This window comes from Ptychodera flava, chromosome 16, assembly GCF_041260155.1.
Source record: "Ptychodera flava strain L36383 chromosome 16, AS_Pfla_20210202, whole genome shotgun sequence".
NCBI lineage: Eukaryota > Metazoa > Hemichordata > Enteropneusta > Ptychoderidae > Ptychodera > Ptychodera flava.
This window is the reverse complement of record NC_091943.1, coordinates 24,587,931-24,713,328: the sequence shown is the minus strand read 5'-3', so window position 1 is coordinate 24,713,328 and position 125,398 is coordinate 24,587,931. Positions and strand designations below refer to the sequence as shown.

The window sequence follows — 125,398 nt, the reverse complement described above, 5'->3', positions numbered from 1 at the left end:
GCATTTGCAAGCCAACCTGTCTTTTCTGTTAATATAGAGCAGTAAACAGATTACAGTCAGCCGCTTGTTGCAATGCATAACATTTAGGATTTATGAAACAGCCCATCCACAACTTTTGCAGCATTCTCTAACAGAGACAGAAAAATCAAAGTTGAAGACAACCTCGGAGACCCCCTTTCCATGCAGAAGCACTGAAACAGTTGAAATCACACTGGGCCACTTTAATAGGACACAGATGGAACAGTAGCCTACACACACTCTGACTGGCCTTTCAGCAACAACTCAGATTTATGTGCGGGAATAGGCCATTTATACGACCCAAGAGTGACCTTACTCCATTTATAGCTGCAAATGTTGGCTAACTAATTGGTGGTTATGTTTTTTGTATCTTATGCAGTTTTTTGTTTTACTCCCTGAAGCGCGAGGAAGCACAGTTTCCAGGTTATCAACACAGCTATATGCGCTCGCACACACATCGAAAAATTCTGTCCTTTCCAAAATCACGCCAGTTTATTTTGAACCTGGGAGGTTTCAAAATTATAGCAAGTCAGAAGAGGCATTTATTTTGAATTTGTTAGGGGAGGCATTCGAAAAAATCAGAGAACGTGTTTTGGATTCCCCCCGCCCCCTCTCTGGAGATGTTTGTGAATGCAGCCTAAACTTCACCTTTCAGGTAGATCAATATCATTTACAGCCCCCAAGGACGCCCCTTTGACCATATATGGGCATATTTAGATTACAGGCGACTGTATATCTTTAAGGCCAAAATGAAAGTTGTTTGGTCAGCTCGCGGATTACTTGAAAGCACGGATCTTCAAACTTCGTGCCAGCCTTTGTTTCTGCTTCGGTGGAGCGGAGATCAACGATGAATAAATGAAGTACTGAAGTCGCGAGATGGTGAGGTTGATAATAAGTACCTCTTCATCTAACATTCAAGTAACCCGTATTCAATACAACACGTGAAAAATAACTGTTAAATATATTTTTGAAAAAAAAAATCTGCGTGCCGTCCCCCAATTTTGAAAGTAAGCCACTTTCTGAAACACTTTTTCCTATAGGCTTGGACTTGAAATAAATCTTGGAAATACACGTTTAATTATGCATGATGGTGAAACGGGTCCCTTCAGTGAGATGTTGACGCATGGATATTCCAATCACACAGGTGTTGAGAAGAAATTTCATATTGGTTCTTACTGTGGTTACAACTGTCGTTTCTCACTGTTTCATAGCAAGAATTCGAGAACGTTTGTTTGTGTTTATAAGCCTATGATTAGGTGCCAGGTAGGTATATATAGTAATACTGTGTTATCATTATGATTTGGTGCTGGGTAGTTATATATACTGTGTTATCATTATGATTTGGTGTTGGTTAGGTATACATACTGTTATCATTATGATTTGGTGCTGGGTTGGTATACATACTGTGCTATGATTTGGTGCTGGGTATCCCTATTCTACCGGCGTAAGCTTGCTTCTAATTTAGCATGAATATGAACCTTGAACGTACATCAATCCAAAGCCATCCCAATGCAAATAAACGTAGACTTTGACTTTTGCGGTGTTTCCTGAATGCACCCAGCTTTAATTCTATGTAAGATCTAAGGACCTAAGATAATCAGTACCATATATTGGTGATTTTCAAGTATTGCAGAGCGGAAATGAATCTCAACTCTGCTAAAAATACCGAAGTCTGAAGTTTTATAAGTTGTGTTCATAATTCTCATAATACTGAGCTGTCAAACATATTTACAGCAGATACTTTCCGTTGTGGCCTAGTGTTCAAAATGAAGAGCAATTTTAGATACGTCATTGAAGAGGTTGACCTCTTTAATTTTACTGGAAGTGACATGGTAACACAGCCAACATGGAAATTAAACCGTCGGTGTATACATGCCCTAATTGTCACATCTGTTTGGCGTAGTATCCCTTAGGCTATGAAGAATAAACAGATCCTAAGAATCCCCGCTTCTACTTTAACCAATTCGGATTTTTTTAGAAATTGCGCAAAATGTATGCTTCCGTATTTCATTAATTTTAGAGCTTAAAGGGCATTTTTGCTGTGTATATTTTTTTTCAGGTTTTACTTGATTTTTTTTTTATTCTGAGAGCATGTGGAAATGTTTAGAATTTGCTTTGTAAACAATGCCAGTATATTGTGATGCCTCCTGTTTCCTGAATGGACCTTTAATTCTATGTAAGATCTAAGGACCTAAGATAATCAGTATACTATTGGTGATTGTCAAGTATGCAGAGCGGAAATGAAGCTCAACTCTGCTAAAAATACCGAAGTCTGTAGTTTTATTAGTTGTTTCATAATTCTCATAATACTGAGCAGTCAGATATATTGAAAGGGCATTTTTGCTGTGTATACTTTTTCAGGTTTTACTTGTTTTTTTTTTATTCTGAGAGCATGTCTGTAGTTTTATTAGTTGTTTCATAATTCTCATAATACTGAGCAGTCAGATATATCGAAAGCAGATACTTTCCGTCGTGGCCTAGTAGTGTTCACTGCCTCAATGATAACACAGCTGTTCGAGTCACCAATGCTTCATCGCTCAGGCCTAATACACACATAGTAACATAGTGTGTAAGATCCATACTGTGGCTACTAGGTTGCAATAAGCGAGGCTATACTCAGGTCCATGATTCCTCGACAGAGAGAGTTTCATTACCAATCATAATTAATAATTACATGAGTGGGTATGGCGACGATAGAGTTGATTCCAGGGGGTGTGCTTAGGCTTAGCGACACAGAGACAGGGCTCGAAATTTACTTTTTCCCCTGGTAGCCCCCCCCCCCCCCCCAATATTTCTGGTCCTTGACATTCAGCAAAGTGATGCGGCGACGCGGTTTTCTTTTTTCCCTTTTTTTCTTAACAATGCTGGTCTGGCACTATTGATGCAACAGTTATTGTCTTTTATCACTGGCTGCATAAAACTTCGTTTTCTGTTTAGCATTTTTGGACATGCAAACAGGGATATCAAGGATAGCTGTTAACCCAATAAAATGCCATGACGCGCAGGTTCTGAAATGAAGCACGCGGTGACCAGAAACGATCTATTTTAGCCTAATGGACAGCAGTGATACTAGAACGTTTGGTGATCTATTGGCAACTTGTTTCATCCTTAGAGTTGTATGAAATTTTGATAGTCGTCATGACAACGACCACGACCTTCTCAGCACGTCGAGACTAGACATACTGTAGCACTGCTAAACTAGACCATGTGCTTTCTGTAGGGAGGAGGCATATTGCCCGTGATTGATACATTATGATCAAAATGCAATGAAAATGCGTTTTCATTGACCATCGCCTGTCATTCAAGTACGTCAGTTCAGATATTTGCCATTGCACGCCAAATACTGACTGAATTTTATGTGCCGGTCTTTGGTAGTCCGTGTGGGCTACCATTTCATGGATTCATTCTGGTAGCCCCAGGGAAAAGATGGTAGTCTGTGGACGCGGGACTACCGCTAATTTCGAGCCCTGAGAGACATTTAGTGGAATGCAACAAGTAGTACCGACAAGGAGACCTGCGAGAGTTGCTCCCTCCTCAACAACAATTCCAGGTGCCCCCTGTTTCGAAGATTATTTAGAAGTCTCTACCCTTCTATAAAACACGAGTTATGCACATGTGACGTTTTCTCGATTTATCCTACTCAGGGAATCTGTTTCACGACAGATTGGATATGAAATATCAACTTTACTGTTATTTAGTTTAAAAATCTGGAATAGCCAAAGCCCAACAACCTCACTGATCATTGCAACAAAATTATTCAAACGCTGAGCTTATTTGATTAAAAGCCGAACGCCGTCAGTTTACGGCCATGCCAGTGCGTATAGAGGGAGCGCATGAGTGCAAATTAGTTAGTCTCATTTGGGAAAACATCCGCTGCAGTCGCCTGGAATGGTGACTCGATACCAGAATGCACTCCCAGGCCCGGCATTGTATTATGCATGTGTAAGGTGACATTTTTACTGCAGAAAATTGACTGGAACTGAACGACACCGTGGAATTCTTGGGCGACTCGCAGCGATTTCGAAGCTGTTATCCAATTGGGTGGCTGAATCTTACCAATATAATGAAAACAATACAAATAGACTCCCTAAGTGGCTGTGAATAGTGACAATCGACCAATCAGATATAACCTTGCAAACACGCTGCGAGTCACCGTGGAATTCTTGGGAAAAGGTTGCATGTTCTCTGTCAAATAACTGTAAAGTATCGGACGCAACAAAATTGCATGTTCTCATTCTAACCTCGACAGATTCCAATTGGTCGATCCCTACAGTTGTCATACAAATAGTGCCTAAAGGGGCGACAATTAAGAAAACGATGGCGGGTAAGCAAACGTCCAACATGTCTTGAGAAAGCGTTAGAGGGCTTACTAACGTTGACCGTAAATACAGTCGCGTGAGTGTTCGTTTGCGAACATTTTTCCAACGATCTTGTAGCGTGGCGCCACCTAGCGAGACTGTAAGCTTTAGGAATCGTTCACCATTGACTGACGAGGGCTGTGTAATTTGGTATCTGGGTAAATACCGGCATGAATGAGCAAACAAAGTGTTGGCATCAATTTTCATGTCACGATCACAAATATCACTTCGAAAAAACTAAATATGTACGACAACCTTTTACATTTCTTTACTAAAACAACACGACCAGGTGTGCCTAATCTATGGCAATGCCATACATCCTTTATTCTCCTTTTGGCGATCTGTAACACTGAAAAGAACTATTTGATTTGGGAGCTAAACAAGGATTCAGTGGATCACAAATTGATTTGCCTAATATCAAATGGACAATGCAAAAAGGACGAGTTGAGAAAACTTGAGGCCAACATTGCTCAGAGGCATGTTGCGCCAATTGCAAGTAACAGCAAATTAGGTTTGGAAGAATTATGTGTTTGATCTTTTCTGATTCATTTTATCGGCAGGGAGGTGATTTGGAGAGAAGTGCTGATGAAAATCATTGTACTTTGACAAAGGAAACTTTTAAAGGTTCCTCATTGAATGTAGGTATTCATATGTACAAACCATGCCGAGGATATCTTTCCAGCTCAACCGATTTGCGTAATTGTGCTACTTGGGTGACTGGGGTCACGTGAGAGACTGTTGTTAGGGGTCGGTGCTCACTTCTGCTTTTGGGACGAAAACTTGATCATTTTTAGAAACTCGGTCAAACAGGAACAATACGGAACCCAACGTTGATTCAAATGACCAGTCGCTTTTATATTTGTGGTTACCACAATGTTTTGCGGCGTACTTGTAAACTTCTACGGTAGTTGTTTCGTTTATTTAGGCACTCGTTCTATTTATATCTCGCAATAAATTATTTTTGACTAATAAAGGAGAAAAATATTTGAAGCAGACAACATTCATAATATCTGATTTATTGGTTGACATTTTCAAGGGACCTTTTGCCAATCACACGGTTCACACAGAAACTGTGGCACACATTTATGACTTCAAGGCAATGCACGTACGTGGCATGTAACTTCTTTGAGCACTGTCGTTGAACCGACCGCAATCCTGGAATTACCCACCGACCAGTTGGTATAATGGATTAAATGATCAAATGGGTCAAGTTCTGAGCACAGACTCTCTATGTGCACGATATGTGCACTCAGAACTTCACTATGTGAGGTCCAAAAGTACACTTGAGTAGGCGTGTTTTTGTGTGCATTATAAGTGTTTGTAATTCTAGATCTGTGGCCTGATTGAGTAGATTCGGTGCTGAGATCGGTATGTATTTTGACCAAGAATCGCATCAAGATAAAGACAGTATATTTTAGCCTCGGTGCAAGACGCATGCGTAACAGCAAGCAAACTATCGGCCGACATTAACATCATTTAACAGTTTGCTCCAAAACGGATACCTCGCATGTTTACATACGAAACCATTTTCTACACTTTTTACCACAATGACCATAAAAATCATTTGTACCTTGCTCCTAGTAGCCCTAGGCAAAATCTCAGAGTGCTATTCATTCGTTATCAATAACTCTGCGGAGAGTGACTTGACGGAAGACGAAATCGTGTCTCTGCGAGACTTCATTACGACAACGATGGCCTGCAAGAATGTTACCGGGCTGACCATCGCCATGGTTCGCGACGGCAAGACCGTCTTCGCTGATGGATTCGGATATCTTCGGGTAGGCGACGACACACCCGTAACTAACAAAACATTATTCAATATCGGCTCGGTGTCCAAGACGTTCACCGCCACCATCGCGGCTGATGCCATAGGGCGGAAACTCTCCAACTGGGACACACCTTTGCGGTCCATTCTAGGTGAAGACTTTTGGTTGCCGGGTCAGTTTCGTACCGAAGAAATCAGTCTGCGCGATGTCCTTGCCCACAAAGCTGGCATTCCCAGCTACTGGGGAGTGAGTACCGCTGCTTTGAATCTTACACGGAAGGAAATCGTCAGGTAATCCAAGGTGTCTCTCCTTTTCTGTTGAATCTGTATAAGGAAGCGTTTAGTTATAATGGCCGGGTATGAGCTGGCAAATTCTTCCTGCACATCAGTCAAAATGAGTGAACCCCTCACCCATTGTATAAAAAAATTGATGACCCCCTTTTAAGATGACAAATATTTCATGACACCTCCTCCCACATTGCTTTAGTAAAGATGCACACACAAAAACACCTCTGGGGGCGATAGAATTAAAAAAAAAAGATTCTCAGATTTTTCATATGTAATATTTTATTTGGTTTCCACTATTATTTTTATTTTAAAAAATACACCCTCTCGCCTCTCGTCCCACCTACAATATCATGCCAAAATGACAAGTGTAAAACTGGTCAATACTAAAATACACTACTAATACTACCTCCAGCTTGCTCCATCAATATACTGATATCTCTCTCTCTCTCTCTCTCTCTCTCTCTCTCTCTCTCTCTCTCTCTCTCTCTCTCTCTCTCTCTCTCTTCAGGAGAATTCGTCACTTCCACGATGCCAGAAAGTTTCGTTCGGGTTGGATGTACAGCAACTACATGTATGTTTTGGCCGGCTACGTCACGGAAGTGCTGACGGACAACACCTGGGAAGAAGCTGTCAAAACTGTAATTTTTGATAAATTAGGTACATGAAACTTTTCTCTTTCACTTATACAGAATCCGCCTCTCACTAGTTAAGAAATGCACCTGAGGCTGCATTTGCGACCTCGGCGGGAGAAATTCAAGGGGGTAATAGAGAGAGGGATTTTATCAATTTGCACGGGGTATAGGGGGTATCTGAGAACATTTCGTTCCCTATTTCTATACAAATACACAGTAAACATTAATATTAGGCCAAATAAGAGCGAGGGAATTTGAACATTTTTGATCGTATGCCCCCCCCCCTCTCCCCCACCATAAAGTATTTGAGAATGCATCCTACTATCATGGTGGTAACTGTTGCATAGACGGTGGTTCACGTACGGTGCATAGGCCCACAAATGTCAATGCGACATATTTCAGATACTCTACTCTTAAACGGAGCTTTACATGCATTACATACAGCTTGCACCCCCGGGATATAAATAGCCAAGTCTATCAAGGTCTCGCACAGGATGATGGGCTGTACATAAGATTGAATTGTGTTTGGTACGACTTGAAGGACCCGTTTTTTGCAACACTTGTTGATGGTGGTGTTATCCACTAGTCAGCTAATGTATGATCCCGGTCAAATACCTTTTATTTCATCAGAAAGAAGAGCAACGGTCATTGTTGGTTGTTGAACCGTACAAAACAAGTAACCTAACGGTATTTTATGGTGAGAACAGTGCTAACAGTTCGTTAGGACAAGTCTTGCCCTTGGCTGCAAACTAAGATTATACATAGAGAGCAAATTCTACAGATGTCAACCATAATGAAACTGAGAAAACGTATGACTTAATAATAAAGAAAACAGGAACGTCATCTAGCTAACAAATATGACAGAACATTTAAGTACGATTTGAGAGAGTTTCTAGACTATATCTGCTTTAGTGACGAGGGTAGAGAAATCAAGACGGTGTTTGAAAACCGAATACTTCAGTATGTGTTGAGTGAGTCGAAGTTAACGTTTTGTTCTGTACTCGAAGGTTACCATCGTGAGCTGCTTGCGTTGAATAATAATGCAGTAGAAAGTCAAAATAATGCTCTAGATTATTGGGAAATCATTACTCCTTATATCAAATACAAACGTACTTCAGTTATATGTCATTAACTGAGATATGTTCAATATATTTAACTTGTGGTGAAACAAGGGCTCAAAATGTGCGCAAAAATTCGCAAAAGTTATCAAAAGAACTATTTTCTTTTGAAGACGGAATAAAGAGCTCAAGGTAGGTTGTGAAGGGGTTTCAGCCTAATATAGGCAATACGTTAAGTGAGGTAAAATTAAGGCACTGTGAATGTTTAGGAGTACAGATTTCGGCAAAAAAGTTTTTGCTTGTGTATTGCGGACACTTATCTATTGTAAATAATTTCAGCGATCCAAAAACTGTATTTACTCGGCTAGGAATACATTTTATCACCAATAACACATTTAATATTTCGCACTTCTTCGATTATAACTTACATTCCGAGTCGTAGGTTTATGCCCGATCAACCTCAAAAAGGGTAGGAGATTTAGACAACATTTTAATTCGACGTGATTGTTGTAAAAAAAATTAACATTATAGTTGAATTAAATACATACAGACATAAAAGCAAACAAAATAAAAATTCAATAGTCTACGAAATAATTCAGTCACGTACCTTCGAAGGCAATATTCCTCTGATTCCGTTTTTGAAAGATGAGATCGCGAAACTGGATAAGTTTTACGAACCAGAACATTGCCCGAGCAGTTTTCGACAATTGATGCCAGACTACGGTATTTATCTGAAAAGAACAAGGGCGTGTTTATCCGGACAAAATTATTCACCATGTAATGGAAATTACAAGAACAAACGCTCGGGCAAGGAAGAATTTGAACGAAGCATATATTAAAGTATACAAATTAAACCTTGCATTTGTTGAAAACTAGGCATTGTAATCAAAGGTAGGGCGCAACACTACACCCTAAGGCACGAGGTACTTACGATTATATATTGATGAAATGTTGATATGCGCAGATGACTATGTTTTGACCGACGCAGACTTACTGTCTTTGTCTCATTTCGCACTTTGACATGCCATTGTTTCTATTCTTCACAGGCATGACGTCGTCTCGTGTGAGTGCCGAGATGACTGACAGTGACTGGGCAAACACGTGTTGGTCCAGGATAGACTCCGAAGGTATCAACTGGATCGAAGTAGACGAACCGGGTCAAATAAGGTAAGAAAGGTCAGGTAAACATTACAAAGGGCTATGGTACAGCAACCTAACAATTGACATCAGTAGCAAAAATTATATGTGAGATGTGTTGTTGAACAAATTGACCTAAATTCATACATGTCACATGAGTGATACGACTTTCTACACGAAAGCCCGTTAAAACTTTACCCTAGAGAGATCATTGTCATTTATAGTTCATAATATGTGCATTTCGTATCTCAAGCTCTGGCTTGGATGAATTGAAGTCTTTGAAACTTGGAGATAAGTCAGGACTTTAAGATGTAAATAGAACAGTATTGACCTATTTCTATGAACTCAGTCGCCGATTAAATTTTGCTCATATGACTTCATAGACAGGTGTACTACAATTTGTGATAACGCTGTTTATGAGATTTATGTGAGTAAACTAAGGTAACGTGCATGAAACCACAGCCGTCAATGCTTTCAAACTCCTCGAACATTCTTAGTAAACCATAAATAACAGTGTAACCTTGAATTTATATGAGGCAAACCTGGAGACACTACTGACATTGCACTTCTAACAATTTGATTGTCATTTACTGCAAGCAGTCATATCAGGGGTCTTATGTTCTATGTAAAATTACCTGAATAGGCCTACAGGTTACAAGGTATAGGGTTCAAAAAACTGCCATTGCACCTTGAGGTACACCTAATCATAGCGAGCGCAGCGAGAGCGGCCTAAGGCCGCTCGCGAAGCGAGCATTAAGTCTAACGCGTGTATACGAAATTTAGAATGGAATCTCTATATACCTACGAGTTTGAAAAGAGAGCACTTCCATGGAGGCGGAATACTTTTACACTGATTGCGCGAAATTAAAGATATCATCTACCACAAATCCTACTCGACAACGTGTATTTCCGACAAAAGAATCTTTCTGTTTCAAAGAAAGTGTGAAATTTGGTTCAAAATGACTATTTTCGATCACTTTTGAAGGCCAGGTTCGGGCATCACTAGGCGCCGCCAATTTGAAACAAGCCTACTCTCGCGAGAACGAACGGTCAACTCACGCGAGAATTAAAAATCGTGTGCTGTGAGCTACCGACGGGAATATCAAGTACGTGTTTACATACTTAGACTGCCTCTGTTCCCGCCCCCGTTTAATATTATAAACTGATCGGAATCATATAATTTACCAGTTTTAAATAATTTTTGTTCGTGAACTGACAACAATTCAACCTCAATGGCCAAGATAATAGATATGCATCATGCATCACGGAAACACAGAAATTAGCATGCTAATTGCTATTACCTGAAAACATCAATGACGATATACCCTACGCTGCGCTCGCTCTCAGGTCAGACCTGTTACATATTATTATTATTATTATCATTATTATTGACCCGTACTGAATCAGACCCATTGGTGGATTCGTGAATGAAACTTGAATAAAACTGAACCGTATACTGTTAGGAGAGAGTGGGTAGAAACCTAAAGTGCGTGAAAGAATATTACAAAATACTGGTGGAAAGCTTGTAGTACTCGTACATATCTCTGATACCGCAACCTATTCTTTTGGAATCACCGTTTCAGTAGATGTCTTGATCTTTCAATATCTAACGACAACCCTGTTTTTACTAAAATCTTATGAAGCTTTATCAATGAAATGGCGCCGGCAGGGGGGATTTTCTCAAACGCCGTCGATATGGCAGAATATATGAAGTTCCACTTGAGGTACGGCAAGAACGAGGCTGGCGAACAGGTGGTCGATGAGAGCGCCCTACGAAACACCTACACTCCGGCATTCACAATGTCAAGTACTTGCTGCTTGTATAAACCCTACTATCCGGTTGATGATACAAGAACAATGTACGGCCTTGGCTGGCACAAGGGATCGTACAGAGGTAGGGTATTGAAACTGCTACGGGGAATAATTTAACAGAGGGCAGTACGCTCAAGCTTTCTCAAGGAAAACTTCTGACCATTCTCTTTCTAAACAATGCAAACAAATCGGGGGTCTCAGTGCAAAAGTTGGTACTATGGAAACAAATTAGCATAAATTTACCGACATTTGATTTTCAAGATGGCCGCCATGCCTTGCGAACTCTACAGAGAAAAATGCAATGTTCCTTCCCCAGCATAACGCGAAAAACTTGAGTTACTCATAGAGCTTCAAAATGAGCCCCAGCAAATTGTAGACCTTTCCAAAAAGCATTGGAAAAGCTTGAGAGTCCTACTATTTGTTCGCATTCTACCTTAAATAATATAAAAGACAGAAAATAAAACCCTTGGTATGAAAATAACCTTGCTAAACCATTGTTGCAAAATTCACCACGACCTGTCACGATCTGACAGACAGAGAAGTCCGTTTTAGGAACAGATGTAGAATGTAATCTACATATCATCTCCAATGAGGCCAAAAAGAGTGTCGGTTCTGGTCTGCGCGCGCAACATTTATCAGTCTTAAAAATTTCGTTTCTGTGGAGCAGAGATCCACGATGAATAATTTTTTTTTTATGCATATTTTATTTCATCGTATAAAGTTTTCCATTTCTCTTTACCTCTTTTACGATCAGAAAAGATTCACAGAATATGGTAGTCTCCAAATCATGTTGAAACAGCTTTACATGGTTTTTGTAAACACCACGCTTTAAATATCGAATAGATTGCAATAGTGATCAAATGTGTCACCGCCTTGTTTGGCATGCCGACAATCAATGATCGCATATTGATTATGGGATCAATGTCAAAATGTCTGCTGATAAGAAGTCTAACCTCATTCCAAAAGGACTGAACTTTAATACAGTGAAAGAAAATATGTACTTGGTTCACTGTCACGTGGCAAAAAGCACAAAATGGAGAAGTGCGTATTTTCCATTTGAATAGTTTTAGACCACAAGGCAAAATACAATGTATAAATTTAAAAACAAAATTACAGAGTTTTCTATCAAAGGAACATTTACTGCACCTTGTTTCCCATATATTATTCCATTTTACATTCTGCAAATTGCATGTCTTGGACCACATAGCCTGCACATACGATTTCTTTATTTTGTATTGAAGCAAGTCAAGATAGAAAGACTTAGTTGTAAAATTTACAAAAATATTTCTATTGAGTGTAAAATTTCGAGAGGGTTCGGTATTTTCACTTAGCAGTGTAATCCAGGGTTTCATTGCATTTTTAAACAAAAAAAGCTCATTTACATAATTACATTTGTTAACAATGATATTTATAATTTTCTGCATATCTATTTTCTTCCCAGTAATAACATCTTTTACAAACAAAATTCCAGATTTAATCCACTCCGGGAAAAAAAGTGTTTTATTTTTATACCTTATAAACTGGTTAGACCAGATTACTTGTTGCAGCAATGACGTCACGGAATTAGGCTTTTCAATTTTACCTTCAAAAGATTCGTGTAGATAAAGGATCATTTCTCTATAAAATGTTGGCAGAGAACCAGTACAAGGACAATCTACTGGTTTTGTAAAGTTGTTGTAGAAACTGATCACATCAAGGTTATTTTTACATAAATAAAAATTAGGAATAAAAATCCAACTTGGTTGTATGCTGTCCAATAATGTACAGTTTTTATCTTTCAAGAAACGTTTCGCCCAAGATGCTTTGAGTGCTTTATACTGAGTCAAAATGTCAGTCATTTTAAGACCCCCTGGTGATAATCAGCTATAATCGTATTGCGTGAGATTTTATGTATTTTGGAACCCCATAAGAATTCAAAAAATAAAGCATCGGCTTGTTTTAATTAGGCACTGTGGAAATTCAAGCATTGACAAAGGATAAATAAGCTTCGAGGCGGCAAATGTTTTCAAAACAGCAATTTTCCCATACAGGGTCATATTCCGCTTACTCCACGATTTTAAAGCAAAAGAAGCTTTTTGTAACGATTCTTCCCAAATCAAATCTTTACACAGCGAAACATTTGAGTGAAAATACATTCCAAGTGACTTGATTGGCGCATCGGGCCAATTAATGTTAGCTATGCTGTCTGATCTATTTTTCCACGTCCCAATCCAAAGACCGTCGGTTTTTTGTGTATTTAGTTGTGTTCCTGCAACTACCCCAAATTTTTTAACAATATCAATAGCATGAAAAACACTCGTTTCGTCATCTAAAAAAAGAGTCGTGTCATCAGCGACTTGGGAGATCTTTATCTGCCTTACCCCTTCAAAACCTTCATTTTGTATTTTGATACCTGATATATTTGGATCATCCCTAATAACAGTTGCCAAAATTTCCGTAACAAACAAAAAAAGCAAAGCTGATAGAGGACAACCTTGTCGGATTCCTCTGGATGGTTTAAATTTTTGGGAAATATAACCATTATTAATAACAGCAGAATTGATATGATTGTACATTGTTTTTACATAATTAATAAAATTATTACCAAAGTTGAATTTTTTTAAAGTTTGAAACAGAAATTGATGCTCAATACAAATGCTTTTCTGAAATCTAAAAATAAAATGATACCTGGAAAGTCTTCAATGTTGGTATAATCAATTACATCATAAATTAAGCGAATGTTTTGCCCAATAAATATTCCTGGAATATAAGCCGTTTGGTCAGGATGTATAATTTTATGAACAATTCGTTTGATTCTATTTGCTAAAATGAAGGCCAGAATTTTGTAATCAGTATTCAAAAGACTGATTGGGCGCCAATTGTCAAGATTTGTCTTATCTTTTTTCTTATAAAGAAGTCTTAAGATGGCAGTACGTTGGCTTGAGCTAAGTAAACCACCCACGATGAATAAATTAAGTACTAAAGACGCCTTCAGCTATTACAGGGGGTGGGCCGGGGAATTACGTTCGCACCTGTACTGTCAAATGTGACCCTCCCCCTAGATTGATTCACTATACATGGTAGTCTTTGAGGAAACTATGAATATTTTTTTTTCCAATACAAATCTACGTAAATTTGTGTATTTATGTACTCTTGATTATTCATATTAATGTAACTGATTAGACTAGGGTGGTTACAAATGTATTTGTGTGAAAAAAATTGGATTTGGAATTTCACCGAAATATTGATTCACTATACATGGTAGTCTATGAGAGAACTATGATCAATTTTTGTCAATATAAAACATGAAACTAACAATATCTGTGCATTTATACACATTTGATAATTAATATACACTTTTCTATCTGTCCCATGTGTTTTTGTGTCTTGTCTTCCGTCAGTTTTAACTGTTCAAGGTGTTTAATGTAGGATACCACTGCATTTCCTTTGCTTGTGAAGCTTGTCGACAATGTGTATGTATTTCAAAGGATCAATCTCTTTCATCAACAATTTCCTATACAGGAAATACCGAATGGACATTCAAAGATTGGCGGTTAACATTATTTTCTATTAAAAGTGACCCTACCCATTGGACAGTTTTCTAAAACGTCACCCTCCCCTAATTCCCCTTGCCCACTCCCTGTAATTACTGAAGGCTCCCTTAAGGTGCGAGGTATAGTGAATTTTATATTAATTTCCTCTTCACTCGCTCAGCATTCAAGTAATCAAAATTCAATACAGCGCATGAAAATTAATTAACTGTTAAATGTATTTTTGAAAAGCATGCAGAGTTGCAGGACCCCCCCCCCCAGAAAACAAAACAAAACAAAAAAAGTAACAAATAGTTAAAAATGCGCCGTGTCGCATCAATTTTTGTGGAAATGACATCCAGAAACACTTTTTAGGATACGGAGCCCGGACCTAAATCTTGGAATACACGTAATAGTCACGCTGAAAATGCAACCCCGTCCATGAGATTTCAGTGTTGACGCATGTGTATTCAAATCATACAGGTTTTGCAAAGAATTATCATACTGGTTCTTACAGTGGGTACGTCTGTCGTTTCACGCTGTTCCATAGCAAGAATTCGGGAGCGTTTGTTTGTGTAAACAGTCCGGGTGAGAACAAAGACTACGACACAGTCTACGCTACCAGTTTATATGCCTATGATTTGGTGCTAGGTAGGTATACATACTGTGTTATCGCTATGATTTTGTGCTGAGTAGGTATACATACTGTGTTATCGCTATGATTTTGTGCTGAGTAGGTATACATACTATGTTATCACTATGATTTGGTGCTGGGTGTAGGTATACATGCTGTGTTGTCACTATATAATTTGGTGCTAGGTAGGTATACATACTGTGTTATCGCTGGATTTGGTGTTGGGTAGGTATATATTTTGTGCTGTGATTTGCTGCTGGGTAGGTATACATGCTATGTTATCACTATGATTTGGTGCTGGGTACGTATACATACCGTGTTATCACTATGATGATTTGGTGCTGGGTATCACCATTTCACTGGCGTAACCTAGTTTCTAATTTGGCTATGAATATGAACCTTTAAAATACATTCGAAGCCATCCCAATGTAAACAACACGCACACTTCCTGCCGTTGCTTCCTGAATGCACCGAGCTTACTGTGGAAGATCTTAGGACGTAGGCCTAAGGAAATTACCGTACCGTATCATTCATGGCTTCACGTTACAATTAGAAGCACATCAACAAAACACCCTCGGGCTAATAAGACGTTTATAATGTAAGCAAAACATCTTAATAATTATAAAATATGAATATTAATAATAAAATAAGTTTGGTATTTTTATTAGGCTCGAGATTCCTCAATAAAAATCACGAAATGGGCTCAACGTAGTTTAGTTGAATTACGCCGTGTTCAATACTGAAAACCTGGTCATGAGGGCTATAGCGCCCGTTTAATATCCCAAGGCGCCGTGCGTTACCAGAAAGGCATCACTATTCCCCAAGGCCGTAGGCCTAAGGTATACCGATGTGTTTCTGGTAACACAAGGCCACGAGGGATTTTTAACCGGCGCTATAGCCCGAATAAAGATCAGGTAATATGTGTTTTATAACACGCCACACACTCATGTTGTATTATGATATGTTTTTTAATGTGTTTTGATATTATGCACCGCAATAATCCATTATGACAAGTTTACTTGGCGATTTCTCCACAGCGGTAACAGTAGTACCACTTTCTAATAATGTTCATATTTCACAATCAGCTATAATGTTTTATTTAGAATATAAACGTCCCTTTCGCTTATGAACACGTAAGGGTCTTTTTACAATAAATCCTCGCAACTTTAGATCTGCGTTGGTCCTTTGTTTGAGATTTTATTTCCTTTGGGGCTGAACGGGCGCTGATTCTATCCATGACTTTTGAAGATTATTTTTGAGTACTTTGTTTTGTAGATTTAGTTTGGATATTTTCAATCTAATCAATATGCTTAGATTTAGTTTGTATACTGGCATACATGCCATTAGCTCTGCCTAGTAGGGATGCGTTACCGACTACGCCCCCGGGGAGGTGTACCTGGTAACACAAAGCCCTGTACACGTGTGCCCTGACACGCAGAGCTAGCATACTGTACGAGACTCGTCAATAGGTGTGTGCATCTGTATGAGACTCGTCAATAGGTTTGTGCATTAATGTCGTCTAATTGAACGTTCTGTGGTGCATCCTACATAACAAGAGGTCTAGGTCTCCCAATAAACTGTAGTACTCTTATAACTAGGTCTGGAACCATGGTTGAACAGTAGCACAGGCTGTACCTATCCTAATCCTTGGCGGTCACCTCCCAGGACTCACTCTCCACACTCACCGATGACCACTCCCTCAAATCCGCCGCTCAGACCATTAACGGATTACGTCGGCGAATTCGGACACTTCGCATTCGGTAATTTCTCGATAACTTTCGATGCAGAGGCACAGGTTCTGCGGTACGAGTTTGGAAAGCATCTTTGGGGCACACTTTCACCACACCCAACGTCCAGCACAACTTTATTTATGAGGATAGAGGGTCCGATTTCCTACCGCGAGTACTACCGTTCTGACTCCTATCCGCACGGTTGGCCCGTCGATTTTACAGAGGATGAGAACAATAATATCGTCACTGTGAAAGTTCTATACCTGGAAGATGACTACCCTCCAGTTTTCACAAAAGGCTTGAAATTCGCAGACGCACCGGAGACTCCCCCTGGAAAAGAAGATTGTTCTATAAGTAAGGCGCCAGCTACAGTTGTATTGATGCCGGAGCAGTCCTTCACTTTTGTTTTGTTATCCATCTTCGAAATGATGTTGAACTTGTACGTCAAGTAGGAGAAAGCTAAGAAATGACAACGAAGAAAGGTCGCATTGTCACTTTAGATACTGTAGCATTTACAATTTTAAATATAGAGTAAATTTCCCATTGTGTGAACCTCAGCAGCACACACCTACATATATCCGTTATCTAATAATTGTTAATCAGCAAATCAAAAAGGGGAAAACATGAAAAAAGGTGTACAAATTTTAGTATATACAACTGTTACTGAGGTTATTCACTTTTACGTCAACTCTGCTATTATTACCGTACGTATGCTTGTTACCTTTCGCCCACTGAGTACCTTTTGTACTTTGACCTATAAGTAAAGAACTCATAAACAAAACCAGAGGGTTTGATCACACATGATATCCACAATGTAGAGAAGATGATATGAAGAGTTTACATTTACTGTATTCAAATAACCATGTATACAAGAGGTGTGTTTACGAATACGGGGAACAAAGGACAACACTTTGCAGTATGTTGCATGTATAAGAAATAAATGGTGTTATCTTTGAAGACTGTAAGCTGCTTCTCTGTGTATTTATATCCTTGTAAACATTCTCTGTTTATTTATATAACAGTAACAAAACGATGGGGACATGAACATTATATGCAGCATTAATGATACCTCTAAAATAAAATGACATGGCTATTTGTGAAATGAAATAATTATATCTGCGCCTAATAGCGCTTATTCATACAGATTTTGATGGAACTACGCGAACTAACCGTGGCGCGTAATCAACGCCAAAACTGAGCTCAAAGATTCATAGACTATAACGAAGATTACAGGCAGCTATAGACTCCCCATAGACGCATACAAGGATACACATTAAGTAAGTTTGTGGATAGATACGTAGATAGATAGATAGATAGATAGATAGATAGATAGATAGATAGATAGATAGATAGATAGATAGATAGAAAAGTGATTATAACGTAGATAGATAGATTTATATTTTGATAAATGGATTCACCATACCTAGATAAATACATAGGCACAAAGGAAAGTTAATATAGGTACATAGGTTGCCACCAAATCCAAAAACGGTTCCATATTAACATGCATGGTGGAGGGCACTCATTTGGACCCTGCAGTCCGGATCACGTGCAAAGGAGAAGGAAATTGGCAGTATCGTTATTGACAAATAATCTGAAGTTATTTGTCGTCGTTTATGTTTGTTGTTTCTATATTGTCCTTGGTGTGAAAACGTGCATGATAGTAGCTTCTCATATCGTCCTAAATTTCAGACTTCCAAACGTACGTACTCATTTACACCCGGCATTGTTCTCACTCTCCCAATACCTTCTTCACACACGTTACAGAACCTTTCATTGATGTAGTCGCATTGCATAATTTATGGTGAAATCAGCCACATCACTGGATAAATTTATCAAGGACAGCGTTCTTGGCTTTTGCAAACGCAAGTCAACGTGGCTCCCACTCCGGCGTTTAATGAATTTGGCTCATATTGACAAGGCTGGGGTTTGATTTTAGAAGCAAAAGCAAACTTTAGTGCGAAAATTTAATAAATAAACAGAGAGTTTTCTCCAGTAATTATAAGATGGTGTCCTCGTTGTAAGAAATATCGTTTTTTTTAAATTGTTATATATTAATTAGAACACTACAAATTCAAACTGAAAATCATTCAATGCGTACAGAGGGCAACATAAGATCACTGAGAAACAGAGAACAAAATGGACATCATGTCATCAAAAATGTCGCAATACACTACAGGAGAAAGGAATCAGTCCCCTGGGGTGGGGGAGGGATGGGGTTCTCTGTACACAGGTTTATTTTACTAATTTTACTGCGTGTGGGACGGCTGTGGTGTTGACCTAATCAATTAATCCGCTAAAACGGACAGCCGATTAGCAAGTTGGCAACATTTGCAGAACGATTAAAGTGGTATGTACACACGTTGGAGAGGAGATAAGGACTTGTCGGTAATAACGAAAGCAGTCAGACGGTTTGGAGTCAAAATCTTTATTTGAAATATCACAGTCAAAATTAATAAAATTACTTGTAAGCTTACTAGTAATAAACAAAACGGTTTGTAGTCGAAATCTTTACTTGAAATATCTAACAGTCAAAATTAATAAAATAAAATAAACCTGTGCACAAAGAACCCCCATCCCTCCCCACCCCAGGGGACTGACTCCTTTCCCTGTGAATACACGAGAAAAGGTGCGATTAAACATCGATACAGACAGAAAATTCAAATTCATGTGAATATCCCCTTCCAAGAACAGAACAGAATAAATCTCATGTCGAAGACATCATTTTCATAAAATGAGTAATTGTTCCGTGATTGGTTCTATGGTTACTGATGATATCAACCTGTAATAATGTACGATGAGTCAACGTAAGTGTCAAATCCACCTTCAAAGATGTTAATTTTGAATTTACTTTGTTCTGAAGAAATTTGATGTCTTGTACCCCAGTTAAGCCTTATTATATATCTTATTTCTTTCATAATTCCTAGGGGTGAGCTAAGTCCATTTTTTTTTTTCAAATTATGGTGAATTTGGCGGATTTTTTTCTTTTGTTGGTCTAAACATCTTTTCTGAAAGGAGTCCCTAGGCGTCACGTGAGGAAGACTCGTTCAAATTATGGACAGTTTGTCCCATTCTTTGGTCAAATAATTTTTCTGGAACCGCCTTTCTGATTTTTTTGAAAGGTAAACAAATTTCTAGTAATGTATGATACGAGTCATACTTAATAAAATTGGGGCCATAAGTAGTACCTTGGTTTGAAATGATCACCTTCTTTATCATTATAGTTTGTTCAAAATGATAAAATCAGAACAATTCCCTGATAATTTTGTACCATTCGGATGGTTCTCCCAATCCCTCTCCTTAAAAAAGAAGGTGATATTATGTTAAGGTAGAATGCACCAGAGAGGAATTATGTATATATATATATAAATGTAGTCGGTTCCCCGGCTTATTAATTCCTCTCTTTAAAAAAGAAGGTGATATTATTTTAAGGTAGAATGCACCTTCTACGAGGCGCCAAATGTAAAAAAATTAATTTACACAATCAAGCTCTTTTTAGAGATAGAAGAGGTGGAAAATGTATATATAGAGAGGAATTATGTATATATATATACATGTAGAATACATACATACATACACATATACACACATATACACATACATACATACATACATACATACATACATACATACATACATACATACATACATACATACATACATACATACACACGTCCGTACGTATACGTACATCGGACTTTGATACAGCTCGAAGATTTTACATTAAGCCTCGTTTTCGAGGCTGCTGCTGACTTCTACAGAAACTTACTCAGCTCAGCACAGCTGCAAAAAGTTTATATATATCAGCCTCGATCTGATAATACAACTACACACAGCAAAGTTTTACATACAGCCTCGTTCTGAGGGCACAGCTATAGCTGGGAAGTTTTATACACAGACTCGGTGGGTAAATTTTACATACAGACTCGTTCTGAAGAGAGCTATAGCTGAGAAGTTTTATACACAGATTCGGTGGGAAAATTTTACATACAAACTCGTTCTGAAGACACAGCACGCTGGGAAGTTTTATACACAGACTCGGTTGGAAAATTTTACATACAGCCAGCTGGGAAGTTTTATACACAGACTCGGTGGGAAAATTTTACATACAGCCAGCTGGGAAGTTTTATACACAGACTCGGTTGGAAAATTTTACATACAGCTAGCTGGGAAGTTTTATACACAGACTCGGTTGGAAAATTTTACGTACAGCTAGCTGGGAAGTTTTATACACAGACTCGGTGGGAAAATTTTACATACAGCCAGCTGGGAAGTTTTATACACAGACTCCATGGGACACTTTTACATACAGACTCGTCTTGGATTGAGTGTAATACCTGGTGATGCTTGTGCTCAGAAAGCGTCATTGAACTCTGCCCGGTATCGTACGCGGCTAGACCCTGGCAAGACGAAAGCCAATACACGCATAGTGCTCCAGGATAGTGCTGGCGTTTGTGCTATTAAAGTCCATTTGAACTTTCCGGTTTATTTTGATCTAGTAAGGTATAGCCACAACAATGATCGTGGTAATGCTATCAGGTGAGATCAACACTGATCTGAGCTGCTCGCAGCCTAGCCCTGTGTACATGTCTGTGTGTTTCCCCCGGGTGTGTTCCCGGCGTTATACAGTTCGTTACCACTCTAAATTTGGAGGGTCGTTTGCGCAATCGCAGATTGGATGACCTCGGTGAACTTTGATATGCGCATGCGTATTCAATCCCAGAATGTATCAAACAGATTACAGTGGGAATCTATGTACGTACGTGTTGGCTACGTTATCTGACGCGGAAATGGACGATGACCGGCCACAGTGCAGCCGGGTAACGAATTACAGTCAACTCGCACCTTTCCCAACCCGCCCAGAACCAACTTGCCCAATTCCAACTCGCCCGATACCAAGTCGCCCGATTCCAACTCGCCCGATGCCAAGTTGCTCGTTGTTTGAGATGTAGTTGTAGATTCCATGTACGCAAACCCGATGGCCCGAGGCCAGCTAGCTCTGCCCATGTGGTGGGAGGCCGTATAACACCGGTAACACACAGCCCTGCCATGCAGAGCTAGAGGCCAGCTATTTTCATGCCGAGCCAGTAACTCGTAAAAGACGGTCCTACTGTTCCTAAAGACATGAGCCAGTAACTGCAGTAACTTTCCCTATACGTAAAGAAACCGAACGAAATTTATTCTTTCAAGAGATTTGCAAAACATGAAATTCGCAAATAAAAACTTTTCCGCGTTGGCACATATTTCAAGCCCTAGCCGCACCTATGGTTCTCAATGTTAGAAATATTTGTTGTAGGCTGTTTTAAGAAATAAAACTTTTTTTTACGTACCAAGTACTCATAAAAATTGCAAAATAGTATCGGGCGAGTTGGCATCGGGCGAGTCGGTATCGGGCGAGTTGGAATCGGACGAGTTGGAATCGGGTAAATAGGTTGTTTACACACCAATTTCAAGCTGATTTAGACCTCAATGTTCGCTTTGCCGTACATTTTCGTCCGTGTTCATAACTGAGCGCCCTGGTAAATTCCCGGGGACAATTCATTGGTATTATCACTGTATGTACTATAATGATGAAGTTTCGGAATGCGAATTAAGTTGAAGGCGACGTGCAAAGTAACAGGTGCAGCCAACGAACAATGCACTTTTAAAAAGGTCGTTACTATGATAAGATATATTGTGCATGACAAATAATGTGAACTGACTAATTTTAAGTCAAGAGGGTAATTAATTAGCTGTTCATAATTTGCCCTCCCACAGAAAATTTTTCGACTTACCCTCCCACATTCAAACTTCATTTTTACCCACTCCCCACTTATTTTTGCCTGTTTCCCTTCCCCACTGTGAATTTTTGAAGCTCCCTCGCCCTGTAGCAAAAAAAAACTTGCCAATTTCCCCTGCCCTGGAAACAATTCCCCTCAAAAAGTTTTTCGCCAAGCCCTGTCCCCAGGAAAATCAACCGATATCCGCCCTGCCCTACAAAAAAAACTAAAATTTGCTCCCCTACCACCTAAAAACATGTCCCCTGCCCTAGCAAAATTAAAATTTCCCCTGCCCTCAAAAATTGCTCCTGGAATAGCTTTTTCGATGAATAGCTCCGTTGGCTTTACCTGAAGTAACTGATTTCACTCCGTGCCCAATGTGTCTAGGTCGGTTCTGAATGTGTGACATACACGTGTTTGACTAACACAGTAACAGCAGTGTATCTGTATTAAAACCTGTATCTCGAGCATGCTGAAGCTTAACATATTTACGATATGGTTTAACTTTATAAGGGACGGTGGAAAGTACGAAGTCAATGTCAACCCCTACCCACGTACTACTTTAGTGTGGGGTATTTGGAAATAATCTTATGAAGTTTGATAAATGCCTCAACCCCGGGAAGACAACTTGGAAACATTCAGTCAATAAACATAGCTCTTTATCAAAAATCTGCACTTCCAAAGTCTTTGAACCATCCACAGTTCGGCGATCATCAATTTCGCTGGCTTGACCAGGCTAAACGAATACAATTTGGAAGGGTAACCGATTTTCAAAATGTCCCCCAACGTCCCCCATCAACGTAGCTCAATGAAACTGCCATCCTTTGTTCATCTATATTTATCGATTGAATAACTTGAATGACATTGCTCACAAACACATAAGTACGCGAAAATGGGACATTTTTGAACTGCAGGTGCTTGACCTGTCACTGCCGATACTGAAAACATTGAGGTCACGATCGCACTACGTCAAACAGAAAGCTCGAAAAGTTGGCAAATTACGACTTATCATGCTCTCTTGCTGCCATGATGTTGTAGTGAGGTTAGTCACGAGGTTAACCACGACCGAATTTTTCCTAACTTGGCCTTGCATAGCGTTAAAACAAAGGCCGAAATTAGCCGATGTCAAAATCAAAACACGAAGACTTCGAAGTCAGTGACGTAATCGAGTTGAGATCTGGGCATGCGCAGTCGTTCGAAAACGACCCTCCAAATTTAGAGTGGTAACGAACTGTTATACGGCCGGGAACACACAGACCACAGGGCCTCACAAGTGCCTATTTAAGTCAATATTACAGCGTTTTTCTTTCTTTTTCAATGTTAAAAATAATCCAGCTGAAGAGAACAACACTTGTGTAGCTGTCTTTTGTGTAGCGTGTATTGGCATGTATAGTGAGTCCTCGTAAATGTGACCTTTAGTTCCGTGACCTCTAGGCCCGGCTCTAGCCATGCCTACTTCCTGCCCTGCCCTCGCTATGCTTACTGTACAGCGACGTCTGTACACGTGTACAGAAGGCATGGCCAGAGGAATTGGCTAGAGGTCACGGAACTAAAGGTCGTATTTACATATGATCACATTCCCCATTGAGGCGCACTATACATGCCAATACAAGCTACACAAAAGACAGCTACACAAATGTTGTGCTCTTCAGCTTTATTTGTAACATTGAAAAGAAAGAAAAACGCTGTAATATTGACTTAAATAGGCACTTATGAGCCCCTGTGCACAGACCTGTACGCAGGGCTACTCAACCATACAACGGCGTCAACCATACACCGATCGTTCACTGAGACCGCTGCAGTCCGTCAGCTGTGCAACGAACTTTCGCGGTCTACACAGTTACGAGAATAAAGACAAAAATTTAATACTGAAATCTTGGTGCAATAAACCGATGCACAATGATGGATGAAGGTAAATTTGAGTAAAAACGACAGCAATTCTTGGTCTTGGACTTTACTCGGGGCATTTGGCAGACAGTCCATGTAGCCGATAATGACATGCTAATTAGATGCATGTGTACGGAGTTACAAGTTGGCCTTGCGGAGTTCCAGTATATCTGTGTCAAGTATCAACTAAAGTTACACTATTACACAGTAGAAGCGAGATTGTTGTTACACCTATATTACTACCTTACCTACGTCTGATTAACCCGGCCTCTGTACGAAGTTGCGTACTAAGTTATGAAGTTAGATACGACTGGTTGAGGGCGTCCTACACATTCCAGTGTGTACGTCGGGGGGGACTTACATATAGTTACAGAGTTACAGTAAGGGAACTATGCGGGCGGCCTGTACCAAGTTGCGTACTTACATAGTTACAGAGTTAGGCTGCGGGAACTATGCGGGGGGGGGGGGGGCCTGTATCAAGTTGCGTACTTACTTAGTTACAGAGTTAGGCTGGGTGAACTACGCGGGGCCTGTATCAAGTTGCGTACTTACTTAGTTACAGAGTTAGGCTGGGTGAACTACGCGGGGGCCTGTATCAAGTTGCGTACTTACTTAGTTACAGAGTTAGGCTGGGTGAACTACGCGGGGCCTGTATCAAGTTGCGTACTTACTTAGTTACAGAGTTAGGCTGGGGAACTACGCGGAGGCCTGTATCAAGTTGCGTACTTACTTAGTTACAGAGTTAGGCTGGGGGAACTACGCGGGGGCCTGTATCAAGTTGCGTACTTACTTAGTTACAGAGTTAGGCTAGGGGAACTACGCGGGGGCCTGTACGAAGTTGCGTACTTAGTTACAGAGTTAGGCTGGGTGAGCTAGGCGGGGGGCCTGTATCAAGTTGCGGACTTACTTAGTTATAGACTTAGGCTGGGTGAACTACGCGGGGGCTGGGTGAACTACACGGGGCCCTGTATCAAGTTGCGTACTTACTTAGTTACAGAGTTAGGCTAGGGGAACTACGCGGAGGCCTGTATCAAGTTGCGTACTTACTTAGTTACAGAGTTAGGCTGGGGGAACTACGCGGAGGCCTGTATCAAGTTGCGTACTTACTTAGTTACAGAGTTAGGCTGGGGGAACTACGCGGGGGCCTGTACGAAGTTGCGTACTTAGTTACAGAGTTAGGCTGGGTGAGCTAGGCGGGGGCCTGTATCAAGTTGCAGACTTACTTAGTTATAGACTTAGGCTGGGTGAACTACGGGGGGCTTGGTGAACTACACGGGGGCCCGTATCAAGTTGCGTACTTACATGGTTAGAGAGTTAGGCTAGGGGAACTATGCCGGGCCCTCTACCAAGTTGCGTACTTACTTAGTTACAGAGTTAGGCTGGGGAACAATGTAGCATTTGAAAACCTTAACATCACAATTTCTTGACTTCAAAGCACATACGAAGGTATAATGTTACAATGTCATAACAAATCGCATTTCTTCAAATATATGTTAGATGTGAAACCCCGATTTTATGATAATATTTTCATTGAAAATCTGCGTCCACGAAACACACTCACTTCATTCATTTTGTCATAAATTTCATCTTCTTTTCACTGCCATGGTTTTGTCTGATTCATAGTCTACTTTTCTGTTTACGCATTTGTAAGTGTTTCTTGTTGTCTATTAACTAGTTGCCCTACCACCCTGCACGTCAAGGTACATGCCACAGGCAGGGTTTGTAAGTTATGTTATGTATCATGTGTGTGTGTGTGTGTGTGTGTTCGTGTTAGCACTGTGTGTCTGTGTTCGTGTTAGCAATATGCCGGCTCATTTTTATCAGGTGTCCTTCCTTTGACCATCGATGGAAACTGCTAATTGGCGGGCGAATATGCGGAGCAAACTTCGTTCTCTATTGTTATGTTATCTAATGTTATCTTTATTTATTAAAGTGTCATGTGTGGACTTATATAATGCCACACCCAGCCCCTACGGCTTACAAGACACTGGAGTAATACAGTTCTTTAAGTTATGAATAAATAAGCGTAAACATACTTAAACATTCTCTTACAAAAAGCGTTTACTTACAAAGTTTGCTAGGTCTACAGGCATGACTTTCATTAAACATTCTAGATTTTCATCGTCGCCCTTTATATCAAAATGTGGGGATATTTCCCTCTATTACTAACTTCTCTTCATTTACCCATGATAGAAGGTTCGGATTTCTGTGATATTATTACACCCACGTTACGTGCAATGTCACTTTCAGCTACTGTGTTATAAAGTGTTACAACTTCCTCTTCATTCATTTCCGATTTGGCGCTAACTCTCCTGTGAATGCACTCCATTACCAGCGTTTAATTCGATTTTCCATTTTCCCCTGTTAACTATTTCATCGGAATCGCACATATACTCAAGACCATATACTTGCTTTAGTACGACCATTCTTTTGCGTTTTCTACGTTCTTTCGGTTCACTTTCTGCCGCCATTACAACTAGCCTTTGCCCGAAATTGTTTTCACAAAAAATGTGAAAGAGGCTCCCCCCTTACTATCCAAAATGTTTTTTTTGAATTTGTGTTTGATTCGTTTTCGATATGTGTTCCTACATTCTTATCCGATTGTTTGTGTTCATATAATGTTTGTTTAGCTTCGGATATATGTAGGGATTTGCATTAGTGTGTACGGTAATGTTTTGTTTGTGTGGGGAAAGCTTATTTCATAGAGTGGCCCTTTGATGCTTGCGTTTTGAAACCCGAGTGTGGTCTCTCATCAGTCGCAGTGTAGATTCTTTCCTCAGTTTGTGTTTGTTAAAATTTATTTTAATGCATTTTAGTGTTCTTGCTCTTCGAGTAGCGAGGCAAGTATATCAATGTTTGGGTCTTGTTGTGAGTCTGTTTGGTGGTCCGGTTTGTTTGTTCTATTTTTTTTACTTCTAACTAAATTTTGTTTTGACTAGTGTGTCTTTTAGATTTTTGTTTATCTTGTAAGCAATCATTGGTGATTATGGGAATACATTCCTTAGTGTTGAATCCTTCTCCAGTTCAGCCCAATCTTTCAAATGACTTCCCCTAAGATATTTTGTTTTGATGTGTGGGCTGTATGTTGTGCTGAACATGAGTTTGTTTGTTGTTTCTTTACGTGTAAGTGTGCGGTTTGTTAGTGTATTTTGGATAATCTGGTCTATTTTTGCTGTTATTTTCGTCATTTCGTTGTTTTTGTATTCTCTATCGAGTAGTTTGTTTGTAAAGAAAGCGACTTTTCTAGTTAAGTCGTCATTGTTGTTACAAGTGCGAGCGTATCTAAGTATTTTGCCTTAAGTTTGATAAAGCCATTAACAGTTGCTGTCGGGTGACACGATTCTCTATGTACAAATTGGAATGTGTGTGTTGGTTGTGTATGTGTTTAGATGTCGAGGATATTTTCTTTGTAGTATCTTGCACCTTTGAAAACAACTACATCAATAAATGTTATTTCTTGTGTTGAGCTTTCGAATGACAACTTAAATGTTGGGTGCATTGTGTTGATTTTTTGGATGAAGTTTGTGAGTTCGGTTTGTGTTCCGAGAAAGATAGCAAAGTATCATCTCTGAATCTTTTCCAGAAATGAATGTTGTTGTGGTTATTTACGATTATGAAAAGTCATGTTGGCTATTTCCGGTAAGGCGTTTGATCCCATGCTGCAGTCTCGGGTGTGGCAGAAATATTAATTGCCTGTTAAATTCAAAACTGTTGTGTTTGAGAATTAATGATAGCATTTCCATTAATTCTTCCGTGGATCATTTTTGATGCTGTATTTTGTTTCACGCGAGGTTTGTGAGTTTAGTGTTTCACTGACTAGCCGAATTGCTTCGTTGTGAATTGTCTTTGTGTACATTGACACCACGTCGAGTGTTAAGAGAAATGCTTGTTAAGGGACATTTGTCTTTTCTATTTCTGGTATGAAATTTGTTGTATCTTTTATATATGTTGGTTGTTGCTGAACTTGTGGTTTTATGAAGTAATCCAGGAATTCTGTAATTCTGTAAATGGGGCTGGAGTAGCCACTGATTATTGGTCTGCCTGCAAATTTTGAGTTTCAGGCGGCAGTTTGTGAATTGTAGGCAATGAGCACCACTGTGGAGTACGGGCATTTATGTTTTTGGATCAAGATACTTATAAGTATCATGGTCGATGTGTTTGTTCTCGTACATTTCGTTTAATAGTTTGTGTACTATTTTTTACTGTTTGTTCTGTGTCGTCACCGCCAAGTTGTGTATAAGTGTAGGTTATCGCCCGATTGAAACGTAAACAACGAGGCGCAGCCGAAATGTTTTACGTTTCAAGATTGTCTGCCATGGGAATTTGTAGCTGCTTCCCCAAAACCTCTGTAGCATTTCTCGCCTCGGCCCACTCATTCCTCACGCGGAGACTCCAGCTTGTGGTTCTTCTGGTGTTTTGCGGCGCTCTTCCACACACTTTTTCCTTAATATCGTCTTCAGACATGACATGGAAGCGATTACGTGCTGCAGCCATCGTGGTCTTCAAATTAGTCTTCTTTGGAGGCAAACCTTTGAGATGTTACTCGCTACACATTAAGGAGCTTGAATGAAATCACGTGTTCATCTTGCGTTTTTCTAACACCCTTACTGTCGGCGACGCACATCCTAGCACTAATTTATATAATCTCAATTGATATTAGGTCGTGTGTATTTTTTCAGGTCGTCTTTCGCATTAACACCTCTGTGGTTTTCTTTCAGTACTTAATCATTTATCACCCGCTTCCAAGTTTTCTTTCAGTAGTTAATCACTTAATCACGCAAAAACCCAGCCACACCTGATAAGTCGTCCTGAGCAACAGTTTTAATCCTCAAACACATCAACTGCTGGGTAAACATTTTGACAGAATCAGGCTATAAAACTGAGTGTTGCGTAATTGCCTTTCCCCTTTGTGTTCGTAATATTTTGTGTTCAAAATGACTATGCCCCCAACCTTGTCGAAGGGTTTTATGGTTGATGATAAGGTCACCATACAAGCAATCGCGTACTCCCCCCAGCAAAACTCTGTAACTGAGTAAGTGCGCAACTTCGTACATGCCCCCGCGTAGTTCACCCCGCCTAACTCTTGTAACTAAGTAAGTACGCAACTTCGTACACGCCCCTGCGTAGTTCACCCAGCCTAACTCTGTAACTAAGTAAGTACGCAACTTGATACATGCCCCCGCACAGTTCACCCAGCCTAACTCTGTAACTAAGTAAGTACGCAACTTCGTACAGACCCCCGCGTAGTTCCCATAGCCTAACTCTGTAACTAAGTAAGTACGCAACTTCGTACAGGCCCCCGCGTAGTTCACCCCGCCTAACTCTGTAACTAAGTAAGTACGCAACTTCATACAAGCCCCCGCATAGTTCCCCCAGCCTAACTCTATAACTAAGTAAGTACGCAACTTGATACAGGCCCCCGCGTAGTTGGCCCAGCCTAACTCTGTAACTAAGTAAGTACGCAACTTCACACAGCCCCCATGTAGTTCCCCTAGCCTAACTCTGTAACTAAGTAAGTACGCAACTTCGTACAGACCCCCGCGTAGTTCCCATAGCCTAACTCTGTAACTAAGTAAGTACGCAACTTCGTACAGGCCCCCGCGTAGTTCCCCCAGCCTACTCTGTAACTAAGTAAGTACGCAACTTCATACAAGCCCCCCCCCCCATAGTTCCCCCAGCCTAACTCTGTAACTAAGTAAGTACGCAACTTGATACAGGCCCCCGCGTAGTTGGCCCAGCCTAACTCTGTAACTAAGTAAGTACGCAACTTGATACAGGCCCCCGCGTAGTTCCCCTAGCCTAACTCTGTAACTAAGTAAGTACGCAACTTGATACAAGCCCCCGCGTAGTTGGCCCAGCCTAACTCTGTAACTAAGTAATTACGCAACTTGATACAAGCCCCCGCGTAGGTGGCCCAGCCTAACTCTGTAACTAAGTAAGTACGCTACTTCATACAGGCCCCCAAGTAGTTCCCCCAGCCTAACTCTGTAACTAAGTAAGTACGCAACTTGATACAAGCCCCCGCGTAGTTGGCCCAGCCTAACTCTGTAACTAAGTAAGTACGCAACTTCATACAGGCCCCCGCGTAGTTCCCCCAGCCTAACTCTGTAACTAAGTAAGTACGCAACTTGATACAGGCCCCCGCGTAGTTGGCCCAGCCTAACTCTGTAACTAAGTAAGTACGCAACTTGATACAAGCCCCCGCGTAGTTCCCCTAGCCTAACTCTGTAACTAAGTAAGTATGCAACTTGATACAGGCCCCCGCGTAGTTGGCCCAGCCTAACTCTGTAACTAAGTAAGTACGCAACTTCATACAGGCCCCCGCGTAGTTGGCCCAGCCTAACTCTGTAACTAAGTAAGTACGCAACTTGATACAGGCCCCCGCGTAGTTCCCCTAGCCTAACTCTGTAACCATGGAGGTAGTAGAGAAGGAGTCACAACTAGGCGGAGATCAAAGGGACCATGTGTTTTGCCGCTGTTTGCCTTACTAACTACTCCATTAGCACCAACGGGACTTGCGAACGCGTTTTCTCGGATTTAGGAAACAAGATTAAGTTCGTTCGGGGTCGTTCGGGTGTTTCGGCCGTCCCTCGGCAGTTGACAGATCTTCAAACATGGCGTCACGTGTCCAAGCGTCGCGTCGGGAAGTTCGAGTCGTTCCACTGATTTTGATGTACACGATGTTAAAGAGGTCGAGGAACAGATAATTGAGGAAGGGAGCTTTTGTATCTGCAAAGGCGCGGAGACTGAGTTGATGATAGCTTGCGATCACAAAAAAATGCCATACATCGTAGAGCAGCATTGTTAACACGCCAACTTTTTCCAAATCTACTTCTTGGTGCTTGCCGTGTTTTATCATGTTGTACTGGCATTAATGATAAGGTTAAATAAGAAAGCATAGCTTTTAACTGCTACGTCCATGACTTTAATGAATGGTCGCGATACAAAAACAACACGTACGGTGCATTGAAACAAAGCGTCGCAGCGTCGCCTATGGCGTCGCGTCATAAACACCCGGGAAACGCTACAAGTTTAACCCACGCTCACGGCAGTGCTGCAGTCCGCTGCACCATACTCAGTACATGATTGAAAAGTTCGTGATCAGAACTTTCATTCTAACATGGAAAGGTTCCTGCGATCGAATGTAAAGTATATAAAAAACGACGTTAAAATTACCAAGATTTTGAGAATGAAAAACTTAAATTCCTTGTAACTTCACTTTTCGTGGACGGAACGTGTCGGTTCTTACACTATCATGACGCACTTGACCCAAGCTACGCAAATACAGTCTTTGCGCATGTCTTATGACACTGTGGAGAAACTGAGTCGCATTAGCTAAGGGATGGACCATTAGACCTTGGGAGGGGGGGGGGGTGGTCACAATGAAATTGTGAAAATTTTTTTTTACTATTGTAAATTTCTGAATTTTTTTTTTTCCAATTGAGATTAGCTGTGCAAATTTTTTTTTTCAGAGTAAATTTTCAGATTTATAATTTTTTTTTAGTTCGTCGCTGTCTGAAGATAAAGAGGGCAAAGATGTGCCAAGCACCACAAGCGGCCACGCAAGCGGTCAAGGGGGGGGGAGGTCAGGAGAGGGGTGTCCCCCTGCTGATGTTGGAGCTTTTGAAAAATAGACATTACAATGGTGTTATTTGGTGGCACTTGGGGAGTATTTTTGCGGGGGGAGGTCAGGAGGGGGTGTCCCCCTCCTGCCGTTGGAGCTTTTGAAAAATAGAGATTAAAATGGTGTTATTTGGTGGCACTTTGGGAGCATTTTTTTCGGATTACACATCTTCCTCTGAAACATGGTCTTCTTGCTCCTCAGTAGCTTCCTATAGTTTTAAAAATTGACTATTTTGGTTTCCTGGCTTCCCTTTCTACTGCGTGGTAAAATGGCTACATTCACCCCACCAAACATCATGCATATCTCATGATTTACAATTGATTTTGACAAGCTGAGAAGCTAAAATAAGCTAAATAATATAGTTAAATTTGCATATTTGTGTTTTTTAGAGCAATTGTGGCCCTTTTTTGATCAAAACATCTATTTCTCTGTAGCAGCATGTCCAAATTGATTGGATGTGTATAGATGTGTTGAAATTTCAATATTTGTCTTTTTAGGGCAATTTATGCCATTCATGGTCAAAAATCTGTATTCTCTGAAAGGGCTTGTCCAATTTCTTTGAAATTTGCTACACAAAAACGATTATTCATGCAGATTTATTCAGTATTTGCTATCGAGAAACTTTCAAAGTTCAACCCCTTTTGTGTGTTTTTGTTGGCATTTGTTGGATAGATGGCATTCTACGTAGTGTATTGTTGAATGTTAAAACATGTGTTGCTGTTGTTTTTTGAGGCTGTTTTTTGAGAAAAAAGAATTGAAAATGCCTTTTTAAAAGCAAAATAATACATAATGACTTGATATGTTGTTTTATCATTATTGACGTGTTTCTACGTGTTCACCAATTCTTGATTCATCATTGCAACAAAATGCTGTGAAAAAAATGAAACTGATGTGGCCTGCATCTGTTTACCTTGATCTAAAAAGCAAATACAACTTTCTGTCTTGACAACCATACCATAGTATCAATGTTTTACCTAGTGTACCTGCTTGGTTTGTACGCAGGAAACAAGTAGAAAAGAGGTTCTATAATTTTATAATTTTCAAGTGATCAAAATACAAAAGTCCTGAAAAGATAAGATAATCACAACTTCCAGTATAAGGGATACAGTCACTCTAAATGTATAAATTAAAATTAAAAATGTGCCGGGAGGATGTACTAAAAAATACAGAAAGTTGCTTTCTGTCGGTAAAATCTAAAAAAATTCAAAATTTTAAAGACTTTTGCAGATTTTTTTTTTACGCCTTTGTCTTCTTATTTATTTTTTTTTTATTTTGCAAACTAGTTTGAAAATTTTTTTTTCCTAACTTTCTGCTCTGAAAATTTTTTTTTCTGTTTTTGACCACCCCCCCCTCCCAAGATCTAATGGTGCGTCCCTAACCCAGGTTAATTTCACTCGGTTCGGTTGCGAAGGTACCGTCGGCAACGCACATGGCGGGAAAGGGGTGTTAAACAATGGACATAAAGGGATTAAACCAATGGTGCACATAGTAATAAACGTAATTATCTCAGTTGTGACTCCTTCTCTACTACCTCCATGCTGTAACTAAGTAAGTACGCAAACTTGATACAAGCCCCCGCGTAGTTGGCCCAACCTAACTCTGCTACTAAGTAAGTACGCAACTTGATACAGGCCCCTGCGTAGTTTGCCCACCCTAACTACAGACAACCCTCTCCCCTCCATTACCATATTTGCCCTGGACTCATTAGCATAATTTTCGTGTACCCCTATATTCGTGTCGGCTACATGGACTATCTACCGGGCATTTGACACAAGGAGCATGGAGGTACACGCGAGCATGTAGCTAAGGGACTAGTCAGTTGCGTAGCCAGGGGGGCGGTGGATTCATGGGGGTCACCCTGTCTTTGACTTTGGTGATGGGAGCACCATGTTTTTAAAATGCCCAATAAGGGGGGTCAGTGTGTTTTTCAAGTTCAACAAGGGCTCATACTTGCATAAAATGCATTGTGCCAGCCACAAATTTCAGCATTGAGTTGCATTTTTGGGCGCCCTTCGGGCGCGTTACTTTAATAATAATAAGACATATTTTTAGAGCCCTGTCCTAGTGCAAAACTTTATATATTTGACATATATATATTTGAGATATCTGTATGTTTAAAATTTTTCGGCGCGCCCTTGGGCGCATTTCTTTAAAATATCAAACATATTTTTCAGCATGCCCTTCATATGAAAAGCATGGCAAGTTCTTGATACTTTCTGTTTTCTCTATAAGAAGCAACATGCACTAATATTTCAATCACATTTTCCTTACAATAGTTCTGGACATCTGCTTCATGCATAAAGAGAATTGGAATACATACAGCTCATTCAAAATACTGTACTCAAACTTTAGAATTGACACTTTTAAGTTCCTATCTTACAACTGACATGACACCAATTTCATTAAAACACACAGAAGGACTGATTGTTGAAAATATACCCCCAAAATTATATATAGATATATATATATATATATATATATATATATATATATATATATATATATATATATATGTATATGTATATACATATACTGAATTATTCAATTTATATTCCACCTTTTGTTAACCTTTGTTTCACACAGGGGGGTCACCCTGTTTTTGAAAGTTGGAATGGGGGGTTCAGCCACTTTTTGACGTCGGCAAAAATAATCCACCGCCCCCTAGGCCGAAGACACTGACCAGTCCCTAATACAACGGTTGTGTTTACGAGAATTAGAAATGATCAGACACTCAAAACACCAGTAAATCAGCGACGCTCAACCGACAGAGTATATGAGATTCATTGAAGACGGCATGGAGGTCGCAAGAGATCTCTTTCTACCTCCATGCCATGTTCAATGAATCTCATATACTCTATCGGCTGAGTGTCGCTGATTGACTGGTGAATTGGAATATCTGATCATTTCTAATTCTCGTATTAAACACAACCAAGCGCACCATGCTCTGTGTAGGCCCTACCGCCACTCTCCTTGCGTCGAATGCCCCGAGGAAAGTCCAAGACCAAGAATTGCTGTCTTGTTGCACAAATTTGCCTTCATCCATCATAGTGCATGGGTTTATTGTACCAAAATTTCCGAATTAAATTTTTGTCTTTATTCTCTTAACTCTGTAGACCGCGAAAGTAGGTTGCACAGCCGACTGCAGTGACCTGCAGTGAACGAGCACTGTGTGGTCGACGCCCAGCGCATGTCCTTTCTTCTAGGAACAGCCCAGATCAGTGGTGATCTCTCGTGATAGCAATACCACGGTCATTGTTGTCGCTAGCACAAAATAAACCGGAAAGTTCAAATGCACTTGAATAGCACATGGAGGTAGTAGAGAAGGAGTCACAACTGAGATAATTAAATTTATTACTATTGTGCACCATTGGTTTAATCCCTTTAAGTCCATTGTTTAAAACCCCTTTCCCGCCATCTGCGTTGCCGACAGTACCTCTGCAAGCGAACCGAGTGAAATTGACCTGGGATTGCTGATGCGACTCACTTTCTCCACAGTGTCATAACACATGCGCAAAGACTGTATCTGCGTAGCTTGGGTCAAATGCGTCATGAAAGTGTAAGAACCGACACGTTCCGTCCACGAAAAGTGAAGTTACGAGGAATTTAAGTTTTTCATTCTCAAAATCTTGGTAATTTTAACGTCGTTTTTTATATACTTTACATTCGATCGCAGGAACCTTTCCTTGTTAGAATGAAAGTTCTGATCACGAACTTTTCAATCATGTACTGAGTATGGTGCAGCGGACTGCAGCACTGCCGTGAGCGTGGGTTAAACTTGTAGTGTTTCCCGGGTGTTTATGACGCGACGCCAGCGACGCCATAGGCGACGCTTTGTTTCAATGCATCGTACGTGTTGTTTTTATATCGCGACCATTCATAAAAGTCATGGATGAAGCAGTTAAAAGCTATGCTTTCTTATTTAACCTTATCATTAATGCCAGTACAACATGATAAAACACGGCAAGAACCAAGAACTGGATTTGGAAAAAGTTGGCGTGTTATTAACAATGCTGCTCTACGATGTTTGGCATTTTTTGTGATCGCAAGCTATCATCAACTCAGTCTCCGCGCCTTTGCAGATACAAAAGCTCCCTTCCTCAATTATCTGTTCCTCGACCTCTTTAACATCGTGTACATCAAAATCGGTGGAATGACTCGAACTTCCCGACGCGACGCTGGGACACGTGACGCCATGTTTGAAGATCTGTCAACTGCCGAGGGACGGCCGAAACACCCGAACGACCCCGAACGAACTTAATCTTGTTGACTAAATCCGAGAAAACGCGTTCGCAAGTCCCGTGGGTGCTAATGGAGTAGTTAGTAAGGCAAACAGCGGCAAAACACATGGTCCCTTTGATCTCCGCGTAGTTGTGACTCCTTCTCTACTACCTCCATGAATAGCATAAGCGCTAGCACTATGCTAGCTCTTTATGGCAGGGCTGTGTGTTACCAGCGTTATACGGCCTCCCATAGTGGCTCTTGTGGTGGGAGGCCGTATAACGCCGGTAACACACAGCCCTGCCATGCAGAGCTAGCTCTAGCCGCGTACGATACCGGGCAGAGTTCAATCACGCTTTCTGAGCACAAGCATCACCAGGTATTACACTCAATCCAAGACGAGTCTGTATGTAAAAGTGTCCCATGGAGTCTGTGTATAAAACTTCCTAGCTGCAGCTGGCTGTATGTAAAATTTTCCCACCGAGTCTGTGTATAAAACTTCCCAGCTGGCTGTATGTAAAATTTTCCAACCGAGTCTGTGTATAAAACTTCCCAGCTAGCTGTATGTAAAATTTTCCAACCGAGTCTCTGTATAAAACTTCCCAGCTGGCTGTATGTAAAATTTTCCAACCGAGTCTGTGTATAAAACTTCCCAGCTAGCTGTATGTAAAATTTTCCCACCGAGTCTGTGTATAAAACTTCCCAGCTGGCTGTATGTAAAATTTTCCCACCGAGTCTGTGTATAAAACTTCCCAGCTGGCTGTATGTAAAATTTTCCAACCGAGTCTGTGTATAAAACTTCCCAGCGTGGTGTGTCTTCAGAACGAGTTTGTATATGTAAAATTTTTCCACCTAGTCTGTGTATAAAAATTCCCAGCGTGCTGTGTCTTCAGAACGAGTTTGTATGTAAAATTTTCCCACCGAATCTGTGTATAAAACTTCCCAGCTATAGCTGTGCCCTCAGAACGAGGCTGTATGTAAAACTTTGCTGTGTGTAGTTGTATTATCAGATCGAGGTTGATATAGGCCTATATAAACTTTTTGCAGCTGTGCTGAGCTGAGTAAGTTTCTTACATATAGAACCTCGTTCTGATACAGCGATACTTCATCAGACCGAGGCTGATATAAGATTTTGCAGCGCTGTCAGATACTGTAGAAGTCAGCAGCAAAAACGAGGCTTAATGTAAAATCTTCGAGCTGTATCAAAGTCCGATGTACGTATACGTACGTACGTACGTACGTACGTATGTATGTATGTATGTATGTATGTATGTATGTATGTATGTATGTATGTGAATATGTGTGTGATATGTATGTGTATGTATGTATGTATGTATTCTACATGTATATATATACATAATTCCTCTCTATATATACATTTTTTCACCTCTTCTATCTCTAAAAAGAGCTTGATTGTGTAAATTATTCTTTTTTACATTTGGCGCCTCGTACACCTTAGGGTCCTATTTCTGAAAACAAAATATATTGTTTGAAGCATCTTGAAAACAAAACTAACAATGTTCATTGAAAAAATATTTTTTTCCATTTGTGTTAGGCCTAACAGTATCATGGCAGGCATCGTGAATTTGCAATAGTAGTAAATTTGAAATAATGTGGTTTTCTCATACAGAATTTCATTTTTTTTCTTTATGACATGATGGTGAGGTGAAAGCGTATATGAGCAAAGTGTAGTAACAAAAAGTTGAGACTAATTTTTGAGGTGCTTACCTAAGATGTGTGTAATGGTAGTAAAGAAATACATATGTGACAAAAAGTATTGTGTGCTGTGTTTCCTTTTTGCATTCGAAGTACCCTCGTGCAATAATGGTACATTTCCAACTTCCAGCATATAGTCGTACCCAGATACTACACATTTGATGTTTATCTTTCACTTGAAATAGATAAAATAGGGTATAAATTGCATTATAAATTCGTCTTGTATGAAAGTGTTCTGGCTTTAAAACGCAAAATCAATTTAATTTAGATCCCCATAGCCAGGAGTCTTTACTAAGCACGGGAATGAATGACCAAGCAAGTTTTTAGCATTAATTTGAATGTTACGATCACAAGTAGTGATCACAATATAAGAAAACTAAACATATGCCGAACACTACATTTCTTTACTCAAACAACGATACCGGGAGTGATTAATCTATGGAAATACCATACATCGTTTTTGCTCCGTATATGGCCATCTATAACACTGAAAAGAGTTATTTGATTTCTTATCTGAACAAGGCTTGAGCGGATCGAAAATTCGTTGACCCAATATCAAATGGACAACGGAAGAAGGACCAATTAAGCAAAATTGATGCAAACGTTGCTCAGAGGCATGTTGCGCCAATTGCAAATAACAGGAAATTAGAGATTTGGAAGGATTATGGACAGAAGTGATGATGAAAACCATTCAACTTTAGCAAGGAACTTTTAAAGGTTCCTGATTGAATGTAGGTATTCATATACAAACCATGCAGAGGATATCTTTCCAGCTCAACCTATTTGCATAACTGAGTTACTTGGGTGATTGGGGTCACCTTAGAGACTGTTGCTAGGGGGTCGGTGCTCAATTTTGCTTTGGGGACGAAAACTTCCTCTTTGGTCATTTTAGAAACTCGGTCAAACAGGAAGAATATAGACCTTACGTCCGAGTCGATTCAGACGACCAGTCGCTTTGATATTTGTGGCTACCATAATGTTTTGCGACGTCCTTGTAAACTCCTACAGTAGTTGTTTCTTTTATTTCAGCAGTCGTTCTATTTATATCACGCAATAAATTATTTTTGACTCATAAAGAAGAGAAACATTCGAAGCAGAAAATATTCTTCATATCTGATTTATTGGTTGACAATTCCAAGGGAACTATAATTGTAAATCACATTGTTCACACTGAAAGTTTGGCACACATTTATGACTACAAGGCAATGCGGCATGTACGGGGAATGTGACGTCTTTGAGCACTGTCGCGTTGAACCAACCACCATCCTGGAAATACCCACCGGCCAGAGGATATAATGGAATAAAAATACCGCCGCACTTCCTCAAGCCTATCGACTCGTTGAAAAAATGCAGTTGATCAAATGGTTCCTGTCCTGTGCACAGACACTCTATATTTAGAAACCTTGTAAAAGACATTTCACGCCATGAAGATTCTATAGGTACAATCCGTGAGGTGAATAAATTGATCCACTGCTGAGATCGGTATAAAGATTGACCAAGAATCGTATTAAGATAAAGATATTATATTTTTTGCATTAGTGCAAGACGCATGCGTTTACTAAGAGCAATCAAACTGCCGGCCGACAGTTAACTTGGTTAAAGTCAGTGGTTTTTTGAAAGATATAATCGTTTGTAATGGTGTCTCTCCTGTTTCATACAAACCAATTGAGTCTGCGCAGTAGTGAGTTAGTTTCGGCCGGATTCGGGCGAAACTCCCCTGTATAGCGTTCACTCCAATCATCGCGTTCATTCAAATCACGCATTTCACATCTAAACAGAACACCAATCATCGCATTCTTCCCACTCGAACATTAACAAATCACAGACTTGGACCACGTCTAGTCCGACAGTAGCATCATTCAACAGTTTGCTCCACAACAGATGCCTCTGATGTTTAAAAACAAAACCATTTGTTTTGCATTTTTATATTACAATGGCCAAAAAAATCATTAGTATCGTGCTCCTAATTGTCCTAGGCAGAATCTCAGGCTGCCATTCGTTTGTCATCGATAACTCTACGGAAAGTGGCTTGACGGAAGACGAAATCGTATCTCTGAGAGACTTCATTACGACAACGATGGCCTGCAAGAATGTTACCGGGCTGACCATCGCCATGGTTCGCGACGGCAAGACCGTCTTCGCTGACGGATTCGGACATCTTCGGGTAGGCGACGACACACCCGTAACTAACGAAACATTATTCAATATCGGCTCGGTGTCCAAGACGTTCACCGCCACTCTCGCGGCTGATGCCATAGGGCGGAAACTCTCCAACTGGGACACACCTTTGCGGTCCATTCTAGGTGAAGACTTTTGGTTGCAGGGTCAGTTTCGTACCGAAGAAATCAGTCTGCGCGATGTCCTTGCCCACAAAGCTGGCATTCCCAGTTACTGGGGAGTGAGTACCGCTGCTTTGAATCTTACACGGAAGGAAATGGTCAGGTAATACAACGTGTTTCTCTTTTTCTGTTGAAACTGTATAAAATTCACATTCGGTATATTATAAGAGTAGATATTTACATGTGAAAATTCTGATCACCATTTGAAAGCCGTTTTGAGTCTGATAATTGTATAAAAGTGTATAATATGGCGATGGTTGTGCTGTTTATCAGAGTCAGTCCTTTCCACTTAACCAGCCACTTTAGTCATTCTGCAAAGTTCCGCTTTAGAATTCTAATTACGCGAAATAAAATAAAAATATGTTTCCGGTAACCCGACCTACTCAATAGCCGCTAATAACACGTAGCTGCATTTTTTCGCGTTTTCAAAAACATTCGGGTCAATTCTCTAAATTTTACCATATTTTATGGGTTTCAGCAAATAAAAAGGGAAATCCTGCAATCTACGTACCCTTATATTCGGAGGAAACACAATTTTTAAATTTGACCTATATGATGACACATTTGTATCTCAAACCTTAACTAAAGTGGTCACTTCCCTAAAATTTTCGGAAGCGAAACATTGAGCTTCTGCTAACGGATCAAGGTGGTATTGAAAAACGACCAATCTGATTAAAATCAGATGTAGAGTACGGCGACGTTTGTACTTACGCGGTATTCTCTGTAGTGAGAGGGACAACAAGAGAACACCGCGTGAATATAAACGTCACCGTACTCTACATCTGATTTTAATCGGATTGAACACTGACAGGCCTACATATACTTTGACCTATTCGTATCGTCGATCTAAGTACCTACAAGTTAAGTTGAGAGTAGTTAATTCACTGTAGAGGTTTCATCATTCGCCGGCTTCCCCTTCTCTTTTATCACGCTAAAGAGAACTTCTCTGTCACGGTAGTCATGTTGCCTGGCAATACAAATACGACTATTGATCTTACTTGTGACCATGGTATGAAGTGTCGACCTTTCTTGACCTATGTAAAAATTTGATGACAACGGTGAAAAATTTACCGTGACCACGTACAGGCATTTTTTAATGAATGACAATACGCCTCAGTCACGTGAAAAGCTATATTAGCTGTAATATTTTACATTTTGTCCATTTTGGGGGGGGGTATCTGTAAAAAGACAGCCTCTTGTTAAACCTCAGTGTTCAACTTGTCAATACAATACACAATCAACGCTACCTCCACCTTGCTCCATCAATATACTGATTCATAGTCTCTCTCTCTCTCTCTCTCTCTCTCTCTCTCTCTCTCTCTCTCTCTCTCTCTCTCTCTCTCTCTCTCTCTCTCTCTCTCTCTCTCTCTCTGCATATTTTACTTCAGGAGAATGCGTTATTTCCACGATGCCCAAAATTTTCGTTCGGGCTGGATGTACAGCAACTACATGTATGTTTTGGCCGGCTACGTCACGGAAGTGCTTACGGACAACACCTGGGAAGAAGCTGTCAAAACTGTAATTTTTGATAAATTAGGTATACCAAAGTATTCTCTGTCATTTACATAGAACCTGTAGTTCAGAAATGCACCTAAGGCTGCAATTACAAATACTTCAACGGGGACTGGAGGAATCCAAGGGTGTAATAGAGAGGGGTTTTCGTCAATTTGCACTGGGTATAGGGGAGTATCTGAGAACATTTTGTTCCCTGTTTTTATACAAATGCACAGTACACATACGCAGGCTGTGTTGACAAGCTGATTTCTGAATAAGACAACATGGCAAGGTGTGGAACAGGAGATTGGAGTTGATTCAAACGGCAAAAATACGGAAAAAATACCAAAGTTTAATATTGTTGACTTGATGAATGTTAGTTAGGCCAAATAATGGTGTAGGGGATTTGAAAATTTTGATCGTATAGAGGGATGGGATTTGAAATGTTTTAGGGTATGTAGGGGTCTTAAACGGATTAAGATTTAAATCGTGATTCCTCCTTTGCCCCCCCCCCAAGTATTTGCGAATGCATTCTAACATAATGGTGGTAACTGTTGCGACAGACGGTAGATCACGTACGGTGCAAGGTCCACAAAAGTCAATGCGACACATTTCAGATACTCTACTGTAAAACGGAGCTTTACATGTATTACAGACAGCTTGCACCTCACGTGTGTAAATAGCTAGGCCTCTCAAGGTCTTGTACAGGATGATGGACAGTACATAAAATTGAGTTGTGTTTGGTACGGCTCGAGGGATTTTGCAACACTTGTTTTTGGAAGAGTCACCCACTGGTCAGCTAGATACGTATTAACCCGGCCGAATACATTTTATTTCACAAGGATGAAAGAGTAAAAATTACAATTGTTAGTTGTAGAAGTTTAACAAAACAAGTAATCATTATGACAACGATAACATTACCTAAATTTAGGTACTTTCTGCTGAGGAGAATGGAAATAGTGCATCAGGACAAGTCTTGTCCATGGTCCAAAATTAAGGATATATATACAGAGCAAACTCAAAAGATGTCAACCGTAATGGAACTGAGAAAACTCGTCAGCTAATAATAAAGAAAACAGGAACTTCATCTAGCGAACAAATATGAACAAATATGAATTTAAGTCTGATTTGAAAAAGTGTCTTGACTATATCTACTTTAGGAACGAAGGTAGAGAATTCCAACGGCGTTTAATAACTGCATACTTCAGGTTGTGTTGAGTGATTCGCAGCGGTTTTGTGGGTCGGACTCGAAGGTTGCCATCGTGAGCTGCTCGTGTTGAATAACCATGCAGGAGAAATATAGTCAAAATAATGCTCTAGATCATGAGAAAATTATTATTCATATGAAATACAAAGTGAACAACTTATATTTCATCAACTGAAATGTGTTCAGTATATCAAACTTGTAAAACAAGGTCTTAGAATAAACGCAAAAAATCTGCAAAAGTGATACAAACGAACCATTTTCTTTTGAAAACGAATAAAGGGCGCAAGATTGGTTGTGTGTTTCATTCTATGCAATAAGTGAGGTAAAATAATGTGAATCTTATGCACGAAAGTTTTGACTTGACAATGTGTATTGCAGATACCTATCTGTTTTAAATCATTTCAGCGATCCCTCAATGTATTAAATTGGTCAGGAATGCTTTTTATCCACCATAACATCTTTAATGTTTCGCACTTCGAATATAATTTTTATTTGAAGTGAGTCCACGCTCTTATAAACGCTACATTCTTATTCGTCGGTTGATCCACGATCAACTCCCACAAAAGGATCGGTGATTTAGACAAGACGTTTGACTTTGTGTTTATTGTAAATATTAAATGTAAAAGTTCAATAAATTACATGCAGACATAAAAGTAAACGAAATACAAATAGGCTAGACTACGAAATTATTCTGTCACGTACCTATTGTAGGGTAATATTACTCTGAATTTTTTGTAAACTGGGTAAGTTTTACGAACCGGAAATTATGCCAGTAATTTGCGATATCAGGTGCCAAGTCCTTGCATATATCTATCATTGAAAAGAACAAGGGCATGTTGATCCGAACAAAATTATTCACAATGGAATAGGAACTGTAAGAATAAAGGCACTGACTTCGAAGACTTTGAATGCAGCATATTATGAACTACGCAAATCAAAACTTCGCATTTAGTTGAAAACTTTGCGTTCTAATCAAGGGTAGGACGCAACACTATACACCCTAAGGCGAAAAGTACAACTATCCTACATTAATGAGGATTTGACATGCCGGCAACTAGTTTCTGATACCTTTCTCTTTCCTGGTCGCACCCTGACATCCTACCGTTTCTATTCTTTACACTGTCAGGCATGACGTCGTCTCGTGTGAGTGCCGAGATGACTGACAATGACTGGGCAAATACGTGTTGGTCCAGGATAGACTCCGAAGGTATCAACTGGATCGAAGTAGACGAACCGGGTCAAGTCAGGTAAGAAGGAAAGTTAGTGGTACCATTCGAAAGGTCAGATAAAAATACAAAGGGCTATGGTACAGCAACCTAAAAATTGACGTAAGTTTCAAAACTTATTTATATGTTTGATTTGTTGTTGCATAAATTGACCTAAATCCGTACATAAATGTCACATGCCATGACTTCCCACGCAAAAGCCCGATAAAAGTTCACCTTTCAGACACATCTTTGTCATTTATTGCTCACAATATGTGCACTTCTTATCTCAAGCACTGGCTTGAAAGAATTGAAGTCCTGGACTTTGTGAGATAAGTCAGGATTTATTGTAACTAGAACAGTATTGACCCATTTTATAAACTCAGTCGCCTATAAATTTGCTCACGTGATTTCAAACGCAGGTGTACTACAATTTGTGATAACGCGGTATATAAAGCTTTATGGACTTTATCGTGAGTAGATAATGTGCATGAAGCCACGGCAGTGTATGCTTACAAACGTCTCGAACATTGCACCTTGAGGTAGACCTAATCATATTGAGTATCATTATCATTAACCCGTACTGAATCAGACCCATTGGTGGATTCAAGAGTCAAACTTGAATAAAATTGTCAGCAGTACTATCAGGAGAGACGGTTGGCTGGGAGCCCACGGTGTGAAAGAATATTTAAGTGAAAGAATATTACAAAATACTGGTAGAAAGCTTGCAGTACTCGCACATATCCCGTACATCTGCGATATTGCAACCTATTCTTTTGGAATCCACACGTCTTGATCTTTCATTACCTAACGACAACCCTGTTTTTACTCTTTTGAAGCTTTTTGAATGAAATAGCTCCAGCAGCTGGGGTTTTCTCAAACGCCGTCGATATGGCAGAATATATGAAGTTCCACTTGAGATACGGCAAGAACGAGGCTGGCGAACAGGTGGTCGATGAGAGCGCCCTACAAGACACTTACACTCCGACATTCACATGGTCAAGTACTTGCTGCTTGTATAAACCTTACTACCCAGTCGATGATACAAGAACAATGTACGGCCTTGGTTGGCACAAAGGATCGTACAGAGGTAGGATATTTAAATTGCTATGGGGAAAAATTTAACTGAGATTAGTATGCTCAAACCTTTCACAGGGAAACTTCGAACCACTCTCTTTCAAAATCAAGCGTAAAAATCGGAAATCTCGGTGCAAAAGTTGCTACGTGGAAACAATACGTTAAATTTACTGATTTTTGATTTTTTCAAGATGACTGCCATCCCCACTCCGTGAACTTCAAAACTAGCCTCCACAAGTAGTAGACTATAGACTTGGTTCAAGTCTGTGATTTGTGAATGTTTGAGTGCAGTGAACGCGATGATTTGTATTTTACTTTCGTGTGAAACGCGCGGGCGAGTGGACGCGATGAGCGGGGTGAACGCTATAGAGGGGAATACGGCAGAAACTAACTCACTACTGCGCAGACTCAAACGTGACGCATTCCAAATCGCTGGGAAAACCTGGCCTGGGCTGCCAAATTCCGGATAGGTTTGTACGAAATAGGAGAAACACAAGAGAAGCTATAATAAATTATTTTAATTTTTTTTTAATTCACCGACTTGAAAGTTGAGAGTCCGAATAGATGTCCCCGAGGCATATTCTACCGGTACCTTATATCATATCAACACGGAAAGTAAAGCCCTTGGTGTGAAAATAACGTTGCAACCCCATTACTGCATAACTTTCCACGACCTGTCACGGTTTGACAACCAGAGAAGTCAATTTTAGGAACATAAGTAGAACATTATTGAGATATCATCGCCATTTAGGCCAAAAGGAGTGTTGTTTCAGGTCTACACGGACGCGCATCATTTTATAGCCTTCGCATCAGTCTTTGTTTCTGTTTCTGTGGAGCAGAGATCCACGATGAATAAATGAGATTACAGTACTAAAGTTGCGAGGTGGTGAGATTTATATTAAATTCCTTTACACTCAGCAATCGATTGCAAGTAACCGAAATTCAATACAACACATGAAAATTAAGAGTTAAATGTATTTTTGAAAAGCATGCAGACGCAGACCCCCCAAAAAAAAAACAAAAACAAAAACAAAACCAACAACAAAAAACAAAAAAACAAAACAACCCAATAGCAACAAATTTTGGAGGTAAGTGACGCTCAGAAACACTTTTTTAGGCTACATAGACTGGAAATAAATGTCGGGAGTACACGTTTAATTATGTGTATAGTGAAATGGGCTCCTTCCGTGATATTTCAATATTGATATTAAAATCACACAGGTTTGAGAAGAATTATCACATTGGTTCTTATAGTGGTTACGTCTGTCGTTTCACGCTGTTTCATAGCAAGAATTCGGGAGTATTTGTTTGTGTTAACAGTCCGGGTGCAAACAGGGACAATGACACAGTCTACGCTACCAGTTTATACGCCTATGATTTGGTGCTAGGTAGGTATACATAATGTGTTATCACTATTTCACTGGCGTAACCTAGCTTCTAATTCGGCTACGAATATGAACATTCAACATAAATTCGAGGCTATATGATATGTAAACCACACGCGGACTTATAGTATTGCTGTCCTTTCCGAAATGCATCCAGCTTAGTGTGTGAGATCGTAGGACATAAGGAAATCGGTACCATATTGGTATCATTCATGGCTTCACGTTACAAATTGAAAGCACATAAAAGAGAACACCCTGAGGATAAGGTGTTTTTAAAACAATAATAAGGTGTTTAACAAACAAATTAAAAATTATGAAATATGACTGAATATTTTAATAAAATCAGTTTGTGTTTTTTCAGGTTTGAGATTCCTTTGCACTCTGCGTGCAGTACTTGAAAAATCACGAAGTCGGTTCAAAAGAGTTGAGTTGAGTTTCCGCTCCTCAGTACATTGAAAGTCACTGAAAACGTACGGATCACACCACATGACCCAGCCGTTCATGGCATCTTCAACATATACACATATATTATATTGAACACACCGCAAAACGTCCGAGTCTAGTGTACATGTCAGTAAATTTTCAATTTTTGAACTCGCTTAGTGATCTTTCAAGTATCACAGGGCGGAAAGAAAGTTCAGCCCTCCTAAAAATACCAAATTGGTTTTATGATTAATGTTCATATTTCACAATCAGATATTTTTTTCATAGACTATAAATATCCTATTCGCCTCAGGCCACGTCAGGGTCTTTTACAATAAACAACAGCAACCTCAGAACTGTACTGGTTCTTTATTTGAGTTTTGATTTCCTTTGTTCTGACGGGTGCTGATTCTATCTGTACGGTGACTTTGGAGATTATTTTCCAGTAATTTGTTTTGTAGAGATATACTTTTGATAATTTCAATATACTCCATCAGCAAATATTTAGTTTGTATACTGGCATGCATGCCATTAGCTCTGAGTAGTAGGGCCGTGTGTTAACGGCTACGCTCCGGGGAGGTGTAGCTGGTATTAGCCATGTTACACGTGTGCCCTGACACGCAGAGCTAGCATATCATTTGAGACTCGTCAATTGATGTGTGCATTGATGTCGTCTAATTGACGTTAGAACGTTGTCTGTGCGTCCTACGCTAGGTATCCCTATAAACTATATTACTATTATTACTAGGTCTGGAACCATGGTTGAACAGTAGCACAGGCTGTACCTATCCTAATCCTTGGCAGTCAACTCCCAGGACTCACCCGTCACACTCACCGATGACTGATCCCTCAAATCCGCCGCTCAGGCCATTGACGGATTACGTCGGCGAATTCGGACACTTCGCATTCGGTAATTTCTCGATAACCTTCGATGCAGAGGCACAGGTTCTGCGGTACGAGTTTGGAAAACTTCTTCGGGGCACACTTTCACCACACCCAACATCCAGCACAACGTTATTTATGAGGATAGAGGGTCCGATTTCTTATCGGGAGTACTCCCGTTCCGACACCTATCCGCACGGTTGGCCCGTCGATTTTACAGAGGATGAGAACAATAATATCGTCACTGTGAAAGTTCCATACTTAGAATATGACTACCCTCCAGTTTTCACAAAAGGCTTGAAATTGGCAGACGCACCGGAGACTCCCCCTGGAAAAGAAGATTGTTCTATAAGTAAGGCGCCAGCTACAGTTTTATTGATGCCGGGGCAGTCCTTCACTTTTGTTTTGGTATCCATCTTCGAAATGATGTTGAACTTGTACATAAAGTAGGAGAAAGCAAAGGAATGATAAAGAGATGTCGCATTGCCACTTAAGTAGCGTTTACAATTTTAAATATAGAGTAACTTTCCCATTGTATGAAGCTCAGCAGCACACACCTACATATATCTGTTATCTAATAACTGTTAATCTGCAAATAAAAAAGGGAAAACATGAAAAGAGGTGTACAAATTTTAGTATATACAACTGTTACTGTGGTTATTCACTTTCACTTCAACTCTGCTATTATTACGTCATATGCTTGTTACCTTTCGCCCACAGTACTTTGTACCTTGTCGAGTGACCAATAAGTAAAGAACTCACAAAACCATAACATGATAATGATATTGGCGTAGTTGTATGAGAATATTTGATCACGCATGATATTCACATGTACAGAGGATGATATGATGAGCTTACATTTACTGTATGCAAATAACCATGTATATCAGAGGTATGTCTACGAATATGGGGGAAGAAGGGACAACACTTTGCAGTATGTGACATCCATATATAAGAAATAAACGGTGTTGTCTGTAAGCCATTACTCTGTTTCTGTATCCCGACTACCTCTTGCTAGCTATTCCCCGAAGGGAGACGGTGAGCTGTAACACAATATACAATAACAAAACGATGGGGACATGAACATAATATGTAACAATAATGAGACCTCTGAAAAGAAAGATTACGTTAGTATTTGTAACATGAAATAATTTTATCTGTACCTAATAGTACTTATTCAATACAGGTTTTCATGGAACTACGCAAATAACCATGGCGCGTAATCAATGCCGAAACTAAGCTCGTAGATTCTTAGGCAAACGAATATGACACAAAGCCATAGACGCCCCATAGACGCAAACGAGGATACAAAGCGAAGTAAATTTGTGTAACAACTTGCTGTAGGTTGTACCGATCGGCTGTTGCACATCGTATCAACGAGAGCGTTCTTCATCACTTGGATTTGACTAAAGTGAGACAGTTCGGTAGACTTACCCCAAAATATCGCATACATTGTCCATACCAAGATATGAACTAAATATCAACTCTCTCAAAATATCCATTGCATTATGTGAAAAATCATAATTGTTCATTTCACTCTGACTAGACAATATGTATGAGTCTCAGAATATTTGTAGAAATTTGCAAACCAAATTTCAAATCAATATGCTGCGGACTATATTTCTGAAAAAAATATTTTTGTCGTCAAAAATTGAGAAAAGAAGAAAAACTAATACAAAATTGAAGATATTCCTCAGACTTTGTTCAAGTCTGTGATTTGTGAATGTTTTAATCCGGGGAATGCGATGATTTGTGTTATGTTTTCATGTGAAACGCGCGAGTGGGGTGAACGCAATAAGTGGGGTGAACGCTATATAAAGTTCTCCCGGAATCCAGCAGAAACTTACTCACTATTGCGCGGACTTAAAGGTAACGCGTTCAATCACTAGGAAAACCTGGCCTGGGCAGCCAAATTTTAAATAGGTTCGTATGAAATAGGAAAGACACGAGGGAAAATATTGCATATTATTTCAATTTTTTTTAATTCACCGACTTGAGCCAAGTCTAGATATCCTATGAAAATTAAAAATTATTATTATTATTATTATTAAAAATTCTTGAAAAACGCACTACACATACGTCACAGTGCGCTGTACAGAACACACAAAAGAATAAGCTATTTTACAAAAAACAAGTGTCAGGGATAAAACGCACCACACGAGCAGTCCTGCGGTGAAGAAAAAGTACCGCAAAGCATAAACAAATCACTGATAATACAGATTAAAAAGATAGGTTTTCAAACCGCGTTTAAAAGACTCAACATTTCTTGCAGTACGAATCTCTACAGGCAACATATTCCACAACGATGGCGCACACACTGAAAAGGCTCTCTGGCCGTATGCTTTACTGAATTTTCCGCGAGGTGGAATCAGACGTAACTTGTCTGCAGAACGGAGATCTCTGGTAGGAACATATTGCTCTATCAGCTCTGTCAAATACATAGGTGCAAAGCCTCTAATCAATTTAAAAGTAATTAACATAATCTTGAACTTAATACGTGCTTCAACAGGCAGCCAATGTAAATCAACTAGTACAGGTGTAATATGATCAAATTTGCGATAAACTGACTAAACGTGCGCGCAGCGCCATTTTGAAGAGATTGCAAACGGTGAAGCTGATCTTTGTTAATTCCATACAAGAGACTATTACAATAATCTAACTGAGATGTTACAAATGCGTGGATCAATGTCTCGGTAGTGTCCTGATCGAGAAGGTTACGGATCTTGCCAATTCTATATAATGAGTAGTAGCCATTTCTACAAACGTGGTTTATATGATCAGACATAGCACCATTCCTGTTTAAAATCGTGCCAAGATTACGTACAGAGTTTGAAGGGATGACATCAGTGTCGCCGATCCTTGGGCTAGATAGTCCCGTCGCATCAGATTTCAAGCGTGACGAGAAATGGACAACTTCAGTTTTGTCTTCGTTCAGAATGAGTAGATTTGACTTCATCCAGCTACGTACATCGTCGATACATTCCTGAAGAGAGGTGAGTACGTCATCCGGTTGCCTACAAATAACATAGACTTGGGTGTCGTCTGCGTACATCATACAATCCAGACCATGGCCTTCGATGATATCCTCCAAATCCGACAAATCCAACATGATGAGAATGACGTCCATTTTATCGTTTAGGGCACGCATGATGTCATTATGGACCCGCAAAAGAGCTGTTTCGGTGCTGTGGTTAGGACGGTATGCACTTTGGCGCTTTGAGAACAGATCAAACCTGGTAAGATGGCTATGTAGTTGCTGTACAACAATTCTTTCAAGAACTTTTGAAAGAAATGTAAGATTTGACACCGGTCTATAGTTCTTCAGCATGTTTTTGTCTAGGTCCGTTTTTTTCAGGAGTGGCCGAATAATGGCGGATTTGAAGTGAGTTGGGACAATGCCTGTCCGGAGCGAGCAGCAATTAAAAAAGTCAACTAAGAAAGGTGTGAGGGTGTTGACAGATTTCTTGATAATGTCCGATGGTAAGACATCAAGGTCACAAGACTTCGTGGAGGATCGTTTTATGACTGTCTGTACCTGATCGGCTGTAACCGGATGGAAGTCAGTGAAAACATGGGGTGGAAGGGTATCATGGGTGTCAACCTGTTGAACTAAAAGTCCGTTTCGGAGCTTCGCTACCTTGGATTCGAAGTAGGTGAGAAATTCGGATGGCAAGTCCGTGAGAGGTATGTTGTTTGGCAATGCATTGGTGTTACTTGCATTCGCGTTGGAAAGTTCGCCAACTATGCTAAATAGTTTCCTAGAGTCCGCCTCTTGGATACGACGTCGATGGTAACTAGATTTCGCGTCATCACAGCGACGAAAGTATTCAGATCGCACGGAGATGAAAATTTGTCGATCTATCTCAAGCTGTGTATTTCGCCATTTCATTTCTAGACGCCGTAGATTTTTCCTGTGTAGTAGGAGTTCCTCGGTGTACCAAGGTGCACGGACTTTATTGATTATCACTTTGGTAGTAACAGGAACAACATCATCTAACACGTCCGTAGCAGTCACGTGGAAAAATTTTGATAATATTTCAGGATTGGAGTCGCACGGGTAATCAGAGAGTTTGGCTGCCAGCTTGACTTGAAAATCATTGATATTCATCTTCCGATAGTTCCGGCGAGAAGTAGTGACTTTGGAGTTCGGTGGACGCTGTACTTTCATGCTGAAATGGACAAGGCTGTGATCGGAGATGAGAGAATTGTCGATTCTGATAGAATGTAAAAACTGGTCAGCTGATCTTGTGATAAGTAAGTCGAGAGTGTGTCCTTTGATCAGGTGCAGCCAACGGAGCTATTCATCGAAAAAGCTATTCCAGGAGCAATTTTTGAGGGCAGGGGAATTTTAATTTTGCTAGGGCAGGGGACATGTTTTTAGGTGGCAGGGGAGCAAATTTTAGGGGTTTTTTGTAGGGCAGGGCGGATATCGGTTGATTCTCCTGGGGACAGGGCTCGGCGAAAAACTTTTTGAGGGGAATTGTTTCCAGGGCAGGGGAAATTGGCAAGTTTTTTCGCCACAGGGTGGGGGAGCTTCAAAAATTCACAGTGGGGAGGGGAAACAGGCAAAAATAAGTGGGGAGTGGGTAAAAATGAAGTTTGAGTGTTGGAGGGTAAGTCGAAAAAATTTCTGTGGGAGGGCAAATTATGAACAGCTTATTATTTACCCTCTTGACTAAAAATTAGTCAGTTCACATTATTTGTCATGCACAATATATCTTATCATAGTAAGGACCTTTTAAAAAGTGCATTGTTCGTTGGCTGCACCTGTTTGATGTGTGTTGAACCATGCACATGCTGCTGCAATCCCATCGACTGAAGTAGATTGAAGAGTTTGATAGTGTCCGGTGAAGTGATGTCCTCAAAGTGAAAGTTAAAATCGCCGGCGATAACAAGATGACCTGGTAGAGTTACGGCGCTTTCAAGAAGAGTTGAAAATTCGGAGATAAATTGATTTATAGTTGCCGTATTCTTCGATGATTTTGTTGGACGATAGATAGTAATAATGTTCAGGAGTTGACTGGATGAACGGAGAGTTATGATTAATGATTCAAATGACTGGTATGCGCAGGACTGCTTTTCAACAACCTGAAAAATAACCATCTTTGGTAACTAAAACTTAAAATCATTTTTCAGTTCTGCTTATTTGCATATTTTTGATCACGATAACTTCATTTGAACAAAATCCCATCTACTGTTCCGCATGTATCCACAGGCCAAATAATAAGGGTGGTTCTCAATTGATTGCAACTTACACTTTTCTAGGAATAAGTTATATGCAATAAGTTATATACAATATTTCATGTTTCTTCTTGATTTGAACAAAACTTGCAGATCATCCCTAAGGATTTCATATGGAATTTTAAGGCAATATTTCAAGTTGTGTCAGACAGAGATTGACTCCCCCCCCCCCCAAAAAAGGAAAAATTGCCAAAAAATACAAATACAAAAACTTCACAACCATTTCAACAACCCTGACTGGGTTCTCCCCTTGGAACATGCATACCAAGTTTCAGAGCAATTAGACAAGTAGTTTCTGAGAATAAGATTTTAGACAAAAAAAAAAAAAAACGGGGTAAATTGCCCTGAAATTACAAATATGAAAATTTCACCATGATTTGAAGAAACCTGACTCAGGTCACAGTCACACCGAGGAACATGCATACCAAGTTTCAAAGCAATCGGACAAGCGGTTTCAGAAAAGAAGATCTTTTGAACGAAAACAGAAAAAATACCCCTAAAAATACAAATATGGAAATTTCCCCACAATTTGTACATACCTAGCTAAGGTCACCTAACAAAAGCTGCGTATACCAATTTTCGACGAACAAAGTTTTAGCATTTTGCAGGATTTTTCTTCCCCCTCCCCATTTGCTTATTTTTGACACTGACATGTTCACTGAAGACAAATTCACATGCCCACCCCTGCGCGCACCCGTATACAAAATACTAAGACGGTAGGTGCCAGTGCTGCGATTTTTGAATTTTGATGTGGACGCAGATACACCTACTAGGCCTACATACATACAGACAAACAGATACTCCGTTGCCGACTTACCGTATAAGCTCTCTCTAGTATATAAACATATGTCAAATTACAGGTAAAAACTACAGCAACAAAGCTTCCGAGTGGTTCTTTATGTTTTCGAAAATGTGGGAGTGGGAGTGTGTGATCTATGCTCTTCGTTAACACAGCGCAGCCAGCGGTAGAAAGGGGCCAGGGAACCAGGGAACCATTCGTTTAGGAGGATCAATACTCCCTAGCTTACATAAGAAAGAGAGCTATCCGTACTGTCATCACAAAGAATCAATACAGCACAGTGAAGTTTAGGTACGTATGTAATGAATGTATGGGTTAAAATATCTTTCTGTACATGTTGAAACTATGACCGTGATTAACGAAGTAGTGTCCCTTGTCGACACAATGACCTGACGTTTGGTGTCGAGCCTCATGGCGAAGGGCGCAGCCATTTTCTGTGTTGACGAATCATGGGAAAGGAGCGGACTGATCTATTATGAGGCACAGGGTGGCGGAACGGGCACCGTAATCTGAAATTTTGTCTTGGAGCGGTCTTACATTCCTAGAAATGATTACTTGCGTAATTATATACATTAAAACAAAGAGTCTTACACAAATTTCAAAAGGTCCACAACTTTGTATTCAAACAATTCTGTCCTTTAAATTAACACCCCTTTATTCAAATCACGCCAACTCCGAGAATGAGAACGATATTGCGAAATCGGAAGAAAGAATCCATACATGATCGACAAGATCGCCACTTACTGTAGCCATACTTTCTCTGTTTTGATCTCGTCAGTGTTTACTTTGCCGTCAATATCAAAATGCCGAAGAAGAAAAACCAAAAAGGTAACGGGGAAAAACAAGCGGACGACTTCAAAGACGACGATGTTGATCTGATGGCAAAACTGGCCATTGAAAACGACGACGAAGATGACGACGTGCCAACCACGAGAAAAAAGAAGGGCAAAGGCAAGGCCGCGAAACCTAGAGGTATGTTGACTACGAAGACTAAATTCTTCCCGAAGTCAGTCCAAACAATCAGGAGAAACATTGAATGTGTTGTTATTGAGGGATATTTGGCGAGCCGCCTGACTAAGTTGCCGAAGGAAGACAAGCTGTTGTGTTGTCGATTGGAATTCTGTCAGTGTCACTGTTCTGCCAACACTGTGCACAATTTGTGCAAGTCAAATTGACGATGACGGCGTACGAGATGCGAAGGGTGGTAGTGGGACTTCCTTTTGTCTCTCAATGTACACATTTCACATGATGGGCTTTAAAATAATGTTGCCAAAATTCTCTAGAGGTTAAACCAAGGTCTACTGTGAAGGATGTATCAGCAGAAAAATTGAAACTATTGTCAAACTTTTGAATTATTGAATTCCGGCATATTAAAATAATAGAAAAATAAAGAAAAGGGATGGGGTCACCGTCCTTTATTTTGTAGGAAATGACAGTTCAGCACTTTTTACTCTAAAATACAAAATAGGGTATGGGGTTTTTACATAAGCCTGCATTTCTGCAAACAGTTATCATTATCTGATCATCAGTCAAGATTTAATTCAGATCCCTTTTTAGCTCACATTTGGAATATGTATATATACCAAAGAGAGCTTATATGGTAGGTCGGCGGCATCTGTATGTATGTACGTATGTATGTATGTATGTATGTATGTATGTTGGTATGTGCAGATGTATGTCAGTCCACATCAAAAACTCCAAAACTGCAGCACCTACCATCTTAATTTTTGGTGTACAGGTACACCCAGGAGTGGTGATGTTAATTTGATCAAATGAATATTTCAGTGTCAAAAATATGCAAATGAATTAAAAAAGGGAAAATCCAGCAAATTGCTAAAACTCTGTAACCACAGGCCAGATTTGGTTGGAACTTGGTATGCAGGTTCTTTATGAGGATTGTAGTTAAATTTGTTCAGATTGAAATTGTGGTGAAATTTTGAGAGTTGTATTGTTTTGGCAATTTTTCCCCTTTTTTGGTCAAAAAACCTCTGAAAGTACTTGTCTCTTTGCCTTGAAACTTGGTATGCATGATCTCAGGGTTAGCCTCTGTCAGATTTGTTCAAATTGTGGTGAAATTTTCATATTTGTATATTTGGGGCAAGTTTTTCCATTTTTTGTCAAAAAATCATTTTCTCCCAAAGTTCTTGTTGGATTGCTTTGAACTTATACTCTTGATCCTAGGGGTGTCTTCTATCAGATTTTTCAAAATTGTAATGAAATTTTTGTATTTGTATTTTTTGCAAAGAATAACATGTAATGTTGATGAATAGAAAATTATCTATCTGCATTTCATTTGTTCAGGTGGGTTTGCAATGCTGGCAGACCTTGATGATGCTGATTCTGGAGGTGACGTTGATGGTATAGATGAGGATGAGAATGCTGATGTAGAAGAGGAAACTACAGAAAAAAATGAGAAAAAGGGAGAAGTGAAAAATAATGACAATATGTCAGACCAGGGCAGTGATGAAGGTGTTGGAAACGAAGTTGAAAGTACGGAAGGGGAAAGCAAAGAAGAGAAAAAAGCTGGTAAGTTGTGTTGAAGTAGTACGCACCTCAAAAGTGAAAGATTAAAACTTTTGCTCAAGCTTTCCTCAGTGAAACTTTCAACCATTTTCTTACCAAATCAAGAATAAATATCAGGTCACTAATGCAAAGTTTTGAACTGGGGAAACAAATTACCTTTATATACACACCGTTAATTGAAATTCAAAATGGTTGCCATCCTTGTGTTAACTCTGTTGGGCAAAAATTGACCTTTTCATTTTCAAAAACCTTAGTGATGATATTTCTGACTTCAAGGTCTATGAAAAATTTGAGAGTAATAAATATCTGCCCCCCAGGCACATTCTACCTTAAATCCCCCTACCCCTCCCATTTTGCCTCTCTAGAGGTCTAACTTTCCCATAGAAAACGATGGGATTGGTTCAAACAATGTACCAAAGTGGTGAAGAGATAACGCGGAATGGACACTGAAATGTTTACAGTACTTTTCCTGTCTGCTACTTGTGTGGATGCATTTTGAAACTTGTGAAGCTGATGAAGTTTTTGTAGTCACTCTTGTGAAACTCAAAAGTAGTTTTTCCCCAAGTAGATAGGGATAGGACCATTTTATATTACAAACATCAGTACATTTGGGGTAGCTTGTCCCACTAAAACCAAAATTTTGATATCCAGAGAATGTCTAATGGAACTTCAAGCATGTTCCACTCATGCAGATTTGAAATACAATAAGCTGAAGCCTTTCACCTCCAAGTTTTGGTTTCACTCAATTGTTTTGTGTTTTGACCTCTGCAAAAAAAACATGCGTACGTAGTTGTGTAATACTGTAATTGGTTGTTCACAGTCACTGGAGATATTGTTATTTAGATTCTGACTTTGTTATTATTTTCAAGGTGATTGTTATTATTTTCAAGGTGAATGCCAGTTATTCATTTCAACCAAACCCAGTTCTAGTCAAGTGCCTGAAATACATGGTGTAAATTTATCGAAGCAAAATTAATTTTGCAGTAAGCGGCAAGTGAGAATGTGTCACCTTTGTGAAAATAATGATAACGGTACTCAATTTGTCATTACATCCATATTTAGAAGTTGCCCAAGTCAAACCACCCAAGAAGATGACCAACAAGGAAAAGAAGAAACTCAAGAAACAGGTGAGATGGCAATAAATGCATTTTAGTGTTGAATACATTTGTATATGGGGTGGACCCTGATATTACAAGAAAGAATACACTTATACATGTTAAATCTTTGAATTACAGACACAAAATCCTAATCTTGAACATTGACAAAGAAATTTCAGGCACTGACCAATGTGTCAGTTGACCTGTCATGAAAGATGAATGAAAGAAAAATGGGAAAACTCCAGTACTTTCTCTCAGTTGATACCTGGATGGGATCAATGAGCGGACACCCAAGCATGTCCTGTCTGTGGTTTTGTGGAGGGTTATTGACAGACAAGTTCAAATAACAACAATTATTTGTACCAAGCCCAAGGTTAACAAGACAGTAATTAACAGTTGTTAACTAATATATCATGAACCTGGAACACTCAGCCAGGTAGCATGGCTCCTTGCCAGGAAATCATATTGAACAAAATTCTTACTTTTCAAGACATCTCTACAAGACTGGCTTTAGTAGTTTGCCATAGAAAGCATAAGCATTGCTTCAGTTTTGGTTGTTAACCTCTTTTTGGCATGTTGAATGCTTATCACCTGCTCATGATATTACCATAATATGTGATGAAACAAATTGGATTTCAGAATAACAAAGAAATGTAATGCTTTGATAATTCAAAAATCAAGATCTGTGTTCAGATCAGGGGCATCTATAGGCTTTGAATGGATGATGATTATCAAATTAACCCTCATCCTGCTGAGTTTGTCACCATACTTAGGTCATGTTCCTTAAAACCAGTCGCAGCATGAAACGTGTCCCATATGCTGCATTTTAACCAATCATGTCATTTGCAGGCCTTTAAAAAAAAGTTATAAATGTAACTTTTACTGACTTAACCAATTGTAGCATACCAAGCTTTTAACTGATTTTGTAGATGGGAAAGTGACAGGCCTAGCAGGGAAATTGTTAATATTTGTTGAAGGAAGTTTATTGACAATGAGTTCACTGAAAAATATAACGTACTGTCGATTAAATTCAACTTAGTCACTGTGATCTGTAAACTCATTCTGGGAGAACAAAGAATGAGATGGCCAATCTGTCTTATGACACAAGCTTTTGCTTATCACTGAATTTTGTTTCTACAGCAAGAGTTCCAACAACAGCTTCAAGACCTAGATCTACAGAGTCAGTTTTCAGTATCACAGCAGGATTCCGGAGTCAAAGGAGCTCTGCTTGAGAATGCCACAGACATCAAGGTAGCCTATAAACCAAGTCTATTCTTAATGTTACAGCTGTCAAAGTTTTCAGAAGTCACAACTTTTTCAATTGAAAGCAAACATGTGGAATGCTGCGTTGCTAAATAGTGGTTACTTACAGCCTATTACAAGGGATTTAATTCAGTGATGAACTGCCCATTTTTTTGCACTCACCTTAATCTGAACAGTGTTCCACAGATGTGCAAGGAAAGTTGAAAAAACTTGTGATGAGAAAGTGAACTTGCTAGGATCACTGATAGTTCTACTGATTTTTTCATGACCAAAACATACCAGCAATATGTTGACAGTAGTTTATTATTTTATGCTGATTCAAAATGTGTTCCCGTCCTGAATTCCTTATCCTGTAACATGTACATGCTTGTATTGTGTCCTTTGTTATTGTCTCATAGCCAGTCACCACAGTGTACGTATGATTGCTTTCACCTGGTTCATGTTGGTTGTACGTCGCAGTCCCTACCAAAATGTATCTGAAAGACAAACATACTCATCTTCTAATTCTGCTGCCCCCTAGTGGCACTGCATCAGTATGCGAATCATCCAGAACAAATTCACCAGCAGAATATTTCATTTGTACAGTGAAAATCACGATGTAATTTCCTGGTATATTCTTCTTTGTCCAGATCGAGAAGTTCTCAATATCTGCCAGAGGAAAAGACCTTTTTGTAAATGCATCACTCAACATTGCTCAGGGACGACGCTACGGTCTCGTCGGACCAAATGGGTGAGTCTCGACTGTCACAGTCATAACTTACATAAAGTATTCTTTTGTATTTTGTCTTATCTGGTATTCTTATACTGTGGCCTATAAATAAATTGCTCCACAACAATTCTTTTCAATTTCATTCCCAGTTGGTGCAATAAAAGGAATCTTAAATATTTCAAGGGTCTGTGAATTGAAGCTGCTATATGTACCGGTATGGTCGCACAAGGAGACGCAAGTTCTGACATTAACTGAAAATTTCAATGTATACAATGTACACATACATACATGTACACATATCCTGCTTGTCCAAAACTGCAAATCGCTTGTCTAGAACAAGAAGACAGATACATGTATAATTCTGGTTGCATGCCATCTTTATGCGACAGTGGTAAAAAGTTATAAATGATCCAATCTAGTTTCAACGAATCCTTGTTTTGCCAAATGAACACACCTTTGATCTCCAGTAATAGCTGTACAGGCTTAATATTCATGACCCAGAGAGGGTGGGTGCTGTGAATATTTATGCAGAGAGGAGATTGAAGTTCACTCAGGTACGCAGCTTTTTCACAAAACTCTTTTTTATCTCCTTCTGTCAGTCACGGCAAAACCACACTGCTGAATCACATAGCCAAGAGACTCCTCGCAATTCCACCAAAGATAGATGTCTTGATTTGTGAACAAGGTAAGTACTGAAATTCACCATGTGAATCATTGGCGTTGTTGCTCAGGGCATGAATTTCCTAGGATTTTTAATGAGGATAATGCGTTATAATTCTTGCAGAAGAAATAGTAGGATGTAGTAATGACTTCCAACACTTGCAGTGCACCTACAAGGAATAATATGCCATGATAGTGTGAATGTAACTGTTTTGTTTATATTTTCATACGATGCTTTAGACAGAAGAAAACACTTGAGTCTTGTATCATTTCCACCATTGTGTAGTTAGTACTTGTTTTGTTTCTAACAAATGGCTGTAAACATTACTGTCTTGCAGAGGTTATTGCCGATGACACGCCAGCCATAGATGCAGTCTTAAAAGCTGACACTAAGAGATTAAAGTTATTGGCTGAGGTGAGTGTCAAAGCATTAGACCTGTGACTAGGGAATCTTGTGTGTAACTTGGGGCTGTGGGTAATGGAAATGTGAGCATTACAAACAGAATTCACTGCATTTATTGGAGTCCTGATCATTATTCCACAGAAATCAATTACTATTCAGATTTCATAATGAAGAGTTTGTTCCAAAAAACCTGTTGGTAGAGTAATTTTCCAGCATCCTGTTTCAGCAAGTTGCTGTCTTTTAATCATAATTTTGTCGGTATGGTACGGTAGCTTTTCACAGTTCCAAACATGTGTGTAGGGGAAGAGGAGATGGGTATAGATCAGACACAATGCCTTTCATCGGCCGGGAATGTTTTAACCCTTTCACCACCATGGTTTGTCCCAAATCCATTGTTTTCTATGGTAAAATTGGACCTGTACACAGGGAACTGGGGGTGAAAGGGTTAATTATAATGCCGTACTGTAGAAAGAGTCATCACAAGCACAGTGTACTCAACACATCTATGGAGTCAGCTCTTTCAGATACCCAGGCAGTTGCCTGAAGAGTAATCCTGTTTCTCTCCAAATTTAACAGGAAAAAGATCTTATAGAAAAAAGTGAGTCGGGTGATGAATCTGTCACAGAGAGACTTAAAGTAGTCTATGAGGAACTGGACGCTATCGGAGCAGCATCGGCAGAAGCCAGGGCTAGAAGAATATTAGCAGTGAGTATAGCATGTGTAATGTTTGGAAGCTCTACCTGGTCTTTGAATCTAAAATTCAGTCACTGTCCACGAGTGAAGGTTCCCTAGTCTATGAAAATGATAGTCTGTGGACCCTACAGATCTGCTTGTAACGGAATATGAATTGTCCAATTGCTAGTTGGATAGTTGGATCGATCCTTCATGAGGATATTGTGAAACTCTTATTAAAGTGCCAATGGTTTCTAAATAAAACAAGAAAGTACTGCAGGGTAGACAACAAATTCAGCATACAGCCACCTATCAACAGTAACATAGCTGTTTCCATGTGCATTTGATCAGTAGCATCTCAGAAAACTTCTAGGCATAAGAAGAGGGGGATTATTAAATGGGGTAATGCAGTGTAGGGAATTCATGGAATATGTCAATGAGACATCCAAGCCAGTAACATTGAAAATCAGCCTGTTGGAGCGATGTACATGTACTAGCCCTGCTGATCATGTCTCATCATGTATATAGTACCAAGTAACTTTGCCTATGATATCAGCAAATCAAATATCAGAAGATATTTCAAACTGTCCAACTGTAAAACTGCACCTGCCCGTCCAAAAATTTTACCTGCTCCAAGCAGATGGGTAGGCAGTTACATTTGCATTACCGACTTTGGTACATGCTAGAGTCTCTGCTTGTGTGAGTACATGCATAGCAGGGACCAGCAAGGACCAACATTTACAACGTGAAATTCCAGTGCTGGTATATCAAAACATGAATGTATTGCTACTGAGAGATTTGAAAGTTACAGTGTGCATTCTCTTTTCTTGGTATTTTGGTCAGACAGAATTCGCTGTATTCACAGTAGTTTTGGCAGTGTGTGAGTCTGATTCAAGCTATCTACTGATGAACGTATCCACAACTTCTCTTGACTTCAGGGTTTGCAGTTTACAAAGGAAATGCAGAGCAGACCAACAAAACATTTCTCTGGAGGTTGGAGGATGAGAGTGTCGCTAGCAAGGTAAGGGATAGCTCCCTGTGTTTCTAGCTGCAGTGATACTTGCAAATTTTTGTAGCAAACACTTCAAGGTGCTGTGAAATTTACAGTAAGCTGTGGGTTACAACGTCAAGTGGTTCAGTACTTGGACATAGATCTGACCAGGAATTTGAGTTTTGCTTAGAAGTCAGATTCACAATTGTTTATTGTGAATCATGTTTGATAAATATTCGTTTTGTTGGTGGTGATGGTGCTAAAGCATCTATATTTTTGTCACAATTGAGTAGTATGGTCTACCATTTATAAGCACAGAAATGTGTGTCTGTGTTTTGTTAAAGTGAGGTTGAATTTTTTACAACCGTAAAGTAAAACTCACATGGAATTAAAAACTTATTCACAGGTAGTCAATGCTGACAATCAACACTTAGACTTCATGAAGCGATGTCTTGTTGACAACACATCATAGGTCAGGAAAATAAATAACAAATGATGAGATTCAGTCAATGTATGTATAATGCTGCAAATCAGGAATCTTGATACTTCCTTGACACATTTGTAGATCTGTATAAGCTGTAATGTCTGATTGGCAATATCATGGCATTACCATACTTGGTGAGAGTAACCATGGTGATGCCAACATTCTCAGTCATGCATCACATTTGTGCTCACAGTCTCATCAAATGTACTTGGTGACACGCATTTCAACATACCATGATTGTTTGCTCATTCTTCTTAAATTTGAATTGAAACTTATCTTTTTTTCGTGTCAGGGCTCTCTTCATGGAACCAACTCTACTTTTACTTGACGAACCCACAAATCATTTAGACCTCAATGCTGTCATTTGGCTTGACAAGTAAGTGCAACTCTATTTCAGAATCTATACAACTGGACCCAATTCCTTCATTATCATTGTGGACCTGTTTATAGCGAATAGGGATGAACAGATAAAACTCATAATTGTGGAACTATTTAGACCCATACCTGTGAATGTCCTGAGTATTTGTAATTCATGTAAAATTACCAAGTGTAGAAAATGCTACAACATGCTGCTGTGAGTCTTTGAAATGGCAATGGTTTGTCAAATAGCATGAGATCTGTATACAGGAATTCCTTGATACTTTTGACCCTCAAACTTCTCAGGTTAGGGTTGATTTGGCAGGAAGTGCCTTTTTGGAAAGCTAGTGCTTCCTTCTGTGAACACTTTATGCATCACTCCTTTCTTGGTCATAAGCTCAAATTGTTAATGTTCTTTACATGTACAAGGTTGACTTGTTGTCCTACCAAATCTGTTATTGCTTATCATGCTGTCCCATTTTCAGTTATCTCCAAAACTGGAAGAAGACCCTTCTTGTAGTTTCCCATGACCAGCAATTTTTAGATGATGTATGTACAGATATTATACATTTAGGTAGGTATTTTTCCATCACTGAGTTGAAAACATCCCCCTCTAACAGAGCACCCATCTGCTACTTTTGTTTTCATCTGCCAAAATATGAAATAAAATCAGATATATCAATTGTGTGGTATATGTTAAGAAAGAGGTATGACGTGAAACTGACACGATGCCCTGGATTTGTTCCTAACCTTGAATAATCTGTTATGTTGTAAAGTAAATATTTGAAATTGAACTAGAAATGAAAGGTACAGGATAGAGTGGCTGCAACATAAGATGATAGGTTGTTAATTTCTATCATATTTAATGTTGATGTTGCTGTGTTCCCTTGTAACTACCTTTCAGTATTCTACAAGAGATAACTGATGTAGTAATTTCCAGATAGCAGATCACTGTGGAATACAGCAAAAAAACAGGATGGCTGGACAGTCTCATATACGTTTACTTTTTTGTTCATTGCACACAAGTTTTGTAGATAACATTGTAGATAAAAAGAAGCGACTCATTTGAGTGTCTGGATAGAATACACAAGGGAAGTGCTAAATTACTTGCATCGAATTGATTGTAGAGACCGAAGTTAATTAGGACAGCACTCTGGCTAAACAAACTATAATATGACATACATACTGATGCCAATCTATTTTTATAGACACACAAGGATAAACAGTGGAGTGGAGTGTCACATGAAAGAGTATTTCGGCACCTCCGTAGTGTGATCTATCTAAACACTCAAACGATTCAGTTCTTTTTATCTACAATGTTATCTACAGAACTTGAATGCGACATACAAAAAAGTAAACGTAATGTATATGGGACTGTCTAGCCATCCTATTTTTTGCTGAAAATCACTTTCCCACTTGTTTGCCTTACTAGATGGACACTTTGAGAATTGATATTGCCATAGCAGTAGTAAATAACAGAAAGATGCTTAGGTTTGAAATGCAGCTATAAAGCATACATGTATTAGATGGGGTCTTTGTGAGGATGGGTGGGTTGAACATTCATTAGACTGTACTTGCAGTAAGTTGTAGGAGCATGCATACTATACAGTATGCTTTGTTTGATTGAAAATAGTTCTTACCCCATGTCCGTTTTTCTTTCTCACAGATCAACAAAAGCTTTACTATTACAAGGGCAATTACAGTAAGTGTTTGAAATGCAACTACCATTGTCTTTTAAGGCGATACGGAAGGATTCAAATTGCTAAGCAATGGTTGCTAGGGGTAATTTCCAAAATCAATCAAAGTGCAGTTTTGATGGTTTTCTTTGCAAAATAAAGATTTACAGAACCATACTATTCCAAAAGACGCAGGTTAGTCACACGATTGATCAGTGACATCACACATATACAAATTTCACAGCTCTATTTTAAAACATTTCAGCTTCTACAAATTTGCACCAAAATTTCCAAAATTTTCAAATGTAACACGTGAGATACCTGTTTAGAGCCCCTAGCATGGATTAGGTTATCTGTTCAAGTACAAACGATTTTTGAACAGGAAAATATCTACTTGTCATTTTGTGAAATTTTGAAGGGTTTTACGGCGATATCTCACAAACGGCCCCGAATTTTCAGAAACGCATGCTTATCTATATTCTCATGTATAACTTCAATAATCCTACCAAAAGTCAGCTAAATTGGTTTACAATTGAGAGAGTTGAAGGATTTTGAGCATTTTCAAAATAGCAGGAGTCAAAAATCCATAGAAAACAACGGAACGGTAAGATTTTGCATGTGCAAAAGTGCGCGTTTGGAACGTTGCCAGCGATAGCGACCAACGCGCATTGAATCCTTCGGTATCGTCTTACCAAGGGGAGTCTTGCAGCCTCTTCATTCTCACAAAACCACTTCACCAGAGTTTTTTGTGACACAGTCCAAAATTTAGGTTTTTCAAAATTTCTCTTTTGACAATTCAGCTGTCTCTATGAGTTGTCTTGCCTGCATCAATTCTGAAAGTGAAAACATTATGTATTTTATGTGAGAATTTTCATGATATCTTACATACCTACCTTTTTTACTAGACACATTCAAGAAAATGTTGAAGCAAAAAAGGAAAGAGCAACAGAAAGATTATGACAAACAGGTGAGATTTTATGTTTTATGCATTGTGTTGAAATGTTGATGTGCTATTACTGTCACAAATATCTTACTTCATCTCCATGTGTTAATTAATAAGACAGAATTTTAAAAAGTGAAATCTTTATTGGACTATTGCAATTTTCACTTGTTAGTCAGATTTTGTTCATTCATACAATATGTTCTCTTGATGGTCTGAATAATATTTGTAATGTAACTCGCGTTTGTTTTGTTTTCCTTTAAGATTTAGATTTCTACTGATATTTTGACAGACATGACTGATTCGAATCACCGTAGAAACATAATAGTTACATGATTTTCAGACTGTTCTTTCAGACACACATGCAAACATAGTGATTTTTTACTGACTTTTGTGATTTGACGCTGATTTTAAAAGACTTGAACTTTGCAAAGTTTTTTAATGTCTAAAATAATAGCCAAACGTTTGCCTTTAATATCTCTTCACATCATTTCATCCCAAATCTTTTTAAAATCAATATCACTTTATTTTTAGCTCACATTTGGTTATACCAATGTGAGTTTATCGTATAGGCTGAAGTCGATGGCGTCTGTATGTATGTGTGTATGTATGTATGTATGTATGTATGTATGTATGTATGTATGTACGTACAGTATGTCCGTCAACATCAAAAACACGCAAACCGCTGCACGTTTCAGCTTGGTATTTGGTGTGTGGATGCATCCTGGGCTATAGATGGGATTTTGTTCAAATGAAGTCTGCATTGCCAAAATTATGCAAATGAGCTTACAAAATGTGAAAATGGTTAAGAATCAATAACTCAAGAACCGCTTTTTTGATTGCTTTGAAAATTTGTGTGCAAGTACCTTAGGTGAACCTTATACAGTTTTATGAATATTGTGAAGATATCCTTAATTTTGTATTTTTGCTGAATTTTTTTGTGATTTTTCTCATTTTCAGTAAAAATTCTTCTTCTCTGAAACCGCCAGCCCAATCGCTCTCAAATTTTGGTTGACTCTTTGCAAGGGTGTTACTCTTCTAATTTGTTGAAATTATGACAAAATTGGGAAAATTACTATTTTGGAGCAATTTTGTCATTTTTGGTCAAAAAATCCTAAACAGTATTTCCTTTTTAAAACCCCTGGACAGACAGCTTTCATATTTGGTACACAGACGTACAGAGATGAAAATAGTTCAATATGTGGAAATTGTCCTGAAACATTAAAAATTTGTATTTTTACGACAATATCGTCATTTTTGGTCAAGAAACTTTATCTTAAAAATACTTGTTTGATAGCTTTGTAATTTGGTATAGAGTCCCGAAAGATGTTATGAGAAATTTTCTGCTCAAAGTGTTGGGAAACCCCCAAATTTGTATATTTTAGGTAATTTTCTCAGTTTTTGACCTTAAATGACCTACACCAACCCAGGATATGTTGTGTGACAATTTTGAAGGCTGTGAACATAATTTTGTCATATTTGGTATCAATTTGTAGGAAACTTTGATCCAGAAAACAAAGCTGAGGTTATTTTTACCTTCTCGTGTCTATTTATAGACAGAGAAGGTATTAGAGTTGAAAACCAGTATGCTGGTGTCAACTTCTTCCGTCTGTCAAGACTTCCGTCTGTCAAGATCCGTTGACGTCATGCTATTGTGATGGGTCATATCATAAACTGGTGGGGGTGTTTATGGCTCAGGTTGAGGTGTAGGAGAACGATTTTGAGCTGTGACAAAAATCAAAAGGGACTTAACGGCCATAGCCATAGTGTTAAGCCTTTCTCCAAGGTTTCTTAGTTGACTACGATCTATTACAGACTACTGAGCTGACGTTAGGGGTACTCACTTTGTGTTTGCTCACTCTGTGTGCGCTAGTGTTTGGTACTGAGTTGCGTGGATATCCCCTCAGGGCCTCACGTGATATGGGCCTGTTGCATAAACTGCAGCTGATGATCATATGCCTCTGAGTCTGAAAACGGTCATTGTGTAAGCCTGTCGGCATTTTCCTTGCATTTTTTCTCATTTAATTTTGCAAAATATCGGCGAGTACCTCAATATTTCAAGATAACTCTTTCTTCCCAATCGTTTCCTGGAGTTTCAGAGTCATATGAACGAAAATGAGTGAAAGTTTTAGACAGGAAAATCGGACGTCGGCCATGTTCATCGTTTACAGTACAATCAGAAGTTTATGTGGAGGAAATAACTAACAAACACTGTACATGATGCCCGCCCTCTAGAGGCAGACCTTCCTATATGAAGTACCACATTTGATGCTTGTGGAAAGCTTGACCACACAAAGGAGCATTTAAACATTTACTAAGATTTAGACACGGTGGAGGGACCGTGATTTAGAAAATGACAGATTGAAGGTATTCTGAAAATGTTCAAATACTGAGGAAAAATGCGCAAATATTCAAAATAAACAGGTTAATTGACTGGTCAGCTATAAAAAACAATGAAAATGTTTATGATCAAAAGTTTTTGAGATGCGCACATTTTAACAAATACAGAAATTATTAACATTATAAATATAAGACCAAACTATTTTTTCAGGGATGGGACAGGTTGGAAATGAGGGGTGAGAGACAAAGGCACTTCTATTGCTGCATGTGGATGCAGCCACACCATTTCATTTACAGCATACTTATTCACTGTGTTGTGTTCAAGTTCCATATTGTACTGACTGTCATACAAGGATAACATAAGCAAATCAAATCAAATTAGAAAAGGATCAATGCTGTTGTGTGGATTTTGTTGAACATGGCTGATTTTAATATTTCGCCCTATATATTTGGTATCCAGCAAAGGCATATTTTGATGTAAAGTCAAAATTAACACTACATTGCTGACAATATATGTTACCGTTTCTGCATGAACTTTTCTTTTTTTAATTAAAGTATAGTAGTACTTCGAACAGATTTACAATTATTGTGATGTCAACCCATAATTTTACATTACAAAGACAGTAATTCTGCCAATTTTTTTTGTTTTTCAGTCATTTTATAAATTTTGCACTGCACAAGATGATTGAACAAATTGCAATGTGTGAATTTGTAAACTCAAAGAATAAAAATCCTTGGTCACAGATTAAATTATTTATTTGAAAAGAAATTTACTCTTAAACATTTTTAGCATATATTCTTTACACGGTCATGTATTTCAAGGAAAATATGCCTATTAAAAACAGTAATTTCTTCACTTTCAATTTTTTTTCAATACTATGACAATTATCAGCCATGAGGTTTACAAACACAAGACCAGATAAGCGTTTTTCATCATTTCCACAGGACTCTTTGGAAAATCCATTAAAAACAGTTAAAAGTGACTTAAAATGATCACTTGGTATACATTTAATTTACAGATGCCAGGTTGTGTATTTCACATGCACTCAGGTCAGTAGGGAAGTGCGTCATTACTATTTTGGACTGTTAATTCTTATTTCTGAATTATTTAACTTTTTTCCACATTGAACTATCTTTAGGCAGTTTATACTGTACATAGCTTAGAATGTTTTTGATTGATGTATTTAATCATCTTTTGGGTTCTTTGGGTCCATATCCCACCTCATGCCCCTACATCATCAACTATTTACCAACAACTTCATGCCAACAACCAATTACCTGACCTGGCCACACATTAGAGAAGGTACAGCGTCATTGACGGTATTTTTTTCATTTTGGACCAATTTTTGCAACTTTTTTTTGTAAGACATACAAGAACTGATGAGAAATTTGGATCCAGGATAATTCCAGATGTTGTAATCACCACCCACAGTAGAGACATTTCACTATCTGTAACTAAATTAAGTGCTGTTTACATTAGAATGATAACACTCATGGCATTAATTAAAAAATCTCGAAGGTTGTAAATGTACTTCCTGTCATTTGGTCTTATGTAATACCAAGGGATGGAACATTTGATATTCAGGAGGGGGTAGGGTCTAGAAGATTGATGATGTAGCATTACTTTTTTACCAGATCCCTTGTGCATTTTTTGCCCACTCCCACCTTTTCTTTTAATCAAGCCTTCTCTGTTTTTTTGTTGTTGACATTTGCTTGTATATTTAGGATCTGCTTCTCCCATTGCTATAGAAGTAGGGTGGCCAAAGTTTAGCTAAAATGTTGCGACATATTACGCAACTCACGCACACTGAAAGTGAAATTTGATTTTCGTGAAATTTTAAACACCTTTTTTCTGAAAATAAGTAGCTCAGTTACCGAAAAAATGGATATTTCCAATTAAAATCGATGTATGAGGCAGGTTTCATTAAAAAACTGAAGAAAAAACGATAGAAAATAGTGTGTTTTCCTCTCCCCAAAATGCCACTTCGTACTGACCGGCCACAGCGCTCGAACGGTCGCCGCTCATGGCACGCACTTCTGAATCCAGTCAATACCTATTTTGCAACGGAACTGCTTTCGGGCCCTGTGCACGCTGTCATAGAACTGTGAAACTTGGCCAGGAAGTGGCAGACCATCCCATTTACATGTAGTGGTGAGTTTTTGTTATTTTCTGGGGAGTTTACCCAGCAAACACGAGGTAAAGTGAGTACGGTAAATTCGGTGTAGATTTGTCCCATTTAGATACATATTTTTGCCTTAAACTTGTAGCATGCTCTTTTTAAACATCATTCCAACATTTCTGTGAAATATGACGAAAATCTGTCCACGAGCACAAGTACGAATCATAAAAACAAAATCGTGTTCATTCATATACCTCAGTACAGTGTGACTCAAGATGGCGGCGGAAGGCAGTCACACTGACACACCATTGACAGCCTGCCTGAGGCTGAAGTTAGGGACAGCGGACAGCCAAGTATTTGTGAAATTGAACAGATCGTTCATGGCGATGGCAATAATAAGTGTTCATTTGCTTATGGCATGGTTTAATTAAATATGATAAAAATGTTGATAATTTCAAAATGTGGTCGATTTTTTTCCGAGTAAATCAGTATGTAATAATAATAATAATAATAAAGGATATTTATTGTGCGCCTAATCTCGCAGAGCTCTATAGGCGCATGGCTACAAAAGAACTCTCATCAGGTGTGAGATTTAAAAAGGTGTGTTTTAAGAGTAGAACGAAATGATGCTAAAGATTGAGTATGACGGAGATTTGCAGGTAAACTATTCCAAGTCGTAGGACCAGTATAGGAAAATGATCTTTCGCCGAAGCTTTTCGTGTACGCGTATATCCCTGAATGAAAAGCGCCCTCTAGTGGTAGGTTGTGAGGCGAGTAAGGGAAAATAATACTTGAGAAATAATTGAAAATATAGAAATATACACTATTTTTTTTCAACAGTGATTACAAAAAAATAACAGATACGTATTTATATTATCCCCTGAGTTAAAAAGAGAGGTATTGTCAGATTTATTATAGAAATTTTGAAAATTTTAATGTTTCCTTTTTTCATATGAATAAAAAATTTAAATAGTATTGGCAGCTAGCATAGCAACAGATTTGGTTTGAGTTTTGCAAGTAGATGTTTTCAACATTTTAATGTTATTTTTCATATGAATCTCCGAATTAAAAATGAATCTCCAATTAAAATAGTATTGGCACATTCACATGACCATTTCAAAAACAAAATTTTGGTTGCAATTTTGGTCAGATATTTTTGTTATTTCTTACAATTTCATGGCTGAAAATGAACTGCATTTAAAGACAATTGGCAGTTTAAATTGATTTGTTAGAATTGAGTGTTATTAAATAACATTGTGACAAAATTTCATTGTATGTGAGCTCTAGTTTTACCTTCTCGTGTCTATTTATAGACAGAGAAGGTATTAGAGTTGAAAACCATTAGCTGCTGTCAAGAACTTCCGTCTGTCAAGACTTCCGTCTGTCAAGATCCGTTGACGTCATGCCATTGTGATGGGTCATATCATAAACTGGTGGGGGTGTTCATGGCTCAGGTTGAGGTGTGGGAGAACGATTTTGAGCTATGACAAAAATCAAAAGGGACTTAGCGGCATAGCCACAGTGTTAAGCCTTTCTCCAAGGTTTCTTAGTTGACTACAATCTATTACAGACTACTGAGCTGACGTTAGGGGTACTCACTTTGTGTTTGCTCACTCTGTGTGCGCTAGTGTTTGGTACTGAGTTGCGTGGATATCCCCTCATGGCCTCACGTGATCTGGGCCTATTGCATAATCTGCAGAGATGATCATATGCCTCTGAGTCTGAAAACTGTCATGTGAAGCCTGTCGGCATTTTCCTTGCATTTTTTCTCATTTAATTTTGCAAAATATCGGCGAGTACCTCAATATTTCAAGATAACCCTTTCTTCCCAATCGTTTCCTGGAGTTTCAGAGTCATATGAACGAAAATGAGTGAAAGTTTTAGACAGGAAAATCGGACGTCGGCCATGTTCAATGTTTACAGTACAGTCAGAAGTTTACGTGGAGGAATTAACCAACAAACACAGGAGTGTTCATGATGCCCGCCCTCTAGAGGCAGACCCTCCACATTTGATGCTTGTGGAAAGCTTGACCACACAATGGAGCATTTAAACTTTTAGAAAATGACAAACTGAATAAGAAGGTATTCAGAAAATGTCAAATACTGAGGAAAAATGCGCAAATATTCAAAATAAACAGGTTAACTGATTGGTCAGCTATAAAAAACAATGAAAATGTTTATGATCAAAAGTTTTTGAGATGCGCACATTTTAACAAATACAGAAATTATTAACATTATAAATATAAGACCAAACTATTTTTTCAGGGATGGGACAGGTTGGAAATGAGGGGTGAGAGACAAAGGCACTCCTATTGCTGCATGTGGATGCAGCCACACCATTTCATTTACAGCATACTTATTCACTGTGTTGTGTTCAAGTTCCATATTGTACTGACTGTCATACAAGGATAACATAAGCAAATCAAATCAAATTAGAAAAGGATCAATGCTGTTGTGTGGATTTTGCTGAACATGGCTGATATTTCGCCCTGTATATTTGGTATCCAGCAAAGGCATATTTTGATGTAAAGTCAAAATTAACACTACATTGCTGACAATATATTTTACCGTTTCTGCATGAATTTTCTTTTTTAAATATAGTATATTAGTACTTCAAACAGATTAACAGTTATCGTGATGTCAACCCATAATTTTACATCACAAAGACTGTAATTCTGCAATTTTTTTTGTTTTTCAGTCATTTTATAAATTTTGCACTGCACAAGATGATTGAACAAATTGCAATATTTGAATTTGTAAACTCAAAGAATAAAAATCCTTTGGTCACAAATTAAATTATTTTTTGAAAAGAAGTTTACTCTTAAACACTTTTAGCATATATTCTTTACACGGTCATGTATTTCAAGGAAAATATGCCTATTAAAACAGTAATTTCTTCACTTTCAATTTTTTTTCAATACTATGACAATTATCAGCCATGAGGTTATACAAACACAAGACCAGATAAGCGTTTTTCATCATTTCCACAGGACTCTTTGGAAAATCCATTAAAAACAGTTAAAAGTGACTTAAATGATCACTTGGTATACATTTAATTTACAGATGCCAGGTTGTGTATTTCACATGCACTCAGGTCAGTAAGGAAATGCGTCATTGCTATTTTGGACTGTTAATTCTTATTTCTGAATTGTTTAACTTTTTCCACATTGAACTATCTTTAGGCAGTTTATACTGTAGCTTAGAATTTTTTTGATTGATGTATTTAATCATCTTTTGGGTTCTTTGGGTCCATATCCCACCTCATGCCCCTACATCATCAACTATTTACCAACAACTCCATGCCAACAACCAATTACCTGACCTGGCCACACATTAGAGAAGGTACAGCGTCATTGACGTATTTTAAGTTATGAATTCAAATTCATAAAAACGTAAAAATCCATCCATTTTTCGATGGTACGGTGCCGCCGCAATTTTGACTAAGTCAGACAAAGTATTTTCAATTTCAACACTCACAGATTCAAAATCCAAGACTGTGCATCAGTCAAATCTTGATTTTTCCGTAATATTGGGTAAATCTGTGCACAAGACACATAGTTTAATGATTCCATGTGAAGTAAATAAAAATTATGGGTTGCCAAACTTGAAGGAATTGGCATACTTTGAAATAATTTTAAAAATTTGCCGAAAATTGTCCGCGAAAAATGGCATTTTTATCGCTTTAAAAATTCATAACTTTTGATTGGATACAGCTATTTGCATAATTTTTTTTTTATTTTTCTTCTTTTACCCCATTCTTGCTAAAAATCCATTTAAACTGTGTGTATAAACAAGAGAAAATAATGGCTTGGCCACCCTAATAGAAGTTGATATGCATGTTCCTAAAGATGACCTCCAGTACATGTACCTAAGTTGGAGACCTTATTTGCTTTTGTCATTCTTGTTTTTCCTGGTTTACATATTTCTCAAATGGACCAATTCAAACCGAATGTGAGCACATAGTGTCCTTGACTTTATTTTTTCCTTCCTTCAATTTGTTAGGAAAAGAGACTCAAAGAAATGAAGGCACATGGAAAGTCGTCTAAACAAGCAGTAAGTGTTTTTATCGTATACCTCCAGCCACGCTCTTGTGTTAACGTTATGGGGAAAAACACCCTCACATTTGTGTAATAAGTTGCTGTATCACGCCCAGGCGAACTTTGCCACACTTTGCCCAAATATTGGTAAGCGCTTGCATTTCAGAACTAGCTTCATTCTGGTTTACTTCGCGCATTGCTATCAGCTGACGTTCTGTTTATAAACAAAGCCATCACTAGATTTGAACACTTCCATGTTCTGTTCGTATGGGCGACAGTGAAGTTAGCAAAATCAGGTGATATATCTCAGGGTTTCATATTAAAATCCAGTGTTGACTAAGCACGCTATCGAATGATGTCTGCGTTTTTGAAAGATTTGGAAATGTAAATCAGATAGAGTGCGATCCATTACGGGAAAGCTCCATTAACGTAGGAATACCCTACTTCCCTACTTAGTTATCAGGGGATCAATTTCACAGACCTGCCTTTCCTACAATGGCACTACAATAGCACCAGCTGGATAAGATAAACATAACGATGGAACATTAACACCTTGGGGGGATTAAAAGTCTTCTGTTTGTCACCCAAGTTGGTCAGGCATGGACCCGGGTTTCAGGTACCATGCAACTTAATGCAGTCTTTCCCTAATGCATTCAACAGATAAGCTAAGCCTAGCCCTCTCCTGTCGTCCAGCTTCGAGTCATTTCATCACAAAATTCTCACATACTTAAAGGCACCATATTTCTTCTAATCAAACGTTTTGCTGATGATCGCATCTGGCTGCCGGTGTAATGTAATTTACGATAAGTAACATGCCGTTCTTCTTACACATTGATTTACGCCTCATTTGTTGTTGGTATACGTATGTTGCTGTACAAGTCACTACTGGTAAACAAATGACGTCATTATGTATATCAATACATGACGGGATGCAGCCATCACTTTTCTGAAAAATTTATAAAAATGACAATAAATGGTTAATGTCACATGTATTTCTATCTCCGAATCTTTGCACAGTATTTTTAACTACATATTTATCATTCCGTAAGGTATATGATAAATCTTTACTGCCCTGATACAGGTTTCGCAAACCTCGGCTGTATGGCGTACGGGCCCTCGCACGCTTGGGCCCTTCTGCCGTACAACCTCGGTCCGCAAAACCCATATCAGGGCGGTAAAGATTATTCTTTGTCATCATAGCTGAATACTAAGAGTTAATTATGTGCAAACAGTCACTCAATACAAGCTGTACAATTCGATATGTATGAGAGCAAAAGGGGAGAGACACAGGAGAGAAGGAGAGAGTTTTACATGTAGACATTTCCCAGCCATGATAGTATATATTACTTGTATATAATGTATTTGTAATAATAATTTGGTGTCACACATCCAATTGAGATCTTTGAACATTTGTCTTAGTTCCTGAAAGCATTATGATCCTGACTTGGTACCTCAATTAGCAGGTACATGTAGCGTTTTCCTTTCACATATGGATTCAACACAATGGAACTTCAACAGTCGTTACATTCAGTGTACGTGGAAGTGATGATTCTCTCATTATGCTTGTACACTGTGGCCACTAAAAACTTTGTAAAATGTTTATTTGAGCAAAGCATCAGTGAAAATCTAACTCCAATCTTGATGGCATACAGGAAAAGAAAGCTAAGGAAGCCCTAACAAGGAAACAGGAAAAAGGCCGGAAAAAGGGAGCCATGGAACCGGAAGATAATGAGCCAGTTGAACTTCTCAAGAAACCCAAGGAATATGTAGTGAAATTCACATTCCCTGATCCTCCGCCGTTGAATCCTCCCATCCTAGGTTTACATTGTAAGTGTTTTACAAAAACTTCTTTTGAAGTGCATCAATGATTTGACATCTTGGTTGAAAAGCATAGCTGCATCTGTGATGTTAGAATTATAGGAGTTTATTATATTGGGCCATCACATATGTTGTAAGAACTGTAAGAATAAAGGAAAAAAGTAACAGATACAGCAAAAAGACATATGCACTGCTTTGGTTTGTTACACCTACAATTTATTGATTATGCTTTTAAATTTGTGCATAATATATTTTTCCTGGTGATTTTTTCCTCCAGCTGTCAAATTTGGATACCCTGGCCAACCACTACTATTTAAAAGTGTTGACTTTGGTATAGACTTGTCCTCTAGAAGTAAGTATTGTGTCTTTACTACTTGAATCTTTTTATTGTACTAGTTAAAAAAGAGGTATCACATATAGTAATTTTATAGAAACTTTTGCATACAAAGAGATGATGGTCAATACATTTATTTAACAATGGTATGAACTCGGCAAAAAAAGATATTTAATAATTACCGTAACTTTTTATAAACGATGAAGCTTTGATAATTTCAATAATTTACGTTAATAATAATTGTCGTTGTTTAGACAATTGTATTATGTTTCCCTACATCTAGTTGAATGCCACCTGTAGGATATTTTGTGTTCTGTATCGTCATAAATTTCTACCTTGTATTTTAGTTGCAATTGTTGGACCGAATGGCGTCGGCAAAACCACGTTTCTAAAACTTCTGATGGGAGAGATTGAACCAGTGAGTACGAAATATGATAATTCTAAGAAGTGTAATATGAAGTAATCAGGTACATACATCATCATCATAAATTTAGAGTTTCAGCACTTTTGGAATGAAGCCAAACATGCTTTGCTAAAACAAGTACTGGAGATGAGTTTCAGAACATTTGCCACCTTATATGCTATAACAAGATCCCAAGCCCTAGAAATTCAATGGCTACTAAGCTGATTTTTAATCCTCACAGGCTGTACTTTACACAATGTTTTTATGATTTTACTTTGAAAGTCAAGTTAGGTCATCGCACTCACTGATACTCAGTGAGAGAGAAATGTCTGCTTGTTGCTACACTTGTACAAGAAATGTACCAGAAATATGACTAGAAATAATATGGCTGCCAATGTGATAATTCACATTAAGATTCAAACGTTTTATTCATGAAGATTGAAACATAATGCAAAGTTCATCTGGTAAACTGACCCACTGATATTCATTCACGAACACCACACTAAAGTTTTTTTTTTATGCAGCTTTTTCTGTGACAACGCCAGTTATAGATCTAGTGTGCAGTAAATGAAGGCGCTGTTTACATACATGTAATAGTTTAAATTTGTTGAAAGTTTTTCTACATAATATTTAAATTTGTTGAAAGTTTTTTCTATCGATACGTGAGGTCAGTACATGGTGGCCATGTCATCACCAACACAGCTTACAGTGTAATAGGATGTAATTTAGATGCAATGATAGAAAATAGTGTAAATGATGTCCTGGGAAAGACAAAAAGTGAATAAAAACCGTGCCACAGGGGCTCAGAAGCCATGTAGGGAAATTTTGCATTTCAACTTCAAGATGTACAGCGAGCCTGTGTATCTAATATGTCAGCATCTAAAGTTTTCTGTTTCTATTGTACATTTTTAGATTAAGGAGAAATGAGGAAAAACCACAGGTTGAGAGTTGGCATGTACAGTCAGCATTCGGCAGATCAGCTTGATCTGGAAGAATCTCCAGTGGAATATTTACAGGTAAGTTCAATTTTATAATTTGAAAACCTGTGTCAGATTGGTTCACCTCATGATGAAAATCCAACCTCAACAGGCTTTGTCAGAATGTCTCACAAGGGGTTTGGATTTTATATTTCACATGCGTTGGAGACAAGTGTGAGATAACGCCAACAAGTGTGGAAAATTCCTTCTCAGCCCATTGAAGTGTGGGATTGTTTTTTTATGCCCTTTCAATACATGCAAAAATTTACATTAGTGATTTTGCTTTAGTTCATATCTTTTCCTTTAGAAATACATAATTTGCTTTCATCATGCAGTATTAAAAAAATTCCCCATGACATAATTCAAAACAGCAAATATTCATCACTGCATCCATAGAGTGTTCCAGTGTACAGAAAACATTGATATACACTGGAAGATTGCATTAAAGAACGCCATAATGAAAACAGGTATTTTTATTTTTACTTTATAATTTTTATGCCCACAGAGGTTATTTAATTTGAATTACCAAGATGCCAGGAAGACTCTGGGTAGGTTTGGATTGGTCAGCTACGCCCACACTATCAGGATTAAGGATCTGTCCGGTGGTCAGAAGTCCAGAGTTGCCTTTGCTGATCTGTCCTGTAGACAACCAGATGTTTTGATAATGGTGAGTTTGCAAAGTGAATAAGTTAAAATTGTCAATTTTTAGGGGTTAATGTTCAAAAGTGTGTTGGTTTGTTGGAAAGTTCAAACAAACCTGCTGGCTGATCAAACCCACACTACCCGGCTCTTCTGTTTTGTGTAATTTATAATGTACAAACATTCCCCTGTAAAGAGACTGACAGTCAGAAATTGATAACACAAGATTTTTGGCCAAACAATGGTGGTGAAAGGTGTAAGGTTATCAGGTGAGTGATATTGGATACTGAACTGGTCCAACAGTCTACTTTGATTTACTCAGAATAGTTGTTACCTAGAAACTAAAAGAATTAGTAGATATTATAATTTTGTTGAACAATCATAGAGTTGATGAACTCTGAATGTATTGCTTTCAACTTTTCCATATTTGAGCAATTTGCTATAATTGTTTAATATGTGCTCCACAGTGATTTCAAAGTTATAGTCGATAAATTTCTGACCACCTTGGTAGAAAAATGCTGTTTTAAACCTGAATGTATGTGTTATTAAACTTTTAAAAAAGTAGAACAACCAGCTGTATTGTAAACAAGGAAGTTTGTTGACTATAAATTGATGATCTTGTTGTCTTTGATATGAAAACTAACGAAAAAGGAAGTTTAATCAGTCACTGATAATTTTCAAAATTCCTTCTCTTTTCATTTCAGGATGAACCTACCAACAATTTGGACATAGAGTCTATCGATGCGCTGGCAGATGCTATGAATGCTTATCAAGGAGGTAAGGCATACAACAATGGGACTGTACATAATTAAAACATATACATTGCCAATTAAACGAGTTTTTATTGACCGGCTTCTTCCTCTCTACCTGATTGAATCTACAATGACAAAAGTTTGATTTGAACTTCCCCTAAATAACATAACTTGCTTGACATAGATCGTTTGGAGTTTTAACTGTTGACTGATTTGTTAGCAAAAATATTCAAAATCTTAATAGCAGTTAAATGTCATGCAAAAATGCAATTTTTGTGGTAGTGTAAGATACTTGCATATGGTTTGTGCCAATTTGTGCACAATATTTTAAATAGAACAAAACTCTATCCTGTGTCAAAACTGTCAAATACAGTGTTCTTACAGTAGATGTTGTGTGGCAGATTTCCATATGTTATTCACACAAAAGTTCCTCAGAAGTTGGTCTTTTCTCCCTAAATACTGCTGGAAAACAGTAAAAACCCCGGAAAAGTCCTCACTTTTCATAGGACTGATATCAACCCTATTGAAGAAAAGAGTGAATATACTGCATTGGCAATCTTTCTACCGGGCTGTTAATCATTCTTACGTAAAACATGCATTTCTTTATCACCATCAAGGTGTCATTATCGTCAGTCATGACGCCCGTCTGATTCTGGAAACTGAGTGTCAGCTGTGGGTTGTGGAAGACAAGACCATTAATGAAATTGATGGAGACTTTGATGATTACAAACGTGAAGTGTTGGAGTCGCTCGGAGAGGAAGTTATGCAAGGAAACAAACCCTAAAAAAAAAACTCTTCTAGAACTGGATATTGTGTCAGCAAAGCTACGAATCCATCCTTTCCAGGAGCCTGGAGATGCCTTGGATTTCATCAGAGGGACAAACAGAGCTCATGCAAGATTGCATACTGTCTTCACATCCTGTTAGCAAAGCTACACATTCAAAATATTTCTCCTCCATCATTTTTTGCCTTGAGATGTGGACATGTTTTTAACTGCTCTCTGTAATCTCAGCACAAGAAATAACGATTGCAACAGCCATTAGAACCTTCATGTATTTATTTTGGACGAGAGACTGTGATGTCATTCACTCATTTGCATGTTTTCATCAAAAATTGAAGAATCTCAATATCTCAATTTCTCACATTCAAGGCTAAATTATGCTGAAGAATTTAAAAAAAGTACTTTTATTTTTGTGCCTTGATTAGCATACAAAGAACTCATAGCCTTTTCTGGACATTCCAATAATCATGATACCAATTAGATTGTTCTGTACAAGAAAGCTGCTGTTGTTTTTGAGTCTAAATAAATTTGATTAAAACATTCTCACAGAAATGTTCTAGCTTTCTGTTTTCTGTTTGTACTAATCTAAGACCCCAGCTCCCAGTGTTTGGAATATATAATGTCCCAACAATTGAAGTTCCAGGCCCCCCAAGGCTGTCCCTATCACATATGGCTTTTGTCTTTGGTGCAGCCCCCTAGATTGTCCCCACGTCTGCAGTGTACTTAATTTGCATATGTGTGTACCTGAGCCATCTCATACTCATCATTTTTTAGAAGTGCACATTTCAATGTAATCAAAATGTAATCCAGAGATTTTACAGTGGATTGTGTTGACCAGTTGGTATTAGACAAAATAGTCATATTGTCTAAATTGAGGCGTTTTCAACACAGTTTGGCGTAACTATCAGGTAGGCAGTAATACAGTCACTTACAGAAATCAGCCTCAAAAGTTGAAACATTGTCTAGCAGGAGGTCAGAAGTAGTCAAACCAAAACTGCCACAAACGTCCATGTACAGCCTGCTAACTGTTCAAGATGGATCCAATGCCTTCAGGTGTAGTTGACTACATCTGACCTCCTGCAAGACCATGTTTCAACTTTGGCACAGTTAATTTCTCTGTGATCGACTGGAATTACTGCTCAGCTGATAATTACACCTGACAGTGTTGGCTACACCTCAATTTAGACTCTGTCCAGTTTGCATAATGCCAATGGGTCAACACAAAGCACTGTTGCTCCTGTGTGAGACATGTATGTACTATACCATAGTATGGGAAACCTATCAGTAGTCTTTGACAAGGTCAGTATACATGCAAAGGAAAATGTTGAAATTGCAAAAATGGTCAAAAAATCAAAACTCTAGAACTTTTTGTCTAATTCCTAAGATGTTTTGGACATGAACTGCTAGGAATGCTGTGATTCTGATTTTTTAGTCACAGCTTAACATTAAAAAAACATGCTAATGAGCTAAATAAATAAATGCACATTTTAAAACAAAAAAGCGCTACGGGTCTAATTACGCTGATATTGTAGATATGATTAGGGATGACCTCGCTCAAATTTGGTCTTATGTAAGAAAGTTTTTAGCTACTACCGGTATATAGTCCATAGAAGCTATTTGGATGGGCATACATCCCATGTCAGTCTGTACGTATGTATGAATGTACGTATGTATGCATGTATGTCCGCCCACTCAAATATTGTTTGAACCACAGTACTTACAGACTTGATATTTGTTGTGTAGATGCAAATAAGATTGGCAAACTATAATCTCGTTTGATATTGTTGAAAATATGCAAATCAGCTCTAAAATGCCACTTTTGGTAAAAAATCATCTTCATAACCGCTGGTCAGACAGCTTTGGCATTTGGTATTTGGTATGCAGGTGTTGGTTATATATTGCATGTTCTCGATTTGTCACTTTTGCGGTGAACATGTTTTAGACTGATGCCTGTAAATTGTTTTGTAAGTTAGAAAGGGCTGCAACTAGTCAGTTTTTAGATACACTTATGTATCACCACTGCCACATATGCAGACCGACATACTCAAACATGAAAGGTACAATTTCTTGTTGTTGATATTTATTTTATCTTGATCCTGTAGCACAGCTACTAGGCCTACATTTTCTGTGTCAGTAGATATCAAAAGAGATATTACAAGTCTACACCTGTCTTTACTCCTTTTACTGTACAGAACAATGGGATAAAGCACAGACGACATTTCCTATTAATTATCTCATTGATATCACTGTGCAAATAATACATTATTAACAGGATGTGGTTAATATTGAGATCTAAAAAGTATCTTAGCTCTAACGTCAACTTTTAATACAAATATGGGAGAAAAAATAGTGTGTAGTATAAATCTATGGGGGTAAAACGCCCAGCATGCACTGCGAAAAAGGAGGGCCTGTAATACTTAGGTCCTAGCTGCTCCCGCGGCTGGTTTGACGCCGTATGTTAAATAATACCAAGTTCGAACCCCTCGTCCACCATCTTTAGCAGATTTTCGTGGTCATGAACTTCCAGATATTTCACGGTAATGAGGACAGCGCTACCAGAGAAAGTGACAAAGCAAGAGAGACTGGTAAGTTACATACCTAGTGTATGATGAGGGTCGTGTCGATTCCGTCCATGAGACAAAGGGTATATGAAGACCACAAAGTGGCCAATGACGTTTCGGCTACTTTTTGATTCGATGTCAGACGACTCCTTTGTTGTATACTTTATTTGATGTACGATATAAAGGGCCATATAGGCCTGCAGAATTATAAAAAAATGAAAGGCGACGCCCTAATCCGTGGCAAAACGCGTCCAACGGTTTTCCTTTAACCTCACATTTGAATGTAAAATTGGATAAGGACACCTTTTTATGCTTTTCATTAAAACGTTATCGAAAGATAATAAGTCTGTGAGCCCGTTTTCATCACATAGCTACTCATGCCGAAAAGGTGTAACAAAACGAGGGTACCCCTCTCACCAAACGGTGGGAGGGGGTCTAATTGCTTCCATTCGTTTCATCGTGACTCCCGATATATTACTTAAAGCACTAGACACTCGAAACAAAGATTTTCGAGTATCTATGCTTAGGGAAAACAAAACAAAAAATGTGACTTCAAATGTTTCTCTCTCTCTCTCTCTCTCTCTCTCTCTCTCTCTCTCTCTCTCTCTCTCTCTCTCTCTCTCTCTCTCTCTCTCTCTCTCTCTCTCTCTCTATTATGATAAGACATTCCGTCTACTATACATGTACTGTGACAGGTTCGGTCTCTGTTATACGCCCAAGATCCAATGTACCACGCATAAAACCATTTAGTTTACAACAATGTAGCAATTAACAAGTACAGTGTAAGTTGCCAGACTAACAGGTGTCTATCGTATTACGGAGCTTTCGGCTTCTCGGTGACATTTGTTAGCATGATCACAAGTATGTTGAATGAATCCGAACGGCAGCTTAAGCTTCTATCTGTAGCGTGATTTCGATTTTAATTTGCTTTCTGGCAGCTATGGGAACCTCAGTAAGCGGCAATATTCACTCATTTGCAGCTAACTATATTTATTACGAGTTAGAAAGTGCTAGCATAGTGCTATCATATCATTCTCACTGTATTATAAGCTTATACCGATTGCTCACACCTTCACTTCATCTATTTTTTAAAACTTGACTACTTTCATATATTTCACATTTCTCATACTTCGAATTTCTTTTACAAGGTATAAGCACAGACAAACGTAGACTGTCTATATTTGTCAAACCCATCCATCACACCAGGTTTTACAATCTGTTGAAACCTGTGCTTTATTTTGGATTTGGCGGGAACTCAATTAAATAGCACAATGTCTATGTAACAAAAGTGGCGCGAAGTATTTTGACAAATAACAAGTTCTGCGGATAGTTGCAAACTTAAATAATGATATGGGCGTACAGTTCAATCCGTGGCAAAAACGCGTCCAAACGGTTTTCCTTTGATCTCGTTTTCAAATGTAAAAAGGAATAAAGACACTTTTTTATGTTTTTCATTAAAAGGTCATCAAAAGATAATTGGTCTTAAGTCCGTTTTTCATTAGGTGTTACTCATTCCGAAAATTTATAACATAATTAGGGTACCCCTCTCACCAAATGGGGGTCTAATTGCGTCCATTCGTTTCATCGTGACTACCTGTTAAGTACTTAAAGCACTAGACAATCCAAACAAAAATATTCGACTGTCTATGCCTAGGGAAAAGAAAACATGAAAATGTGGTGTTTTTGTGTTTTCATTTTCAAATAATCTTTTTCTCTTTCAGTGTAGTATGCGTGTTCTATCCAAAGTACATGAACTGTACGCACATTTAATTACTAAGGTTTGCTACAATGTAACAATTAATTGCCGAACTTGTTATGTTTGTCAAAATTTTGTTTACGCAGACATTGAGCTACTTAAAATTGAGTTCCCGCCAAATTGAAAAAGAATAAGCACTGTTTTCAACAGATTGCAAAAGATGGTACGATGGATGGGGTTGACCCAAGATGCAAATTGTAGCGCCAGGCATGAAAAATAGCCTTTTCTATCAAAGATTTTGTCTCAATTGGCCGAGGCAATGTAGCAAACTTTAAAATTCTGATGATGAAATGTCCGGAACTGACGCCGCGTGGGACTGACAAAAGTGTTGCAACTTAAGGGACGTAATTAAAACTCGTCAAGTAGACGCGCCTACAGAGAGAGGCAGCTTGACTGTATTTGATAACTTTGCTCAAAGTCGCTCATTTTGATAAGTCAGTTTGGCATGTACCAAGCCAGCCCAAGGCGGAGGCCTACCGGTACTCTTTCGCCATGATTCGTTCAATTTGTGTCCATTCTGTAGTTTCCCGAGCGTTGGTAATAAAAAAATTGTTTGTTGATAATGTAAAGTGGTCGGATTTTAGCACTTCAAAAAGTTCTGTTTGGGGACCGGGGGGGGGGGGGTTTGAGGTCAAACGCTATTACCCCCAGCCCAATTTACCATGCACTTTTTAAAAATTAAAACTTCAAGTTTGGAATCGCGGATAGGCATTGCAAGCTGACAACAGTGAAATAAATATGCCAATAAAAACTCAACTCCGGGTGTATGCACTATTTTGCGAGCTGCAATCCTTTTTTGATATATTTTGTCTTTTGTGTAAAATAGTGAATACGTATATTAACGTGTTTTTTGCGGAAAAAAACGCCCAAAACAATTAGAACAACGACTTTATTCGAATATGGTGAAACACCGCGCCACCAACGTCAGACAGCCAGCCACTTCCTATCCAACCGTACCGTAAATTTTTTGCCGCGTTGAGCAAATTAGTTGTTTGCCGAAATGTCTATTAAAAATACCCCTGGAAGTTACCACTGTAAGGAACACCCTGCATATGTTTACACCCCAGATTAGTTTGAGAACATTTTCAAAAGATACCTCGAAAGTGTCATTTGGCGCGAGCTCAAATTATGGGGGGGGGGGACTCCAAGGTCATAACCTTTAATGAACTTGAAAGGCAACAGGAATAAATTATTTATCACGCATCCATTCGCAAGGATCGTTTAAGGTTTTCGAGGAAGGTGTGAAGTTTTCATTTGAACAAGACATTATTGCTTAGCTTTTACGTTTGTGTTTTTACGGAAAAATCGCCCAACATAATAGAACATCGACGTTATTATGATGTCAGTGGTAACACGCCTCCAACCAATTTAACCCGCTAATCGTTGTTTTTCCCACTGATCTGATCTAAGCTATTTGCGAAATGTCGCACTCTGCAGTGAACGCTAGACGCCTTTAATAGCATGCCTGTACTTGTTAATTAGATTGCTACATTGTTGCAAACTGAATGGTTTTTATGCTTGATACATTGAACCTTGGGCGTACAACAGAGAGAGACTGAATCTCATACAGTACATGAACAGTGGGCGGAACGTCCTATATACACCGCAAAATGAAGTTTTCATTTGAAAAGCATTGAAAGTAAAAATTAAAAAAGTGCCGCTTTTTTGTTTTTTTTCCTAGGCATAGCCACTTGACAATCTTTGCTTCGAGTGTCTAGTACTTTTATTGGTAGTCACGATGAAACGAATGGACGCAATTAGACCCCCTTTGGCGAGAGGGGTACCCTTATTTTGTTATAAATTTTTCGGAATGCGTAGCAACGTAATGAAAACGGGCTTAAAGACAAGTTAGCGTTTTATCACGTTTTAACGTAAAACAGAAAAGGTGTCTTTATCCCTTTTTACATTTAAAAGCGAGGCCAAATGAAAAGCGTTGGACGCGTTTTGCCACGGATTAGGCTCAGTTCATTACCTTGGATAGAACGCGCATATTTACACACTTAAAGAGGAGATTACTAAGAATCGCGTACTTATGAAAAGGAAAAATACAAAACTACATACCGCTTTTTTGTTTTGTTTTCCCTAAGCATAGACTCTCGAAAATCTTTGTTTCGAGTGTCTAGTACTTAAAGTAATATATCGGCAGTTAAGATGAAACGAATGAACGAAATTAGCCCCCCCCCCCCCTGTTTGGTGAGAGGGTACCCTCGTTTTGTTATAACCTTTTTCGGAATGAGTATCCATGCAATGAAAACGGGCTCAAAGACTAATCATCTTTCGATAACGTTTCAATGGATACATGAAAAGGTATCCTTATCCAATTTTACATTTAAATGTGAGGGTAAAAGAAAACCCTTAGACGCGTTTTGCCACGAATTCGCCCTGACCATTAACGTTTATTTATGGGCAAGGGCGAGAGGAAAGCCAAAAGTTAACGTTAATTGTGGCTTTCCTCTCGCTCGCACCCATAAATAAATGTTAACGGTCAGAATGGAGTCTGTTATTTCCATTATATTATCAACGAACCCAAGAAAACCGTCAAATTTTAAGAAAATTTCCCCCACGAAAGACAGCGGGGCCCCAGAACTTGTCCGTGAGCACGACGCACTCTCACGCGCGTTGTAAAAATATTGCAAATCCGGAGACTTTGGGGGAAAAGTGTCTAAACTGGCCTACAAGAGCTCCATTATATTTTGTGATTGTTTTTATCTCTGTGCAAATCATAATTTACGTTTTAGCTCTAAAGTTACCATGTTTACAATATTATTCATATTCAAGACATGTAAATAATGTATTTGTGGTCAGTCACGTGGTTCAGCTCGACCAATTAAACAATGACTATATACTTAGTATTCCGCTGCGATCTTGCTTTGAGTATTAGATAGTGTATACAGAGATTCAAGAATAGCCGATCTTGAGGTTTATTATGGTACCTAGCTTCTATAACGGAACTTTAAATTTGCAGCCAATACATCGGTTTGAATACGGTATCTTAATTTATACTCACGCGATTACGCTATGATTGCTCAGAAGCAAGAGCTTCAGCCATGCATGATGTCTGAAATCGACAAAGTATGACCAAAATGTGTGTCTTTATTCTGCGTCGCCACTCTGATGTACGGCAAGTGATCATGCTCGAAAGCACTTTGGACCTTAGACCACATAGGAAATATATACGGTATAATTCTGACTTGCTATTTATTTATGTCTGAAAATGTTTTGACGAGTAATCGTACCAAAAGTCCATGAAACCATTCAAATTATAACTTAGGGACCGTTCAGTTTTTACGGCCTGGGGTGGGGGGCGGCAAAATCTTGTCGCCGGTTTTCAAAAAAATATAGACCCCCCTGCATTTTTGGTGAAAAAAGATGACCCCCCTTTGTCAGACGAAAAATTTGATGACCCCCCCCCCCCCCCCCGGCTGAAAAATAACCAAAACCTATATGTCAAATTTACGGTTTGGATTTGAACTCCGGTACGCGGCGCACTTTATCCATGTAGCAGAGATGTCAGTGCACAAACTTCTAAGCCACATCCATGCAAATGTCTGTTAATTAGGACAACTGTAAGGCAATTTTTAACTTCATTTCCATAGACAACTTATGTCCATCACACTGTTATGCAAATTCCCCTTTTTGTCTCAGTGCTACCATTCAGGGTCGCGAGCATGTAAATGGTTTTTCAAAGATGAGATAGGCACTTAACCAGATACTACTGTAATATGAGTTGGCCGCCGAGGGCAGCCCGCTGCTTATTGTAGTGGGTTGGCAAAGTCCGGACCTGCAGGTAAAGAGGGTTATGGGCCACACGTCGATCATGGCCATTGCATGAATTAAACCTAATGGAGAGGGGCACCAAAGGCGTCTGCCCGTTAAGAGGGTCATGGGCCATTACATAAAGTCAATTTATTGTAGTGGGCCGCCAAAGGCGGCCCGCCGGTAAAGAGGGTCGATCTTGGCCACGGCATACAGTGAATTTATTGTAGGTATTATGTTTTTGAAAATGTGGTGACCCCCCTTTCCTACCAGTGAAAAAGCGATGACCCCCCCCCCTTTGCGGATTCGAAAATTACGATGACCCCCCCCCCTGGATTTTGCCGCCCCCCCCGGCCGTAAAAACTGAACGGTCCCTTAGCTGACGTGAAAATGCTAAATGTCTCACATTACTACTGTTTGATTGTATCTTAGTACTTTCATCAACTCTGCCCGAGTCCTTCCTATTATCACTAATTGGCAAAGTTCATTAAATATATGCAATTCCCAAGTGCTAAACGTCTTTCACTATACTGTTACACTATTATGTCATCAGCATACACAGCAAAATTCATGTATTTTGGTAAAGGCCTTCCAGTCTGATGTTCCTATTTGGTCATTGAGTATGCAAATTGGTGATCAAAGAATGCTTAACTACTCTCATTAATGTTATATCATGGTATCTTCAATGTACCTAGCAAAAATTACAGGCATAAAATAAATATTGCAGGCATCAAATAAAAATTAGAGCTACGGAAAACAACTACAGGCATGTAAAAAATTTACAGACATAAATTACAGGCATGAAAAAAATTAAAGGTATGCAATAAAAATTACTCCAGTGAAATCATTACAGTAATCCACCGTATGAAACAACTCTGAAGTCGAACTGGCATAATTTACACAACCTGCCACTAGGGCTGGCTGCCAGCTAAAAATGAACGTGCTGGAATGTCACATAAATAACTTTACTGATTATATTTTGACTCGACAATATTATGTCGTATTTGCCTTTGACTGTCACTATGAGTCTAATAAATTATCATCAATTACTTTAGATCATATCAGAGAATCGTTTTGAGTGACTGAGTCCAAGGTGGAACTATATATTTAGTCAATACCCTAGAGCTAGTCAATATGTGCGTACTGTTCCAATTAATTACTCTGTCACCCATTATATGGAAAGGGGCTCCACATGATCAGTCAAAACCAATAGGTATTGATCAGTCTGGCAACTTACACTCACATTTGGTTTCATGTCTCAGCTTGAAAATACTGCAAGCTATTGTGTGCAGACAGTAGGCATAAAGTCCAAAACATTCAGTACTAGAAGAGAGAGCAACTGCAATCTAGATCTCTATGTTCTTACTAGTCTAAACATGCAAGGTTCTCTTGGCACAATAAAGTGGATGTGCGAATGTTTTTGTCAGACTTAGTTTTGGGTCACTTTTTGTTAAATGTTGAACTATTATGATACTTCAAAATCAGCTGCATTTTTTTTCGAGTTCTGCCTTCTACCGACAGTATTTCAACTCCCCCATTATTGTATTTTCAAATCCCCCTAAAATGCCCGCTCCCCTACAGAGGTATCTTTCAATGTAAAAAGGACGTCGTGGACTCCGGTCCGAAAGTATCTTTGCCGCCCGGCGACCACGTCAAGTGAGTATGAGAGAACGGTTTGAATGTAGGGGCTAGGCTGTAAACAGGTAAAGGTAAACACACCCAGCGTGCACTGCGATGAAGGTGGGATTTCCTTGTTGACGTCATAGCCACACAGTTGGTCGTTTGACGCAGTGACAATGTAAAATAACAGTTTCCGGGACTGACAATTGATCAAGTTACCTCGCCAAGAACAAAAGCTGCATCGACTGATTGAGGTCTATTAGCAGATTGTTTCGTGATCATGAATGCCAAGTTACTACACGATAATGAGGACAGCCCGACCAGAGATGGTGACCTAGACATAGAGACTGGTAAGCTACATAATGTCATTATATAAGGATCATGTCGATCCCGTGATCAGAGACTTACTGAATGAAAACTACAGGAAGATAGTGATCAGAGATTCAATGGCCTGGAGGCCTTCAGTTATCGATGATCATTAATCTAAAACCTATTGGGAAGGGAAAGAGGAAGCAAAGACAATGTGGCAATCGATGACCCTTCACCTACTCTTGAATTTGATATATAAGGCCATAAAGACCTACACAGTATTCCATAATGGTAAGCGAGCGACAATCAGTTACTGCCAGGGTGGGAAAAATTTAGGGGTCATTCAAAAATTCAAAATCGGTGACAAAGCTCCTTAAATTCTTTAGAATTGAAAGCGGGGACAACTCATATGTCTTTCATGCACAACAGTGTCGAGTAAAACATTAGTGGCGAAATGACCTCTATTGCAATTAATCCAGAACATTCTTAGTGGTGTACAATTGTTGTGAGTTTTACATCGAATTGAATAAATCGATATTTATATTTGGGAACTAGCAGCATTTATTGAAAACGTCCTGATATATTTTCACTTCTGTTCCTGCTTAAACTCTGAATTACTAGTTTAGGTCTGCATAATATTTTTTTCAAGAAATTTTATCATTAATGTAGCAGTAGCATTATTACGGTGCAAATGCACTTTAAATGTGAGGCAGAATTTATCCAGGCTTCAAAACGAATTCTTTCGACTTCCAGTTTGAAATGACAGGTCTCTAAACACAAACTTTGCTGCGGTCTAAGGTTCTTTCGGCATGAGATGGCTAGTAAGTATTAAAAGAAAATAAATTGCATGTTTTAGCTTTTTAACCATCCTATCTAAAGGTGTAATAGTCTGCCTTCCGTATAAGGTAAATTGAATATTTTACTCTTTTTTTCCTTTTTTTATTCGAATGACTTTGCAGCTAATTCGGTCCATAGGAATGCGACGCAGGAAGAGGTTGCCATAACACTTGACAATACGCCCGGTGAAGGTAGCATTCAAGATGCTGTAGCCAGTGGGCCAAAAACCACTGTTTTCTTCTCATACAGTAACAAAGACAGAGACTGGGTAGAAGATGCTATAAATAAGTTGGAATCTGGTGGTAAAATAACATGTCTGTACGATGACAGAGATTTCATCGCAGGTGTCCCTATTGTAGATAACATTCTCTCCTGCATAATGAAGGCTGATCGAACTGTCCTTGTGCTGTCACCAGACTTTGTAAACAGCCCGTGGTGTAGGTACGAAGTACAGCTTACTTTAAGCGAACATCTGGCGAGAGAGCGGAAGGTGGTCATTCCAGTACTTCTGCGGGATAACGTCATTCCTGACTTTGTCTCCCATTTGACGTACCTTGACGTCCAGGACGCACGATTCTGGGAGAAATTCATGGACTTGTTGTTATCAGGTAACCATGTTAAAAATGCTGCAATGTAAACTGAAATATACCAATACCTTATACTAAACACCTGTTGCCTGGTCATGAGGGCTATAGCGCCCGTCTATTACCCCGAGGGCCCGTGCGTTACCAGAAACACATCGCTATTTCCCGAGGCCGTTGGCCGAGGGTAACAAACGGCCACGGGGGTACAAACGGGCGCTACAACCCGAATAAAGACCAGGCTATAGGTGTTTTATAACACACCAAACGCTCATGTTGTATTATACTATAGTTTTTAAAGAGGCACTCCCACTTGGTAACATTTTTAAAACACATTTTTTTAATGCCAACGGTCGATATTTGACGTGGCGACTCCGCGCGGTTCGCTAGATATCGATAAAAACATGTCATTTCCCGAGCTTATTTTTCACATCCCGAAGTTTTACGATCGTTTCTGGTTATGACCCGAAATCCCCCGAAAGTGTGTTGTTGTGCTGATTGACGATATTCTAAGGAGTCCAAAAACGTTCGAATGACGCAATTAATTTACCTCCTTCTGCGATGACTTTATATACATCATTATCAATGCCTTTACCTCTGGTAATTCTTTTTTAAAACTTCTCCTTAGTTTTGGTCGTTTTCATTATTCTCAATCAGTTGTATTGAATTTTTAGACAATACCACATAGATATCAGTTTTTACGTGTAAAATATTAGTTGCCTCTGATGACTACATTTTGTCGTCTGCCACACAGTTACGCGTGGTTCGATACATAGCAGCCGCCGCGTGTGGTATGCGCGCATACCACGCGGCGGCCACCGTGCATACTATGTATCAACCGCACCTATCTGTGCTAGTCACCTATGTGAATTCTGGTGGAATCAGCAAACTTTGTTTTTCGGGTTTTTTTGCCGAGTCAGTAGGACTCGGCTTTCTCCCATGGGACATGACCGATCACCGACGAGAGTGGTACTGCTGTGGCGTACAGCAGCGTCAGCGTAGACTCGTACTCCATAGCTTAGTTGACAATGGCCCCAGTGCCGAACGTTCTATGTTCGGAAGCTGAATTCAAGTGGGCCACCGGAATTCAAACTTTAACTTTTTTGAGGGCATGTTTTTTATCGATATCTCGCGATCCGCGCGCAGTCGCCATGTCAAATATCGACCATTGGCATTAAAAAATGTGTTTTAAAAATGTTACCAAGTGGGAGTGCCTCTTTAATGTGCTTTAATATTTTGCACCTCAGCAATCCATCATAAGTTTACTTGGTGATATTCCCATAGCGGTTCAAGTTACGGAAGTACATAGTACCACTTTCTTCCAAAAATAGTCAAAGCATAACTAGCAACTCCTTGATTGCACTTAAATCTTTTTCGTCGATAAGCTGTTACTACGCTGTTCTAATGGATAAACTATGTTTCAGAGAGAGGCTCGTCGCTAATCCCGGGCGCACATCACATTCTAGTCATCCGCCATTGTTTCAAAGCTTCAGACGACACTACGGTCACGTGACCGGGCACTTTTCCAAATTTGTTCAAAACTATTTCTCTAGGGAAACATTTTTTTCAAAAAAAAACCTCCGACGTCACTTGTTTGGACTAGACTTAGCTATTTTCTCGTCAAGTGATGTATTCCGGCGAATCGCGACACGGAATGAGAATGTGGAATGTTATAATATAAGGTTATTCACAAAATACCGGGATTTATGTCCGAGTACATCGTGCAGCGGAGGTATTGTCCGAGACGCGCAGCTTAGCATACGATAGGATGTACGAGGACATAAATTCCGGTATTTTGTGACACCCTTTTAGTCCAACTTTACCTGAAAAAAGTCGAAATTTAGGCGTTTTTAGATGCTTCTCGCGCACTGCACTGAGCGACCGCGAGTAGACTGCAGACTAGGAACGCGTTCAGCGAGTCCGCTAAGCGCACAGTACGAAATTTCAACCTGCGCTGCGCAGTGCGCGTGGTAGAAATTTTACGTCAGCAGCAAAATTTCACTCAAATTCACCGGTTTTGGACTGACCATGATGACTTTGTGAAGTGCTGAATGTTAAGAAGTATATATTGTTGTAAAAAATGTAAAATATTCTCTTCATTTTCCTCGTGTTGACGTAAAGTTCAGTTGTCTTGAGGCCAAAGATCAAATAGCGTCCAATAACACCTAAAGTTATTGTACTCTGCGTCAAAGTTATTGGACTCTGCGTCCTCTGATACCGAAACATACTGTACGATGAAACTCAGTAGGTTACAGACGTAGGTGTATAATAATAGTGTTTACTGTTACTGAGACGAGTTGTAAGTTCTCCAGCATGTCCCGGTAGGTGTATACTGTGTGGCACAGAAAAACATTAAAACTTTCGGGGTCAGAGGTCAGTGATTGAGCTAGTTACATATGTGTAATATTATCACATGTGCAAGCCAAGCTTGTTGTCTCTTGACAAAAATAGTTAATTCATCCTCTAGTCGTTTTAAGTCGTGACAGCCCATATCTATGTCATCGTTTGGTGCGTGGGAACTTTTCAGACCTTCGATGTGCTCGTCAATCTAAACAGACAATATCAGTTAAAACTTATCAGGTTTTAACAAAATACACCCACTCCGCAAATTTTGAGTTCTTGTGCTTTAGTTTCGTTGCCATTGGCGATTTCCATTCCTATGCAGTGCACCGTTACCATGCCTCACCATAGCCCCCAAAATCGTCATGACATCGATATTTTTATAAACTTCGACAAAAATAATTCCAACAGTGAAAAAACGAAGTTGTAACGCCCGTACATTCCAGAATATTACGTATATGCCAATAACAACTAACATGTGGCTGGTCGTGTTATAATTGGTTCAAGCGTTGCTATGAGTGTCTGGCGCGGCTGGCCGGAACGACATTATTACAGTGTTCGCGCGATTGAGATTCAGTTCATTGTTGTTTTTTGAAAATAAAGTGTCTTTGTCCGAGAAGTCTTTCTAAGCCGATGCCGTCTTTTGCATCGTGTACAAGGTCGCAAGAGATGCGTGTAGTCATAGTAGTTTCCGATATTTTTCCCTTGAACGTACGTGCATCATTTATGTACCTCGCGCGCTCACGCGACCCGACGATACAAAATAATTGACAACTTGCCCACAGTATATTGATATTATTCCGAAAGTAATTCAAATGCTTAAACACGGAATCGCTAATAAAACAACGTTGATTTCGCGAAAGATAATGAATTCTTGGCTTGTGCATGTGATAAGTATATTATTCCCTGATATTGTCTTTGCTCAGCTCAGAAAATATTCGTAACGTTATGACAGTGTCACCACTAGTCGAATTAACGGACATTTTCCATCGCTGAACAAAGAAACATGTACATGCTTAAAAAATAAATAAGTGCCTCCTCCCGCTTCAGCTTCTTCGTATTAGATTTTAACTTGATTGACCTTTGTCAAATTAAGCACTGATTAAACAATGAGATATTGTTTGTTCTATCATAAGTATAGTCTTAAAGTTCCTTAGGTACTTGCGAAAGTTATCAGAAACATGCACTAGTATGGTTTTCATTATCCCATACTACAAGGAATGTGATTATATATATATAATATATATATATATAATATATATATATATATATATATATATATATATATATATTATATATCAGATATATCAGATATATCAGATATATATATATATATATATATATATATATATATATATATATATATATATATATATATATATATATATATATTATATATACATACATACCCAGGCCGACTGAACTATATACGGACTGGTTGCCATAATTAGCCGGTCCGGTTCCGGTGAAGCCTTCCACGTTTTCGACGTTAAGGTAGACGCTTAACGCTAGATGTAGTATATCCATGCGCGCACTGCTATTTTGACTTTCGTTAAAATCTGTTTGATGTTGGTCGATAATGGTAAAATTGTTTGAGAATGCCCCGCATGTAACTAAATGTCATATAGCATTGGCTGTGAAGAGGCATGTTATAAAATAAATTATTATTGCCTGAATACATGGGTTTATGTGCCCTCGCAGCAGGAGAAAATTTGCCTTTCTTGCGTCGGGCAAATGGTCACCTGCTTTTGGGCACATAAACCATAACTAACTGTTGGCAAGTTGTCCCGTTATTTTTCTTCGTTCATTCTTTATTAGATTGTCCCACGTCTCCCGACGGCGTTCTTTGTTCGCAGCGATTTTACACAACACGGGAAGAAGGTAATTATCATCTCTCATTATTCACAAATTCAAAGACCATACATTAATTGCCAGATATGACAATGTCTCTTTCCCTGTCTCTATTCTCTCTCTGTCTCTCTCTATGTCTGTCTGCCTCTCTCTCTCTCTCTCTCTCTCTCTCTCTCTCTCTCTCTCTCTTTCTCTCTCTCTCTCTCTCTCAGTATATCGCTTGCTCACTTGCTAGAGAAAAACCGAAAATAACGTTAGTTGGACCATATACAACAAGAAAAAGGAAAAATGCATCAAAGGAGAATCGCACAATTTACCCAAACTCAGTCCTTGATCTTGGACCAGGTCCATATCTAACTTACTAACACTTTATGTAACTCCCTTACATATCTCTAGACCAGTTTAACGGAAAGGTGTTGTTAGTGTCACAGTCGCCAAGACCATGTCGCTGGAGTGAACGTGATGTGGATGATTTGTTCGAAAAATTAAATACGAAAGGAATTCAGGTGACGTAAAATGCTCCCATTCTATTTACCAGCTATCAATTTGTTCTGTCCTTTCTGGCCTCGAGTAACCTCTCGAAGATAATGGTACTGTTACTCAGTTAGAACAGGTGCAGCTAACGGAGCCTTTTATCGAAAAAGCTATTCCGGGAGCAATTTTGAGGACAGGGGACATTTTAATTTGCTTGGACAGGGAACATATTATTTGCTGGCAGGGAGCAGATTTTAGTTTTTTGTCGGGCAGGGCAGATATCGGTTCGATTGACCTGAGGACCGGGATTGGGGAAAAAAGGAGAAGTTACTTGTAAAACGGGGACAGGGAAGTTCAGCCTATTTATAAAATTAAATATGGAGAAAATCGACAGGTTTTTTCATCAAAAGGCAGGGGAGCTTTATGTCTACAGGGGAATGATAAACTTTTAAGGGGCAAGTTTTTTTCGCCACAGGGCATGGGAGCTTAAAATACTCAATGGGGAGGGGAAACAGGCAAAAATATGTGGGGAGTGGGTAAAAATGAATTTTAGTTCTGGAGGGTAAGTTGAAAATTTTTTCGTTGGAGGGCAAATTATGAACAGCTAATTAATTACCCTGTGGACTTAAAATTAGTCGGTTCACATAACTTGTCCTGCACAATATATTTTATCATAATAAGGACTCCTTTGAAAGTGCATTGTTCGTTGGCCGCTCCTGTTAGAAGCCATATACAGAACGTTCAGTATTATCTTCGTAAGGATTGAATCAAAAGAAAAGGAGTAGTATTTTTACTTTACTATTTTTCACTGTATTACTGTATCCGCAGAGTGATCAGCATTTTTAACGATTCTTGTGACATAGGGTCTTGTAATCATGTACTCTGATCCGCAACAACCACACGATAATAAGTTAGTACAAATGCTGTCTGGCTATCATACTAAGAGGGAGATTTAACTAAATAAGCCATTGTTTTTCATATGGGCGGACTGCCTTCTTTCTAAAATATTTCATACAAGTCTTAGTAAAAGACTTCTACTCAAAACACTGTGGTTTCGAAAATTTCGTAAAGATGAAGTAAGTCTCGAGATGTGTTGATACATCATTTGCATATTAAGGTCTAATGCACTTCGGGGGACAGTCGGATTCTCAACGTTTTACAATTCTTGTCAGAGCTACAACTTGTTGGGCCTCATTTTAAAGCTCTTGGAGTAAGGAACATTTTCATTGGAAATTTTATTTTCCCATTATAGAATTAACATAGGGATGGCAGCCATTTTGAATTTCAAATATCGGACTGTTAAGTAATTTGTTTCTTCTAGTATCAAACTTTGAATTTGTGGCCCCTGATTTTTTTTTCGTGATTTGTTAAGACAACTGTTAGAGGCTTCTTTGAGAAAAATTTAAGTCTTTCACTTTGAAGGCCCATACTAACTTGAATTTCTGAAATTCGACCCTCATAAAAAACAAATGGGAAAGGGATGTCTTGGGCTGTTCATCCATAACCTTTGCGTATCATCAATAATAATCCAAGAATTACTCGATTGGTGAAGTAATGTGTTCTTGTAGAAAGGAAGGTGTGGTCCATTTTTGTACTGGTTACCTAATGAGAATGTAAGAGGAAACTCCAGAAAACAATAATAGTTTAGCCTTGTCTCTAATAAAAAACCCAAAATCTCTTGGACCTTCATAACGATGAAAACGGGATACAAATATATAGATTACTTGATATTTACTCACAGATAATGAAACTTTTCTCTTGCAAATCTAAAATCATGTCTTTCTTCTTCCGCAAACAGGTTGAGCATGAGGCGAGGCAGAAAGTAAAGAAAGCTATGCGAGAAACTGGATATATTCGATGTCTCTGTGGGAGTGTCTGTTGTTATTCTATAATTACTAAGACGTGCTTGTGTACCTTATTTCTGCCAGTATCGATCATTTTCCTTGTGTCAATTGTAGAAGCAGGAAAGGCTATCACTCCTGACGAAAAGTTTGAATACGGCATATATGTATTTATTGCTATTATTTTTGCCATTCTCCCCTGGATGATATGGATCGGATGTTCTATTCAGGTAAATAAGATACATTTTTTATTGTTATTTCACATTCATTTTTTGCGATTACTTCGATTCGAATGCAATATTCACAAATTTGAACACCTTACTATTGTCAGAAACTAACGATTACTGTTACTATCCGCTTTTCTCTGTCTGTCTCTGTCTATATGTCCAAAATTTCTCCTTCCCTTCCTTTCCTCATCTCTCTCTCTCTCTCTCTCTCTCTCTCTCTCTCTCTCTCTCTCTCTCTCTCTCCCTGACGACACCTAGTTCTGTGCGATGGAAGCTTCGGTAGTGCGTGCGATCAATTCCGTACTCATGGATAACAATGTATTGTTCGGCATTAACAAGAGCATATGCTCGGGTTGTCACGAGGTATCATTCATTTCATTTTATTTACCTTGTTGGAGGAAATGATTTTATTTGCAAAGTGTTTTGAAGATTTGTAGACAGGCATGTCAGTTTTTTGAATATTCATCAGGAAAATCGAGGCATCTTAGACAATGAAAAGAGTTTAGGATGTTCAGTAACACCAAGTGATTGATAAGGGCCAATACATATTACAAGCCTTCCCCGGGAAATAATATAATTGTAATGTTTTGACAATATTTGGTAGCAAACGTGACTCATAATGCATCAAATGTTTCCTTACAAATAAATGAAGTCTCATTCAGTAAACGAACCCAATTTTCAGAAATTCACAAAGTTACTATATGAGATCCTTTTTTCGATTTCCATGAAAATTTGACGTAACATGACACCAAGGTATACATGTACAATATTATGATACGCCCGTATATGTCACATATTCTAACCTTTTTCGTTCGGGATCTAACCTCCAGACTATAAATATTTCTTGATTCAGTAAATTTCATCGTGGGAAGGAGCTTGTCCAAGACAATTTATTAACAATACCCATTAATAATTTAGGAGGCGCTCTTCTGACCTTTGTTTAATTTATTGAACAATTCTTTATAAAGGTTGGGATTTAACCGCACGCATTTTAACTGCTGATATGTAGTCGCCTGGTGAATGGGAGCTGAGCATTTTAAGTTCTAGAATTTACAGAATTTCCTACTAAAGGTGGATACTTCAGCTGTTGGCATATATGTCCCTGAGGCTATCTGAAGCCAAGTTCAGCTATGTATTCATTCCTTTGATTTAGTTTCTGCGTGATGTGCAATGATTGATGTGTATGTGCTAGTGTAAATTTCATGGGGCTATAGTGAAGGTATCGTGGAGAGAAACAATTGCAAAAACATAGCTGGGTGAACCCTTTTTTACACAAGGGTGGAGACTCAGCATGACGGCACGGTTTAGACTGCCCAGCTTCATCGGGTGAATCGAGGTGCTGTACGCTGTGAGTTCGAATTCGATCAACGATTTACTTAATTAGGACGCTCATTGGAAGTGAGGTGCACAGCATTGTAAACGAGCAGTTTGAAGGTCGGGAGAGTTGCGTCTTACGGCCTGTGAAGTTGTCTAAAAGGCAGTATGTACGAGATAGAGGGGACAGGAAGGCCAAAAGATGATATCTTTTGAAATTATAATTATTCGTTTGAAGACTTTATGCTATCCCTGAAAAAAAGCGAATCAATTTGAAAGCGCGAAAAAAATTAATAACACATGAAGGAAACTGTTTCAAATGTGAAATGATAAACAGTATTTTTTCTTGACATTTCAGTTTGTCTTCGTTTTCTTCAACTCAAGGAGGTGTTTGGTAAGTACACTAGAGTTATATGCTACATTTTAGGCCAAAAGATAACAATCACGTTATCGAAAGCACTTTAGTAACTCCTAAAAATGGGATTGAGTCGTTGCAGGTGTGCTTAAAATTCGAGAAAATGAGCTGTTTTCAACTTCGCCAAAGAAAATTACATGAACCCGTCCCATGAACCCGTCCCATGTTTAAAGCATTTTGACACGCCGGTGTAAAGAGTTGTGCACTCGAAAATGTCCGTTAAGACTAAACAAACATGTTATTATAGTCAGTAATATCCGACTGGTAACTTAATACTGAAAGCTCTAATGTCCCTTCTAGAACATTAATTTAAACCGACGATGGCTGTACGTTTTGATTACTTTTTGCCCAGGAAAGTGAAGATATTTCCCCCTTTCACTCTATCGAAAAATACAGCCTTGGAAACTTAATCTAATCAGTATATGTATAAAATATTTTGCCTTGAGCAGTTGCTAAGTTTTTACAATTATGTATCATGTGTATGCATGTATATAATCTGATCATTTTATGTGTTGATTATTTTAAGGCCTGTGTTGAAGAACTTTTGAGGAGCCGAGCCATAAAGTCACGGAACACGGTATGTATTGACTAATCACTTCACTGTCGGCAAACAGAGAGCACTGATACCTGATAGTCCGGATATTTTAATTGTTTAACATAAAGTTATCGCTCCAAATATCCGGCGTTTTTGGGCAAGGAATTATGAATAAATCACTCTAAATATTTCAATTACGAAATATCAATTTGTTTCTATCCCCTGTGTTAGCGCGAAAGACTTTGAACCAATGTCATCCCTATATACATGTACATTCATATATATATATAATATAATATATATATATATATATATATATATATATATATATATATATATATATTATATAATCCCATGGTATTTTACTTTGTTTGACATCGCCGTATACTATTGTTTTGTGCGGAGTTGCACAACCTCGAACTGAAGGCGCAATGCTGTGCGGCTCCGCGAATAACACGAGTATACGATGACGTCAAACAGAGAAAAATTCCATGGAATTATATATTTATCACATGAACAGTCTTCTTATTTTTCTTTGATGTGGATGGATCAAAATTATTGTAACAAATTGCATGGTTTTTATCGCGATTTTGTGTTTTTCCTTACGCGGATTACTTTCATTTATTGAGTAAAGCGGCCCGTCACCCAGGAGATGTGCGAATGTTTACAGGCATACTTTCATTCATAAATCCGATTAAGCTGAACTTTTGATACATGAAATGGTATCTCTACCAATCAGACATACCGCTTCGGTCACGTGCACATGTCAATCATTGTCTCGCGCTGGACCGATGCCAAGAGGCAAGTCGACCATCGGCGGACATAGCTTTCACCGCGCTAGCGACGGAAAACCATAGTATTTTGAGTTATTTAGAATATTTACAATTATATTTATGAAACTAATGCAACGACACGATCGAAACAGTAGTTATCATTCTTAGAGATGCTGTGGATTTTAAAATATCACAAGTTTACGACCTTGGCGAGCCCGAAAGTTTCAGATCGATGACACACAGAGTGTATAGCTGTAGTGGGCACTGCCGTCACCGGTCTTCGCCGGTGGCCATCTCGGTCGTCAATTTTTCGTCTTACGGACTTTGATGTTTGCTGTGACACATATATCGCCCGTAGGTACATCCCAATTTTGTTACTTGACGGGAACTCTGTTCTGTTGTGAGTGTTGTCCGAGTCAACTTTCGAAATACATCGGATTCTACGGCGCTGCACTGTAGGTCGACAGCTTATGTTTTCACTATTAGCCTTACGCTGCAGGTTTGATTCCGATCGAGAAACGACGGAATAATTTGGGTGATGAAGAAAATTTATCGTTGTTCGTAAAATGACTTTATGCTTGTGCCTTCTATGTCGCTTTCCCGAAGATTATACGGTACTCATTTATTAAGTTGAACTTTCGTTGAGGTGTATATTTCGGGTTTATCGCCAACCTCGATCGCCAGGTACGACGTCGCTTGGCGATCGCCAGGTACGACGACGTCCACTTTGAGCCTTACGACTTGAGCCGTGACGTTACTGAGCCATTATAACGATCGACGGTATCCTCATTCGATTCTTGGGAATAGCTAAAGCTTTAGCGACTCGAAATGTCGTTGGACATGCCTTCTATATTTCCATATCTTGATTTATCGGGTCACCTTTTTGTCAAAATGTCATGAGAGCACGGCATCGATCACGACAAATCGGTCTGTCTGGCAACGTGCATGTACGAACGGTACCATTGCAGAAAAAAAGTTCCGGTTGATGACGTACAACAGCGGTAATATGGATTTCTTATCTGTGCTGGTGTACGTCACACAGGTGGAGATACGGGCCAGTTCATGTGATATATATATATATATATATATATATATATATATATATATATATATATATATATATATATATATATATATATATATATATATACATACATCTAAGGATATATAGGTAATATAATATTATATATTATATATATATGTAATATATTACATATTATATATTATGATAATATGTAATATATTACATATTATATATATGTAGTATATTACATATATAATATGTAATATATATATATATATATATATATATATATATATATATATATATATATATATATATATATATATTTATATATAATCCCATGGTATTTTTCTCTGTTTGACGTCATCGTATACGAGTGTTTTTCGCGGAGCCGTACAACTTCGAGCCGAAGGCGAGAAGTTGTGTGGCTCCGCGAAAAACACGAGTATACGATGACGTCAAACAGAGAAAAATACCATGGGATTATATATTTATCACATGAACAGTCTTCTTATTTCTCTTTTGACGTAGATGGGATCAAAATTATCGTAACAAACTGCATGAATTTCGTCGCGATTTGTGTTTTACTCACGCGGATTACTTTCATTTAAAGAGTAAAGCGGTCCGTAACCCAGGAGATACTTTCATTCATAAATCCCATCAAGCTGAAATTGGATACATCGAATGGTATCTCCACCAACCAAACGTACGGATTCGGTCACGTGAACGTGTCAATCATTGTGTCGCGCTGTACCTATGCCAAGTCAAGTCGGCTATCGTGCTAGCGACGGATAACCAAGTTTTCAGAGTTTTTTAGAATATTTACAAATGGATTTATGAAGTAAATGCAACGACACGATCGAAACAGTAATTCTCATTCTCTGAGAGATTCCGTGGCTTTCCAAAATATCACACAAGTTTACGACCGTGGCGAGCGCGAAAGGTTCCGTTCGATGACACACAGAGTGTACCTCATTGCATGTTTATGCCGACAACGCTGCCGTCACCGGTCTCTGCCATGCCGGTGTCAACTCGTTAATCCCGATCTCGGTCGTCAATGTTTTCGTCTTAAGGACTTTGATGTTTGCAGTGACATATATCTCACCCGTAGATACATCCTAATTTTACTTGACCGAAACTCTGTTTTGAGTGTTGTCTGAGTCAACTTTCGAAGTGCATCGGATTCCACAGCGCTGCACTGCACAGCTCAACAGCCGATGTTTTCGCTACAGCCTTACGCTGCTACAGGTTTAATTCCGAGCGAGAATTTACGGAATTTTTTGTATGATGAAGGAAATTTATCGTTGTTAGTCGAATGACTTTATGTTTGTGCCTCCTATGTGGCTTTCCCGAAGATTATACTGTACTCATTTATTCAGTTGAACTTCCGTTGAGGTGTAGATTTCAGGTTAATCGCCAACCGGGATCGCCAGGTACGACGTCCACATTTAGCCCTACGACGCGTCTCGACTGGCGCTGCGACGTTATTAAGCAAAGCCATTAAAATAAAACGATCAGCGGTATCCTCATTCGATTCTCGGGAACAGCTATAGTTTTAGCGACTCGAAATTTCGCTGGACATGCCTTCTATGTTTCCATGTATGGATTTATCGGGTCACCTTTTTGTAAAAATGTCATGGGAGCACAGCATTGATCACGTCAAATCGGTCTATGTTCACGTGGCGAGCCGCATATATGAACGGTACCATGCAAGAAAAAAGTTCCGGTTGATGACGTGCAACAGGGGTAATTCGGATTTCTTATCTGTCCTGTACTACGTCACACAGGTGGGAATTGGGGCCAGTTCATGTGATATATATATATATATATATATATATATATATATATATATATATATATATATATATATATATATATATATATATATATATATTATATATATATATATATATATATATATATAATAATGTTTATTGCGCAACAACACACTTAAGAAGTGTGCAAGGCAAAAATACCTGTACAGTTAAACGAAGTGTGGTAAGGCAAAAGTACCTTTACAGTTCAACGATACAAGGATTAACAAACACTGGTTGTATATTATATATATATATATATATATATATATATATATATATATTATTATATATTATATATATATATATATATATATATATATATATATATATATACTTAACAAACTACTACTATTTATTATTTTAAAAATTTATTTCTTTGACAAGCTAGACAAGTACTCGATCTCGACGTAATGTCAACTCAGGTTTGGAAGAATTGGAGAGTCTGACTGGCGACATTGATCAGCAGAGCGCCTTTAATGTACGTATATTAGCTTTACTTTGTCTGCATTATCTCTCTATTACTAATATGTAAATGAAAGAATTTAATGGTATGCTTTGTGTCAATTTTGTCATCTTCATCCGCTGATAGTTTTTCCCATATTATCCAATTAACAGGTGTTTGTTTCGCTACTTTGTAGCAAGACTCGCTTTCAAGAAAGACCTCGTTCGCTTCGCTGATGCAATTTAATATACCAGATGTGAACTGAATGTGCTTACGTGGTTTCATTACATAGTAGTACGCTTCAGAGAACAACCAGATATCTGTCAGATCATTATATGTTGCAGGTTCATCAACTTTGGCACAGTACTTTCGGAGTTAAATCACTTTTTTACAAAAACTTAATTTAATATGCAAATGAGCTGTTAACTTTATACTGCTCAATGCTTCATTGGACAATTAGATATCTATCAGATCAACATCTGTACCATGTTTCATCAAATTTTATGCTGTATTTTTGGAGTAATATCATTAATTACAAAGTTCATTAAATATGCAAATGTACCCTGAATTAATTTACTTTAAACTACTGAATACTTCACTACAAAAATCAGATATCTGTCGGATTAGTATGTGCAGCAGATTTCATCAAATTCGGTGCAGCCATTTCGAAGTTATATGACAAATGACAAAGCGTCATTAAATATGCAAATGAGCTATTTATTACGTTCACATTTGCTCAGTGCTTCATGTGACAATTAGATATTTATCGGATCAGTATTTGTTGCAGGTATCATCAAATTTGGTGTAGGAATTTTAGAGTTATTTTACTAATTATAAAAACTGCATTAAATATGCAAATGAGCAGATATTTTACATGACACTCACAGTATCATCATAATGTCCTAAGATTGTCATCTGTGAAAAGTTTCTTGAAATTTTGTGCAGTATTTCTTGATATATGTCGACACTGTCATTACTGTCTCCATAGGACACCATTATATAAAAAAACTCATTAATATGCAAGCCACATAAACCAAAATCTAATTAGCATACGGTACCTGTGTAAAAAATCTGACTTGAATCTTTTCAGGCGTTTTTGAGTTATCGTGTAAACAGACAGACAGACAGACAAACAGACAGACAGACAGACAGACAGACAGACACTAACACACACGGATAGACAGACAGACAGAGACAGACAGACATTGCTATGACATAAGCTCACGTGTGTGAACACGTGAGCTACAAATGCACCGCTTGCGGTAGGAACTGACATATCGAGTCACCCAGTCATCTCCGCTGTCAATACTTTTCAATTGAGGCAGATCAACAATAAGTGCACGAGATCGCATTCCTAGTTAGCGATAAAAGTATTCACAAGCAATTGTCAAACGGTGTGAAATCATGATTTATTTACAGAAAGAAGCAAGGCGTTACATGGCAGAAACAGCTGGCTCATACGCCGTCAATCAGTGCAACAACCGCATAGGATTTTCAATAAGAGGTCAAAGACATGCACCGCACGGAGCGTGTCTGTGCCAGATGGTTGAAAAACGATTGAGCTAAACAGAAGTTTTTTGTTTGTTTTGTTTTTAATTTTTTTATTGGCTTTCAGAAAAAGAAAGACAAAACAAAAAATAACAACAACAGAAAAGAAAAACCAAACAAAGAAAAAACAAAAAGCAGGACAGTGCTTCGGTTTAAAATCTCAAAATTCTATTGGCAAAATAGACTTAATTTTGACCATTTTGAATCCGTGTCATCTTTATCAAAGAAACTTAATTTATGTTTTAAACCACGGACATTCATAGAAATGATCTCTAACTTATCAGACATGAGGGTCAGGAAAACAGACGAAACAAAGCACTAGCCCTCGGGAAGAGCGGGAGAACAAAGGAAAACAAGGAGAAAAAATGCGAAAAAAGAGGGAAAAAAAACAAAAAAACAAAAAAGGAAAACAAAAAAGCGAAAAGGCAACGCAACAAAGACGCTAACGACCGAGCCGTACTCATTTTGTCAAGGAACCCACAAAAATTGACATAAAAGAGGCTCCGTCCTGAAACTTGGTTTTGCTTGTCTACCAAAAATTTTACGCACTTCAAAGTTTTGTTGCCAAGTATTTCTGCCAAAAATAGACGCACTTCAAAATTATGTAACCACTGCCAGTTGAAAATTACCATTTCAATATTACTGCTCATTGACATATTCTGAACAAAAAAGAAACATTAGCACATTTACATTTTTGAATTTTCAAATGCTTTGAGAGGCACAAAAACATTAGCGGACAAAGACTTCAAGAAAGGTTTCGGGATTTAGACAATATAAAGATATAAACATGGAGGGAAAAAAAATGAAAAGACCGCTTACATGGCTTAAATAATGATGTTTTGACGGGGCCGGTACTGGCACCCGTCAATATAAAGCTTTCCATTTCTAAAGGAAATCTTCTTTTCTCTTTTCTGGCAGCATCCATGACTGGCTTCAGTTGTTTTCTTCTTTCTAAGTCTTCTCTAGGAAGGTCATTGGTTATAAAAATGCCTGTCCCTTCCAAAACGGTTCTTGCTCTTCTGAGAATGTCAAACTTCTGCGGCCTATTGTGTAGTCTTACAATGATCTGTCTTGGTCTTCTATTTCCTTTAAAACCAGTTCTGTGAGCGTTCTCGATTTCATTCATCGAAACATCAAAATGTGAAGACAGGATTTCTCGTGTAATGGTCATAGTATCTTCGTTTTGTTTCTCTTCTACTCCGCCAATGCGCACGTTGAAACTCCTTGAATGTCTCTCATGTCGAGTATTATCTTCTTTCAGATCTTTCAGCTCATATCGTGCATTCTCAACATCAACTTTCAAGTTTACCAGCTGCTTTCTCAGGCCTTCAATTTCATTTTTCAAATCGGCGACTTCGTCTCCCGTGTATTCAAGTGCTTTCTCAAAGTCCTTTTGCGTTGATTCAACGACTTCAAGTCTTTTCAAAGTTTGGACTATGATTTCGTTATTTTCTTTCATGTCGCTTTGTATCTTTGTGACCGCTGAGTACATAAATTTACGGAATTCAGAGTCATCATCCACTATACGCTTATCTTCTGGTGCAACACAGAAACCTTCAAAATCAGTTATGCGTTTCGGTGAACCAGGTGTGGCCTGTTCGTTCATTGACGTACCGGTTTTTGCTGAGTTTTCGTTTTCCTACCTCCTGACTGCATTCTTCTGTACTCTTTAGCCTCTTTCGTGGTTAATTGAAGTCGTTTTGTTGGTAATGTCTTTGTTTTCGGGCAGAAAAGTGAAGATTTTGACGGCGATGACGGAGCCTCCCAAAAACACGTCTTCACTGTAGCGCCACCATTGTTCTCCAGATTGAGCTAAACAGAAGTTTGATTTATCACACAGTACTCGCATCGATTTGTAAAACTGTTGAAAAATACAGCGAGGACATGTTCAAAGACAATTCCTCTGACACAAGGATTGTACACCAGTTAAGCTATTATTGGGCTGACTTCATAATAAACATGTTTGTAAATGTCATTGTCGAATTACGATCGATTTAATTTATATTAGATAAACAGGTGTATGTTTCACTCTTATCAGACACAATGTGGTAAAAAACCTGTTAGATAATTGATCAAACCATTGCAACGAAATTATCAGGCTGAGGGTAAATCTGGCTTCGACCATACAGACAAAGCACCTGATATGAAATTGATCGATCACTTATGTCATTATATACATATATTCCAAATCCAAACAATAGAAATATTTTAGCTGGTCACGTACTTAATGATGAAACAAATGCCAGTTATTTTCCTATATTTGTGTGATTTGGATCACATTGTGGTACCAGTTTGATTTCCAATAGATGCATATCGTAAAAGTGTTTTTTCCTAGCAATCACATCGGAACTGGGGAACCAAAATCATTATATTTTAATATGTATAACGCATTCATACGAATGTTCGAAGGCCTTACTGTGTGACGAGAGTAGATGTTCTGAGAGAGAGAGAGAGAGAGAGAGAGAGAGAGAGAGAGAGAGAGAGAGAGAGAGAGAGAGAGAGAGAGAGAGAGAGAGAGAGAGAGAGAGAGAGAGAGAATTATTATTTTAGCGGACCCAAAATTACACGAAATAGCATTGAATCTACCAACTTCTGTTGAAAGAGTAATTTTAAAATAACAAGATATCGCTCAAGAAAGAGCATGCTAATTTTTTTAAATAGATGTAAAATTATTCAAAGATTATGTTTTAGTACGGGATATTGCATTTAATCAAGATGATGATGTTTCAATCGCAAATCGAATTCGCAGGTTCATCAATTGGGCTTTTTACATTAAGTGTTTACCCATTGTTAGGATGTAGAAAATGTATTTATTCGAAAATTATTGCCTATTTTCATACAATCTGAAATCAGTCGAGTATTTCATCAATATTTGTTAATATCATCAATAAATTCATTATACAATTACTATATCTCTTCATCATAATTATTTGAACAAAGTCCTAATTAGCAGTTATTTGCATATATTGCAAACGAATTTTTAAAATATTAGTTAAAACAGGCGACAGGATGGGTACGAAAAAATATTTTTTATTAAGAACTCATTTGGAATTGTTATTGTCTCATTGGTCAGACGTTTATGCAAAATTTTCGTTCTCAACCTGTAATAAGTTTTATTACATGCCTCGTATATCTAACGTAGCGCACTCCATCATGGCGTCATAAAGAAGTCAGTAGTACCTTGTTGATGACACAGCGGGAAGCATAGAAATCATTTGACGGACAATGGCCCGGAACTTTTTTCAAAAATCGACGACTTCGATATCATGCTTTACATTGGGAATCCGGTTTTTACAAAATTATACTGGCAAAAACGGAAACCGCAATTCACTCGATCTTAAATCGGCGACTCTGTAATATGTCAAAGGTTAAAGGTGTCCTTTCTGACTTCAAGGCTGGATTTCGTAAAGAACTAAGCAAGGTAGACAATATTTTTGTACATTATGCAATCATTCAGAAATATCTCAGTTTCATATATTTTAAACTTTTTATTGACGATTTCTCAAAGGCATTTGATAGAGTAAACCAATCTCACATACTGTACAAATTGGAATGCCTCGGGGTGAATGGGACCATGTCTCGTATTTTTGACTTCTCAATGTATAGCAGTGTAAAAGTCTAAGTCAGATCTAGAAATGTTACGTCAGAATATTTTAATTGTCCGTCTGGTGTTAGACAAGGGTGCATATTAAGCCAAATACTGTTTTCTTTTTATATTGAAACAACTACACATTGAATTAACTACAAACTTTTACAGCAAAATGGGAAGTTGAACTGAATAAGTGGATTCTTAATTTAGCTATCAAGACACTTCTACCTTGTTATGTTGGGAAATTTTTGAATAAGTTGCATCTTAAATCAGCCATCCCTGGACTCTAGCTTAATTGTTAATGCGATGTTTAAGAAAATGGGACAATACAACTTAACAAATACACCACCTTTTCTGCCTGCTTTACGCTGACGACATCGTAAATTTTGCAGACTCTTTTATTAATTTGAAGGCATTCATTGACGCCTTCCTAATTCTGTATAATGGCGCATGTCAATTAACTTTGAAAAACCAAGATAGTCATTATCTGTAAGGGGGCATTAAGCGGTTTATGAAAATTCAACAATTTCAAAATCGAAGTTATTTCTTACTACAAATTTTAGGCTTTGTTTTGTCATATCGTAACGTTTTATCTATAGAAGTTTCATCTTTGGCAGGACAGTTAATAAATCACTAAAGCATTTCTCTGGTGCAAGCTGTAGAATTGGACAGTATAAATTCAAGTGTTATTTTAAAACTGTCGATTTGTATATTACGCCAACTTTGTGTTATGGGTAAGAAATATGAGGACTGCAATCTTATGACGTATTTGAAAAAAGTCAAAGAAAGTGGTCCAAAAGAGCCAGTGGTTGGAGAGTGCGGGCGGGTTTCCATTTTTGTTTGAAACGTAAAAAGTATTAATTGCTGGAGAAAACGGTTTCGTCAGGAATGCATTACGCAATATAACCTTGATTTACTTGGGAGACATACTAGATATTCTCAAAGTTTTAATTACTTGGTGATGTTTCACTTTCAAATCTGTTTTACAGCTTTATTGATTTGTATGAAGTGGTTGCCAGTTATGCTGTTGAAATTATTTTTATGGGGAATTACTATACTCCTAAAATGTGAAATCAATCGATTATTTCATTGCTTATTAATGAATCATCAATAAATTGATTACACAGCTGTACCCGTGTCTCTTTGTAGTACTATTTCTCACGTGAACTTGTTCACAGTCCTTTGCACTTATTTCGTGCAAATTTACAAGTTGAGACAGGCAACAACATTAGCACGTGAAGACAAAAACAAGATATTAGCAATTCATATGAATGGGGTTGTTTATTGTTGATCAGGCTTGAATGCAAAGTTTTCATTCTCTATAGGCACTGATAAAAAGTATGATTTTTATAACATCGTAGATTTTAGGCAAATCTATGTAAGATGACCATACTGTCTTTCATAAAATCATCAACTAGATACATCTTGCATTCTGGTAATCTGGTTTATCACAAAGAAAATTTGTTTAGCCAATGTTTGAACTAGCGTGTCAGTACTTGTTCAAAAACACTGTAGTAAAGAAAAATAGGCGTCGATGAATGTGTTAATAAACACTGCAAGATGCCTTTCTGACGACGCAGGAATCAACCAATTGTAATTGTTGTAACCAATTGAAAGGTACAGTAACATGTCAGAATAGTTTAGTAGTTTAGCATCACGTCGTTTGCCGCGTGCTTTGTATTCAGAGTATTCATGTAACCAGACCGGAAACATAAACTTGAAGACTGATAATGACATACATGCACATACATACACACACATACACATAGATACATAGGGCCTACACACACATACATATACATACATACATACACACATACATACATACATACATACATACATACATACCTACCTACCTACCTACCTACCTACCTACCTACCTACCTACCTACCTACCTACCTACCTAACCTACCTACCTACCTACCTACCTACCTACCTACCTACCTACCTACCTACCTACCTACCTACCTACCTACCTACCTACCTACCTACCTACCTACCTACCTACCTACCTACCTACCTACATACATACATACTGTAAGGCTTGTGATTCATATGATTATCAACATCAGCTTATGAGGAAGTCAATGTGAATGATATTTGAACTCTGAACTGTGCCACAGCAATACTATTTCGTGAGGAATACTTCCCCTGGATACTTCTCTACAGTATCTTCTTGACAAACGTTTGGTGTGTCTGTCAGTACCATAGCCGTGGAACTGATAAAGCGTCCAGGAAAATCTCCTTTCTCGACTCGAGACTTCCTTTCGTTGACAAAGGATCAGTCAGATAGGCTGGGTCCTTCGTCGTCCTCGTCAACGTAATTGACTTGCCTGTTGACTGGTATACAACATGGCCGCCACTGGATTCATCATCGAGAATGAGGTTGCTTCAGCGGAAAGGGAAAGTACCAGGAAGAATGGTAAACACTTTAAGTTATCCGGTCAGCCGTCCTTATCGGCGTCTGTTATTTCGAAAATAAGTACTGTTAGGTGCAAAGTCCAAAAATAGGTTCAAATAGGATAGGTACTTTAAGCTGCAGATCTGTAAAATGACCACCGTCAAAAACATCCTCTCATCATCAGGAAATACACATCACGTGAACCGTTCGTACTACCTGAAAGTGAAATAAAAATGATTCTAACTCTCAGGTTTTTGTTGCAGTATGCCAATAAATTGACACCGTGTCTTAGCGCCATGTTAGAATCTATAAGCAGGCTACAAAAAGCCATTTCTTCACAGACATTTTCATTAAAAAACGTAATGGGCGAACTGTATACAGATAAAAACATCATCGTGCCAAATGTGATTTGCTCGCAATGACGTGTACTACATCATTGTGTTATCTGAGCAGCTTGACCACAGAAAAGTCTATTTTTCCTTTTAGTTTCGATGGCAAAGTGACACGTTTCATTAATGAATATACACATAACGAGAACGAGGCTTGGTAGTCCAATTCTTTAGAAACGCAAATGAGTTGAGCAAGTTTCAAAGCCGTATGCGACTTTAAAATTTGGTTGTACGTATTTTCTCATATTTTCTCAAAGTGTATATTTTCTCAAAGTATAAATTTGGAAGGCCGTCCCCGTAAACTCCCAATTTTAGCGAAATTAACATCACTAAACGAAATTTATGTAAATCCTACTAGGGGCTCATGACGTCTCGTTTTTTGCATTGTTTTAGTTTTACAGAGGATGTCTTCTGATGCCAGTATGTTGACGCACACTCGTATTCAAAAACATACACATGTATTAGGCCGACATTTCGCCGAATACAGGCTTTTTATACTTCCTTTTTCACAACTTTCGTTTTCGGCAGAAATGGAAGAGACTGACCGTGAGCGAAAAGTCATCACCTTTTTCTGCCACGACAATGACAAGGACTGGGTGGAGGAAACATCCGATAAGCTTAATCAGTTTGTTTGCCAACACGGCGACGCAGATTTCATAGGCGGCGTATCGATTCCAGACAACATTCTACGCTTGATTCGAGAATGCGACACGATAGTTCTGGTGCTGTCACCAGATTTCCTGAACAGCCAATTATGTAAATACGAGGCACAACTTACCCTGAGTGAACATTTGTTAAGAGAGCAGAAGATAGTGATTCCAGTGTTGCTAAGGGGTGAAGACATTCCGGACTTCATCTCTCATTTGACTCACCTCGACGTCGGAGACATAGGGTTCTGGGACAAATTTATCGGCGCACTAACACGAGGTATTCGCTGCACTAACACGAGGTATTGCAGAACAGGATCCCATAGTTTTTGAAATTTGTTTCATGCCAACAATATGTGAGAGATTAGCGGAATTTTCGAAAGCACGTCAAAACATTTAACCACAATATTACTAAAATATAAAACCCGTCTTTATCTGTTTGCTTGTCTTTGTCATTATATATTTTATAGTATGTATGTATGTATGTATGTATGTATGTGTGTATGTATGTATGTATGTATGTATGTATGTATGTATGTATGTATGTATGTATGTATCATTTGATGTGTGTTTGTACGTACGTATACAAGGGGCCGAATGCAAAACAATTTACACATTAACGCGTACTTTTGACATACAAGAGATGGAAATTGTACACATACATATTATAATATGTGTGTATGTGTTTGTATGTATATATATATATATATATATATATACGGTAAAAAATGATAACAAGTAGAACACAGGACTTAGGCGTTACTCAGAGTTTCACGCTACATGTGCTCTCTGTAGCGATCATATATATATATATATATATATATATATATATATATATATATATATATATATATATATATATATATATATATATATATATATCTCTTGGTACCCTTTGCGTGTGCAACTGACACATACAGTGATACCTATGGTTTTTGCTACACAGAGACGAGTAACAGCTTGTTTTCCATCCATTAATGTACAGGTGACCTTGACCAAGCAGACAGTTACATATCATTACAAAGATTTTATGTGAGACGAGAACAAGGTAATCACAACTTATTTGTACGCAAATTAATTACTACCAATGTAAATTAAACTGTTTAGGTTAAATAAATTAAACTTTCCTCAGTGAAAACAATTCGATCATTCTCTTACCAAATTAAAAATACAAATAACACGATTGGAACTAAATTGGGATAATTGGATGAGAGTAAATATAACGAAAGTTTGATGAAATCGAAATTTTTACAGCTTAAATTTTACAAAATGATAGAATACTGTAAAAATTAAAATATTGTTTTCATCGAACAAAACAACAAAAACACGTCAATTATTGTATATCCCTTAAATCGTATTCATTTCTATGAAAAGGTGGTATTTTTGTGTAAATGTCATAAAAAAACCGACACAAAATGCATAAAATGTGTCTAATTGATGACTTTGAGTTGGGGCACTTTTAAAATGTCTCTTACTTTTTCGTCAATTTGGGGCTTAATAAACACTAAATGTAGTCAGGGCACTTTTGAAATGACCCTGACTAACTATACCTTAAATCGATCGAAAAACTTCATTTTGGTTGGGGAAAAGTAACAAATCGAGATTAAAACCAGTATTTCAGTACCAAAGAAAGTATAGACAAGTTCACATATTTTCATTCAAATATAAAATATTGTTCATAAGTATTGAACAATATTGCATTAGATGCAGTCAGGCAATGATTCTTACTCATAACATTAGCACAACATCACAAATTTTGAGTAAAATTTTAAAAGATGGTTAGTAACTATGGTGTAATATTTAACAAATTCCTTAAATTTTTGAGAATTTTGCCAATCCAATTATCCCAATTTAGTTCCAATCGTGTTAAATCAGGGTTTACCTTGCAAAGTTTGCAACAAGAGAAAACAGATCTTACTTTTCCTGATATTTACTTCATCCGCACTGATTATTATTGATAATGTATCCGATTACCTAGTATTCTTGCCCCAGATGTCTTTTTATATCTAGAAATTCATTTACGAAGGCTGTGCACAGCGTAGCTATAGTGTAGGGTGAAGCAACAACATAGTCTACAAGGCTTAGCCGAGTACATTACATTATGTTGTGCAAAGTTTGTTTTCGTCCATCATAGGCTAGGACGGGGCATATTATTGCTTAAGTAAATTTTATTCTGGACTTTGGTTGTTCTTCACAATAGGTTGTGTTAGCAAGGCAAATACGTTGTACTTTAATATATCTAAGCGGAAAGAGTAGGGGAGTATTTTGCCGTGCAGAACAAAAAGTAACGAAAATATTCAAAAATCTAATTACGTTTTAGATCAGTTCAACGGGAAAATGGTTCTTAAAGTAGAGTCTCGAGGTCACTGCTGTGGAGAGGGGTATGACTATGATTCCATATTCGATACGTTTAATATCAAGGGAATACAGGTAACGTTTCACTGCTCTTTTCTTTGTTTCGTTTTCCTTACATAGCAACTCGTTCAGGACTGTTAAGGGCCATATCGATCTAACAATGTTGCGTTATTTTACGACTGAGAGTTATGATTAATACTTTTCATGTATAGTTTTGATTACCTATGCGATGAATCACACATGAAACGTTATTAAATGCAAATTTGAAATGCAACCAACAGCCGTGATTTGGCAACATGTGAGTAAGAATTTTTTATGACATTTTCTGCTGATACCAGTGAACTCAAAGGTTTAAAGCTGCACTAGTTATAACTTTTGATGTATTTTCAAATATTTTTTTTTCTTTGTTTCTGGTTTTGCTTTCAAAATGACACTAAAATACCAACAAGTGCACAGCTTGTCAATAGAGCATGTAATAACATAATTCATGTGTAATGTTATCGTTGACTACTTAATTTCTGTCCCAACTAGCATTCATTTATCACGACAACATACACCCACACAATGTTGCACGTTTGCATGGCCAGTACTTTATGCTTTCACATACATACAACAGAGAAGGATAAGAAAATTTATTGGTTCTACAGAAGAGAAATAATACAAATGCCAAGCATTACAATAATTTTCCTTGTAAAGGGACAAATCGAAAACGACGACGGTACTTAACTGCAAAAGTGTCAAAAATTACCCTTTTGCTAAAAACAAGCAAGTTATTTCCTTTATTACCTATGGAAAGCCGTTGGGGACCCCTCGGCGAAAACTCTTTCCCCATTGAAAATGCATAGGTAGAAAACAAAAAAGTTTTCCGTCGAAATATACAAAAAAATACCACCCGGCTACAACATAACTTTTAGCGGCGCCGTCAACTTCAAATGCGACAAAAACAACTCAAACCACATTGTGTTGCGACCACAAAATATCAGTCAGCGACAACATTGCTAACACTATGTATCTAGACCTTGGATGAACACTAGCCGCAGCGGTAACAATCTATGAGGCACTTAGTGAGATGTCAAATGATAACGTTGGCGGCGAATGCCTAACTGCGATTGCGGAAAAAACAAAAGCTCGTGCGGACGCGAAATCTCTTGCTGCTCATAATCAACATACGGACACAGAAACTCTATGAGAACGATTGCGCACTGAACTGCCATCGTGAAATCTTATCGTCTTTTGAGGCCGCAAAATCTCTACTCGCTCATTACCAAACATAGACGCTGTTAATATGAAACCTATAGAAACCGGTACGGAAACTTCATATACACGCATTGCGGTGTGACAAAACTTACAACGTACAGATGTTGCGGAAAAAACTACAAGTTAAAGCTACGACAAACTCTACTCTGGTTGCACACAGTCTGTTGCAAACACGGATGATGCGGAAAAATATCATATGCAATGAGCATTGTTATGGTAAGGAAAAACAATTACTTAGTATACCTGCGGTGCGACAAATTAGTTCGTTCTGGTGCGACAAAACAGTAAGCTTGCCAGCGATTGTTGTGCGGAAAAAAAGTAGTATGCAAATGAGGAGTCAGTTCTGGTGCGGAAAAAAAACGATATGCAAATAAGGAGTCAGTTCTGGTGCGGAAAAAAAACTATATGCAAATGAGGAGTATGTGCAGTGCGGAAAAAACTAGTTTGTTCTGGTGCGACAAAACAGTAAGCTTGCCAGCGATCGTTGTGCGGAAAAAAAGTAGTATGCAAATGAGGAGTCAGTTCTGGTGCGGAAAAAAACTAAGATGCAAATGAGGAGTATGTTCTGGTGCGGAAAAAAAAGAATATGCAAATGAGGAGTACGTTCGGTGCGACGACAAACTAAGTTTATAGTACGTTCTTCTTTTATAAATAGTAGTGTAGGACCTAACCCGGCCTTTTCTACGGTCAAAGTTGCTTGCAGTTGCTATAGATTTTGTGCAAGAAAAGATAGACTGGCCACCGTCGCTTGGCTTTTCAGTTACCTTTCTCCCTTGAATGTACTGTTGTTTTTATATTTATATGCCCACAGAATTGGAGCATTGAGCCCAGTAAAAAGAGTATTTATATTACTTTACACTGAACACGTACTTCATGCACTTGTGTCCTCTGTTACGGTGTATGCTATGTTAAGTGTGATCGAGGAGAGTCACTACACTGATGGAAGTGGTCAAGTTGTCAAACTGAAATAATTTCCCCAACGGCTTTCCATAATTACCGCTACAAAATTGACTGTTCCTATTCCAACTTGCTCGTCTGTGACAAAAAACCCATTACCACAGTGTAAGTGAAAGCTGCTATCTTATCTATATGAAAGGCATCGCCAATTAAGATTTCATTACGAAAGCTTGCATTAGGTCCAAAATTTATGTAATTGTGTATGTTTAGCCAAACCTAGTGACAGTGGTACAGTTGAATTTTTTGAACTTGATTTTTTGGTACAGACTGTAAAATATTTTTTGAATGGTTAGTCTTGCCTGGCTGTAAGCAGAGTTGCAGTTGTGCATATATAGTTGGCCGGTATTTCAGAATGTTTCAAGAAGTCAAACAATGCGAACTACTTTTCATATACAACAAAATTCATGACAAACCTCAACAACGAGCGACTTTGTCCCTTTAACCATTTGTACTTCTATGATTGACGTAAGCGCCTCTCTTTCTCAGTATATCGATTACTTCCGGCTGCCTGCCAATCTTACAAGTCTACACTGTTCCATTTCTCTTCTCACAGATAGACAATGAAAGTAGGGAAAAAGTAAAGAAAGCAATGGAAGAGGTTGGATTCAACAGTTGCATTTGCTGCATCAAGTGCTGCACTTCAATACATACACTGGTCATTTTAGTGGTACTGTTTTTCCTTGTTTTAGTTTGGGCACTATATTTCTGGTACACTGAAGCCAACCTTAATGACGGAATACAGAACATTCACTTGACGAGTGCTGTGTTGACATTCACTTCTATTGGAGTGACACTCTTACTTTTGTATCTAATAATATTCTTCGGAGTCTATGAAATGGTAAGTAATTGCTGCCAAATAAGCACTTAAAACATGATTTTTGCATTTTTTGTTTATTCATATTAAATCAACACTAATCTAAGATTATCTTGATTAAGGCTAACCACCCCAAGACCAAATATAAATGAGACCAACCCGGTCTAAAAATCGACGGCATGAAATTACTCTGTGCGTCGAAAGTTCAGGCGGCGGTTTGGTGTATATGATACGAACCCCCATTTTGGTAACAAAACTAAATCAGAATGACACATAAATTTGCTAAGTGTGTGTAATTTGTCAGACTCTAAAAATTTGACTTATTTTTACGAATTTTCACGTCTGACAAATTTTGATCGCGGGAGAAATACGTGCAACCATGTTTGTTTATACATTGACGAGCGAGCATATCGAAGATTGCGACGAAGCAAAAACGTTCCGACGCACTCAAATTGATGACATAGACGCGGGTTGTCTTGACGTAGAACGACCAGAGTATAAATTACGGTATCTGGTGTCCAGAGACGACAAACTTAGATTGTTCGTGTGATAAGTATACTAGTCTATCATTCGTCATTTGAGTGACAGAAGTGTAATACTAGCAACAAAACTCAAAACGTACCATAGAGCTGTTGTCAGAGACCTTACCATCCCCATCTCACAAGTTTTGATGTTATTTAACTGTCTGTGTATAATACTTGAAAATCATATGAATCACAAGCCTTACAGTATGTATGTATGTATGTATGTATGTATGTATGTATGTATGTATGTATGTATGTATGTATGTATGTATGTATGTATGTATGTATGTATGTATGTATGTATGTATGTGTGTGATTGTGTATGTGTGTATGTGTGTATGTATGTATGTATGTATGTATGTATGTCACTTTCTATCCTCGGACTATTTCACTACCAACATTGTCATCTCCTACAAAACCTGACCTTGCCAAAACAATTATCTTGCCTGCATGCTACAGGCACATTCAAGTCTACCCAAATCAGTACACTTTGAACACAATCAAGTAGTTATTAACGATTTTATGTTATAGCACCCTCTACAGCCATTTCTGTATTTTCCATGCTCTGATCCCATTTGAATACAAGACATTTTCAGCATATATCACCACTTCTATTAAAAGAGACAGCAAATTTCCCATTCTTTGCCTATTTGGCACTTCTTAACTTGGAAACTGCAGTTACAATCACTTTTGTACACTTTTACTGTTGCCCATTGACAAATTTATATTTCATGGGGAATATATCATAGAGAAATACAAAATATTGTTAAATATGTACTGTGTGTTTTCACTGTAAACAGTGAGGCATTTCACACACATCCATACTACTATAAGGAGTGACAGATGGGTAAACAGCAGTCAGTAGAAAGAAGCCAGTACACTTCGGCCAAAAGCCAACTTGGACCAAAACATTCTAAGCCCTACCAGGTTCAACCCAACTCCTCCTAAAATCGACCTGGACTTCAACGTTTCATGCAATTTCATGGGAATCAAAGAAAAAATACCCAAGCACGATTTACTGCTATTGCGCACGAGCTGAAAAAGTACCCATTCACTTCTACGCGCGCCCGGCGTGAAATTCAAACCTACTCGAACGCACACATCCCCCTCTTCTATGCGATAACCACACCACAGACTGACTAGTGCATAGGTGTATGCTTTATTCCATTTAGAAGAAATTTGACATTCACAACATAAATGCATGATTATATTATGTCGTATTGATTCAATATTAGTGCAAAGGCGTTAACTCTTTTATGCATGTTTTGTGAATGTGGGATATGAGGGCGTAAAGGATTATTTTCCGATCATCGGCAGTTAGAGCCTCGGTCGTCTCTGGTCGACCTTGGTCGAGTAAGGTTTTACGCTTTGCCTGAACATTTTGAATTTTTACCTGAAGGGATTCTGCTAATAAGTTGCATTTCGCCTAAAATTCAATTTCGGTCGGTTGAAATACATAAGAATCACATGTTTAGAATTACAACCCATTTCGTCACAATATTTCAATTAGTCCGGTCTTGCTCAGTGCCCTTGAGAGGTACTCGTGCCATACCTAGGTTCGATCTTGACAAGTCAACGTTTTCTGTCAATTTCAATCTTGCAGGTAAGTGTTTATGTAACGACAGCAATGCGAGCTTCCAATTCCGTACTCATAGATCATGACGTCCTCTTTGGACTTGGGACAACCAACTACTTTACGGGCCGTAGACAGGTATCCTTTATATAAGTGTTCATTTATAAATATGATAAATTAGAATGCCAGGGAGGATTGTCTAAGACTGATATGAAGACCATCTTTGTGTGTCCTGTACCGTGCCTCTGTTGAATACAGTAGGTAGGTCAGGAACCTATTATCTATCTATCGGGTCACTATAAAGAACGCGATAAAATTCTTGCTCCCTTATTGTAAAAAAAAACTTTTGCCATGTGCTAGGAAGCAAACGACATGATATCGAAATGTAATGTGGGTAAAAAGTTGTTTTCTCACCACAACATGATTTTGAGATAGTGATATAGTGATCTCATAAATACTTTTAAGACAAACGTCATCGCGGTCATGGCATAAAATTATGTTTCTTCGTAAAAATAACTAAACTCATTCGATTTTTCATCTATTTGGACATTTCTGACATTAACTTCCTGTAGGACCTGAACTTTCACTTTTGCTTCTGTAATCTTGCGTGTTTTACCCGCACAAATCCGCCATTTTGGAAATACGACTCACTTCGATGGCAAAATCATATTTTGGGTACAGAGATTTGGTGATAGCATCATGCTGTTATGGAAATACACAAAAAAATTGGAAATTCTATTCGTGCTTTCCGGAAAATCGCTCATATTTCTTTCCTTTGCTTTGGCATTAATACAAGAATATTATACATTCCATTACGGAGTAGTCACACACACATTATTTTGTTGCCAAGGACGGTTGTTACCGGACAAAGAGTGCCGGGTAGTGTTTGGCAAATCAGTCTGGCTTGTTTCCGTTTTCTTTAATTCAAATACCAGCTCGCCTTTTTTCACTTTCGGACGAAAAGCTGTCAGGTAAGTATTAAGATATACGAAAAATGGCACACCATGAACATCTATCATAAAATTCAAAGTCTGTAGATCTGATTTATCTTCTCTGACTCTTACTAGCATAATCAATAGTCCCTGCCTTGATATTTGTACTCAAATGTCATCATTCTTTATATCTACTCCATCTGAAACCCGAGAATAATTTCTTTGTGTCTTTCTGTCTCACTGTATCTCTTTCACTCCCTCTCTCTCTCTATCGATCGATCGATGATCGATAGATAGATAGATAGATAGATAGATAGATAGATAGATAGATAGATAGTAGATAGATAGATAGATAGATATGTAGGCAGATAGATAGGTAGGTAGATAGAGATAGATAGATAGATAGATAGATAGATAGATAGATAGATAGATAGATAGATAGTTAGTTGAAATGCTGTTTTCACTTTGGTACATATCCATTCTTTTTTAACCGGTCCGTGAAACCTCTCTGTCCGCTGTAAATTTTGATATGATATATTTTACATTAGTTTTTTAATTCTGTATAATATGTCGTCTTCTTTCAAAGTGGTATCAAATACTCTGTGTTTAACTGGTCAACATGCCTTTATGTTATTGTTGTTAATGCTGTCATCCGAATTTTATTTTAGTCCGGGCCAGCATTTCCTGTCAACAAGACCACTGCCAATTTTACACAACGCACTATATTGGCGAGGTTGATATTTTATATTTCAAAATACATTAGGGATCAGGAGACAAAATGAAGAAAGATTTATCAAAACTTACGAGCATTTTCCCTCTAAGTCACCAAATAATATTAGGAATGTCTGACTATGGAAGAAAAGAGAAAGCAATACCTACCCCTCTGAGGTGTTTCCTGGAATCAATGCTTTTGTTACATGTAACGGTAACCATGATTGGTCACAGACAATGAAGTATTTCGCCTGTATCTGGATAGATAGATTGCATGCATTTTTTCTCAAGATATACTATCTGAAGAAATGCCTGGTCTCACTAGTTATAATCGGCGATCATATCGCCATCGCTAGTGGAATCATGACGGTTATGGCTACTCCTTAACTGACCATTCGGTTGGTGGAAAACAATTTCACAAGCATGCTTCTTTTCTAGTGTGTCCGAAATAACGAAGTCATGCATGATAGACCAATTTTCCTATCTTGCATTCATTACTATATATTTTGTGTGAAACATTAAAAGAACTATTTCTAAAAAATATGCTTATTCGTTTATGTAAAGGCATATATCGAAAATTACCTACGAGAACACTTGAAAGGTGGACAAAGGAGAAAGACGGTAAGTTTCAAAGACAAGATGACTTGACGATTTCTACGCGTAAGTGCAATAATAGAGTATTATTTTACTGTTATGAATAGACAGAACAAAACTATTATTGGTGGCCTGTGTAGCGTAATAGAAAATCAAACGAACTTACCGAGGCGAGAGAATTGTTGATGCTAAAATAATGAAAATGTTGCTATTATTAATATCCAACTTTATTCGGTATGATGCTGATGAACACACTCTTTTCCCGATATCAGTTCGTTGGAAGTAATGATTTTGATTCTTTGGTATATCAAATAGGCCCCGGACGTCAACCATATTATATATAATGTGGCTACTTTAAAACTTACTCTCTAAGTATTTCCCCATATGGTATTGGGCACAGATAAAGAAAATGAGCAATATGTAATCGGTATTAATGCTTACAATGTTGTATATTTCCGTCGACAGTTTTCAGTGGTATAACGAAAAATGAGCAAAAGTTAATTAAATAAATTATGATAAATAAATAAATAAATAAATAAATAAAAATAAATAAATAAATAAATAAATAAATAATATATTTCATAGGTCTGGAGATGTCTTGATTCAAATGTTGAAGAGGGATCTGATGAAATGGAACCTTTGACTTCAGAAGATACAACCGTTGAAGTAAGTGTAGCAAACAGCAATACTTGCGGTTTTATAATACTCAGAGTAAATTTATGAAACCACATGCATTTATGTCCAAGGATAAACACACTTTTAGTGTATTTCATGTATTTTATTTGATGTATACATTTTGGCATCTTGGCAATGGTAAATGATGTATTAAATGAACAAGAAAGGAAATACAAACATTATGATGATGATTGCAGTGGTGGTGGTGATGGTGGTGGTGATGATACATTGTAAAATGTAACATGACTGTGTATATCTGTATTCAGTTCGGTATAGTACCGGTATCTCAATATTAAATCTTCTTCAACTTTAGAGCGTATTTGTTAACGTTTGGTTGTCTCAGGTGTAAGATAACCGTTAGCAAGGTAGGCTAGCTATCGGTACTTAGGCTTTAACATCCTTATCACCATGCTTTGTAAATTTAGAACGACGGGATGCTAAGAATACAGACTAAAAAAGGCAAAATAAAAACGTTCTGATATTATTAACTGAACGCTCAGTAGACCCTGTGACATATATTGCGACGATACCATATAGAAAACCTTCGAACATGGCGTTTAGCTGAACCTCTATACTATGTATGGTTCCACGTCAAGATATAATGAATTACACACATATGCAGCCAGTTTTTAAACATGCTTAGTCAGTGATTCGTTGTCACAATGGGCATGGTCCCTCCACAAAGCCAAGACTATAACTACCACCACTACCACCAGCACCATCGACAAGACAACAAACGATTAAATAACAACAACAAAGTCGCCACCATAATATAACCGCTGCTTCTAGTTTGATCAAAAACGACGTAATGTTGAAGTAGAATGTTATGTTTTGCATCACCTGTATATCATATTTTCCCTTCAGAAACTTGCAAAGAGGTACCTGTCAGAGGCAGCGGGTATCTATGTCTATCAGCAACTTCGAAGACGCCTGATCAATCCGTCGACAGGACAGCGACACTCGCCTCAGGGTCCATGCTTGTGTCAGCTAGTTGACGAACTCTTCTTCAACAAACCACACACCGACAGAAGTCCCGACATTAGTCTTTTCAAGCGTCAGGTCTACAGCGACATTTTCAGACTGAACTTTTAACGACGGTTCATGGGGATTGTTTTCGTATCAGTCATTTAGCGCAATGGTGTGAAAGTACTATGTGCACATACATCAATCTTTCATTGCAGGAGGCACAAATATGTAGTTTCTTGTGCAGTACTTTTCCAACTACTCGGATGGAGTGGGAAATATTGCCTTCAAAATCCTATTCCTTAGACTCTTCAAATCAATAACGATTTTTTGTGTACCGTAATATCATCTGATATCATTCAAGGACTGCCCCACATCTACACATATGACATCTAGATTTTACATTATGTTGTTACATTGTTTATATCGAATCTATTAGGCCTACATCAACTTTGGGTGATCATCCATTTGGCTAGCCTCTCTATAAACAAAGTCGGGGAGAAATCAATGATTTAACTCCACATCTTAAAGAGGCACTCCCATTTGGTAACATTTTTAAAACATATTTTTTTAATGCCAACGGTCGATATTTGACGTGGCGACTTCGCGCGGATCGCGAGATATCGATAAAAACATGTCATTTCCCGAGCGTGTTTTTCACATCCCGAAGTTTTACGATCGTTTCTGATTATGACGCGAAATCCACCGAAGGTTTGTTGTTGTGCTGATTGACGATATTCTAGGGAGTCCATAATAAGTTCGAACGACGCAATTTTACCTCCCACTGTGAAGACTTTATTACAGCATTATGCCTTTACCCCA

The 125,398-nt window shown here is 38.4% G+C and overlaps 4 protein-coding genes and 1 pseudogene across 7 annotated transcripts; all 5 read left to right on the top strand.

Annotated features, from left to right (window-relative positions):
- Nucleotides 1-5,443: 5,443 nt before the first annotated feature.
- Nucleotides 5,444-17,903, top strand: LOC139114390 (uncharacterized). Its single transcript, XM_070676104.1, has 6 exons — nt 5,444-6,432; nt 6,938-7,086; nt 9,166-9,286; nt 10,900-11,150; nt 15,061-15,228; nt 16,810-17,903. Exons 1-6 carry the CDS (start codon nt 5,924-5,926, stop codon nt 17,391-17,393), a joined length of 1,782 nt encoding a protein of 593 aa, XP_070532205.1. The 5' UTR covers nt 5,444-5,923; the 3' UTR covers nt 17,394-17,903.
- A 22,101-nt stretch (nt 17,904-40,004) lies between these two features.
- LOC139114389 (uncharacterized) lies at nt 40,005-49,114 on the top strand. Its single transcript, XM_070676103.1, has 5 exons — nt 40,005-40,587; nt 41,873-42,021; nt 44,312-44,432; nt 45,230-45,480; nt 48,024-49,114. The coding sequence occupies exons 1-5, from the start codon at nt 40,079-40,081 to the stop codon at nt 48,605-48,607; spliced, it is 1,614 nt and encodes a 537-aa protein (XP_070532204.1). The 5' UTR covers nt 40,005-40,078; the 3' UTR covers nt 48,608-49,114.
- A 5,771-nt stretch (nt 49,115-54,885) lies between these two features.
- Nucleotides 54,886-80,715, top strand: LOC139114388 (ATP-binding cassette sub-family F member 1-like; annotated as a pseudogene).
- A 9,281-nt stretch (nt 80,716-89,996) lies between these two features.
- LOC139114387 (uncharacterized) lies at nt 89,997-110,915 on the top strand. Of its 3 annotated transcripts, XM_070676100.1 has the most exons (11): nt 89,997-90,216; nt 91,135-91,620; nt 95,752-95,814; nt 96,181-96,290; nt 98,057-98,329; nt 98,585-98,689; nt 99,999-100,034; nt 100,582-100,632; nt 104,593-104,682; nt 106,066-106,222; nt 108,021-110,915. In XM_070676100.1, exons 1-10 carry the CDS (start codon nt 90,147-90,149, stop codon nt 106,210-106,212), a joined length of 1,431 nt encoding a protein of 476 aa, XP_070532201.1. In that variant the 5' UTR covers nt 89,997-90,146; the 3' UTR covers nt 106,213-106,222; nt 108,021-110,915. The 3 variants fall into 3 exon arrangements, with proteins under 3 accessions (XP_070532201.1, XP_070532202.1, XP_070532203.1); XM_070676101.1 differs by lacking the exon at nt 98,585-98,689; XM_070676102.1 differs by lacking the exons at nt 104,593-104,682; nt 106,066-106,222; nt 108,021-110,915 and having other exon boundaries at nt 100,582-100,845.
- An 811-nt stretch (nt 110,916-111,726) lies between these two features.
- Nucleotides 111,727-125,099, top strand: LOC139114386 (uncharacterized). Of its 2 annotated transcripts, none has more exons than XM_070676098.1 (10): nt 111,727-112,227; nt 113,103-113,501; nt 114,207-114,269; nt 115,542-115,651; nt 118,344-118,628; nt 120,732-120,839; nt 121,637-121,672; nt 122,909-122,965; nt 123,524-123,604; nt 124,478-125,099. In XM_070676098.1, exons 1-10 carry the CDS (start codon nt 112,137-112,139, stop codon nt 124,703-124,705), a joined length of 1,458 nt encoding a protein of 485 aa, XP_070532199.1. In that variant the 5' UTR covers nt 111,727-112,136; the 3' UTR covers nt 124,706-125,099. The 2 variants fall into 2 exon arrangements, with proteins under 2 accessions (XP_070532199.1, XP_070532200.1); XM_070676099.1 differs by having other exon boundaries at nt 111,728-112,206.
- Nucleotides 125,100-125,398: the final 299 nt, after the last annotated feature.

Bases quoted from the DNA above. Each gene is read 5' to 3' on its own strand.
- LOC139114390 (XM_070676104.1), top strand. From the start codon at position 5,924: ATGACCATAAAAATCATTTGTACCTTGCTCCTAGTAGCCCTAGGCAAA. The intron at 7,087-9,165 runs GTACATGAAACT...TATTCTTCACAG, and splicing joins TGTAATTTTTGATAAATTAG to GCATGACGTCGTCTCGTGTG. The intron at 11,151-15,060 runs GTAGGGTATTGA...CAAATCATACAG, and splicing joins GCACAAGGGATCGTACAGAG to GTTTTGCAAAGAATTATCAT.
- LOC139114389 (XM_070676103.1), top strand. From the start codon at position 40,079: ATGGCCAAAAAAATCATTAGTATCGTGCTCCTAATTGTCCTAGGCAGA. The intron at 40,588-41,872 runs GTAATACAACGT...ATTTTACTTCAG, and splicing joins ACACGGAAGGAAATGGTCAG to GAGAATGCGTTATTTCCACG. The intron at 45,481-48,023 runs GTAGGATATTTA...TATTATTACTAG, and splicing joins GCACAAAGGATCGTACAGAG to GTCTGGAACCATGGTTGAAC.
- LOC139114387 (XM_070676100.1), top strand. From the start codon at position 90,147: ATGAATGCCAAGTTACTACACGATAATGAGGACAGCCCGACCAGAGAT. The intron at 90,217-91,134 runs GTAAGCTACATA...ATGACTTTGCAG, and splicing joins TGACCTAGACATAGAGACTG to CTAATTCGGTCCATAGGAAT. The intron at 95,815-96,180 runs GTAATTATCATC...ACATATCTCTAG, and splicing joins TTACACAACACGGGAAGAAG to ACCAGTTTAACGGAAAGGTG.
- LOC139114386 (XM_070676098.1), top strand. From the start codon at position 112,137: ATGGCCGCCACTGGATTCATCATCGAGAATGAGGTTGCTTCAGCGGAA. The intron at 118,629-120,731 runs GTAAGTAATTGC...TCAATCTTGCAG, and splicing joins TCTTCGGAGTCTATGAAATG to GTAAGTGTTTATGTAACGAC. The intron at 123,605-124,477 runs GTAAGTGTAGCA...TTTTCCCTTCAG, and splicing joins CAGAAGATACAACCGTTGAA to AAACTTGCAAAGAGGTACCT.